At 40.9% G+C, this 143,623-nt stretch overlaps 6 protein-coding genes across 9 annotated transcripts in view; 1 reads left to right on the top strand and 5 right to left on the bottom strand.

Moving 5' to 3' along the window:
- The window catches only part of LOC102105245 (OX-2 membrane glycoprotein-like), a 15,161-nt gene extending 37 nt beyond the window's left edge, over positions 1-15,124 (bottom strand). Inside the window, exons 1-6 of the mRNA XM_088052132.1 lie at positions 14,846-15,124; positions 13,575-13,656; positions 12,456-12,791; positions 11,569-11,835; positions 9,678-9,794; positions 1-2,566 (exon numbers count right to left, since the gene is read on the bottom strand). The exon at positions 1-2,566 is cut by the window's left edge and continues 37 nt beyond it. Of these exons, the coding sequence (XP_087908258.1) occupies positions 9,682-9,794; positions 11,569-11,835; positions 12,456-12,791; positions 13,575-13,632 (774 nt within the window). The 5' untranslated portion in view covers positions 13,633-13,656; positions 14,846-15,124 and the 3' untranslated portion in view covers positions 1-2,566; positions 9,678-9,681. The remainder of the gene's footprint in view (positions 2,567-9,677; positions 9,795-11,568; positions 11,836-12,455; positions 12,792-13,574; positions 13,657-14,845) is intronic.
- A 32,510-nt stretch (positions 15,125-47,634) lies between these two features.
- Positions 47,635-55,790, bottom strand: LOC102104881 (nectin-3). Its single transcript, XM_088051980.1, has 4 exons — positions 55,643-55,790; positions 53,844-54,179; positions 48,489-48,800; positions 47,635-47,966 (listed from the first exon to the last, which is right to left on the bottom strand). The coding sequence occupies exons 1-4, from the start codon at positions 55,788-55,790 to the stop codon at positions 47,635-47,637; spliced, it is 1,128 nt and encodes a 375-aa protein (XP_087908106.1).
- Positions 55,791-59,451: 3,661 nt separating this feature from the next.
- On the top strand, positions 59,452-70,769 carry LOC148184936 (uncharacterized). Its single transcript, XM_088052230.1, has 4 exons — positions 59,452-59,665; positions 64,408-64,457; positions 66,063-66,097; positions 69,942-70,769. Exons 1-4 carry the CDS (start codon positions 59,640-59,642, stop codon positions 70,137-70,139), a joined length of 309 nt encoding a protein of 102 aa, XP_087908356.1. The 5' UTR covers positions 59,452-59,639; the 3' UTR covers positions 70,140-70,769.
- Positions 70,770-70,818: 49 nt separating this feature from the next.
- Positions 70,819-81,713, bottom strand: C2H3orf52 (chromosome 2 C3orf52 homolog). Of its 3 annotated transcripts, none has more exons than XM_014253323.2 (7): positions 81,387-81,713; positions 80,080-80,310; positions 77,170-77,293; positions 76,452-76,585; positions 75,552-75,622; positions 73,940-74,130; positions 70,819-73,003 (listed from the first exon to the last, which is right to left on the bottom strand). In XM_014253323.2, coding segments are annotated over exons 2-7 (702 nt in total). In that variant the 5' UTR covers positions 80,260-80,310; positions 81,387-81,713; the 3' UTR covers positions 70,819-73,001. The 3 variants fall into 3 exon arrangements, with proteins under 3 accessions (XP_014108798.2, XP_014108799.2, XP_014108800.2); XM_014253324.2 differs by lacking the exon at positions 81,387-81,713 and adding an exon at positions 80,509-80,642; XM_014253325.2 differs by lacking the exon at positions 70,819-73,003 and having other exon boundaries at positions 73,957-74,074.
- A 2,156-nt stretch (positions 81,714-83,869) lies between these two features.
- LOC106628235 (suppressor of tumorigenicity 14 protein-like) lies at positions 83,870-106,279 on the bottom strand. The gene is made up of 14 exons (XM_088051309.1): positions 106,202-106,279; positions 103,950-104,017; positions 102,823-103,001; positions 101,579-101,798; positions 98,754-98,893; positions 97,199-97,296; positions 96,197-96,309; positions 95,364-95,497; positions 90,895-91,002; positions 89,753-89,872; positions 89,002-89,185; positions 88,007-88,278; positions 86,656-86,792; positions 83,870-84,028 (listed from the first exon to the last, which is right to left on the bottom strand). The coding sequence occupies exons 1-14, from the start codon at positions 106,277-106,279 to the stop codon at positions 83,870-83,872; spliced, it is 2,010 nt and encodes a 669-aa protein (XP_087907435.1).
- Positions 106,280-108,042: 1,763 nt separating this feature from the next.
- On the bottom strand, positions 108,043-139,063 carry TMPRSS7 (transmembrane serine protease 7). 2 transcript variants are annotated; one of them, XM_014253342.2, is made up of 18 exons: positions 139,013-139,063; positions 134,769-134,961; positions 133,910-134,040; positions 131,540-131,607; positions 130,362-130,555; positions 129,473-129,511; positions 125,604-125,832; positions 124,170-124,300; positions 122,822-122,934; positions 121,089-121,195; positions 117,407-117,543; positions 116,142-116,249; positions 115,424-115,534; positions 114,204-114,320; positions 112,046-112,223; positions 111,602-111,870; positions 110,350-110,486; positions 108,043-108,213 (listed from the first exon to the last, which is right to left on the bottom strand). In XM_014253342.2, exons 1-18 carry the CDS (start codon positions 139,061-139,063, stop codon positions 108,043-108,045), a joined length of 2,484 nt encoding a protein of 827 aa, XP_014108817.2. The 2 variants fall into 2 exon arrangements, with proteins under 2 accessions (XP_014108817.2, XP_087907630.1); XM_088051504.1 differs by lacking the exons at positions 134,769-134,961; positions 139,013-139,063 and adding an exon at positions 113,905-113,908 and having other exon boundaries at positions 112,046-112,213.
- Positions 139,064-143,623: the final 4,560 nt, after the last annotated feature.

The raw sequence follows: 143,623 nt of genomic DNA, 5'->3' as shown, positions 1-143,623 counted from the left end.
CAGGAAATACAGAAAACAAGACAGACAATATATCAGTAGAGCATGTAATTTTAGATAAAAAATAATTAAGCAACAAACATGACACAGACAATAAGAGCAAAAATACAGAATACACTGTTTTGATTGACTGTAGTTATTTTCAAATCTGAACTCAACTGCACCTGCTCTGGTAAAAAATATTTCTGTAAATTTATCTCAAAAGTTTTGCTCAAAACCTTATTTTAAAAGGAAAAAATACCCCAAAACACCTTAAAAGCCCTATGAACTGCCTTTTTCTGTTCAGAAAGGAAGTAAAGTATAAATCAAAACTATTAAAAAGCCCAAACTGCAATGACACATTTCTGGTATCTCAAACAAGTAGGGGGAAAAGCAAAAAAAAAAAAAAAAAGACCAGTTGGTCTTTTGGTTGAAACAGATTTGTTTTGGTAATTAGAAAAAGTGAAATGTACAATTAAATAATTCATATTGCACCTACAATAGCAGAGCAAACAGCCCTCCTCACATCCTCAAGAACACAAGCAGACAGACATGAAGATTTTTTACCAGGCTCTGGAGAGGCCACTGCTCGAGAACCAGCAAAATACTCTCTCTGAACACTGTCCTAAATTTTACATCTCTGTTGTTGATTTTTCAGCTGGCCAGTTTGTACTCTTAGTAAACATATGACATAAAAGGCACAATCCAAAATGCTACACACTCTGGTAAGATGGATTGTTTCAGATGCACAAACAAATGCTCATCAAAGCCAAAAGAAAAGAGCATACTGTTAGTGATCCTGATACAACGACAAACATCCAGACAGAAGGAAGACTGAGAAACAGCACCCTGAACAGTAGCATTCATCAGCTGAACAAAAGGTCACCAGAGGACCCCCTGCAATCCTCCCATCTGTCTATCCTGTCAGTAAAATGTGCCACTAGGAAGGAACACCCAGAGGTAGGCTTGCTTTTAGCAGTCTTTGCCCTGTGGGGCAGGCACAGAGCCCTGTGGAGGTGCTCAGAGGCTGTCATGGTTTAACCCCAGCCAGCAACTAATAACCACACAGTGCCCAGGAAGGAAGGGAAGAGTTGGAAAGGTAGCCTCATACTAACTTGTATCAAGATAACAACTCTGTCCCAACTAAAACAAGCACAGAAGCAGAGGGCACCTGGAGCCTTCAACCCCTCACAAAGAGGAGCTGCAGGGAAATGCCCAGGAGTGCATGGTCCTCCTGAGCACCCTGCTGCTGCCAGCAAGAGGGGGCCAAGCACCTGGAACTTTAAGCCTGGAAATGGCTGGATCAGCAGGCTTCGGCTGGCAGTGATGAGCAACTTGGGATGTCAGGAGAGGAACTCCAATCCAGCCTGGGACAGGAGTAGAATTAGGTCCAGCTCCTAAGAATAGTGCAATAGTGTCTTTATCTGCTACCAAAGGCATGACAAGTCAGTAAGCTCAGCCTCTGTAAACCTGCCAGCTGATACCACTGCAGCCACAGTAGGGGCACAGGACAGCGAGCTCAGCGTGTGACATCCCATCCAATGTGCTCCAGCCATGGAATAATGACTTTTGGCCAGCTAAGCCATTTATCTGTGTTTAAAAAAACACAATAAAAATGGATGAAGACGGGGAAGACTATTCTGAACAGTGCATAAGGTGAGCACAAAAACTATTGATGAAATCCATGCTTTTTGGCAGCTCAGCAAGGAGTAGGATAGGGTATTAATAGAAAGATGGAGAAGACAATGCTTTCCACCACTGGCCTTTGTTACCACCCCCTCCTCACTTAAATATTTAACCCCACCACACACATCCCTAAAAACCACAGATAACACAGAAGAAAACACTCTAGGATTAGAAAAAAATCAAGTAAAGTAAATTACTTATATATTATACAAATTACTTACAATTCTTCTTTCCAAACTGTGGCTGCTACTGCCTTTATTCAGTCACCTGTTGGAGACCTATTGCTCTTCCCCAATAATTTTGACAAATCTGGCGTAGTTTGAGTCCTGTGATTTTGAGTCCAGTAGGTCTTTCCAGACAGAAAAAGGATTTGGAACAGCTGGATAAGAGAAGGAAAATCAGATGACAGGAAGAAGGTTGTGAACTCTGAGTTGCTGCAAGTGAAATTGCAGACAGGTGTTGGCAAAAATTTAATCCCTCTCTAATTCAAGAGAGGAAGAGCAATTAAGGACTGGAAGAGAATCCCCCAGAGAGTCTGCAGAGCTTCTATCCATGGACATTTTCAAAACTCAGCTGGAAGAAGACAAACACATTTTGCCCAGCAGCAGTACCAAGAGTGGCATGGGCAAAGAAGGTTTTGCCTGACAAAAATCTCCTCCTCTGTGGAGCAGCAGACCAAGTGGTCCCTCCAGTCCTACATTTTAAGATTAAGGACCTAGACCAGATAACAAACATTGAGTTAGTTGTTTCAGTGATCAACTCAGCTTCCAGATAGGGCAGCGTACATGATGTCTTCTCCTCTTTTTGTTGCTTCTTTCCAGCGAGTCAAGTCACTATGTGTAATGCTGACTTCAGGCTGCTGACTTCTAATGAGCTGTTAGATGGACAGAAATCCTCAAGGATCCTAGAAAACACAAAAACAGCCCCAGGAAAGGATGAGCTGTGGCCCTTGTGTTTCTGTCTCAGGCTTTGCTTAGCAGTGTAGCTGCTGCTGGACAGGAGGAAGTGAAATGCACAGTGGGGAAACTGGGGAGCAACAGTGACGAACCCACCCTGTGGTGAACAATTTCCCTGCTTTTTTAATTCTGGAAATCACACACTGAGGAATTCATGATATAAAGAATATACAAAGCTCTGAAAGGATTTTTAAACTGTGAAAAGTAAACCAACTTTCCTCACTGGTAATAACACACCAATAATTAATTAATACACATATACTGCATATATAAGTAATTTGATATTTCATAATGTCTTTAATTTGTTTGAGGTTCAGTTTACAACACTACCTTTACATGGCTTTGAAGACAATAATAAAATATATGGCATCTTTACTTTTCATGTAGAGGAATATGAAAGAGGTTCCTTATCTAATAACCTTGCATTCTGACAAAGTATTTTGTAAAGTATTTTGTAATTGCGAATATAAATAATTCTTAGCAAGGAAGTGAATGAGGAATTGAAACAGTGAGGAAACTGTTCACGTATTACAGGAATGCTATTTGTTCTCCCTTTCAGCTGCCAGACATTTTATTTTCTGGTTATATATAAAGCCCTATTGTTGGAATGAAAAGGAAAAGGAAGGACCAGAAAATTACTTCATGATGAAATATGAGCACAAATATGATGCACAGGACAGAAATTTTACTAGTCACATATACTGAAAGCCTTCCTGTTGGCAAAGAAAGGGCTTTGTGCTTAAGTAGCATAGACTTCAATGCCTTCCCTTTAGATGTGCAGGACAAACTCAAAGATGTTTCCTATAGCACTACTTTCATCCTGTCAGTAGCAAACCAGGATTTATTTCATCCTTCCAGACAAAAACCCAGCCATGTCCTAGGAGACCAGGAATCACCCATGTGACCTTCAACCTCCCTCCTCTTCCACTCCCTTTTCCGGGTGGTACTAAATGGAAAGCAAGATAAGAAACATGGTTTTTTAAGCAAAACATATCAGGAAAAGCAAACAAAACACCAGCTGTCCCTGTTTTTCACAATGAAAACAGGTAGCACTTAAGCGTGGAAAGCTTGCAAAGTGTGCCCATCCTCCCTCTATTTATGATACAGACCAGAGGGTACTGTCAGGCACATTTCAGTGAGCAGAAAATTAGGTGGAATTACTTGGGAACAGGAGCTGTCTGCAAACAGTGTGATTAAACCCAGAAAACATCTTCACTTGAGTTGCAAAACATTTATATCTGAAGGAAACCTGATGGGCAGCCTGACAGCGGAATTACCCCTTCACTGACATTTTTGTCATGAGGTTGTTGTTTATTTTTTTAATTATGCCCCTCAGTACCTCTGTTTAGATCTGTTTCTCTATACTTCTTTTTACATTGTGACATTTTTAGGTTTTGGGATTTTTGTTTGGTTAGTTGGCTTGGGTTTGGGGTTTTTTTGGTTAAGTATTAAGGGTAAAGGAAAGAGGCTGTTGAACATTCACTGCATATTTTTTGCTATTTTGCAGGAATTCAAAATAGGAGCAATATAATCTCCTACTCCCATTAAAGCCACACTTGAGAGGAAACCAAGACTACTCTAAAATGAGCCTTGCCAGCTGGGACATGACTGCCAGAAACCCATTTGTCTCTGTAAGCAGAGGAAGTGTGTTATATCCATCTGCCTCAAAAAAGAGGTTATGTCCCAAGTTTATAATCTGAAAGTCTGGTATTTAATGGTCTTCTCTGCAAATATTATTGTGAAAATTCTCCTAAAACCAAGCTGCTACTATATTTTTCTCAACTACTGAGTCTGTTGCTAATAAGAAAACCAGATGTCAAAGCAAATCCAAGTCATAAGACAAAATAAGAATTGTTGTAATTTTTAAGCTAGAGCTTAGAAACAGAGCCTTTCCCCAAAGTGAATATAGACAGAGAGTACTGCTATAATGGCTCTTCCAGAATTACTATCTTTACTACCAACAAGGCAATGAAAAGTGTAACCAAGTACTTGCTCTTATAAAGATTCCCAAAACCTGGAATTCCTGCATAGTACTTATTTCCCAGCCTTCCACGACATATTTGGCCACCAAAATTTGGGTTTCTCATACCCACATACTATAGCTGATCAGCCAAGCTGCTATTTTACACTTACCAGACCTGATTCTACACTATTTGTAGCAACTATCAAATTCAAAAGGTAACAATCAGGGATTCTTAAACTCCTATTCAGGGTATTAAGTGATCTCCAGCTTGTGTCAAAGAGGTATTTTGAACCTGTTTTGGAGTACTTGTGTAACATATTGAGCACACTGAGGTTCAGCATTTCTTTGGAATACAGACAGCTGGTTGTGTTGAGACAAACAATTGTAGAAAGAGTGAGGTTGGAAAAGACATCTAAGATCAAGTCCAACCTTTGACTGAACTCCACCTTGACAGGTAAACCATAGCACTAAGAGGCAAAGGCAGTGCTGCTTGCATCCGAGTTCCATAAAATCTCCACTTGAAGGAGAACCCGAATGTTTTGATTTCCAAACAGGAAAAACACATTTCTGTGCTGGTGCTTTCTGCAGAATGGAATTTTTGGTCTGGCCTAGTCTTTTCTTCTGTGACTCTTCAAGTTTTCTTCTTCCAGGTTAACCTATTCTATCCAGCTTTCTTATCTATTCAGCATAATATCTACTTAATTACAAGCCCCATTTTTTTCCCCTCATTATAGTATTTTTAAACACTAGCATGCTATTTGAATATTTCTGAAGATTTACACATGGCAAAACCCACATAAGCTACCCAAGAGAGATCAACATACCAATTCTTAAAAACAAAACCAAACCCAAAAGAAACAATTCTGTCCTTTATATGCCTTTGTGAAGGAGTCTTTCCTCACAGGTTACCACAAGCCCCCAGAAGAAACGTATGCGTGGAATTTTATCCCCCTGCAGACTGATACATCCTGAGAATTAACTGTAAAGCTTTTTAATTGGCCAGGCTGAAATATGAGTATCCTGCAAGCCATGAAATAAGCAAGTGATGCTATGGAAAGCATTCACATGAGGACACATAAATGACAGGTAAGTCACAGGATTTATCCAGGCTAATAGCCTTTATTTGGCTTCTACCCAGGCACTTGGCTTCTTAACTGGACTGCTTTAATTCAGTGTGCTCTACAGTTAAGCTCTATTAGCTGAGTAGAGAATGAAAGGATTTAACTTTTTATCAGATGAGCAGCACCAAGAAACTTCAGGCATGGGAGAATTTATGACTGGTGATTCTTTGCAGCCTGCTCATTGCATTTACATCGAGTGATAGGCACAGCTGGGGTTGCCTCCCTACTTGGTAGAGGATGAGACGTGAGTTTTCCAAAGTTTGTGCGTCAGCACTTGCCCCAGATGCTGCTCAGTTTGATTCCAAACAAGTCACTTACCCATAAATGCTGTGAAGACACTTCACCTGGGATATTTTCAGGGAGAGCCAAAATGTATGTATGCTCTGTAACTGGTATACAAGGCAAAAATGCCTGAGGGCTCGGCCATCAACTTTCAGCCCCAGATACCTGATTCCCAAGTATCTACCATGAAAAGGAAGGGAACAACAAAAATAAAAGTGTCACCCTGAGAATTAAACCTTCTGATCTTGTTTTCATAGTTTCTAGCCACTTTCCCAGGGAAGTAACTATAAACATAGATGTTTATACATTCCATTAAAGAAATGTCTTTTGATGGACATTTCTCACGACCAGTATGGTTGGGAAGGTGGTAACCTGACTATCCAATCCCTGGTCGTTGTTGAGAATCTATAAATACTGGAACCATGGAATAAATCGTTCTCTTTTTCCTATCAGACATTGAGCTGTGGCCGTGTGAATCATTTCATGTCCAACAGTGACAGAAAAGCAAAGCAAAACCTAAGTATACTCTTAGAAGCAAAAACACTCTGAAGAAACTTTGTCAGAGAAGGCTCCCCAGCCACCCAGATGAAAAACTACTGTTTCACTCTAAAAACAGCATCTTGACAAGCCTGGAAAGGCTGTGCTTCTTATCTAGTGCAGAGGGAAAAGGAGTAGTAAAGCCCCAGACAGATCCTGGTATTCTCTAGCCAGTGCTTTTAGCTCTCTATTGTGCTGTTACATTAGCATGTCCAAAAGTCTGTGGGTAGGCACTGCTCCTCATTCCACCCAGTCTGAGGACAAGCGAGGATAAAACCAGAAAAGGGCTCTCTGCAAGGTGTTACTGCCTTTTGGGTGAACCAGCTATGACCAACGCTTTAGACAGCATAAACATATTTTACAGATGATCAAGGAAAAAAACAAGTCACAACAAAGCCACACTAGGATCCAAAGCTAAGAAGTTTAGGGGATTTCCTCATCATAGAACTTGTGGAATGGTAACATACTGTAAATATAGTGTTAAAAATTACTGTAGCTCCAAGATATTCTTAGTATTCTAAGGATGGCCAGGAAAGTGACACATACATGGAACCATATACAAGATGAACTGTGAGAACCCTTAGCCACCTGCAGAAAAGAGCATCCTGGGAGGAAAAAATAAAAACAACAAAAAAAATCAGACGGTGACAGGGTGATCAAACTGCACCACCACTGAAGTTTTACAACAAATCATTAATGATGACTCCAGGGAAACAGATGTAAATTTGGAAGACAGACACTTCTCTAAGGTGGTCACTGTAGGAAGGAATATGATCAGCTGGTCAAAATTACTCTGGCTAAAGTAATGCTGCCTTTATTCAAAACCAATCCAGGTCAGTGCATTACATTTTTGAAACTGAGGACCAAAGAGCAGCTGAAAAAATACAGACTGTGGCTGATAAAAACTAGACTACATTAACAGAATGGAGACTTAACGCCTTACAGCCTCGCTGCAGAAGTCACATCCTGGCATCAGAGTTAATCAAGACCCATGAAAAATAGGAAGGAACACAAACACTGGGTGTCATTCAAATCCTGCTTTTCTTGATAAACTTTGGTTCAGCAAACACCCAGTACTAGACACTGCTCATCTAATTTACACCCTCTGCCCCACTGAGCAGGGATTTATGTTAAGTCTTGACCTGGTGACATGTTGGCATAAATCTGGGGCCAGGAATCTTGACGTTTTCCCAGGCAGCAGGACAAGAGACCCCACTTCTCTTGGAGACACAGAGGGACTTCAAGCTTTGAGCCTTTAGCTAAGGAAAAAGAGGCCCAGTGCTTTCAGTTGAAACTAATGCTTTTCTGTGTCTTACACTTTCCTTACAAGGCAGGGGAGTGGGATCTGTTCAGTTTCCCAAATAACATGTAGGCTCTGTTGCTGTGCGTCACAGTGGTGTCTCCGCAGAAGAAAATCATGTCTCACATGACCCATGTCATGGCACAAGGATACAGAAAAAGCCTGGGGGGTTCCAAGCCCAATTCCTAGCATGTGGTGTAGGGTGTAAGAAACCTGCTGTCGCTGCCTGCTGGGGATGGCCCTGTTACAAACTATCGCTGAACACACAAAAGGTCATTGTCCAAGGAACCACTCATATCCAAGGCCAGAATCACGCTAGGACATGTTAATATCCTCTGCCTGCTCTAAACATGAACAACCTGGTCTTGTCAAGCAGTGTCTCACTAAGTGACACTGGTCCAGCTTTGGGCCTCAGTGCAGACACAACATCCCAGCGTGGTTCTCATCTGCCATGCAATGAAAGGCCTTCAAAACACTGCAAGGCAGCACCTGTGCTCTTTGTCACTCTCTTTTCCTGGTCAGTCTCAGATCTGCTCTAGGGGGTGATCCCAAAGCTCTATCAGATCACCTCCACCTCAAGGTCTCTCCTTCAAGGTAATGCTTAGTACAAGCTCTTTTGTGTTTGGAATGGTAGTTGTAGAGTAAAGATACATCTTTCGTGAGCATTTAATCTTTTTCTTCTGATGCTTTAAAAGGCATTATTTAAGAACAGACTCCTTGCATTTTAACTTCCAGGTTGGTCTGAAAATTCAATAAGAAATTTTATCTTCTGAATTGTTTATAGGATCAATGAAAGTCTCACATACATTTTACAATTAAGATATTGTTTGTGGGGTGTAAGGACTGTTCGCTTCTCTTTCTTCCCAGTGAAGACTTTTGTCTCTGGCAGTAGCAGATTCATTAGGTCAAACCCTCTTCATAGTTGATGCTGTAGATCTAAGTTCACAATAGACAGGTGTAATACTCCTTGAAACATTTCTTTAGTTTATATTGCATTATTGCCCTGAAGCAGGTATCAAAATAGCCAGGTGAATATGTGCTGGTGTTTCTAAATATATTAGTGGAATTTAAATCCAGACATGGAGTTTGGATTTAGTTAAACAACAATGAAACTGCCAATGACCATCAAATTTCTGTGATTTCTGAATCTTATGGTGTCCCCCCTGTCCTGTCCCATGCAGCAACCCAACCCCCCCCGGTCTTTTTCTGTTCATTGTTAATACTAATTAAGACCAGATCATTTACTTGATCCATGACCAGGTTATTACACACTCAGAGACATTACACTAACTGCAACTTCTCCTTAATTCATCATTAGGAAGCACACTCATGTACCAAATTTGAGCACACTTTTTCATCATATTACCCAGTTTAGCTTAAAAAATACAAAGATGGGGCTGTGACCAGTGGAGAAATGCTTCCCCTGAGGGGACATTGCTCTGCATGAGTGGGTTTCTCTCCAGTGTTTACTTCATCTGACAAAAATTATCTGAGCATGCTACACTTTGTGGGCTTCCAAGAAGATGTGAAAGATAAGTGAATTACCTTAGCTGAGACTGCTACTTCAAAGCAAACCAAGAGCAGCATGTTCTGCTCTGCTTGGATTCTTCCCTCACAGTTTTCAGCCTTGGATTGTCCCTTGGCAGATGGGACAACAGCTCTTAAACTTACACACAACTGAGGCAACCTCTAAAAACTGTAAACATATTACTATTATTATTTATTATTATTGAGTTGTCCAATATGACACTCTTATACCCCCAGTGGTATTCCAACAAAGTCTCATTCTTCTTTCAGATGATCAGACCTCCTTATGGGCTCTAGGAAAACCACGTTTCCACTCATTGGTGACTCACCACTTCAACTCCTCCTGCACAGGATCTTCCTCCAGAACAGTGTAATCAGAATCAGAACTGTGATGACTACAAGAAACACCGCAATAATCACCAGCCAAAGCAATGATGATCCCTTTTCTGTGAAAACAAAACAATAAAACACCCATAGCAAATTAATCTAGTTTATTGAGGAAAAGAAGCAAAATGAACCAAGAGGATGTCTGATTAATGACAGTGGTTCCTCTGATATGGCTAAAAGTATTGCTAAGATAAATGAAAGCAGCAATTGCTCAAAAGAGAGAATAAACCTGTATATCTTCAAACACAAACTACTTGCCCACATGTGAAAATGTGAAGACAAGATGTGCTCATGGCAAAGAACACTGCCATTCCCATAGCTGATAGAGTGGTTGGCATATATACACAAGCAGAACTTCATACAAGTCTTAACACTTTCAGAACAGTTTTTTTGTTTGCTTGGACTTTTATTATTTTTACTTTTAAACACTTACCACTGGTGAAAAGGCAACATTAATTTTAAGAAAAGAAGACAAGCTATGTTTTGCTGCCTGCAAACAGCTCTACCCAAAGCCGAATATAAATGTTCCTCCCTGGTTAGACATTAGCCACTTCATTTGACTGCTATCAATCAGAATGTTATACAAAGGCTCATTTCACTGACATTAGCTGGAAAATTGAATGACTTGAAATCTATTTGACTCAAGCTAAAACTGCTATGTCTTTTAATAAAGACACATTGAACTAGTTATTTGAACTTCTTGTCCTCTAAAATATAAGATTGTCTAAAGAAGAAGTTGTTAGCTGATTTTTTATCCACTTAGCAAGAAATAACAACAGTCTTAATTTTCTGCTTTCTGAGATATAAATTTTGTTTTTAAATGAGTGAAACAAAATATTTGAGACAGGACAAAAAAAGTAATATGCTTTTTCAGAATTGTAATTGAGAATGAAGAACTTAATTGCTTTTAGATGTTCAGAGAGCAGATATTAAAAATCAGATACTGCTCTTTACTAGTATTCCAATAACAATCACTTCTTGAGCATGTAATTTCAGAATTAACCCACAGCTACAAGCAGCTTTTTCTGTCTTGCTAATTTACAAGTGGTCTTCAATTTAAGGCTCTGGATACTGAGACATGTGAAGTTTAAATTGCCCAAGTCAGTGCTCCTGTATGAACTAAGAATGGTAGTTCAGCTTTTAATGTTTCTGTTCCTCATCTGCAGAAACAGCGTGAAAATCTTATAAGCAGAACAGAATGTTGGAAGAAGAAATAAATTAACACTACAAGACACTGATAAATTACATTAATGTATCTAAAATTTCTGTATAAACCAAATGTTTGAATCTTCAACTGATCCTGAAAGTACTATTCCTCCCTGACCATTAGTGCAGTGGACATGTGCCTTAGGAAAAAATCAGAGAAACTAAATAATAATATACTGGTTAAATACAACAAAACATAGAGTAAGTTGAACTGAAACATCTGATTCAGAGGCTGTCTGTTTTGAATTTCAAAATTTCTGAGTTCATGAAGCAACCCATAGAGTTTCTACTCATAGATATCAGATGACATATCTATATTTATTTTTAGGCTGTTAGAAGTAATTAGGAAGGTCTACATAGGAACCTTAGTTCAACTTGCTGCAAAATGCACGGTGCCTCTAAACCCCATATCTCTCTAGGTGATTAGTCTGCCTTTTTTCCTCTCTTGGATATGACTCCAATATATTATTTATTACCTGAAAGAAAACAATGAAAGCAAGCAGGATTTCCTGACATACACACTTCTCATTCCCTCCCCTTCCCAGAAGGTTCCTATCCAAATAATGCTACTGCACAACATGGAGGCCAAGAGAATGCTAACAAATTGCTTGTTTACTGCTCACCTACCTTCTCCTATTTTCACAGGCAATTCAAATGTTTCATCTGTGTTGTTTACTCTGCAGGTCAGATCCTGTGCCTTGATGCTCTGAATGTTGTAGATTTCCAGTTTACTCGTGATGGACACAATCCCATTTTTGTGCTTGACTATCTTCTGTGTAGGAGTAGAATCGAACAGGTTGTTCCAGGTGATTGTGGGCTCTGGGAAGCCATCAGCATTACAGATGGCTATCAAATGACCTTCAGAAATGTTGTGATGGACAGATGCATTAAGACCTTCAAACACACAGATGAGAAAAGTTATCACCACAGTGAGCACCTGGTCATAAGCAGTAGTAGCAGTCTAACCATTATGAATCAGAGCAAAGCTTACTCAATTCACAGAAGAGTTCCTTAGGTCAGGTCCCCTCCATGACTCAATACCCCCATACTGAAGTTGTATACCCCTAAGATTTCACTCAATCTGAAATCCAAGCATGGATTATTTTAAAATAATCTGTTAAGTAAAATAATTTCTTGGTCCTATCTGGTAATCCCCTATCAATGGTAGGGTTTGGCAGAGCAGCTCACAGCACTGCCAAGCGCTTGCACCAAAAGGAAACTGCAATGGGCCATGTTGGTTTGCCCAAGCTCCAGCTGATCAATGACTTACAAATATTCCACTCCTTGATTTTCAGCTGCTGCTTCAAGGAGTAACAAACAAAAGCCAAAACAACCACAGTAGGCTTGAATATGACCCCCAGAGTTTTGCTCACAGCAGTAGTGCTCTGTTTATACATCATGTTCCACCAAGGGATGCCACTATCACTGCAGTTCTTGAATCAGCTCAAGAAAATACTGCGGGTGAGGAAACACCTCTTATTTCACTAGAGACATATCCCTGCAGAGAACCTCACCAAAAACACTCAGGCAGGTGGTTGCTGAGAAGGGGCCCAAAGGGAAAGCATTGAAGACACACTTGTAACATCCTGAATCCTCCATTCTAGTGACCCAAAAAGTTATGCTTGTCTTGTTGAGTTCCAAACTTGTGAAATTCATTCTGTCTTCATAGGGCTTGTGAATCTTCAATCCGTTACTTGTACTGTATGTAGCTATATTGTCATGTGTGTTGTCATGGAAATCTTCTGAGTCCTTTTGCCATGTCACTTGCACAACATCCATGGGTTTTGTCAGGGCACAGCTCAGAGTCGCACTGTCGCCCATCCTCACTTTTTTGTGTTCCTGTGGGAGCACTGCAATGACAGTAAACAGTTAATGAGATGGGCAAACATCACATATTCAGAAGCCTAATGTTGATTCTAAGGCCTGGATTACCCACAGACACAACTCCTTCAGTTACATACTGCTTCTCTGGTTTTTCCCTACAAAAAAATCCATCTCCAGCATACTTCTAGAAATGAATGAAGTTGATTTACATTGGCTGAGGCTATAGCTTTCTTCTAAACTTCTTAAAAGACAAAAAGACTTACCTATTTCTGTAGTCTTATCATATATACTAATTATATAATTAATACAGTTAATTAGTATATTAAGTTTTACTAAATCAGCTTATGACTTCCTATTCTCAGCAAATACTCAATTTTTGTTTCCTTAGAGCTAGAGGAAGATTGAATGCATAAGAGAAGGACACACCAAGCCATTATCAGAGAAGTAAACAGCAAAATGTCTTTAAAAGGCTTTCTGAACTGTAGTTTCAGAGTTCATGGTGCATTTGAGATGGAGGAAAGGAAGTTCTTTAGGGATGCCCCAATCTTGGAAGCTGTCAACTCAGGTTAACAATGGTGTCCAGTGTCACTCTAGATACGGGATGCTTCTTGTCCCTCCCATCTCTAAATGCTGCTCTGGGAGGTTTTGTGTCACAACTACCAGCTCCAAGTCTCTGTCTCAGTTATGTAAGTCAAACAGCACCAGCTATCTGTATTTCACCTATTTTTTCTCTTACTCTGTAGAAGCCTCACAAAGCTGAAACCAGGTTCCCAAACAATTTGAAGCAGGTTTCAGGAAATTCAACTTACCGTTTGCTTTTCCAAGCCCAGAATATGTCAAACACAAAACCAGAACTTGTAAAGACATTTTGGAAGAGAAAACCTGCTTCACCTAAAGAAAGACAAGGAGACACGATAGATTGTCTTCTGGTGATATTGTACATTCAGGGTGCAAAAATTACCTGTAGATTTCTTATGTGAAAAAGAAAATAGTTCTGTGGTCACTCAGCAAGACTTGACAAGTCTTATTGCCCTATTTCCTACAACTGAATTGTACACCTGCCTGGAACTGAAGTTGGTGTTATATTCAAGCAGAAACATTATTTTGCCAAAAATACCTCTGTAACATACTGAACCCACTGCTGAGTTTGTTTGCCAATGCCTGCAAAACTAGCTGAGGCATCTGGGGACCATCTTATGTCAAGAATGGAAGCAAAGCCCAACCTTTTAAAGATTTTGATAACATGCAAAAAATAAGAGAGACAATCAACTGAAAATCATTATAGAGGTTAAAAAAGGAGGGCTGTTAAATAAATAAATAATATGAGGAAGAAAAAAATATTTAAAAACAAATTGCCAGCAAACTTGCATACATGCTGCATACACCCACAACCAGTAGCCTGCCTTTAAATTTTAAACACACTGTGCTGAAACAACTCCTGATACAACTCTCCAGTTACCAAGAACAAACAGAGACCAAGCTGTTATGACTAGAATCAGGAAACAAAAACCCATCAGCAACAAGCCCAGCTGAAAAAAGTTTGTGTAGTCAGGTACTTGAGTGTGGCTATAAGAAATTCAGATAAATATTTCTAGAAGCATGCAGAAATCAAGGGCCAGTATAGCAAACAAACCGTCGAGTCCCAGAATTGTTTATAAAGCAGTGGAAGATGTACCACACTTGCAGGCAAGAAGAGTTTTCAATAACAATTCTTTGCTTCACTGCTTTAGTACCCTTTAAAGCCCCTGATGCACCTCTACACACAGCCGGGGTAGCTACAAGAATTCACACAATGAGGAACAAAGCTATACCGTGTAGCTATGACACAGTAGCTATACGGGCACAGAAAGAAAAAAGTCCCTTTAAGTCACAACCCCAAACACGGGTGCTGCAGGGGGTGGGGAAACAAAACCCAAAACAAACAGAAGAGGAAGGAAAAAACAAAAAAAAAGGAAAAAAGAAAAGTCGTTAAAGATTGGAGCAAATAAAGCTCAAATCCTTTACTGGATTGTCCCTCCCTGGACAAATCGTTCCCCGGCCACTTTCTGGGAATCTCCTTTAATTTCAAAGAAACTCTCACCCTCCTGGAGTCACTCAGGGTTCCGAAGGCAGCTGCCGACCGAGCCCGGCACCCGGAGGACGCTCCCGCCTGGGAAGGACAGGGGAAGGGGATGCGAGAAGCGGGCGGCGGCTCCAGCTCTCCGTCCCCGGCGGGTCCCGCTCCGGGCAGCGCTGCCGGGCACCCACGGGCAGCCCCCGAAACCCTCCTCACACCTGGGAATGTGTCCGGGGAAGGCGGTGAGAGGGGATGGCTGCTCCAAGTACATGGAAGAGGAGAGAAAGACGGAATGAGAGCCCGGGGCGGTTCCCACGCCACGTCACGGTCCTTGTCCTACAGGCGGAGCTGGGGTCGACAGCGAGCGCTTTACACACCCAGTGTTAACCTTTTCCTCAAGAGTATTCATAACAGCCCAGTAATAAATTGTTTTGGGCTCTCATATTTAACTGGGATAGGTCCTTTGCTTTCACTGCTACCTTCCTGTTGGGTGGGGAGGAGAAGGGGCAGTAGGAGTCCAAACCAGGCAAAAAGATGTTTTTCAATCTCAAAAAACTCCATTTTTCTGTTGTTCAGTTAGGGTCTTCCACTGATAAAACTACAGCAGGGAAAACTTATTAGACCTTGTTGCAGGCTTGGCAGAAACAACCCATTTCCCAGTCTGATTAATTAGAAACAGCATTCTTAATGATCAATACAGGACATTCGGTGCCTGCTCTTTCTTCAAATGCTTTCATTCACATGCACCTGTTCATACACTGTTCATACCAGCTGCAATATTTATCTTGCCAGACTCTAGAAGATCTCCTATTTTAAGCCATGATTGCTCACAGGAGAAAGCAAACACCACAATTTCAACACCCTGCCAAAATTAATTTACAAAGATGCCCACATAAACCCAGAAACTCAGTCTTATTTAAGCGACAGATGTGTGGGAATATTTGGAGCAATGCTACTGTCAGGAAGATTAATCCACAAACACCAGAGGTTTATGTCCAAAAAGGAGACAGAGGAGTCCTTTTAATTTATTAGAATAAAGGGAGTGACCATGGGGCATTCCCCTGGGGTCTCTCAAATTTTTGGAGGACTCAGCCTCCTTTTTATCTTAATTTCCCGGCCGCATGTCCCTCTTTCTTTCCCCACTGGCTGAGGTACTTGAGAGGTACAGACTTCCCGGAATGCCTGATACCTAGGATTCCCCTCTAATCTATAGTCCTCCCTCTTAATTTTTAATTCTTATTGAATTTATGGTGTTTCCCCATTGTCTCTTTCATCTTTCAATATCCAGTTTCATTTCTCAGCAAACATACACCTTGTTTGTAAAGGCAAATATCTTTTTTCCATTCATCCATCAGTGGAATCCATCTCATTGCTTCTTTTATCTCTCAGTGCTAGTTTTATTTACCAGCAGACCCACAGCTTTTTTGTAAGGACAAATCCACCATTCCTCTTACTACTAAACTGTCTTAAGCAAGCAGGTGATGTTTGCAGGTTTCCCGGCTCATCCCAGGCTCACCATATGTTAACCTTACCAGTCCTGTTGTCTCAATACCTGGGTGCACAAAGGAGTGCCTTTTGACCTGTGGAAATACAAAGTTCCCCGAACCAGATGTTTAGCTGGTGTCCGGAGATCAGGGTGGTATCTCTACCAGATGGGTGGAGCTGTGCTTGGAGACACCTTCCCCATCACTGTGTTTGATTTAGTGCAGCCTTTTCCCCATGCCAACTCACTATCCAAACTAACTATCCAAAGCCTCTTGGCTTTTCAACAAAATTTCAACCTTACCACTACCTTTATTTCTACCTTTCTTTCTATCTCCTAGGATCAATCACTGCATCTTAAATCACTTAAATTTCCCTCTGACAGCCTTCTGCTTTTTGTTCTTCCTAAAACAGATCAGCAACCAGCCCACCTGTTGTGAGATTGATGTACCTACATGCTTAACACTCTTTTTTGTTTTAATGAGAAAAATGTGTTAGCAAGTCTTCTGTGCTCACCTGCCTTCACTATAGCTGAGGGAATTTTAGAGAGAAATCCAGAGAACTGGCCACTGCACAGCTTAAATTTATCCCTAAGTACCCTGTGGCATTAAAGCAACAAAAGGAGGAAAATCCCAATGAAATCTTCCTGCTCTTATTTTATAAAAGTAAAGTGGACTTTTGGGGGTGTCTTGCTAGGGAAGGCAGAAGCCTCCCTTGGAATAAAAAATATAGACCCACTCCCTCCAAATTATTATAATTATGAAATCAAGGGCTCTCAGGCAGAGATCTGGGGATAGGAATAATAGTTCTTTACCAGTGTGTATAACAAGGCACACAAACAACAATAACTACAGCATTAACAACAAAACAGAACCAGGGACCCCGGGACAGCCTTCTCGGCCGAGACGGGAAGGGATGGAGGAGAGGCTTTGCTTCACAAACCCCTCGGGCAGTCAGTCCCGGTGCTCCTGCAGGGCTCTGAGGAACACTCAGCTGGAACAGCAGGGATGAGCTGAGATCCTGGGCTGGTGGCTGAGGTGGATCAGCAGCTCCGCGGCGGTGGCTGGCACTGCAGGATGTCCCAGCAGGACAGGGGGTGTGGAGGAGGGGGAGGGGGTGGGGGAGGAGGGAGAGGGAGGAGAAGGGAGGAGGAAAATGAGGAGGGATGAGAAGGAGGAGGAGGAGGGAGGAGAAGGAGGAGGAGGAGGGAGGAGAAGGAGAAGGAGAAGAAGAAAAAGGAGAAGAAGAAAAAGGAGAAGAAAAAGGAGAAGAAGGAGAAGAAGGAGAAGGAGAAGAAGAGGAAGAGGAAGAAGAAGAAGAGGAAGAAGAAGAAGAGGAAGAAGAAGAAGAAGAGGAAGAAGAAGAAGAAAAAGGAGAAGAAGGAGAAGAAGAGGAAGAAGAAGAAGAGGAAGAGGAAGAAGAGGAAGAAGAGGAAGACGAAGAGGAAGAAGAAGAAGAGGAAGACGAAGAGGAAGAAGAAGAAGAGGAAGAAGAAGAAGAGGAAGAAGAGGAAGAAGAAGAAGAGGAAGATGAAGAAGAGGAAGAAGAAGACAAAGAAGAAGAAGAAGAAGAAGAAGAAGGAGAAGAAGAGGAAGAAGAAGAGGAAGAGGAAGAGGAAGAGGAAGAGGAAGAATAGGAAGAAGAGGAAGACGAAGAGGAAGAGGAAGAAGAGGAAGATGAAGAGGAAGAAGAAGAAGAGGAAGAAGAAGAAGAGGAAGATGAAGAAGAGGAAGAAGAAGACAAAGAAGAAGAAGAAGAAGAAGAAGAAGAAGAAGAAGAGGAAGAAGAAGACGAAGAAGAGCCACAAGAAGAAGAAGAAGAACAAGAACAACAAGAACAAGAAACCGCAGCTGCCCCCACCCTCCCTTTTACGTGCCCCCCTTTCCCCTGGGCCCAGACAAATGCTTTGTGTTCTCAAACACCCAATAAGTAGCAGCAGTTAGGTTTCCCCCAACTAACAGGGAGAATTCTATAGGTGAGAAGGAACAAAAGGAAGGACACCTAACCCCCAACATTATCCACCTCAAATTCTTTCCCATACCAACATTTTACATCAGATTTTAAGCCTTTGTTATAAATACATATTGTGATATTGGCTTTTTCGCAAGTATTAAGAAGAATGTTATATGTATAATGTTAGAATAGCTTTTGCTATGTCTTTTTCTCCTGCTGTTAGCTAGAATTTAGGTGTTAGGGTTAAGTCCTGTCTGAATGGGCAGCATAACCTCCAGTGAACAGATGATGGGGCCCAGGCTGCTATCAACACTTACTGCCTGTGGATGAAGAAGCCCAAGCCCAAATCAAAAGATGATAAGAGAGAAATTATAACCACAAAGTCAAGAAATGCGCATGCTCTAAAAAGGCTGACCCAAGGACTACCCATGCAAAACATTTCCTAGAAAATTTGAATATGCATACAGTCCATACCGTACAAATTCTCTATAAAGGGTGTTTCCAAAGCACCAGGTGTGCTCTTGGCAGAGTGCCAAGCACCCAGTCATTTTAATCCTTTGCTTTATTATCTTTGTCTTGTATTGTCTTTTTGTTTATATTAAACCTTTTAAAATTTATCAGGAGAGTGAACCTCATTTTTCACACCCTTAAATTGCATAGAAACATCCACTACCTTAATTATAAACATATGTACATGCAGATAGAGATACAAGCACAGTGTCATGGGTAGTTCACCCTAAAACAAGGTCCCCTTGAGGTATGCACTGGATCTCTCCATCCTTTTGCATCACCCACCAGGTGCAACCCAGTCCTTGAGCAAAGACAGCCCCATGAATGGGATTGTCTTTGCTGGAGGCAGAATTAACCCAAACAGTTTTTCCCAGCATACATCTCATATGTACCACTGGAACCATATCTCCATCTGTTGTTCCCAAGGGCTGAGATTGGTCAGGGCCTGCTCAGTTAGTGGAACCTCGGGTGTTCACTAACCATGTGGCCTTTACTTAATTAATTAATCTCCCAGTTCTTGAAAGGTCCCCCACCCAGTGCCTTCAAGCTGGTTTTAAGCAGGCCATTGCACCATTCAACTTTTCCAGCAGCGGGTGCACGGTGGGGGATATGGTACACCCACTCAATGCCATGTTCCCTAGCCCAAGTGTTTATAAGGCTGTTCTTGAAATGAGTCCCATTGTCTGACTCAATCCTCTCAGGGGTGCCATGCCTCCAAAGGACCTGCTTTTCAAGTCCCAGGATGGTGTTACGGGCAGTGGCATGAGGCACAGGGTAGGTTTCCAGCCATCCAGTGGTGGCTTCTACCATTGTGAGCACGTAGTGCTTGCCTTGGCGGGTTTGGGGCAGTGTGATGTAGTCAATCTGCCAGGCCTCCCCATACTTGTATCTGGACCACCGCCCACCATACCATAGTGGCTTCAGCCGCTTGGCCTGCTTGATCATGGCACACGTCTCACAGTCATGGATGACCTGGGAAATACTGTCCATGGATAGGTCCACCCCTCGGTCTCGTGCCCACTTATAGGAGGCATCTCTACCCTGATGACCTGAGGCATCATGGGCCCATCGAGCTAGGAACAGCTCTCCCTTGTGTTGCCAATCTAGGTCAATCTTTGACACCTCTATCTTTGCAGCCTGATCCACCTGTTAATTTTTTTGGTGCTCCTCATTAGCCCAGCTCCTGGGGACATGGGCATCTACATGATGGACCTTCACAGACAGTTTCTCTACCCTGGTAGCAATGTCTTTCCACTCATCAGCAGCCCAGATTGGTTTTCCTCTACACTGCCAATTGGCCCTTTTCCATTTTTCTAGTGAACACCACAGAGGCTACCATCCATGAATCCGTGCAGAGATAGAGCTTTGGCCACTTCTCTCTTTCAGCAATGTCCAGAGCCAGTTGAACAGCTTTGAGTTCTGCAAGTTGGCTTGATCCACCTTCTCCTTCAGTGGCCTCTGCGACCTGTCGTGTGGGGCTCCATACGGCTGCTTTCCACTTCCGGTTCATCCCTACGATGTGACAGGAACCATCAGTGAACCGAGCATAGCATGTTTCTTCTGCTGGCAGTTGGTTGTACAGTGGAGCTTCTTCAGCCCGTGTCACTTGTTCATGCTCTTCTTCATCAGTGAGACCAAAGTTTTCACCTTCTGGCCAGTTTGTAATTATCTCCAAAATCCCAGGGTGATTTAGGTTTCCAATATGGGTGTGCTGAGTGATGAGGGCGATCCACTTGCTCCATGTAGCGTTGGTGGTGTGGTGGGTAGCAGGAACCTTTCCTTTAAACATCCACCCCAGCACTGGCAGTCGGGGTGCCAGGAGGAGTTGTGCTTCTGTGCCAATCACTTCTGAGGCAGCTTGAACTCTTTCATAGGCAGCTAAGATTTCCTTCTCTGTGGGAGTGTAGTTGGCTTCAGACCCTCTGTAGCTTCAGTTCCAGAATCCCAGTGGTCAGCCTCGAGTCTCTCCAGGCACTTTCTGCCAAAGGCTCCAGGACAAGCCATTGTTCCTGGCTACAGAATTGAGCACATTCTTCACATCTGGTCCTGTCCTGACTGGGCCAAGGGCTACCTCATGAGCGATCTGCTTGATCTGGGCAAAGGCTTGTTGCTGTTCAGGGCCCCAGTAGAAATCATTCTTGCAGGTGACCAGGTAAAGGCTCACAATCTGGCTGTACTCGGGAATGTGCATCCTCCAAAAACCTATGGCACCTAGGAAAGCTTGTGTTTCCTTCTTGCCGGTTGGTGAAGTCACGGCAGTGATTTTATTGATGACTTCAGTGGGAATCTGATGCTGTCTCTCTTGCCACTTTAACCCCAGGAACTGGATCTCTCGAGCAGGTCCTTTGACTTTGTTCTTCTTGATGGTGAAGCCGGATTCCAGCAGAATCTGGATGATCTTTTCTCCTTTCTCAAATACTTCCATTGCCGTGTTTCCCCACACAATGATGTCATCAATGTTCTGCAGATGTTCTGGAGCCTCACCCTTTTCCAGGGCAGCCTGGATCAGTCCATGGCAGATGGTGGGGCTGTGCTTCCACCCCTGGGGCAGTCAGTTCCAGGTGTACTGCACACCCCTCCACGTGAAGGCAAACTGAGGCCTGCATTCTGCTGCCAGGGGAATGGAGAAAAATGCATTGGCAATGTCAATAGTGGCGTACCACTTCACTGCCTTGGACTCCAGCTCGTACTGGAGCTCCAGCATGTCCAGCACGGCAGCGCTCAGCGGTGGAGTCACTTCATTCAATGCACGATAGTCCACAGTCAATCTCCATTCTCTGTCAGACTTGCACACAGGCCAGATGGGGCTGTTGAAGGGTGAGTGGGTTTTGCTGACCACCCCTTGGCTCTCCAGCTCTCGGATCATCTTGTGGATGGGGATCACAGCATCTCGATTTGTCCTATACTGCCGGCGGTGCACTGTCGAGGTGGCAATTGGTACTCGCTGTTCTTCCACTTTTAGGAGTCCTACTGCAGATGGGTTCTCTGATAGTCCAGGCAAGGTGTTCAATTGCTTAATGTCCTCTGCCTCCACAGCAGCTATTCCAAAAGCCCACCTGAGTCCCTTTGGGTCTTTGTAATAGCCATTCCGAAGGAAGTCCATGCCCAGAATACATGGGGCCTCTGGGCCAGTCACAATGGGATGTTTCTGCCACTCCTTCCCAGTCAGGCTCACCTCGGCTTCCAACAGAGTCAATTGCTGCAATCCCCCCGTCACCCCAGCAATGGAAACAGGCTCTGCCCCCACATGTTCTGATGGCATTAGGGTACACTGTGCACCAGTATCAACTAAAGCTTCGTATTTTTGTGGCTCTGATGTGCCAGGCCATCGGATCCGCACCGTCCAAAAGACCCGGTTTTCCCGTGCCTCTTCCTGGCTAGAGGCAGGGCCCCTCTAGCACTGGTCATCCTCTCCTCCCTGGGCATACATGCTAGAGGTTCCTGCAAGGGATCTGGAAGATCATCCTCCCTTCTGTGATATCTGGCAATTTGGTCATGGGAGGTTGAGGCTACCTTCACTTTAGTGGAACTTTTCTGGTTAGTGCTTCCCTCCCTGAGTTGATTCACCCGTGCTGCCAGGGCAGAAGTGGGTTTCCCATCCCACTTTCTCATGTCTTCCCCATGGTGATGCAGGAAGAATCACAGCTCAGCTCGTGGGGTGTACCCTCTCTCTCTATCTGGGGCATGTTGGGCTCTGATTTTCAGGCCTGTGACTTGCACTGGTGCTGTAATGATCTTCCTCACCTCCTCCCTCATCTCCCTCACTTCCTCTTTAAACTCTTCTTTGAGTTCCTTAATCACAGCAGAGACCTGAGCCTGCTGTGGGCCATGGACCGTACTCTCATAATTTCTAAGCTTGGTGGTGACAGAAGCCACTGTCTCTCAGTTGTTATCAGCATTAATTGTTGCAATAAAGGTGGTGTATTCACATGGCCCTAGATTTGCCAGACTCCACAACATCTGCCTGATGTTCTGATCTTCGTCAGGGTCATTATCAGGATGTCCACCCCTCCCAAAAAGGACCTCTAATATCGTCACTTCTCTCAGCTGTTGGATCCCTTCCTCAATGGTTTTCCAGTCTCTTCTATGATAGTGCTCTTCCATTCTCTCTCTGTGGACAAACCTCTCTCTTACACTCGTCAAAAGCCGCTCCCAGAGGGAAAGGGGCCCTTGCTCCCTGACGAATATCTGATTCACACCTGAGTCCTGGGTCAAGGGTCCCACATTCCTTGCCTCACTACCATCCAGCTGCACGCCTGTACCCATAAGGTCCCAGACCCGAAGTAACCAGGTTGTATAAGGCTCACGCCCCCGCCTCACAATGTCTTTTTGTAACTTACGGAGACTGTCATATGTCAGAGACACAGTAATGATTTCAACCTCCGGCTCCCCTGTGGGTTGTAAGGGCCCCCCTTTCTTATCCTTATCAACAGGGTGCTGTGATTTCATCCTAGACTTCCTCGTTTCCACAGGGGCAACTGCTGCTGGCTGTGACTGCCCTTGTGGTTCAGCTGGAACCTGGACGGTTGTAACGTCTATGGGTTCCACTGCTGCACCATCAGACTCTCCCTCTTCGAGGCAGGGGGAGGGTTTCCCAGCAGCTGAGGAAATGCACCCTATCTTCTGGCTCATCTCACGTATCTCCTTCACCAGAACCCCCACCCACTCTGGGTGGTTCATTTCTGAGGTGGGCTGTGGGGCAGGGGCAGGCTCTGGAGCAGCACCCCCCATCTCTGGGGCTGTGCCAGGTTCTGGGGCAGCATCACTAATCTCTGGGGTGGGTGACAGGGTGCTTATCTCAGTCAGTCTCCCCTAATCTCTGAATGCTAAATAGACTGCTAGAATGCTAAATAGAATGCTAAATATCAGCAACATCAGCCACTGTATTGACATTATTAGCCTCTAGAGAAGATTTTAACCCTTCAAAAACTGGTGGGGTAGGCCCAAGGAACTGCACGAAGGGTTGGGAGAAAGTTTCCCCTGCTTTCATTTCCTCACGGTAGCTACCATTATTAAAGTAACCTCAAAACAATAGAATTAGTGTGCGATAACTCTGAATCCATGTGCCCGCTGGCCTGCTGGCGTGGATGTTAACTTAAGAGGAAGTTAAACATCCATGAATTCCTCACCTTCTCAACCCACAAAACAAACTGGATAATAGCCACACTTGCCTTAGTTATAGGACCCATGTTTAGGTAAGTTGCAGAAAATGGGAGAAATATAGCTGTGACCACATGCCACCAGAACCTGGGTAAGCTGGACCACATGGTTCTACCTAACAGTGTTTCTATATCCAGCACACAAAAGTTAGGTTATTAAAGAACTGTTATTCCTTTTTCACACTTTTTATCTCAGTGCCCTCGAGCCCCACTGTTGGGCACTAAAAATCTGTCTTGGTTTGGAAGACACATGTCTGGTAGGGAGGGCAGGACCCTCCCTTGGAATAAAAAATGTAGACACCCTCCCCCCCCGAATTATTAAAATTTTGAAATGAAGGGATTCTTAGGCAAAGATATGGGAATTGGAATAACAGTTCTTTACTAGCATGTATAACAAGGCAAACAAACAGCAGTAACTATGGCATTAATTACAAATCCAGGAAGGAAAAAAACAACTGTTGTTGACTGTTTTTGTGCCCTGTACAGTTGTAGTGGTGTTGGAACAAAAAAAGGACACTGGCCATCACCATGCAGAATGTTAACAGACCAGACAGTACTGCTAGAACAAGATGATGTGGAGTTAAAAGTAACTAACCTGGAGTTAAAACCTGAATCCAGCACTGTTCTTAACAGCTGACCCATAATGAAAGGAATTAGCCCATGATTGTTGGCAGACCACTGAGCAGGTGTACTGTATTTTGAGATATACATACATACACATACACACACATACAGAATTTGGAAGACATGGATTGGGAACACTTCGTGGGTTGGAGAAGCTTTGTGAAAAATGGAATCTGAAAAGCCAAGTAACTCAGTGGTAACTCAGCATGAGGTAATAGAAGCCAACACATCAGCTCAGAAAGCAGAACTGATCGCATTAACAAGATCACTGAAGCTCTCACAGAACAAGATTGTGAATATATGGACAGACTCAAAATTTGCTTTTGGAGTGGTCCATGCCCATGGAGCCATTTGGAAAGAGACGGCTGTTAACCACCCAGGGATCCCCTGTGAAACATGGATGAATAATACAGATTGTTAGAGAGCGTGCAGCTACCTTGAAAGATGGCATTAATGCATTGCAAAGCTCATCAGCCTGGACAATACCAGCAAATACTGGAAACTGCCTGGCTGACAAAGCAGCCAAGGAGGCTGCTGGTGATGTCCTATAACAGTCTGGTGCAATCCCCAAATGTACTTCATTTGCATGGCATCCTGTGCCCATAGCCCTTTGGCAGTGATGCCCTGAGTTCAAAAGGTGATGAACTCCTCTGGATGAGTTTCCCACATAGACCCTAGGGCTTAGGATTTCCTGGGACAGCCCTGGGAGGGGCTGGGCAAGCTGCTCCTTCCTGACACCTTGGTGTGGGCTCCTGACCAGCCTGTGGGCCACTGTGCTCTGGGCTTGTGGAGATGGCTGGTGTCTCTCCTTCCTCTGCTGGGCTGGGGTGCCACTTGGATTCCCTCACCTGCTGTTGCCTCTCCGTCCTCCTTCATGCTCCTTGATGGATAACCCAGCAGGTCCATTCTTCAACTCACTTCGGAAGCTGCTGTTCAGGTTCTCTCCTTCCTCTGAAAACAGGTGCCTCCAACTTTTCTTAATCCCAGGTTTCTCTTCAGCCTTTTGTGAAACAAAAGACACCAGAAGAGCCTGGTGTCTGCTTCTGCAAGAGACCCAGCAGAGTGGTGTGGTAGTCACTAGAGAGCTTTACATGACCTGGCAGAGAGAAGTGATGAGTAGACAAGAGGGTTCTGTGTTGATGTGACACAGCCTGGTTTTTGGTGGTGAGGGAGGATCACAGAAGTGGCTTCTGTGAGAAGCTGCTAGAAGCTTCCACCATGTCTGACAGAGCCAATCTCTGATGTCTCTGAAGATGGACATGCTGTGTAGTAACACATCTGAACAGCTGCCTGGGCCATAGAAACTCTGTAGAGTTTCTTATCAGGCCCTCTGGTATTTCTCAAGGTTGCTGAGACATAAGCTGTTCTAAAAATAAAAAAGAAAAGGCTGAAAAGCAAGAAAACAAGACCACAAGAGCCAGATAACAGAGGGCAGTTGAACACCTGGATTGTAACCAGTCCTGTGCCCCGAGGGGTACATGCAGAGTGCGTAGACAGGATAGGGGTACCAATGAAAAGATGCGTGATTGCATGAACAGTAGTTAGAGAATGTATAAATAAGTGTTTAAAGTAAACAATAAATGGCTTCTGCAAAATCATATTGGTTTGTTGGTCAGAGGTCCTGAACTCCTGCAATGCTGCTAGCCCAATTGGAGGGGTTGGTAACTCCTCTCTGATGACATATTTAAGAAGAAAATCAAAACATCACACATGCAGTTTTTTCCAGGAGTGGTGAGGTGCTGCCACTGTGGCCATCCTGGCAATGTGCTGCCACGGCTGCTGCCATCTCGGTGCAGCCCCCAGCAAGCCTTGCCTGCCTGGCTGTCCCTGGCCAGCTGTGCTGCAGGCAGAAGGGCAGGGGCAGCAGCAGCAGCAGCTTCTCCTTCCCAGCATGAGGAGAGGCGTTAAACAGCATCAATGCCGTGGTGGCTGCCACTGCCCAAGTGGTGGAGGTGGGACCGCATGGCCGGCAGTGAAAACATGGCGAGTGACTCTCCAGCACGGAGAGTTAGAGGAGGAGATTAACCTCTCAGTGCTGAGGGATCCTGTAGGAATCTTTGAATTTGGGGAACTTGTTGACAATGGTACCTGTGAGCAGCAGTTTTTCTTCTAGTCAGAGTAGAGGAGGAAGTGAGGACATGTAAGAGTAAACATCATGGCAGCACTAAGGTCAGTGGGAAATAAAGAGGGAGAGGAGGTGCTCCAAGTGTCAGAGCCCAAATTCCTCAGCAGGCTGTGGTGAAACAAACTGTCCCCCTGTGATCCATGAGGTCCACAGGGGATGCAGAGATCCGCTCGCTGTCCATGGGGAAAGTGCTCGTGCCGGAGCAGGTGGATGCCAAGGAAAGCTGTGATCCAGGGGGAGACCAAATGGAGAGAGAGGGCTCTGGCTTCCAGACATAAAGAGAGAGAGAGCCCTTGCTGCCAAATTAGAACAGCCTGTCCTTAGAGGACTGCACCCCATGGACGACTGACCCATGCCGTATCAGTTTTGGGAAGACTGCCCATGGGAGGGACTCATGTTGCAGCAGTTTAGGCAGATTGCTTGTGAGATTGGAACCATGATAGAGAAGTTCACAGAGAACTGTCTGCTGTGGTAGGAACCCCATGGCATAGTTCCCTGAGTGAACAAAAAAAGATCTTAGGTGACGAACTGACCAAAACTCCCCAGTCCTGTTTCCCTGCACTGTCAGGGAAAGAGGGAGGGGCTGGGGGGGAAAGATGTTTTAAAAGTTTATTTTGTTGCAGCAGCCCTCTCATTAGAGAGTGCAAATGAACCAAGATACAAACTTCTTGTCTATCACATCATGTAAAGGGTCCTGGTTTATTCCTCTTCACAATTCAGCCATCTGACTCCAACTATTCACTGACTGGTTACAGCAAGCTCCTGCTGTAGGTTTCCCTCCCAGCCTCTGACTGCAGGCCTTTACCTAGCTAGACTTTGACTGCAGATTCCAACAGGAGGCTCTAACTGCAGACCCAGACTGACCTCACAGCAGTGATTCATTCTCTCTCTCATTTTGCCCAGTCCTTCTGGGTCATTCCTTCAGCATCTCCTTAGGATCATTCCTCTTCCTCAAGGTCCTCCCCTGACCAACCAACCCACCCTTTAATCACACTTATTTTTATTGGATATAGCTGTGACTTATCAGGGCTGTGGTCACCTGCAATCCCTTCTACATATTTTATTGCTCATTACCCTCCTCTGACTCTATTAATAATAAATTTACCTTATACTTTTTAACTTGAACTTGTCAACAACAGTGTCAACAATAGGTTCCCAGTTACAGCACAGGAGCACCAGAAGCTTGCAGGGAAAAGAGGGAACACATGGAACGTCGGAGCAAAGTGTCCAGGAGGAAGGATTCCCAATGGTGACCACTTACTGTTTTTGTCTGTGGATGCCAGCAACCCTCCAAAGCAACTTTGAGCCTGCACCAGGAGGAGGGCAGGGCAGACCCTGGTGGGGAAACTTCTGTGTGAGGCTGCTCTTTTCAGCACCAAAGCTCTGCAGGGCTCCTTGGCCTTGTCCAGAAGGAACATGTCATCTGCCCTCCTGGACATTTTCAGTGCCTCTTTCATGCCTTTGCAGGTAAATAACTTTGACTAACTTTTCTGCTGCACCCTCTAGGGCAGAGGTGCAAAACATTAAGTGGTTTTTCCAGCTCGTTGCCAGAGGGGCATATGGGGCACATATAGTGTCATCTACCCAGTGTGACTGTCCCATGCAGCAGAGACATGGCAGGAGAAGCAGAGACCCCTAATGGAGAATGTCAATAACCATTAGAAGCCTTGGGTGTTTGTGTTACCTCATTTTGATAAGTGATGATAAGTGATCTTCTGGTGTGTGCAGGCTCACAGAGGCTCTCTCACCTAGGTCTTGCTGTAAAAGCCTGTCTCCTTTGCAGGAGTTCTGGGTACACTGTGTCTTCTGCCTGGGGGAAAAACACACCATCAATTAGTCACAGGATGCTTAGTATACCCGTGGTCATTTAGAGAGAACTGTGGTATTTTAAAGATGCTGTTACTAGCTGGATGGTTTTCCAGAACAGATATATACAAATACCAAGAAGAAAGAGAAAGGCAAATTCCAAGGTGAACAGGGGCAAGGCACCTCCTTTGCAAGGAAAGGGAAACTATGCTTACCTGTTCCTTTTGCTGTTATTTAGTCTCATGACACAATATATCGAGACTGGTTAAGAACAACACAGCTGTTAATATTGATGTGATGATGACTGTACTCTTCTGAACATCTACAAAAAGAAACCAGTAAGCTCACACAGAACATGAAGTGATGGCAATGTTTCTGCTGTCCTCTTTCAGGGGCTGGGACTGAAAGTGCAACCTTCAGCATTTTGTGCTCTTGAAGGAGAGAAAGGCACAGTGTAACAATATAACTCTACCAAAGGTGAAGCATTATTTTATGTTTTTAAATAAATACTGATGATGTCTCACACTTCCCTGGTGTCAGGGGTATCAAACCGCAGAAGTTTTACTCTTGATCTATTTTTTCTTCTTCTCTTTCTGTTGAAAGAAATTTTATCACAAGTGTCCCATCTTGCCTACATAACCTCCTGCAAGATATTCTACGTGAAATGTTTTTCCCCAGCATTATCTGCCAGCAGCCTGCTCTGCTGGTAAACCCCAGCTGTGTGTACTGCTGCTCTACATAAATCATTACATGGAAATGTAGACATACTGTGTATGCACAAATGTACATATTTATTCCATCTATATATGCACAAATCCACTACACACAGATACCACAGGGGGGTTTGTAATCCTGAAATCTTAATCTAGCATGAGATCTGACCTCACAGAAAGTTGTCTAGCAAGACCTACATAAGTACAACCTGCCCATTCACAATTGCACATCCTTCCCTAAGTGCTCCCCACTACATGTTACACATCTCCATACAACTGCAGCCTACTTTCCCTTCCTTTTTCCAGGTGAAGTGCCTTCATTTTCCTTTCTTGTGGGTGGTTGAAGAGGCAGAACAAGGCATGGAGGTGGTTGGCAGAGACAGTTAAGTGCTTACCACTGTTACTGTTCCTTTGGTGATTTGGCCGTGCTGTATTTGAGGTCTCTGTCATCCAGCTATGTGATCTTGGGAACACACTTTCCTGTTGCTGAGCTGAGTTCTCCTCACTGCAGTGAGGAGATCCTCAGTGGGCAGGAGGGAATGGAATTCCACTGTGAGCTCAGAAATTGCTGGCAGCAAAAAAAGAAGGTGCTTTTTACATGTTGTGGTGAGTTTACAGTCAAAGCTAGGTGGCTTTCTCTCTCTGTACAAGGTTTTTATCCAAAAGCATCTGCTGGCTTATTTGCCTTCACTTCCCCTGAGGAAAGTGTTGCCTAGATAATAGAACAGATCTTCAAAAAAAAAAAGAGTGAATATAAAAGCAAATCTTTACTTGAAAGTTTTCAGGTATACAATATGACAAAAACCACACATGGTACAGCAATTCTACAAGTTTTATATGGCAAATAGGTTAATATTCCTGTCATATATTGTCCAATTAAAAGGACAGTTGGTTAGGTAATAATTTCAGTATGACAATCTGGACACTATCCACCAAGGACATGCTGCTGCATGGAAAATCTCCACGTGCTGGATAGTATAATGACATCTCCACCTCCTGAGCACATCAGACCCAAACTGTGTGCCAGAAAGAGAGAAGGAGTTAGTGGAAAACTTACTTTGGATGTTGAGGTATGTCTCTGTGCTGAAGAAGCCATGACAGAACACATTGAAAACGCATCTGTAATAAGGGTCAGCCTCCAGTGTGAGATTTTGGAGGGTGACAGCTGAGGCCTTTGAACCTCTAGTGAAAAGCACCTTCTTCTGAAATGACCCTATCAGCCTCAGCCCATGTAGCTGGAAGGAAGTTCCATTTCTCTGCTGCCAGGTGACCTGCAAAATATCCATTGAGAGCGAGAAGTTGCAATGGAAATTTGCCTCTCCCCCAAGCATGGCTATGATGATGGTATCAGATTGGATGGGTTCCTTTAAAGCTAGGAACAAAACAAATCCCCAGATTAGGGCAGGAGGAAAAGCAGTTGACTCAGGGAAGGCCATAGTGTCTTGAAACACCCAGTCACATTTTTCCCATCTTTAGACACTGGAGTAAGGAGTTCCACCACCAGCCCGTGGGGTACACCAGGAGTCCTCAGACACCCTGTTGTCACAGGTGACCATCACATCATTATCCTCTGCTGTACAATTCCATGGAGAGGAGGAAGGCAGCATGGCAACAGAGGGAAGGAAGGCTCTTTAGCAAGCACAGCAACCACCCAGCAAAAACAGCTCTCACTCCTGAGAGCACCCCTGCTCCCCTCTTGCAGGGCTGTGGGGAAGCAGAGCAGCCCACAGCCAGAAAGGCTGCATGAAAGGCTGCAGAGGGATATGCCCTGCTCCAGCCTCTCCCCAGAGAAGTGTGCACCACCCAGACATGTACACTGGAAATGCAAACCTGCTCCATCCCCTGTGCTGAGGAGTTCGGCAACACCAGCAAAGAAAGGGCATATGCAGACAGAGCATATGACTTGTGAGGACCCTGTGTTCCAAGGCTTACCCAATTTGGCTGCTGCTGACCCATGCCCAGCTTACAAGCCTTTCCACAAGGTCCCTCAGGGGTTCTCAACTTCTCTCCCCTCATGCCTGGTCCCATCCCTGTCTCCTCCGTCCCAGACTTCTGCTTTGAGCAGGAGGATTGTCCCTACTGCAGGAAGGCAGAAGCATTTTGGGCTAGGAGTGAGTTTCCAGGTGCTGGCTGAGAGATACTCCAGAGCAAACTGTGACCTGGAGCAGAGAGAGTAACAACAACTCACTTATATCCCCTTTGCCAGGGGATTGCCAACAAAATTCAAGTTCTTTAGTAGCAAGCTCAGAAACCTTAACAAAAACAATCATCAGAGATTTTGGCAGAAGGATCTCAGGATGAGAAAGGGTAGGTGTGGACAAGACAGGATGCAGCGAATGCTGCTGAGCTCACACAAGGAGAGGCCAAGGAGGTGAATATTCCCAATGCACATGGGCAGCTGCATTAGGGAAGCATGTCACTGCCCCAAGCAAACAGACAGTGTAGCTAACACTAAGCACCCAGCACAAATACCAACCACCGCAATGTGTATCTTGCACCCAAGATACAACAGACTTAGCAGAACAGATCTGCTCTTTTCCATCAATCCCCAGAGCCTGGTTGGAGACGGAAAAGCAGACCCAGGTGCAGGCATCAGTGAAAGGTTACACACGTAAATAGTTTTGTGGAGGTACATCTTCAATTTCTTTCCTTCACAAGAGGGGAGATTGGTGTAGTCTCTTAAATAACAACCAATTTTTCCCTTCTAGAATTTCTTCGTTGTCCAGGCAACCAAATGGGCTCAGATATTTTGATTACAGCAAGAAACCTTTATCCTCTGAACCTCACTGCATTTTTTACCTGGGCAAGGATCCTACTGGCCAGCTGTGTGTTGTGGAGCAAAACTTACATACATTACAAGATAACAACAAACAGAAATGGCACTAGCATCTCTAGAAGGTCCTGGCAACTGGTCAGATTACAGAATCTGTCCAACTTGTTTCCCACAGGCCTCTTCCCCAGCTTTTGCTTTTTCTTTTGTATAGTTCCTGAACTTTGCTTACCAAAAGATGCTAGCTGCTTTTCTCTTTTCAGTCATTTATCAAAGCTACTGGAGATGAAGTTGTTTGTTTAAACAGAACTGTCCCAGGGGACTGTTTGTCCAAGACAGACCTCAATGCTTTTAAATGTTCAGATAAAGCAGCATGTTTGAACTGTAAGTACTGGAGAGTGTCATCTTAATGACTTAATTTTTACTTTCTGAAGGGGAAAAAAAAAAGTTTCAAATTCTGCCTGATTGCCCTATGCTTAAATTGAAGAGAACTTTCTGGAGGCTTCTCTCTTCGGGCTTTAATTTTGCTATTTCTGCTGATGCCAAAGAGAAGAATTACTAATGAAGAAAAAGACAGTTCAGCAGCAGCTTTATAGCACCCCTCTTTCTGGTGGTTCACATTTGTTGCTCTCAGTCCTGCCATAGACCAAGGGGCATCCTGCTCCTGGTCACAGCCTGTAGATGAAGGGGTGAGGAGGAAATGAAATGTTGGCTCACTCCTGGCTGCAAGTCCAGACTCCAAGAGGGGCAGACATTTGACTAGAGAATGCCATGAGAGCAGATTATCACCAGAAAGGTTAATTCCCCTCATTTTCTGTGGGTAGCATGTGAACTTCAGCTAGGAAGTTATGGGAATTTTATCAGAAATCAGTTGAGGAACACAAAGTGATATCCAGTGACAGATCCCTCCCACAGCATCAGCTCTGTGCTGTGCTCAGACCTTTTCTTCCCTGGCTGCTTTACCCATAGCCAGCCTCATGTCATATGCTGGCCATCAAGGGATAAAAAGGAGCACAAACTGCTCCCATTCATTGCTAATTAACTCTGCAGACATCACAAACCAAGACATTTGCTCATAGTCTTAAATGGTTCTCATTCCAAGCACTCCCTGAATTAGTTTTACTAAGTATCTCTGTGGCTTGGTTGTCTAACTGGCCAAAACCCTCAAATTAATTAGTTGCTGATGGCTGCAGAAGTGACAGGCCCCAGAGAGGTATGTACAGATTGCAGATAACATTCATAATTTTGGGGGAAATTTTACTCCTGGAAGCAGCCAAGGCCTAAGCTCACATTTTCTAACAAATTGCAAACTTGGGAGTTTTCCTGGGAATATTATTTGCCCATATGGCTCCACTTTGAGATCCTTCCCCTGCCTTTGGTCACGGTGTGTGCCCTTTTCCTCTTTTCTCTCCTTCACTCCCTCCTCCCTAGCTCCCACTTAGCCCAGCCCTATGACAACCCTGGTTGGAGAAGAACAAGAGGTGCTCAGCAGAAGAGAGGTGATCTGGGTAGGTGGACAGTGTCTTCAAAGGTGTGGTAAGACAGAGCAGCATCAGGGAGACAAAACAACCTTGAAAGAACCAGGAGAGGCAAAATAGATGGCTGAGTTGAGCAACAAGAATACAAACTTGTTGTTTGAGGCAGAAATATAGCACTGTGGGATGGTTCAGCATCAGGTCTGGATCCCATGGACCAGAAAAAGAGCAATGAAAGAATAAATGTGCTACGAAGATGAAGGAAGCTGTAGAGAATCGAGTAGGGGGTCCCCAAGCCTTCTTGCTCAGCTTTCAGGAAAAACATCTGTCTCACTATTGATGACTGATGCTGTTTCTTGGCAGTTTCTGACTTCAGTTTTTCCAAGCTTCCCAACCCATGTCTGTCAGATCCACAGCAGAGTGATACAGAGTCACAAACCTGAGACTAGAGGAATTAAACCTGCACAATGACCACAAAATCCTTCTGCTGGGCCAGAGCTCACTGGAGAGCCGGGTACATCACATCCTTTTAGCTTGGGATGTCATTACCTTTGACCCAGGATGTGGGTCCTTTTTGTTTTACATTCTAGTCAGGAGGTTTCCACCCCAGTGGAGCCTGCAGGGAGCTCAGAACTTTCTCTTAATGATGCAGAAAAGGTCTTGGTTTCCCTTTGAAACCTAAGCCAGACTCCAAGGAATGCCTTCCAATTGTCTTGAAGTGGTTGGAAATTGTTACAATACAGACTTTTAGAAAAAAATGTTAAAGTTATATACATAAATAGTGAAGTATTGAGTAGAAAACTGACACCTTATTTCTGTTAATAATCCTAGAAAGCAGGCAGCCTATGATTAATACACTTAAACCATTCTAAAGTAGGTATGCAAAGATTCTCAGAAAACTACACTAAGATATTTCCCCCTTTTCCTCTTTGCATATAGGTTCTGGTATTTAGAGAGAAACCTGCAGCAAACAATGATATTTCTTGTTACTCAGATGATGGGCAGCTAAAATCCACCACAATCTCATTTATGAAAATAGCTACATTCCTGTAAACAAGGAAGGCTCAAGGCAAACTGATTTATTTAAACTGAAATGTAGGCCTGGGTGTTTATGATGACACCTGGGCTTTCTGTAATTTACCTAAAGGATAATATCAAATAAAATTGATTGAGTCTGGTTGAAAAAAAAAAAGCTGATTTTTTTCTTTTTACTAAGAAGTGTAGAGTTTTTTTCTGCAAGGTTTTCATTCCATCTTAGCCTTTCATGCACAATTTCAAGTGCCCTTTTACTAGACAAAGCTGCCTTTTCCTTAAGGTGATTAAGGACCACAGCTTCTGACATGTTAGGGAATTTAAAACTCTGCATTGTGTAGGGGTCTTAGACTGAGGATTCTCTCAGACTTCCCAGAAATTCCAGGTAGCTTTTCTCAAAGTTGAGCAGACTACAACAGAATCCATCCACAAAGAATTGGATGAGTATTCTGTGCTCCTTTCACAGTAGCTTTATATGTTCAAAGACGAAAGCAGCAGAAAAATGAGAAGGCCCTTTGTATAGCTTCTAAAAATGAGCAATTTCTGGTATACTGAGAGTGACAACAAAAGTACACTTTATTTGTATCTGCCTGGCTTGATAGTCTCACTTATGAAAGAGAAAAATGCAATCAATTGGTGCAATTCTCTTGTTTCTCTTGATTTACAGCGGCTCAGTGCTGAAAACTGAATGAAAAACAGTGGGTAATATTTTCTTCCATGTCTGATTTTGTAAGAAAATTTACTGGTGTGGTATTTAAATGAATCATTGCCTGAAGGTGACACAACAGAGAATTGATAAATGATGCTTCCAAAGGTCTATCACCAAAACAAAGTTTCTTTTTGAATCATGATTTTTGAAGGGTTGAGATTTAGCTAAGGGGTAGAAACAATTTATAATGATCAAGATGTAAGTCTGATAAGTAAATTGTAAGTTAATGATTATTAGATGCTTAAGCCAGAGCTAATTGTTATATTGTTTGTTATTATGAGCTTGTTTATAGAAAAAAGTGGAGTAAATGTGAGAACAACGTCCAGCACCTGGACTCTATACCAATCAATCACCAAGCTGGGGGCCTTGGATCGTGCCAGAGGGTCACAGAGACCTGATGAAGACCTTCCTGACTTCATCCTTTGAGCACCACTGACCCAATTCGAGACCACCGACCCAAATCAAGAGAAGAATTGCGCATGAGTGAAGGATTAATAGCGTCATTTTAATACTGAATGGGGATGGGAGGTGCTGGGGTTATGCATATCTATTGTATGTAAGATTTTGGGAAATAAATAGAGGGAAGAGAACCTTGTTTGAGGTGGTCACACCTTTTGGGGGATGATCCCCATGCTACTCATGTGTGAATAAACATACTGCTTTCTAACTTTAATTACTTAGAGGGTCTTTGTTCACGATCATATCAGTTTTTAACTATTAATTTTGGCGAGCCAGGCAGGAGCAGACTCTGCTTGGCTGTGAGACCAGGTTGGGCCGTGGACCCCCCTCGGGCGCCTCCGGGATATTCCTGGAAGAGTGAGCTCCGCTGCCTGGCCTGCTCATCCAGCAGCAGACAAGGATTCCTGACTACTAAAATTCCTGAGAAAAGGGTATGTTTTAAAGAAAAGAAATTTGAAACCGTTTAAACAATGACCTGTAAGGCATACCCATGGTCAGGAGAGGCAATTGGTGAGTTGTGGGAAACGTCCCTTGCACAACCTGTTCCTCTGTAGAGCTCTTGCAAGCAGAACTGGCACCTGGTCAGCTGTATTTGGTTGCCAGCAGACAGCTGAGCCACTGTGCCAGGCCAGGGGGCTTAGGCTTTGGCTGCTGGCAGAAGGGAATTTTGCCATTTGTTTTGCTGCAGAGGGCTCAGTTTGCTAGCAATTTGGGGCTAGAAGTTGTAAGGGCAAATCCTGGTTTATGGTTATCAGGCTGTGTGAATGTGTCCTGGTTGTAGGAACGATTGTGAGAGGGTTTGTTGAGATGTTCTATTAGCATGAAGCAAGTGGGAAGCATGATTGAATTGCCTGATAACGCTGCATGTTGTGTAAAACCCTTAATAAAAGCCCCCTCCCCGCTGTGACTGTGGTGTGTGTGTATTTTAGTTTCAGGGAACAGCATTTACTCCAACACCCAGTGTCCATGTTAAAAGGGTCTGAACTCCAGGAGTTGTTTAAGCTCACTGTTTGGGTGTTTTTGTCTGTGAAATCTGAGATATAGAGGTTGAGTGCTTCAGTATAGTGTGTTTGTGTTTCCCACGAGAATAAGAAGATTGTGGTGTTAGTCTGTATGGAAGAGATGCTGAGTGAATGTGTGACTTGAATTTGTGTTTTGTAAGCTGTGGTGTATTTTTGAGGCAACAATGTCATCTTGTGTCAGAAGTTATAAGTGCAGTACACACTGAGTGAAGCAGTAGTAGTCTGTTTGAAAGAGCTGGTTAGTCTGTGAGAGCTGAGATGTGAATGGTTTTGAAGTAAATCGAGGGCAGACAAAGGATAGTACTAGTTGGGCAAGGAGGAGTAGAAGCCCTTGATAAGAGCTTAGTTGTGGTCCAAGGTACAAAGACTGTGTTTGCAGAATTGCTGGAATTAGAATAAGGGTAGCTTTGGTTTGAGAATTCAGTCTGGCCAGATGAATAGAGGGAATCTCTTTGCCTCAGTGATTTGGGCTCGACTTGTGGGAGTTTGTGAATTCCATAAATTATAGGGGATAGATAGGGGAAATGAGAGAATATATTTAGGTTTATACCAGACATCTGCTGGGGGGACTTGTGGCTTTGGATTGGGAACAGCAGACTGTAGAATTTAGAAAATCAAGGAGGAGTGAATGGAATAGCTTGTATTTTCCTGCAGCTTTTGGTGCATCTAGAGCTTGGCACTGTGCATGGGTGCTGTTGCAGTGCAAAATTTGTGCAGGACATTACTATTATTCTTCTGCTAACCAGTACAGAGAGTGTACCCAGTGTTGACAGCCCCCTGATCAAGTTAATTTAGAACCAAATATTTTGAAGCTGGTGTGTGGAATGTCACATTCAGTACCTGAGCTGAGGGCTGTGCGGGAAAAAGCCTGAGAAAGAACTGTACGGATCTGTAAAGCTAGGTTTGGTTGGAAGTGAGACAGAAAGCAAAGGAGGAGACAATAAGAATCAGAATAAAGTGCTGATTCTTGTTAAGGAAAGAGGAGTGATGGGAACTAACCAGAGTAAAGACATCCCTAAAACTAGTCCTTGAGGGTGTATTTTGGCACATTGAAAGGAGCTCATAGTGTATGGGGGTAGAGAGAATAAAAAGGCCCTTGTTAAATTCTGTACACAGTGGTGGCCACTTTACAAGCTTGAGGGAGGTGTCAGGTGGCCCTCAGCTGGTACTTTGCATTATGAGACTCTTTTACAGCTTATGCTATTTCTGAGACTGGAGCAGAAATTGTAGGAGGTGACATATGCTGACATTCCAGAACAACCCTGACTGGCAGAGAGACTGTGGGCTTGGGGCCCCTTCAGACCCCTTGGTATCAACCCTGGAAAAAGAAAATAAGGCTAGGCTAAAATGATGTAGTACAAGCTCCATAAATCAATGCTCTACACAGCCTGACAAGGTGTGCCCAGCTGCTCCACTGGAGCAAGAGTTGGCAGATCTGTTTGAACCACCTCCTGGAAGGCAAGGGGGCTGAGGGGGGAAGCAAATTTGAGATGGGTATAACCTCAAACCCAACTCCAGCTCTTATTCCACCTCCTGACATTTCTTTCCAAACTCCACCTGATGTCACATCCCCCACTCCAGATAAAGCGCCAATTCCAGCTCCAGCTCTTATTCCACCTCTTGATATTTCTGTCCCTATTTCAACTCCAGCTCCAGCCTTAACCAAAGCAATTTCCATTTCAACTCCAGCTCCAGCTTTAAGCACAATTGAATCAACTCCAATTTCTATTTCAAGTTCAGCTCCAGATTCTACTTTATCCTTTGTTTTGACTACTCCACTTACCCCTGAATCTCTCCCGCTGTCTAGCAGTGACAGTGAGGAAGAAGAGTCCTCTCCAAAGGGTCCTACAACATCCTGGACTCAGAAACAAACCAAAGAAATTGTACAAGCACCTTTGAGGGAGGCAGTAAATCCTGAAGGGAAAACAATGCAACTTAAGATCCCTTTTTCTAAAATGGATTTAGAAGGCTTGGGAAAATATTGCTAAGTGTTATCAAAGTGACCTGATAAGAATGGCAAACAGGTTGAAGTTCATGATTAAACAACATCGACCTGATTGTTTAGATCTTCAGCTGTTGTTAGATGCCTTAACAGACACAGAAAAACATTTGGTTTTGAAAGTAGCTGGGGGTTTAGCAGAAGATGCTTGCAGATTAACACAGAGCAGAATTAATGATCTCTTTCCTCTCCAGGATCCACAATGGAATCCTAATGATGATTATGATATGAGAAAATCAGAGGATTATCAAGATTTTATAGTAAAGGGGTAGGAAAGGGCAATTCCTAAAACAATAAACTGGTTGGTCCTGTATGCAATTAAGTAAGGTCCCTCTGAAACACCCTCTGAATTTTTAGAACATTTACGAGATGCAATGCGTCACCATACAACTTTAGATCCTGAGTCTGGGGAAGGAACAGAACAATTAGTGGGTTTATTTATAGGACAATCTACAGGGGACATCAAAGGAAAACTTCAGAAAATACGAGGTCTGACAGCACGAGATTTGGAGACTTTGCTAGAAACTCTCTGTGCCTCTTCTAGCAATCATGAAGAAGAGTGTAAAGAAGAGATGAGAAAATTAGTAGCAGTAGTAAAGGAAGAAGAAAAAGTGGACAAGGGTTGCCAAACAAGAACCACCCTGGCTAGAGATAGATCAATGTGCACTGGAAAAGCCAGTGTCCAGAATGAAGAAAAAGTGATGATCAAAGAATAGGAGATAGAAAAGGTAGCTTTAGTTGCTTATGTTAAAGAAGACAGTAGTTGCTTATGTTAAAGAAGACTGAGGTGGACCAGAGGATCTTACCCTAGGAGACCCTCTGGTTATAATGAAGCTAGGGAACAAAGAAAAAAGAGTTTTTGATAAACACAGGGGAAACATATTCAGGGGAAACATATAGTGTTAAATAAAGCTTTCATACAAATAACAGATGATTATGTTATGGTAAAGAGAGGAACTGGCCAATCTGAAAGGGCCTATTTTTTCAGGCCATTGAAATATAAAATTGGGAAACAGTGGGAAATTCACGGGTTTTTATGTTTTTTATATGTCCAATGCACCATCAGCACTTTTGGGTAGAGATCTATTGGAACTATTAGAGGCAAAAATAATATTTAAAAATGGGGAGATTACTTTGGAAGTTAAGGATCAACAATATGTGAAATTGCTAAGCTTGATGGTGATAAGAAATTAAGCTAAAATTGAAAGTGAAAGTGAGATTTATAGAGAAATAATGGATTGGGTATTTCCTGGGGTTTGGGCTTCTAACATTCCAGGGAGAGCAAATAATGCACCCCCAGTAAAACTTAAGGAAGGAAAACAGCCAGTTAAAGTTAGACAATAGCCCTTAAGGAAAGAAGACAGAGAAGGAATTAGTCCAGAGATTGAAAATTTTTTGCAAATAGAGCTATTAAGAGAACATCAGTCTGAGTTCAATGCTCTTATACTACCTGTTAAAAAGCCTGATGGGTCATATCGAATAGTACAAGATTTAAGAGTTGTTAATAAGATAACTGAAGATTTGTACCCAGTGGTTGCCAACCCCTACACTTTGTTAACATTTTTAGCACCTGAACTAATATGGTTTACTGTTTTAGATTTAAAAGATGGTTTCTTTTCCCTTCCTCTCCATGAGGCCAGCCAGAAGATTTTTGCATTTGAATGGGAAAGTCCCAAAACTGGATGAAAGACTCAGCTCACATGGTGTGTACTCCCACAGGGCTACAAGAACTTGCCCATGATGACACAACTAGCAAAATATCTGGAATCCTGGGAAGCTCCATCAAGAGAAGAACAGATATTACAGTACGTGGATGACCTCCTGATATCTACCAAAACTCAAGAGGCATGTGTGGAGTGGACAGTAAGCCTCCTAAACTTTTTGGGTCTACAAGGGTATTGAGTATCCCAAAAGGAAGTCCAGATGGTGAAGCAAACAGTTATTTGTTTGGGCTATGAGGTTAGTGCTGGCCAAAGAACCTTAAGATGGGATCATAAAGAAACAATATGCCAGACCCCAAAACCCCAGACAGTAAAAGAACCGAGAACCATTTTTGGCATGACTGTGGATTTACAATTATGGGCTGTTAATTAGACCCCTATATGCCTTGATTTCAGAAGGAAATGGAAACCTCCAATGGACGAAAAGCAACACAAGCCTTCAACAAGCTAAATAAGGCCCTCATGTCAGCTCCAGCCCTGGGACTTCCAGATGTGAGTAAACTGTTCTTTTTGTTCCCTCATGAAAAGCAGGGGATTGCCCTGGGAATAGTAAGAAAATAGTAGCACAGGACCTGGGAATGTATCGCAGGGCAGTCACCTACCTCTCTAAGCAGCTGGATGCAGCAGCTAAAGGGTGGCCAGAGGGTCTCAGAGGTGTTGCAGCAGTGGCAGTGGACATCCAAGAAACACACAAGTTTACCCTAGGCCAGAAGATGACTGTGCTAGTGTCCCATACTGTGTCAGCAGTCCTGGAGATAAAAGGCAGGCACTGGCTTTCCCCACAGAGATTCTTGAAATATCTGCCTGTAATGATGGAACAAGATGATGTAGAAATTGTGGTAACTAATACTGTGAGCCCAGCTTCCTTCCTCAGTGGTAGCATGGGAGAACTGATGATCCATGATTGCCTGGAGACCACTGAAGCCACCTACTCCAGTCGCCTGGATCTGAAGGAGACCCCTCTCGAGGACACTGAGACCTGATGGAAGCAGTTATGTCATCAGTGGAAAAAGGCACTCTGGATATGTGGTTACCAGGAGCTGAGATGCAATAGAGTCTGGACTATTACCAACAAATACCTCAACACAGAAGGCTGAAATAATTGCCTTAACCCAGGCTTCAGAGATGGCAAAAGGGAAGAATATTTACAAAGACTTGAGGTATGCATTTGGGGTAGTTCATGCACATGGAGCCATTTGGAAAGAAAGAAGACTGCTGAACTCACAAGGAAAAGGGCTTAAACATGCACAAGAGATAATAAAACTGTTAGAGGTAGTCCAGTTACCTGTAAAAGTAGCATGCATATCAAAGCACACCAAAAAGTGAGCTCTGAATTGGAAGAAGGAAATGAACTGGTGGAGAGAAAGGCAAAAGAAGCAGCTATAGGTCAGGTGATTGCTGCAACAGTTGAGGCAGCTTTAATTCCAGATGAGCAAATTTCCATTGAAGGTAAGCCAAGGCATAGTAAAAAAGACAAGAGACTTATTGAAAAAGAAAACAGAAGTTGTAATCAAAAAGAGTGGGCTATTACAGATGAAGGGAAAGGAAGGCTTGTGATCCCGTCTTACATGTTATGGTCATTAGTGAGAGAAGAACATGAGAAAACACATAGGGGAATAGATGTTCTGTACAATTATCTGAAAGATAGAATCACAGCCAGAAACTTGCAAAGTACAGTAATTCAGGTGACTCACCAATTTGCCTCCAAACTAATTCCAAAAATATTCCCAAACCAAGGCTTGGGGAAACTGGGAAAGGATATGGACCTGGGCAGCAATGGCAAATTTATTTTTCAGAATTACCCAGGAAAGGGGGGTACCAATACTTACTGCTGTGCACCTTTTCAGGGTGGCCAGAAGCTTTCCCTACCAGAACTACCAAAGCCCAGGAGGTAACCAAAGCATTGTTACAAGAAATAATACCATGCTTTGGAGTCCCAGCCATAATGTTCTCAGATAGGGGGCCACAATTTATTTCAAAAATTGTGCAGCAAATTGGTCACAATTTAGGCATAGACTGGGAAATTCATATCATTCTCAGTCAAGTGGAGAAAATTAATAATTTGATTAAGCAGCAAATTATAAGATTGAGACAAGAGGTGAAGTTACCTTGGCCTCAGTCTCTTCCATTAGCATTATTATGAATTCAGACTAAGCCAAGAGTAAAAGAAAAACTAAGCCCTTTTGAAATATTGTATGGAAGGCCATATGGAATTCAAGAAGGAACAACACCCACTCCAATAGGGGAAGAAACCCTACACAGATATATGATAGCCCTAAACAAACAACTTAGAGAAACTGAGAAACATGTGGCTGGGGCTTGAAGCAAAGAACACTTGGATCCATCACTCCTGAGTGACGAAAGCTCCTGAAGGACTCTGGAAAGTTGACTGGGTGAAAATGAACTGAAACCAAAGCTTTCTCAAGAGAATAAATACGAGTGTGGGTGAAATGATAAGTATAGTATAGCAACTCTCTGAAAAACGAAAAAGTTTGTAGTTGTAATGGATAATCAAGTAGGTATAGCCTGGAGAGTTGTAACATTTATGACCATAGCTATAGCCACAGCTAATGCAGTACCACTTGTATATAATGTGTCTGGTATATATGAGTGCAAAAGAAAAGCTTATGATTTTGACTCCTGTAAGTCTCTAATTCAGATGGTAAAAGTTACAAATGCAGCTGTATGGGAAGGAAGAAATATTTAGGGAAGTAAATATGCATTTGTCCAAGATTGATTCCATGAATCTCATCAGAAACCCATGAAACCTATTTGAATTGGCCCTGAATGCTGTGACAAATGCTTAACTAACTGTTCTGAGTATAGGCTCAAAATACAAGGATGTGCAATTAAGAACTTTAGGATTGATTTTAATATAACTCACTTCCTGCTCCCTGAAAAGATGAAGTTGTGATAACTCAACCACCTCAACCAGTGCTAAACTTAAAAGAACCACAAAAAACCAAGAGAACCTTGTTTGAGGTGGTCACACCTTTTGGGGATGATCCCCATGCCACCCACCAGTGAATAAACATACTGCTTTCTAACTTTAATTAGTTAGAGGCTCTTTGTCCGTGGTCATATTGGTTTTTAATGATTCACTTTTCACTGTACAAATTTAGTCCTATGCCTCTACCAGCACTGGTTTCAGTAGAAGAATATTCTTTATTTCATCCAATGCTTGTAAAATATCTAAGACAAACATTTCAGCTACATTTCAAAGTCTTATCTTCAGCCAGAGTTGTTGGGGCCAATTTGCTTGTATCTTACTGCTCTCTTAGAACCAGGAACCCAGTATCTAGGCAGAGAAAAATACCATCACAATACACCTCTGAAAAAGTCTGGCATGCCAAAACAGAAGCATGGACATTTTATACAGCCTGAAGAACCTTAATTTTATTTATTTATTTATATATCTGTCTCAACTGTTTAAAAGCTCACTTCTTAGATGAGTTAAAATCTTAACCCAAACTGGCTGATGTCAGGGTCAAAGGATCCCAAAGCAGAGAGGTGAAGGCTACATTTGCATTATAGAGAGACACATTATGCAGAACCAGTTTTATCTAAGTGAGAGGCAAGAAGGAAGGTGGCATTCTTGTTTGCCCTTTTTCCATCAGTTAGGAGAAATTATACACCACTTGTCCCTAAGCTGGACAAAATGCAGTGACACAAAGTGACCAAAGGCAGAGCTGGGTGAGACTGAAAACTGCCCAGCCTCAAAACAAAATCCTAGGCTTTTTTTTTTTCCTTTTGGTTTTGGTGGCACTAATAGCTTAGAACATTCCTGCAGAATTTAGTTTGAGAATATGGTCTGCTTCCATTCACTTACAAAGTTAATCTGCTTTGTGTCACTTGTATTGGAGCAGAAAAATAGAGCAGTCTATTTGACTTAAATATCCTACCAGTTTTGTTTCTATTTATCATTTCAAGCTCCACAGCAACCTCACCTACTGTCTCCACCTACAGCCATGCAGGGTGACAGCAGACAAAAGGTGTTGGGGATCAAACTCACCCTTTATTAAAATCACACACTTATTAAAACAAATACTAGGTGTCTGTATAAACCCACTTGAAATATAACCTCCAAGGAATTCTTACAAATTGTTAACAGAAGTAACTGGACAGACATGCACCAACTAATCACAAAGAAATCTCATAACAGCAGTTAGGATGTTCATAATTCATAGTCAAAACTTCCAATTCCCTCAGTCATGCTTTTGTTTATTCCACCAAAGAAGGTTTGTATCTATTCCATATTCTTTTTTCCCCCATAGCTGTCAGCCAGTTAATTATCCATAGTCTGTATTCTTGCCTTCATTTCATTGCTACATGAAGCCAAATATCACAGCAGTAGCACTCAGCATTTTATGGCACTGCATCTTAGTAGATGGCTTTGCACAGCATGAAGTTAAGTATATGTATTGGTTTTAAGTGTTCTGTGACTGGATGTCATGTTCTCATTCTGATATCATGAATGAAAAAAGAAATCTTGTACAGAATTTTACCTATAAGTCATTTCATCCCTCACCCAGCTGCTGGATCTATCATGCTCCTAAGCAGAAACCTCTAAAAGCTTTAAAAATTTCTGTATTCAGCTAAAAAGTAAAAGAAACTAAACCCCCACACATAAGCAGATACTTTCATAACTCCAAGCCCTGCTTTCCCACACTCCAGGTGACCAGCTTGTAGAAAACAGTAATAGATAATCGTTGCAATTTTTCTGGGTTTGAATGGATTTCTCACTGCCATTGTGCTTTTTCTCTCTTCCCCCAGGAAGTCCTTTTGTTTTTCCATGTCCAAACTCCCTGTTTCTTCAAGAGATTTTTTTTTTTTAAATTAAAAAAACCCCAACAAACCAAACAACAAAAACAACAAAACTTTAATCTAAACACAAGCAGAAACCTCATGTTAAAACTCAAACAAACTGCTGTAAATTGCAAGTGCAGACTCTGCAGAATAGCAAGGGCTGCTCAGGAAGGGTGCCAGGGCTCTCCACCCCATTCCTGCCCTCCACATATCCAGGGAAAAACCTTCTCCCCGGCCTCTTCCCTCATCAAGGAAGAAATGAAGCGGCAATGGTGGAAAAGTTTGGACAAACTATTACTTCCTCCTTTGACAATTAACGGGCTATGGAAAAAAAACCCCAATTGTAACAGCTGCAGCCAGTTCCCCTTTCCCCTCACTCACCAGCTGTGCTCTTTCTAGGTGTTAGGGAGGTCTACAAGAAGTATTTTATAGTGAGGACCTGCTTTACTCATTCTCAACTCGCTTACTTGCTTTCATTTTCGTTCACTTGGTTTTTTGACTAAAATTTAGTGGTTCATGTGGGATGCCTGCTTGAAATACATGGATGAGGAAAGCCCAGATTTTATGCATTTGCTCCAGGAAGCCAGGAGAGGAAGCAGCCTGCACTGGTGGCTTCCCACAAGACCAGCATGAGGCAGGTGGGCTCATTTCTCCTTCCCTAAGTCTGCAAGACTTTATGAACATATGGTGCAATTCAGGCACTTACTGGAGATTACAGCTCAGATTTGATCCACTGCTTAGAAGCCAAGCATTGTCAGAATAAGAACACTCCTTGCCCTGCCCTGGTATGGAAATAAATAAAGCACCCACCTCCTGAGGCCTACCAGCCTCCTGCTTCCCACTGCACCCACGTGCCACTACACCAGGACACAAACAAAATGAAACAAAATGCACTGGACAACCTACAAATCCTGCACCTGCCCTTTTATTGCCCCGCTGTCTCCTGCAGGTGGGTGGGATGCCAGGAAACACAAGGCAGCTGTGACAGATCACAGACACTAAGAAGGAAGCTGTGGAAGCCCCTGAGAAACAGGGAAGAAGGAAACACTTATGTGCCTTTTACATTGCTTTCCAGGAGAAGTTGCTGGAAATTGGACTTTGCAGTTCCTCATGACTCCTGACTTGAAGCGCACTGCTCCTGGCACCTGGGTTATAAATTTGGGTTGGCTGCAGTCTTGGCCTGATCTGTTGTGCCCTTTAGGGAACAAGTTTAACACCTGAAGTTCAGAGCAGTGCTGGGATGTTCCACAGGTTTCCTGGTGGGGGGCTCCTTTGGTCCATCCACAACACTTTCCAAGTTGGCAACCTTACAAAATGCTGCCTTGTTTCAGACAATCCCCCATCCACTTTTGAATTTACAATGTTAAAATATCAAATAGTAATAAACAGTGTTAAAGCCCCCAAAAATACAAAGCATGATTTCCACTAAATGGATCCACACAGCCAGCCTGAGTTTCAAATAAATACTTTACATTTTTTCCTTACAAAACAGAATATTATAATGTAATAAATAAATATATATTATAAATTGTCCCTTTTTATATTTCTCTAGAAGAAAGTCACAGGAGGTTTCCTTGGAAGCTTGAAGTGCCATTTTAAGAGTTTCTCTCTTGCATGTGTAGGTTGGGCAGCTTCTCAGGTGTTCAGTGGTGCACCGAGGCTGGGGGACACCGCAGGAGCCCACCTGCTTGCAGCTCCGTACTGCCTGCACTTCTCGGCCTTGGTGCAGGCAGGAAGTACCTGATGAAAGAGAGGTTGTTGTGTTTATTTCTTCAAAATACGTGGATGTTTTTCATGTGAGGGTAAATTTGTATTGCCAAGTGAGTCTTTTCATCTCTCTGTGAGGGAAGACTAAAGTTTTCCCCTGGTAATCCCACCAGCAGTCTTCAGCTTGGACCTAGAGGTATAACACCCATGGAAGACACGTGTTGCATTTCCTCCACTGCTTCTTTTTCTCCAAAATTTTCACCAAAATCCAGGGTGCACATGCTAGGCATATACTACAAGGAGGATGAGGAGTCTTCACAAAACTGGACTGTGTTTTCCTGAAATGCTGCCATTTCACTCAGTTTACCCCCACCTCAAGCTTGTATCCTGCACCCCCTGCACTGGAATAGCCTCAATGGACAACCAGCAGTGCCTCAGCCTGTGCCCCAGCGTGGCACCCTGGGCTTCCTTCCCAGAGGCAGTCTTCCTTGAAGACCACATTTTGTTTGAGACCCATCCTCAAAGCTGCTGCCTTTGTAAGCTGTGATGGGGATGGTTATTTTAGGAGCTGCAGAAGACTGGTGCCACTGCTGGCAAGGGTCTGGCCACTGCTTACACAACTATATTGTGCATAAATATGGTAGTAGAACAATGCTTCCACCACAGCATGCCTTGTCATTGGCACAGTGAATGTTTTCTAGCTGCCAGCACTCTTGGGCACTGTAGGCTGGCTGTGCAGAATCAGGTTTCCCCTTCCCAGCTGTCTGGCTGGGGGCTCATTGCTGTGTCCTTCTCCAGCCCAGGTTCAGCCTGGCTTGGGCAGTGTGCAGGCAGCCCTGGTGTGGCTGGGCGGAGCCAGGTCATGGTATTGAGCCCCAAGTCCTGTGGGGGTGAATTTTGCAGAACCCTGAGGAAAGGCAGACCTACCCAGCATGGCCAGGTTGGGTTTCTCTCTGGGTCACGTAGGTGCCTGAGGCAGAGGTAAAGAAGGCAGGTGAGAAGGAGAAGAGAAGTCAGGGGCACCAGGACCCCCACTGCAATGGCAATGGCTGGTGCCATGCTGCTCTCTGGACCTGTGGGAAAACAGCAGCTACTCAGTTTGTGCACAAAGTAAATAAACAACCCCAAGTCCATTTCAGGCACCCCTTGGCCGTTCCCTGGGGTGAAATGGGGTGGACAGGGGAGCTGGGAGCACATTCCAGCATGATGCACACAAGCGGCACTGCCAGCAGACCTGTGCATGGGGTCTGATGTTAAAGTCAGGCATGCAGAGCCCAGCCCCTCTGAGCTACCCAACGCTGGCACCTCTTGGTTTGTCACGTTATGTGATAGGAAACTCTGTCACAAACAGTCCTGCACAGAGACAGGGAGGCTAGGCCACATAATGGTGGGTAAGAGAACCTGAGGAGCAGTAAAAAATTAGTGCCACTGACCAGTGCATCTGGATGTCCCACAGCACCTCTTCCATCCCTCCCAAGCCCAGCCACAGCTGCCCTTCCCCACCTGCTCCCAACCCTCTGAGCAGTTTCTGATCTACCCCAGGAGGTGCTTCCCAATTTCTGCCCCACTCCAGAGCAGCAGAGTTACATACTGACCCTGCTCCAGGCTGTCTGTGGGCAGGACCAGGGTCACATTTAGAGAAGGATGTTGGATTGCACAGGTGATGGGGTACTCCCGAAGGATTTTGGAGTGGGTGTGGGTAAAATTGCTGATGACAGTCACGGTCTGGTTGCTGAACTTTATGTGGTATTCCCTTGGTTTCTGCTGCAGGATGCTGGGAAGGTGCCAAATTATTTTTGGAGCTGGTTTCCCTGTTGCTGAGCAGCTCATCCCCACCATTTTCTCAGAGTCCTCAGCTTTATCTGGACTGGGTATAATCTTAGTTTCCACTATGGGGTCTGAGATGGCTGTAAACAACAAAGCAACAAAGTCAATTAGTTTCTGGTAATGTTTGAGCAAAGAGCATCTGTATTCACAGTTGTCTTGGAGGAAAAGCTTGCTTATCTAATCTCCCCCTTCCCAAAGCTGCAGCAGTGACAAATATGAAAGTGATCAGACAGCAGCCTGGAAGTGAAGAGACAAAAGAAAGAGGGCAAGAGGGTAGAAGTATCTGTTTCAGTTCTGTAACTAGCAGCAGCATCCCAGCTGAGAAGTGGTAATTATACCTGAGTTAAAAGCAGAACGTAGTGTAACTGTGAATTCATATGCCCTTCTCTCTCTGAAAGAGCTGAACTGCGTAAACGAGTTAGAATTATTTTCCTTTAAAATTACTTGCAGGATTAGCTTTACTGCTAAGGTGTGTAGAGTTGCAAATCAAAGGATTAAATGCATCTATTTATGCAAGACAGTAACAGTGAATTTGTATGTGGTTACACCATGGGATTTCACATATGGAGGGTTTGTGTATAACTTTGTTTCCTCTTGTAAATGGGTTTTGGGTATCCCATAATATCCCTCAAAACTATCTTGAAAGATCACTTCTGAACACTCTCACTCTAGAAGATTTGCAGATGCTCTCACATTTAATTTTAGTCTGGAAGAAGGATGAACTATAGGCATCATTCATGCTTACTCGCTCACATGAAGCCTACTTGTTGATTCCTATTTATACAAACTGTATTTGTAAGGACTAGATAAAGGGGAGAAATTCAGGCAGTTGGTTTCAACCTGGATAGAACTCCAGGTGACATCTGAACACATAGGGCATGTTCCATGTGAAAAACTGCCTATTTATCCTTTGGCAAAAAATCATATCATAGTTTAGGTCAGAAGGGACTTCAGGGATTGTCTAGTTCAAGCCTCTGCTCAGTTTGATAAGGTTAATTTTCACAGGCCAATAAAATAAAGGTGTGTAGTTCCATTTGGGAGTGCAATCTGTGGGTTTCTGTGTGACAGCTCACCAGCCTGCCTTCTACTTCAGTGCATGTGCTGATGGAATAGGGGTCTAAACCACACTCTACTTCTACGCCTCTGTTTCTGAGAATATTGCTTTTTTCAGCATTTATGTGCAGTGGCAATTCTAGTTTCAATCAAGTCTGAGTTACCATGAATGCTCTCCTATTAAAAAAGTATCCACAGATATAATTAGTAGAACTCAATGTGTATATTACTACTTACATAAGAAAAATAACAGTGATAAGTGCAATATTTATGCTGAAATTAATTTTTGTCCCAACACTAGAACATACTGCTATCATCTAGAAATCCTGCTTTTAAACAAGAAAACAAAACTTCTCCTTCTTCTCAGGAAAAACAATGATTTTTTCTTTTGTGAGGTAAACCAAGATTTGCCTGTAAGGTGTAGCAGACACTGCAAAAAGGGGAAAAGACGTGTGCCAGATATTTAATGACACCTATAACCTACTGGTACAATTCCAGACACACCTCAAAAGGTTGTCTGTGTCTTCCAAGAGAGTGGAAGCAAGATTTTTGTATACAAAAAATTGCGCTGCTTTTTGTTTGGTTGGTTTTTTTTACAAGCCTGACCTCATTTACTTACTGTAGTTGTGTGAACCTAGAAAAAATAAACTTGTATTTTTCACTTTTTGCATCAACCATAGAGAAGAAAAAATCAACTCCCACAGAATTGCTGAAACCTCTGAGAAAAACAAGGAAAGTGTGTAGGGGGATTTCACTTGGAACTTCTCAAAATCTCCCAGGTATGAAAAGACTAGTGTCATGATTTATGTTTTGATTAATAATTGATCTCTGAACTTCTTCTTTCACTCACTGGATGCATAAAGATAATATAGAAACATATAAAAACATAAACATAAAAAACATATAAATAAATAATAGAAAAACAGATAAATAAAATTAATAACATAAAAACATATAAATAAAAAAAAACATATTCACCCACAGCATTAACTTCAAATATTAGGTTGCAAAATTCAGAAGCAATCAAAGGGAGAAGTCACAGCTGTTACCACAGAGGATGAGAATTGTCAGTGTCTTGCCAGAAACTCATGCACTGCTCTTCTTCTAGCTACTCTATCTACTAACTATAACCTAGGGTTCTCACTCTTCTCACAATGGAGCTCCAGGAATGAGCCTGTAGGGCTGAGCTTCTCTCTAGCAAATGTCTGTAATAGATGCACTGTCAAAACCTGTGAGTGCTTGCTTTTGCAGTAAAGTCCTGCTACACTCTTTGCTAGCATGTGCTGGCTGTTCATGTATACATCATACACTTAACTGCTTCTTTTGCCTTTCATCAAAATACTTGTTTCCAGTAAAAAAGTCTTTGCCTGAGATGCTGTGTGCCAGTACTTGCTTTAGTCTCTCTTGCGGATCAGTATTGCAGATGTTCCCAAATTTGAGTTCTGTCAGCATTCCCAAATATTTGAAAAAAGGACCTTTGGTAATGGCTTTCTGTAATTAGAGGGGGACCATCAGGGTATGATATGATATGCTTTTTATGTTTAAAGGCTTGGCAGTGGTGCTACAGAGAATGATAAAAGATTGTAGGAATCACAGCTTGCCTCATGATGAGAAAGCTTTTTCAAACGATACGGCTGGTCACCAGCATGTCTGTGCCTTGGTTTCCCTCAGGAACTGCAATGGCATTTATCCAGCTGTGCTCAAGACTTCCAGACAAATGCTGCCATCTACAATGAAGGCAGGCAGTCCCCAAAGACAAATGTCCAGGGAATTTCGTGATTCAGCAAGTCTTGCCTATCCTCATGTGGCACATCCCCCTCTCTCCATACTTCTCCCTCAATCCTCACCCTGGATTTCATTCTCATCCTCTTTGACAATGAAGGCTGGCAAAATATTTCCAAAGTAAGATGAAGGGGGAAAGGCAGCAGACTGCTCAAAAGAGACCCAGCAAGCTTGCTTGAAACTATTCTGTTCCAAAATGGATTTTGCTACAGGGTACGAGGTTTCTGCTCCTGGGTTTGCTGTTTTCAGCCAGGCAGCTCTGACATACCTCCAGTCATACCTGTTTCTTTTTTCACAGTGTTGCATCCAGTTCTTAGGTGGTTTCACTTCTTCCCCTCATCATGCGGTGATGATGCCCGTGCTGTCCCGGAACAGCCGGGCTCGCAAAGGCTGCTGTAATCAGGCAATTACCAGCTTGTAAACCCCCTGGCAGTCCCCTCTTGAGGGCAAAGACATGGCAGCATTTCATTTTCAGCTGGTGACTCTGATTAGCTCACCGTGGCCTGAACCTCTGAGCCTTGGGAGATTCCTTCTGGCTTCACTCTCCCTCGTGGGGCACCCTCTGGGCTGGTTCAGACAAGTTGTTCCCACCATTAGGGGTTGGGGAATAACTAGCAAGACTGTGGCTTTGAAGTCACATTGTATAAATTAGCTTCAATGAAATAACCAGATATGAACTAAAAGCTCCTGTAAGAGTGCCAAATGCTCAGTTTGCTCAGGGTGACCCTCCAGGGCTGGCTTGATACAGCACATGACACGAAGGCCACCATGACCTTGGTGAGGCAGCCTCGTGGCCTCTGAACCCATGAGAGAAGTTCAACCCTTCTCAGTTGATGCTTTTTCATCTGAGTTGCAGGAAGAGGTGCTTACATGAGTGTTTGTGGCAGCAGAAAAACATCCCTTTTTTTTTTTTTTAAGAAGTAGTGCTCTGGTGAGGGATGAACAGTAGACAAAAGGTTGATGAGTTTGGGAAGGAGTTCCCCCACTTAGATAGGGAAAAAAAACAAACCAAAACCAAAAACCAGAAGAAATCTCTGTGTTTTGATCTACATGGTTAAAAAGAACAGGATTGTTCTGCAAGGCACTTCCATGTTTTTCCTGTATCATATAATCAGTGTTTACCCTCTGGATGATTCAAAACCGGATTTCTTTAGGAACTTTCCTCTTCATATGTGAAATACTGCATGGATTTCTTCTCATTTCTCTTTTCTGCCCTAGTTTTCCCAAAAGAGGGGAAAAAGAACTTTTGTTTTCTCCAAAATTTTCCACCACCACATCCTTTCCCCTATAAGTTAGGAGCTTCCTTTCTCCACACAGAGGACTCGAGAGATATGTGTCTATGTCTTTGTTAGCAGAAGATACTAGGGAAAAACAAAATACTCTGCAGGGGTCATATCACCAGTGACAGGACACAAACACTGATACTCTCCACATGGGATATGATTTTTCACCAGTTTCCCCACAGCAGTCTCATCCCTGAGAAAGCCAGGAGCCATCAGGGTGTCCTCAGAGCATGTTTAATGTCTCAGCTTTCTCAGCTGGACAAAATCCAGCACTTTTCCTCAAAAGATAAGCAGCTTGTCACTCTTAGTTTTTTTGAGTTCATCTATTTGTCTATATTTCAGGTTGCACTTGCTGGTTGGTAATTTCATATGGAGGTAACAAATATTGCCATCCTGACTCATGATTTGTTTCAACTCTCTTCTTTAAGCTAGTTGATGCTGACCTGATCAAGATACTCATGTGTCAAATCCCAAGAGCTGTACAGTGTTTCAGCCTTCTATTTATTTTTTTGCTTTCTTTTCCTGACCCCAGCCCAACTACTGTTATTTTTACTCTAGCTTCAAAATAAGATTCCAGCTATTCTGGTCACGCATGTGCCTCTCTGCTTTTTGAGTACTCAGCAGTTTTTTTACAACCAAATGCAGAGCAAGTTAAAAATGGCCTGATGTCTAGGATTAGGAGGTGAGAGCAGCAGTGAAAGGAAGCAGAGGAGGACAGGGCTCATGGCTGTGGTCACGCAGCTGTCAGCACAGCACAGCACCAGGGAAACTTGGAGGAAGTCATGGGTTACGCATCAGTTTTGAATCTCGCTGTTGCTGACTTGAAAGGGAAACAAATTAAAGAACTGTTGAGCGCTGATTTCCCATCAGAGGTAAAACCAGAGGGGGAAAGTGCCAGGGACAAATATTTTTCCCACATCAGTGTAGCAATGTTAGGGAAGGTTTTTCACAGGAAAAATGACTCGGTCCTCAGATGAGCTCCCACATACAATTACTGTGCCTTACCATAAACCTTGAGACACATCCTGCCGGCGACAGCCCCCGAGGGAAATGTGTTGAAGATGCATTTGTAGCATCCTTCATCATGGAGGGTGACTCCATGAAGGGAGATGGCTGAGGCTTGTAACTCGCTGTGGGCAAAGCTCACGTGGCTGACATAGGCCTTGGTTATCTTTTGGCCATTCATCGTACTGTAAGTTGCTATGTTGTCTTCAGCCCCGTGCGTCTCCTTCTGCCACGTCACCTGTATCACATCTTCTCTCGTGACTGACTGGCATGAAAAAGTCACGTTTCCTCCCACCTGGACTGACTGGACCTTTCTGTTCATCACCTGCACAGAGGCTGGGGGAGAAGCAGGTGCCACACTCAGCATTTCTCACACTCTTCTGCAACCCAACCCAAGCGGAGGCCCCTGCAGCCCCTCACCCTCATTTCCAAGCAGAGCAACTCTGGAGGATTTCTCTATCCCTCCATCTAGGGAAAAGTTGAAAATGCAGCTTGAAAGAACTACCGAGAAAATTTCACTGGACCTGTCACCTGTCACACCAAGCATCTTGCCAGCCTGATACCTGTGTTGCAGAGAGCACCACTGAGAAAGGCAGCTCTGCTGTTGGGAGCCACTGATTTGTCTGTTAGGACTGATATCCCATGGACAGATTCCCCAAACTTTCAACCATGCTGACAACCAAACAACTGTTGGCCCAATACCACCCTCTTAGCCAGCTTGTGGTGTGGGGTGAAGCAAAACAGTAAAAATGCTAAAAATTATTATGTGTCTCACTATACATCATGTATTCACACTTGTCAGAGATCAGAAAAGATCAGAAAACCAGAAGAAAAAGGCAAGGTAAGGAGGGCCTGAGGCAAACTACATCTGTCTTATCTCAGCATCAAAGTCATGCTCTGAGAAACAGCTGCAGAAAAGACCCTACTGAAGGCCCACAGGGAGAAAACTTTCACAGTATAAATGCCATGGTATTAAAATTCTCCAGGGAAAAGAAGAAAATAATCAGTCTCCTCTTCCAATTTGTAGACATGAAAAAATTGTTAAGGATACAGGCAAGGTGAGGCTGACAGCTCAGCTCCACAGTTCTCTTGGCATAATAGTTTTCAAAGTTCATTTGTGCATGTCAGCATAGGAAGGGAGATATCAGCAGTAACAGCTGCAGCACTGAAAACATAACTCAATTTACAAGAAAGGGAAATGTCTTTGCAGAGAAGGGTAACTGCAAAGCCCAGAGGTACAATAGGCTAATTCACTCTACAAAGTACTCTGATATTCTGTCTGTGACCATGGCCAGGCGGATTTCCATCAAAGACCAAGAAGCCAGTTGTCAAGCTGTGCCAGTCACTTTGCTTTCCAGATCTCAGCAGTGCCACAGGCAGACTACAAACCATGATCATGAAAGCTAATTTAAAACTAATTCAGCCTTTTCTACATGATTTTATATACAAAACCAATGTAATACACCCATGCTTTTGATGGCCTGAGCAGATACCTACAAGCATGGTTTGTCTGCTTTATAATTTTCCTATTGCAATAAATTTGTACATCTCTCTGGAATTTATAAATACACTGGTGGTAAATTAAGAAGTGGATGCTCTTAACACAATCATCAGTGACATGCCTGAAGCCCCAGATAAGTAGTAAAGTGCCACAAGTGCCGTGTCACCACTGGGCTTGCCCCAGGAGGGTGCAAGGTGGGTACTGCAGCACCCAGCAGCACAGGAGGCTGGCACGGCCACTGAGGTCCCTAATGCTCTTAGGATCATGACACAGACACCCAGACAGACAAAGGAGTTACCTGGAGCAGCAGCCCAGATGCTGGAGAGGAGCAGGCAAGTGACCATCATCATCTTAGCTGTGCACTGTGAGACGAGTGACTGATCCACTGAGTCCCACTTCCCCATTCTTATACACTTCGTTCTTACTCTCGGGACATTCCCCACCATGCAACTACAGTAAATGGCACCTTGTAAAACCTGTTGCCTCTATGACACAACTGAATTTTAAGGGACATGACAATGAAAGTCAGTCCCAGAGACTCAGGTTTTCCCAGCTGTGCTGGGACACACACAGACAGGGAGGGGTACTGGGTTTTTCACAAGCACTTTGTCCATAAGGTTGGACTTTAATAAGCACCTAAATACAAGCACAGATTTTGAAAATGGCTCAGCACCCAGTGTCTGCGGGTTGCAGATGGAAAGGCCACCCTGGCCTTGAGCTGAGCTCCAGGAAAGGTCACGCTGCAAGGAGTAGTGCAAATGTCCCTATATGTAACTCAGATGACACAGTTAGGGGTCTGCACACATCAGCTGCTGATGCTCCTGTGACACAACTCTTTTTCTAGGTTAGGGAGACCAAAGCAAGCCAAGAGGTGGATTCAGGGCCTAGGTCATGTGCTGCCCCAGGGAAAGAGCAGAGGCTTGGTCTCACCTCTCCTCCACTGAGATTGCCCCCATCTCCACAGGTCCATGATCCTTCCCCAGCCCTGTCCCTTGGAAAGACAGGGTTGCCCTTCCACAAACATGCCTTTCCTCCTCCACCATCCCCTGAGACGACATAAAAATAGGTCACACAACTTGTTTGAGTCACTGTTTTTGTGCCTTATTGCTTTGTCATTGTTATGCCCGTGTTCCCCTTTTTGTGTGGGTTGTGATCACTGCTGAAACCAGCCAAGCCCTCAGCCACAGGTGCTCTCCTATAGCACAGTGGGGCAGACGGCCTGTGAGACCTCATTTGCTAATCAAACTTCTGCTGGTCAATTGTGTTTCATGTTTCCAATTTCTGATGAGGTGGATTACATTTTTGCAAATTCTTACTACTGCAAATGACTATGATTGCAAATAAAATGTTTTCTCTCCATTGAATGGCCACACAGATTAGCCTCAAATTATGCAAATCCAGCAGGCCCAAGCCATAAAGTGACACAAAAAATTCTCACACATGCTTCTACATTTATGATTCCTTCTCTCCTTAGTGGCAACTAATCTGAAAACAGAAACAGCGCAAGTATCAGTATTCCTCTAAAAAAAGCACATTTTGGATGTGCTTTTGAGTAGGTTCAAAAAATCATTCCCATAAGTCTGAAAACTGCAGTTGCTTCTTACTATTGCCTTTTCCCTTTGAGATACCTTATTTTCATTTCCTTGAGTTATTCGCATGGTTGCACTTTCCTGCAAAATTTCTGGAAGAGCATTCTGGCCTGATCAAAATGTGAGATCGTCACTTAGTGATCACAAAAGGAACTGCATTTGAGTTCAAAAAGAACTGCAAGCCCAACTGGTATGTAGCAAATATTCTTGTCAGGTTTAACCAACTTATTTTCTCCCAGAAACACTCTGATCTTCCAGAACCCTTAAAAACTGTGCGCTGCTAGAGGAAACACTTTTCAATGAAGAGCAAACTTTCAGTCTTAGCAAATGACAGAGAAGGCTCTGCTGGTGGGGAAAATTAGTTTTAAAATGCCAGTTTTGTTAAAGCTGGTGGGTTTAATTTGTTAGAGCATCCCCGGTGAGAAAGAGCTGTGTATGCTGGCTGCTCCTTCCAAGCTCTGCTTTTCCTCTGACAGCTCCTGGTGCCACAGGGAACCTGAGCCTGTAGGGACCTCCCTAGCAGCCTTCATGAGTCGGTGTTTGTATGCACATCCAGCTGCTGCAGCATCTCTGCTGGACCACTCCCCTTCCTCCAGGGACCAGATAACATCAGCAGTTGATTAATTGCTTTAAACACAACATTTTACTCATAGTGTGAGACCCATTAATCCAACCACTTATTTGAAATTTGTGAATGTATCTTTAAGTGCATATACTGCTGCTCTGTTCATCTTTGCATAGACTTTTGGTGGATTACAGACCTCCTTCCTTGCCAGTCAGAAGCCAGGCTCTTCAGCTTCAGTTGCACGACATCCTCATTTCTGAGAACTGCACGCAATGCCTGAGCTTCAGTCACATTCCAAAGACAGTGAATAAATTAGGATAAATTAGGCAGAAGTAGTTCTGCAACCACAGCTTGAAAAGCACAGTGATTTGTACTATTTTCTTCCTTTTTGTTTCACCAGGGTGTTCTCTATTGTTCTGAGTAAATTTGAAACAGGACATAAAAGAATTGCACAGTCACAAAATGCCAGCATTTCCCCACAGACCAAGTGACTAATGCAATTAATAATTCCCATAGATGAACTTCCAGAAAATACTGCCAAGGGAATCCACTCAGGCACAATTATAGTCTAAAACATTGCTTTATCAACCACCAGGCTAAACCACTGTTTTTTCAGAAATCCAAACCCAGGTTAACAAGTGGACATCTGCCTACCGTGTCAGAAGGATTCAGTGCCACCTCTCAGGACATTGCCTGTAAAGAGAACAAAACAAGTGGAGAGGGTTTCATCCACTTCTGAGTTGCAGTGACTTTTGGAGGTTGGTTCCTCACCTCTAGCTGTAGGTAGCACTGTTGGGAGGCAGCTTGTTAAATGCAATTGGACAGGTCTGGAACTTTAGAACATGTTTAAGTAGTGCCTGCATGTGGCAAATCACTCTGCATCTCAGCTGAATTTGGAGAGTACACTGAGGCAAGGACAGTAGCTGCATCTACTAACATTTGCTCTGGCCTCTGGCATTGCATAAGGGCAGGCTGTGTCAGTTCAAAGGCCAAGGGATGCTGCAGGACCAGGTGGTGCTCATTTGGGCAGGGTTACAGACAAACTGTTGTGCTTGCGTACAGGTTTTAGAGCACACTAGGGTAGTTTGCACACAGACATAGCTGTTTATCCTTGTCACCTTTGAATAATAGGTATGTGATCTGTGATCTCTCCCCAAACTGGACTCCCTCCCTCTGCTATCACCCTGCTGCCAGATGCAAGTTACAGCTTCTGTTGCTGAAATCTGGTGTTAGACTGCCTGGCAAAGTGCAAAACAGAAACAAAGGAGGGGGCTACTTAGTGGAGACCACACCATGGTGGTGCACATCTATGAGAAAAACCACACTTTCCCAGGGGACAGCACATATTCTTAGAGTGTCCTGTTAACTGCTCAACGCTTCTCACCTCTGAGGTTTGAGGAAATGGCTGCCGACACCTGAAGTCTTACAGAGAATATTTTTTTCCCGGCAATGTATGGCAATTACAACGTGTCAACTAAAACTTGCTTCCTCCCCAGCCAACAAACCCTGCAAATTATATTTCTGGTTCTTCTATTTTTCTGTCATCCTTGTAGCTCAGGAGAAAGAAAAAGGCATAAAAGTATATATATATTTTTTATTTTTTTTTTTTAAAAGGACATAAAAGAAAAAAATAATCACAAAAAGACTGCACTGGAAAGCTTCAGTAGCAAGGGCTATGCTTCATTATGGTTTGAAGCATTTGGTTTTTACCATTCAGTTTGTCACAGCATTTCTCAGAAGAGCAAGATGGCTAGGCATGTGGTTTCCTCTTGCCAAAAGCACCCTAAGTTGCTGTTTCAGACTACCAAACCTAGAGGGAATCCACTCTGCAACATTAGTCGCTTTGTGGAGACCACCAGATCATCCCAGCACCCCAGGAAGCTCCATCACTCAGCCATTCTACCTCTCTTCCTCTCCTACCCCCACTTGTTAACGTTTCCCCGCAGTGGAGGCTTTGGGGTGGTTTTTGGTTTTTTAGATGCACAACATCTGAGAGGTGCATACACTTACGGTGAGATAGCGAGCTGCTTTGGTCACTGAGTTTCGTTCTGTAGAACAGCCAGTACAGAAAACAATTCAGCCAGCAAGGAAACCACTCCAAAACTGGCTACCAAAGGTGGGTGCAGAGATCCAGTGGAAGCATGGGAAACTGCGTACCAAAAGTAAGGTAAGTCCAATACCATGTTGTATTTGATTACTAAACAATAGGACTAAGAGACTGATTCCAAAACAAATGACACCTGCAATGAATCAGCCTCAAGGGATCATACAAGGCACCATGAGGAGCTTCTTGATTGACAGAACATAATTTAGCAAGCAAATTAAGATGAACAGTGTAGTTCTTAGTATGTCAAAGAGTATTGCCTCAGGATGTTTACAGAGGTGACATCGTCTGTAAGGTCCCAGCACAGGGAGTCTGCTGAAGGGAGGGAGTCCATCCTGGTGAGGAACAAAAGGAACAGAGAACATTTGTCATCTGTTCCAAATTTCCAGGCAGGAAGGAGATTCACCTTGCTATCTCTTATCTGTTGGTACCATATCTCATAAAGACAAGCTTTTATATACACTACATAGAAATAGACTAAATTGTACAATATATAGTTATGTACAACAGTGGTTAAGAATAGATTGTCTCCTATGGAACTATAAAGAGGAAGATGCTCAACAGGAAGCGCCTAGGACAGGTGGAAAATTCCCTTTCTTTTCCATTGTCTTCTTGATAGGTCAAAGAAAAGGTCATGCAATCTCTGAGTACTGCACCCTGACTGCTTGCTTGGTCTTAAGGAGCTCAGATGAGGCCCTCCATTGACGAAATTCAACATTCTTTTAGTTTGCAAAGAGAATGCATCTCTCGTGTCCCTGCAGGTCTGTGGCAAGACGTCTAAGTTGTGACCACATTACCTGGCCTTGAGGAAAAGGGCAGAAGTCCCTAAAGCATGAAGCCTTGCTCTCAGAAGCAGTTTGAGTCAAGGCAAAAAAAACCCCATGTGAAACTGGTGGGTCCTCACCTGTGGCAGCAAGGAGCTCCTGTGTCTTAAGGGTCTCAGGACCAGGCTCTCAGCTCCCTGGCTTGCTGAATCCACTCCTTTAAGCGGTCTGGTCGTCCTTATGTGTGGGACTTGTGTTGCTTTTGAAATAATTCATGACTGCTTTTTGGGAGTGGGAATAAGAACAGAATTCTTCACAAGAACCTTGCAAGCAAGGTTTTTGTAAGGCAGATTTTTTCTGCTAGCTTGATAGGGCTGTGAAACCCATATCCCTCATCAGAGGGGAGGGGGCACTGCCATAAAAGACATCACTGGCAAGGTGCTGTGCTCCAGTCTGTGCTCATGCAGCTACACACCCATTTCCTTCACTTTCAAAAACTCCAACAAACCACTGCCAGGAGAAGGCATTCAGGGAGAGCATTGACCAGCTGCCCTTGCATGGCAGAGAGCAACTGCTGTCGATGAGCTGTGCCAGCTTGGGGTGGTTTCTGTGTAGCGCATCTCTCCTCAGCCATAACTGCCCCACTGCTGAAAAACTGCCTCTTTCAGAAAAATCATAGACCTTGCAGAAGTTCAGAGTGATGGAGAAATGATGAAGGTGGAGTTTTTAGTTTGGTTTGGCTTTTGATTTTTTCTAGAGAAACAGTCATTCCTACGTGGTGACTCAGCATCCTTGCAAAACTCTGGTGCTGCAGAGCTCCGGTCCTGACCATTGCTGCTCTCCAGGCAGTGTGAGAGGCAGAGACCGAGGGTCAGCAAGGAAAGGCTCCTCTGCTCCATAGCACAGGCCAGCCCAGAGTCAGACTGAAGGGAAAGGTCAGGTTACAACACAAAGTTTATATGTATCTCATAACAATCAGCCCAGCCACATAAAATTCCTAAGGAATGAGGCTCATGCATTTACATCATCCAGCTGTCAACATCTCTCCTGAGTAACTTTAACTCGATGTGGGAAAGAATCAAAGTAGATGGGCACATGCAGGTGAGGGAATGTCTGTAAGTTTTGGGAAAAATGGCAGCCGGTTGTAAGAAATATCCCAAAATTATCACTCCAGTGAGACAGGCAGGCAAAGTTTATCAGATGGATTAACCCACGTGTAGGTGAGGACCAGCCATGTCTGGTGGAGTCCAACAGAGGAGGCCCCAGAGTCAATTACAGGGGCAGCAGGAATTAAAATATACTGAAGTGATGGGGCAGCCAGCCACAGAGCAAGGATGGCACTTTTTATTTGGTTGGATATGGGGAGTTTTGAGAGTTTGGCTGTTTTGTGTCAGGGGTGCTGAGTTTAAGGAGTTAGGTAAGAACTGGGTATTTTTGGAGGAAGTTCCTGTTCTTTCTGGACCAGCAACCTCTAGCTGTGGGACACCAAGTTAGACAGGTAAAACACCTGCAGCAGGTCCCTCCTGAAGGTGGATGATGTCATGCCCCACAGCAGGTCAGAGGAGTTAATATTTCTGGGAGCAGGTGAGGCTGGCATCACCCCTTATTAAGGTGGCTCTGTGGGCGTCTGTGTGCCCTTACCAGCAGCATCCCACCACCTCTGCCCAGGAAGTGCCCCTTCAGGGACAGAAAAGGGTATCCACTGCCCTGTGCTTGGCCCTTTAGCAGCTGGGTTGAACTAAATTCAGACTGAAGGCAATCTTAGTTTCAGGTGTCCAAAGCAGAAAACAAACTTGAGCTCTTAAGAGCAGCTGCTGGGAGAAAATGTTCCAGACCCTACCATTTATCTGTGAACTCTGCTGCTTCCTCTGTAATTAATTTCTTGACTCTTTCCTTCTTCCTATACATCCCCATGCCTTCTGTTTGGAGTGTTTGCTTTTTAGAGGCATTTCTGTGTTTGGGTTGACTGCTTCCTGAGCACGACAGCCCTGTAACATAGCTCATGCAGCTTCTCTGCAAAGAGCTAAGTGAAACTGCAAAGAAGGAAAAGGAAATTTGCTTTTGTTCTCATTTTAATGAGAGTCGCATTTGTCCTCTTTCACGACTGCTGGCCAGAACCATTTCCCAACATTTTTACTAATAAATCTATACCTATAATTTTCTCAAAAAACCTCAGCCCAGTAAGAGCCAACCCTTCAGAACCCCTCTCCCCCCACAGGCAAGCTGGGCTCCCTTTCTCTAACTGCTGGGGACCTACCTCAAAGAGTCAGCATGTCTGTAGCACAAATGCAGATGCTGAGAAAGGCTTTCAATTTTCAGGCCATACAATGTATATTCCCTGCAGGATTACACATGATTGACTAAATGAGAATTTATCTAAGAGTTATGCATCAGTTTACAGATCTAATTTGCTGTAGAAATATATGCTATTTATCTTTTGACGGTCCAGGGGAAGAGCTACCCAAACCCAACAGCCTTTTCATCTGAAGCATCCCTCTAGCAAGGGACTAAAAAATCAGAAGCCAACTGAATATAAACAAGAAAATGTGGAATAAATAGAGGTCAGGAAACAAAAATACTTAGATCAAACTCACAATATCTGACAGCTACAACAGGCCCCTAATGTGAATTTTGTGTATTATAAATACATATACATAATTTATTTTAAATGTAGCTCAAAGGACTTCTATTGAATTATATGAAATAGTCACACTGGCATCTCCAACTTAGCTAGAGAATTTTATATTCAGTATAGGCAAAACTCTATACATAATTCAAAGAAAACCAGGTAGGCAACCTGGAATGAGGTAGTATTTAGCTTTATTTTTATACCCAGCTGTAATGAAAGCTAAGTTCTCCCACTAAACAGAAAATTGGGAAGTTCACTAATATTTTCAAAACTTTCTGCTAATCTTATAAGAGACATCTGCAGAAAGAAATTATGCCAGGTGAGTTGTGGAACTTAGGTACTTTATAAAAGAAATAAGACCTAAGAGCACACATTTAGCAAGGAAAGTATCAACAGCAAAAAATAATAGTGGCATTGCCAGTTTCCCTCAGTCCTGGGAAAGAAAAAAAAATGCAAATAGGCAATTAGAGACTGATTCATAATGTACCTCCACTAGCATGCTGTGTGTAATCCCTAAATTCTTATTTTGGCAGCTTTACATCCCTTAGCACATTTTTATTATATATATAAATCTAGCAGATAAATATTAACACTACATTGTCAAATGTTTGTTAATTACTGGCCTTTCACAACCACAAAATTGTAAACTATAAGCAGCAGTGCAGACCCCAGAAAGCCTAGTTCTTATTACCAAGAAACTTGCTAACACCAACCTGAACACAGTGTAGAGGCTCCTAACTTTGCCAAATAATTTCAGTACTTAAACTTGCAAGTAAAGCAACTTCTTGAACCAGCAAGGATTATTTCAACTGCTAGACATCAGATCCTCTAGCCTTGCACTCACCCCTGTGTGTTTGTCCTTTCTGTCACACTATTGCTATGTTTTTCTTCCTTTTGATTTTTCCCAAGACGTGCTAGAAGTCAGATTGATGTACATCAGTTGTGGGAGCATGAGACTGGTGCTTTCCTATCTCTTCCCAATATTTGCTCCTGATTCACCCACCAAGAGCTATTTAATATGGACAAGCCCAGAAAGGCTGGCTGCTCCTCCAACCCACAAACTTTGCTGCTGTACTGCCATGGTCCCCAGGGAATAAAGGCTGTACTTCCCAGGAACAGCTAAATGCTGTAACACCTGCCAACAGCTGCCACCCTTCAACCCTGGACCTACAAATTGTGCCTCTCCTACCCCGTGGCAGCCCCTGCTTCTGCAGCCCCCAGAGCAGGGCTGGGTGCCTGCCAGGGGCTGCCTCTCAGGGAGAACAGCAGCAGGGAAGCTGTATAAAGTGCCTTGTCCAAACAGCTGGAGAAGGCAATCTCCCTACAGGTTTACATGTGCCCCTGGCTGGCAGTGGGAAAGGAGGATCATGAAGCCCCAGATCTATCTGCTGACCCTTATTTCCATGCCCTAGGTGGAAAGTGCCTGTCCCCATCAGGAGAAAAAGATATTCCCATAAGCAAAGTAAGTAAAGAAGCTCGAGCCCCTCGGGGATGGTGTGGCATGAATGGGGACATGTGGGAGCTCTCTGCGTCACTGCAGAGGCAGCTGGCAGGCACAGCCATGGGCAGCAGCTATGGCAAGGCATTTTGCAACCCAGTGGTGGGAAACCCCCCTGCATCCAGTGAGTACCTGCCCTCCTGATGTCCCATTGTGCTGGATTACTTGGGGGCTCTTTGGTCCTTTTTGTTTCTAGAGAAGGCAGCAGGAGTGGGCAGCCATCCCCTCCAGCCACAGAGCCCCAGGTGCCTCAGCTGCTGCCTCTTGCCATGGGACACTTATTTGGCCCTTGTACATCACTGCCAGAGCTGCAGGCTTGCAAGCACAGTAGGGGAACCTCTGCTGTGCCCCTCCTTCTTCCCCTGCAAAGGAGGTGGAGGGCTGCTGCAGCCAGTGGGCTGCCAGCACAGCACAGCCTACATCTACTCACACTCCAGACTCTGTTCCCCACACAAAATCACTGCTCAGGACTTTCTCTAAACAGATGTCAGTATGAGGTGTTCTCCTATCAAAATAGTTTCTTCATATTGAATATGCAATTAGGAAAACTCTGTGATAACCAGAATCACATGTGCTCATGTGAATCGGGAGGCCTTGATTTAGATTCAGACTGCTGCCTTTTTCCTCTTATGGGTAAAGCCATTCATGTAGCAAAGGTGAAATACTTTTAACACTTTCACAAGTTGCAGTATTAGCAAAAACCCACTTCTTGTTAGTCATCTACATTGGCAATTTCATGGAAGTATTAAGGCAGCACAATAATGTTTGAAAATACCATAAATTCTCTAAGATAGCAGCTTTAATGCAATATTGAGTTATTAATATTTAATTGCAAATTGACTGATACCTCTCCTGTCAGGTTGCAAAACAAGTAGGCTTAAAAAGCCTTGATATCTTAAGAAAAAGTGGAAGTTCAGCTCTGAAATTTTACAGGAGCAATGTGTTCAATCCACCTCATATTAAGAACCAGCCAGTCTGATAAAGAAAAGGCTAGGAGAAAGCAGGATGTAAAATGACAGACCTCTGCCACTTAGATGTTTATGGGACAGAGAGACAAATTCCCAGAAAAGCTCCAGACTGCCCAACCTGTGCACACAGACACCCAGTGCATGTGGCACATCAGGCGGTGCCTCTGTGCCCCAGCACCCAGCCAGCAATTCCAGGCAAAATTAAGGCTGCATGGGTCATAAAGCTCAAACACAGTCAGAAAGCAAGTAAGAACTTTCATTTCTGAGACAGACATGTATGACTGATTTCAGTTAATTAAATGAAACAAAAACAAAACAAAAAGAAAAACCCAAGAAGATTGCTCATCTAGGTTTAGTTCAGTTCAATGAACAGTGCTGTGTGACACAAGTGTGTATAGAGACAAGATAAATCTCAAAAAGCCATCAGATTTATTTAGCTCTCAGAAGTTCAACCCTTTTCCCTACTATTGTCACACAAGTTCATGCTTTTTCATAACCTATTTTCAGTCTGCGACTTAATAAATCCTGTGCTGATGAAAATCCTTGTCTAGTGTTGCTACACCAGAGAATGACAATCATATGTGTTTTCTTCTTTCCTCAGCACAGACCTGCATCTATCCACCAGATACTATCAAGGTAAAGACTAAAGCTGATTTTCTCTCCCACCACCTCCAGTCACTGGTGCAACATCCAAACATCCACATATTAGAAAGACAAAGTGTCCATCATGTTCCTGCAGAAGAAAGAAAAGCCCATAATCAGACTATTTGATTAGGATGCAGAAAAACACCAGTTTAAGCCTACCAACAAAAGAATTGCATGCACTTAACACTGAGATGCAGCCCCACTCTTGGGCAGCTGGTGGCCAAACATACTGCAGCACACACCCATCATTTCTGAGGCTGAGTGTAATATTGTGTGGCCCAAATCAGACAATTCGGAGGCTGAACCTTGTGATGATGTCTCAGTGAATGTCCTCAGCCACTGCACAACTTATGGCTGCTGGGGTGCTTCTCTCCTCCCTCCCTTCTCCACTCACCTTTTTGGTAAGCAGTCTCATGACTACTGGCATGTTTCCTGAAAGAGTTTCAGTTTCAGCATGACATTTTCTAGAAGTCATTTAAATGGACTATTGCCAACCAGGTTTAGTAATAAAGAAATCTTCAATTGAAAAACAAAGGGAGATTTAATACATTGAGGCTTAAAGGGTTTTGGTTAACCTTTGCACTATAAAAAAATAGCAGATGTATCAACAAATGGCTAAGTCTCTGTTGGAAAAGAATAAGGTTTCCCCTTCCAGTATCTCACTGCCTCTAGAAGGAAGAAAAGAAAGAAAAAACAAACCTCCACAAAACCAAACATGCCCTTTCAGGTTGCACATTTAGTTTCTGATAAATCAGAATGGAGGAAATGGTTGCATTGGAACACAGGAAAGAATGGTAAGATAAACACACTGCCCTTTCATCTTACCTCCCTCCTTTGGGGTTAGCTTTAGGAGCTCTAGCAATTCACCCCAGAGTAATTTAAGAGGTAACTCTATAACTTGGTGTGTGCCCTGCTTCTCTGCCCAAATTTATCATCCTGGAAGGCAGGGGTGGGGGAACAGCTCCTTCTCAACAGCTGCACTTCGCAGTCTTGTGTGGTTGTTTGTCTGTGATTGTTTGTGTGTATTAATATGCTCCAAGAGGTGGGAGCTGAGTACCTGTGGTTTGCTGTCTCTGCTTTCTAAACAGTTCATTTTAGCAGAGGGTAAATGAAGCTGCCTCTTGAGTCCCTGATTAACACAGGGGCTGGAGCCCCTTATCTGGCTCCATCACTTTGGCCCGCTCCAGGAGTGGGTCACACCCCAGAGCAGGATGACCTGAGGTGCCACTGGAGCACTTGCTCTACGGCTTTTTGGCTGTCAGTCTGTGCTCTGAGGAGGCAAGGATGAGAGGGAGGTCTTTTGCATGGGATTATAGAGGATTTCTCTGGGGAATCTTGGGGGCAAAAGACAGAAAATGCGAGCGTGCAACAGCTGAAATAGGGAGGCGATTCAAAGGGAGGGTACAAAGCATCAGCTAATCAGAGATATCCTGGGGAGGGTAAAAGGCAGGGTTCACAAAATCATCATCCAGTGAGGGAGGTAGGGGAGAAATTTGGCCACATGGACTAATCAAGTGACAAAGTTTAGGGGATTTCAGAAGTGGAATTCCAAGCATGTGGTGGGCCTAAGATTGACAGGAGACTCGGAGTAGATTGACAATTTGAGATGGGAGGGTCTCATTTGGACCAAACCATCAACTTGGGCAATAACAGAACATACCATCAACAAAAAACACACTGCAACACCTGATGACAAGCAATCACCAGAAGCCCTATGTACTGCAGAACGAAGAACTGCCATTTAGCAGTTTAACAGGGTTGGTTTGGTTTTGGGTTTTTGGGGTTTTTTTAACAAATATGATACCAGTAAAGCAAAAGTTGGTGCCCAGCAGATAAGTGGGCGTTTAGCAGAAAATTTTGAAGAAAGTGGGAAAGATGACAGAAAAGGGTGCGATGAAATGAGCTCATCATTTGTACCTGTGAGTGTGGGATGGACTGTGGGGCAAGAGGAGGGAGTAGAACTGTAATGGGGAACCTGCCAAGTAGCTGTCTGGTTTTGAGAGTTTTTGGTGTCCCAAGGAAAAGCCCCAGAGCGTGGTTTAAAAACAGTCCTCACAGGGCTGTTAGTGCAATAGGAGAGATGCCCCTCTGAGTGTTAAACTTGGCCTGTGAATAATGGAAGTTTCCACACTTGCTCCATTGGCATGTGGGATAAATCACTCCACCTCTGCACTTCAGCCTCCCTACTGATAAGAGAAGGTTGATGATAACAGCTTTTCAAAACACAATGACTAGAAGGATTCTGGAAAATGTGATTCAGAGCAACTCTTGGTTAGACCTATGTGTTTGAAGGGACAAGAGATGCTCCAGACTTCACTCAGTGGATTGAGAGCCACTCACTCATGAAAATTAAGAGCCTACCTATTCTCATGTCATAGGTACATTAAGAGAAATACTATTGTCCTTACATCTTTGCAATCATGACTAGGGGAGAAGAGAGCCATGCACTTGATGATAAGCAAGTCCACCCTGATTACTCTGCTTCTTAAAATTTCTGGAATTTCTACATCTCAAAACTTCATAAAACCTCAAATCAAAAATCAGAATTTATTTTCACTGAAATGTTCTCTAGGTCAGGAGATCTTCCATGCAAAGCAGAATCTGAACAGACAATATGATTTGGGTAAACTTGGAAAACCCAAGGCAAATTCTGCAGGAATTTTGTTCTAACACTGTCCTTCTTCTAGGCTTGAAAAATAAAAACTAACCCTTTGGAGTTTTTAAGCCATGAAACAGAGACCTCTGTTCCACTTAACAGAATGTGGAAGGTAGCTGCAAATGTCACCATGAACCCATCAACACACGCTCAAAATACTGCCACTACTGCAGACAACAGAGAATTCCGCTATAAAGCTGGTAGTAATTCACTGGCTGCAGTACCCAGTGCATTCAAATCAAGAACATAAGGGCAAACAAATTTTTAAGTTCTTGCTTCAAGTTAATCAGTGCACACTGGCTCTTTAGATTTAATGAGTCATCCTGCTAGCTATTTAATGCACAATCACCCACAGCCCATTAGCAAACACCTTCAGGAGGCAAAAGGAGGGACAAGTCTAAACAGAGCTGGGAAGGCATTTGCCCACACAATCTTACCTCCTCCTTTGCTAATGGCTCTTCTTCCTCTTCTCTCTGTTCTCAAGGACAGAATCAGATGAGAGCTGCTGGGGAAGGGATTAGTCCTCACATTATCTCTGGAGAGGCCAGGGCCCCTTCCACAACAGTGCATCTCCTGGACAGCCACACACACACATGCACTTGGGGTCTTAATTGCCTCCCAAACCCTACAGTCTGTCTGGCATCTTGCTGTGACTCCTGTCCCTCCCTTTCTTCCTCTGTTTTCTGATGCTTTTATTCTGCAAGTCACCCCAACCCCTTTCCTTCAGTCCCTTCCCTAAACACCCCATATTAAGTCTTGTTCAAATCCCAAATGCTCTCCCTTCACATGTATCAATAAAATGTCCTATGTAACTTTCCCTTCTTTCCCATCAGTTCCCATTCCCTGCTTGGGTGGCTGTCACAGGGATGATCTCTCTCGGGACAGCCCTGGGGGTAGCCGGGTCCTGGGGTGATTGGGGCTGCCTGGCTCCATTTGTGCTGCTGTGCTCTCTCATGTGGTGATGAGCTTCCACTGTGTCAGCACTGCTAAGAGGGCTCTCCAGGTGTGCAGCCACAGCCTGGGCAGCTGGGAAATGACTGTGGACTTACCACCTGACAGTGTGTGTTAGTCAACAGCACTGCGTGAGCATACAGCCTGTACCAGACTGGCTCCAAACTTCTCCAGGGTATGATCAGACTGAAGCTTCCCTCTTTCTCTCTTCCCCCTTTTCCCCCTCAGGAACATGTTGCCAAAAAAGATTCTGTGAATTCCAGTGAGCTGTGGTACTCGACTGTCAGCCATGATGTAAAACATGAAATCTGTGTGATTGACAGCAATAATCAGACAGAATATGCACTTGTCAGCGTGCCCAAGAGGAAGGCAAATGTCACCAGCCCTGAAGAGCATAGTGAATATGATGATGTCCTGGTAACTTAGAAGGCACCCTTTTGCCTGGGTGAATGATGATAACCATCCTACCTACCTCTGCTGTTGGGTCTTCAGACAAATCTCTCTCTTGTTACCAAGCTTACCCATTAGGCTACGTCCACCAGTCATTTACTATGAGACTAATCTGTCCATGAACAGCTGGTCAGAGAAAGAAACATGGACTGGGTACAGGGCTTGACAATTAAACCAGGGGAATCAGTAGCAACTGCCATCATAACACAATGTTCCTCTATAGAAAATTAGGACCTACAATATTTTAAGCAACTGAGGCTGTACATTTTTCTGGACTTGTAGAATACTTCTTTTTTTAAAGGTGCCTTAAAGAACTACTGCTATAAATCTCAAAAATGCAATAATAACAGGGTCTTTCTGTTTGTTTGGAGAATGTTTCTTACCTTAAATGAAAGCATAAACCTTGTGTTCAATCCATTTACTCTTGTACAAAATTTCTCTGACATGCTTGATTTGTACCATTATACAATGCACAATTTTAATAAAGAACTAATTTCTCAAATTCTTCCCTCCCCCTTCTAATGTAATACTACTTAGTGTGAAGTCTTCAAGTTGGAATTAAATAAAAAGCCCCAAAACAATAAAACAGTGCATGCAAAAGAAATATTACACCCACAAGCTGCTTTTTAACGATGTCTCAGTCATTAAGGTATTCTCCTCATTCCTTCTATCCAAATTAATATTGATCATTCACACAAAACATCTAACTTGATATAATTATGTGTTTTCACACTGCTGTGTCCCTAATGGATTGAGTCATAATTAATTCACTTTTTAATTTTCTTTTACATGATCAATTTACCTCACAGATATATAACCAGAAACTACTTTTTTTTTAACATTTCCTTCAATCCTGACTGGATGCAGTCTGTAGAGTCAGACGTTTCCTGTTGAATATCACATCTTACTCCAGCCCCACCTCCTTCTTCCATGTGAGGTTCTGGGGTAAAGGTATAGATATAAAGGAGGATGGCTGGGAAAAAAATGAATGCTCGACTCCTTTCTCAACTCTTAATGCCCATATGGGTATCACCATAAATAAGTCTAATCATTACATTATTTTTCAGTTCCTAGAATCAAGGTAAAGAAGTGTTCAAGGAAGGGATCAGGTATCTTGGTAAGAGCAATAAGATTGAGCAACATCTCAACAGCAGTTTATTTCTTTGCTGTTGGTACTTTCACAGCTAGCTGCTTTTGGGACAAGCCATACAAGCCATGAACTTTGTCCTTCCCCAGCATAATGATCAAAAGAAATCTCTCTTCTAACTGTGTGCTGCATAGACTATTACAGGAAGAGAAATTACAGTTCTTACAGTCAATGCTATATCTTACAAACCAAGAGGGAATCAGAATAAGCCACAAATATGAGAGTCATGCAAACTACTAATTTGGTCCAGGATGTTTCCCAAGCTCAGTTTAAACACATGCAACAGCAACTATGGGTTTGAGTGTACAGTTCTCTCAGACATGCTTCATGCAGCTCAGCATTTAGAATTCCAATGGCTATTTTCCAACTCACACAGCTGAAAGACTAGAGCTGCTAAAGAATGAAAACAGTCATTTTAAGAGTAAAAAAAAATAATTTAATGCACTATAACATTGTCAGATTACTCCTTAAATAAACCAGTAATATTAGAAAGAGAAAAACAATTTTCCAGGACATATTTCTTACAATACAAAACGCTTCTTAAAATAAAATATCTAACAGTACTAATATTTATAAGGCTATAAATAAATGACAAGATATACTTCACTCACATGGTAGTGAATATGTTCCATTCTGCATAAAGGTAATGCTTAGTTTTTATGTTATAGCCAGTTACTAGCCTACTGACTGCTGGCCTATGTCACCTGCTTCGGCACCCTCCTCTTGGCACTGATTCATCTCATCTGGTCTCTCATCAACAAAAACGATTATTTACTGCCTTATTAAGGCAAATACCTTACATCTGTTCATTTTTATCCCCAGTGCTGGGCAGGAACGATAATTAAGGACATAGAGTTGTCTTCAGATTTACAAAAACAGGTCAAGCATCTGTCTATTCACTGGTAGCAGTAGCTAACTGTAAAAGCAAACTGCTAATTCGACCTTTTAAAAATTCCTGTGATGTTCACACGCGTTAGTGAACAAGACATGTCTCTTCATGCTGTTGTTTTCTTCTTTCATATTTCACATGAAGAAGAGAAAAATAGAGCAAAGAGCACCTTAACCAAGGAGACTGTAGGAAGAATAAGGAAATCATGAGAGTTAAAGCGTTCTTAAGAAGCTAGTGCAGAGACCTTGCACATAAGTAAAGAATACAAATATATATATATGTATGTATGTATGTATGTTTTCAGGCTGTTTTACAAGGAAAGAGCAACAAGGAAATATGGCATGTGAAGTTTGGAGGGAAAAAAAACAGATATGAGTTTGAGTGGAAGTGAGCATTGAGGATAAAGCTGTGCAGATAATTTTGCATAGGCCAAGAGAAGAAAAAGGAGCCATGTGCAAGACTGCTTTTAAAGCTCATGCAGAGCATTCAGATTTAATCATAAGGCAAGACAAAGCAGAGCTTTCAAAGTCAACAGAGCATGTATCAGATGCATGATTTTCTCAAGAGTGAAACGGATTATTGAGATATAAAAGAAGGAGGTAGTAGTGCTATAGCAATACAACACCGTCATAAATATACCATATTTTCCATTTACAATATTGCATCACAGGCAGTATTTACAGGACAACAATTTTAGAAGTGTTTCTACCTAATGCATAGTTCCTTGCCCTGGGATTGCTTATAGATAGGGAATCCCATCTCTTCTAGGTGGTGATGAAGGTGAGGAATCTTTCCATAATTTCTCTGAAAGTTAAAACAGCACAATATTAATATTAAAATAAAGCGTTAAGTAGTTATTTCAACATATTCTTTCCTGTCTGTTTTTATGCTACTTTTTCTACAAATCTTCTCAAGATATAAGGAATAAAATGCTTCTATAGATTGAAACTCACAACTTGTTGATGTCTTGTCCCTTGGTAAGAGTCCCAAGAAAAAACAATGCAAGTTAATTGCAAACCTTACTTACCTACACTGCAATGCTGAATTGTTAGCCTAGGATTATTGTAAAATCAAATTGCTGTGACTCAGTAAATTGGGACTGGGGGGAGACAGCTCCATGCATTTTCAGTATCACTTCAAAGCTCACGGGACTTTTATATGGGCATTTCTATCAGGACAAATATAAATGCATTGGAATCACTACCTAGTCACTGGTAGTCATTGGACTCACTGCCTAGAAAACCTGGAAGAATGAGCACTTGTTTTCTTTAAAGGTGTTTCTGTGTATAATAAATTTTCCAAAAAACTACAGAAAGACACAAATCAGGAGTCTTTTTTATCCCTTGGATTAAAATTTGTTTTTTTAGCATTCAGCATCAAATGTACAATAAGGAGAAATATTTTAAATTTTTTGTCTCCCCTTTATGGTACACACACATATAAGGAGAATTTTTTGGTATAGATAAAATGCAATATTAGATCAGAAAAATTTGGTTGGAGTCCACAGCTAACCAGTCTCATCACTATTCCTTTTCTCATCAGAGGACCAAACAGTGAGTGTCAGGTTTTAAGTTAAGCATATCAAGACTTTCTGAAAGCTATTTTAAAATGTTCTTAATACTGTTATGCAAATCATATATACTAACGAATCCAAATATCTTTCTAAAAATATTTCCCTCCTTTTCCATAAATACCTCTGCTCTTTGTAAAGAAACAGTTTCTCTAATGTACAGCACTTACACGTGAGAGAAGTTGGGTTGAGCTTTAACCTGTCACATTCAGATGCCCCAGGATTTAGAGTATCTTCATCGTAAATATTCTGACGCAAAATGTTCCTTATAAAATCCGGGTTCATATTGTTTTCCATAAATCCCTCTGTTGATGGTGGTACAGAAAACACTAGCTGATAAATTACAGTGGAGCTTTCATTACTGCAAAACAAAATCAAGGGTGAAAGTCTTCAAGTTTCAACAAGATCTTTCTTTTTTTTTTTTTATTTTTGAAGACTGACTTTTCATGTCAATGTTGGAACGGATTCTTTGTTTAAAAAAACATTTCCCCAAGAAAAACATTATGACAGAAAACTGCCAAAGATGCCGGCTTCCGCCTCCCCCTCCCTTCTCAGAACAGCTCTTGAGACTTGAAGCCAGCCAGAGACATGTTTTCAGATGCAGGAGGGGCAGCTGGACACGTGTTCTGATGGGATGTGGTTTTCAGCACTGGTGCTTCACAAGAAGCTACTGATAAGAGGCGTTGCAATATCCTGTGCTAGGATAGCACATAATAGTTTAGCTAGGAACTTGTAGGAAGGTTTGTTTTCCTGCTAGCAGTGCCAGGGACCACCCAGCTGTGCTCCTGACTCAGCTCAGGCGTGGATTACACAAACCAGTGAAATGGAGACCATCTCTGAAGATTTCATTTTTTGTGGTCTACCAAAACTGACTAGAATTCAACAGCTACCTTCTGTACTCACAGAATTCAAAACATTTTCAAAAAGTATTTGAATGGGGGGAAATAAAAGGAAAGAAAGAGAGGGAAGCAGCAAGAGAGAGACATCAAAGAGGTGCAGAGAGAGAGAGTTATTAGCTAATCAATATATGTGCAGAACTGCAGCTTTGTACCTAATGGTGTAAATCATAGTTAGTACCCATAGGGCTAAGGAGCTACAGTTCACTGTTGAACAAGGCTGGTGTGCCCAAGGCTGGCAGGGCAAGGGAGAATATTCCTCAAGGGAGCAAAGTGCCCTCACAACTGCCCCTTGCCACATTCCAACGTGGCTGTCCCTCTGTCCTTGCTATCTCAAAGGACCTGGGACTTTGCAAAACTACTTCCCTTGATCTTCTCCTGTCTTTCTAATTTCTTTTGTGAGAGTTCTTTTTCAGAAGTCCTTTCTCTGTCTTCCCTTGCCTCTCTGCTATTTCTCTGTGACAGGAAACATGTATATTCCTCTTGCCTTTAACTCTTTTGGAAACAAAATGATTCTCTCCTCCTCATGAACCCTGTTTTATTTATTTAAGATTATTTAAACTACGTCAATCTAAAGTGTCTCTGGCAATTAATTTTTCTTTTAATAAATATCCTTGAATATATTTATTAAGGGCTGCAGTTGGAATCAAAGATAACAAATGATACTTCACAGCAACAATATGTTCCTGTCATTTTATAATTTTAGCAGTGTTTACCACTTACACCAGAGGATCCTCTGAACAGTTTTCACTGCCTATATACATCATTTTCCCCAAACAACCTGTTTTTCACTTTATTTAAATATTGCACATATTTACATAAGCACATGTATGTCTTGTCAAAAACCTGTAATTTTCAGATAACTTTGGTGACAGAAATTGCTTACCTGAAAGAAATCACCTGAGCTGACCTAAAGTAACGTCCTAAAGCTGGAGATGAACTGTAGACTTCTGTTAGCTGAGAGAGAAAAAAAAATTGTTTCTTCAATCTCTTTTTTCCCCTCACACAAAAGAACCAAAACCACAGCAAATTATTCTTATAAAGTGCTTTAAGGGGCATAAAACCAAGGGCTGAAGGTCAAATAACAGCAAATATCTGCTCTGGAAAAGGTAGAGAGTCATTTAAATTTGGCAGACAAATTAATTGTGCATTTGAGTGATTGCTATGTAACCTTAACACAACAGAGGCACTCAGGGTGAACTAAAAGTATGTGCTCATGTTGCCATGTGCAACTGATGTTGTTAGGTTTGGGATTTAATTAGTACCAAGAGGCTCTTCTAACTCTTTTTTCGTGGAGGGGATGGTCTGTGTCCTGAGACTGCCTTCCCACCATGTCCAAATGATCACTGCCAGGTATGCTGAGCTTATTTCAGCTGTAACTCAGAGTTGTGCTGGCTCAGCAGACATCACAGCTATAAATCCAGGCTATGATCATACACTCATTAAGAGAATGCAGCACAAAGGATGTTTAGTCCATATTATGCTCAGCTGATTTTCACAGGCCTCTCCTAAACTATTCAATAATTCTATGAAAAAGGTGAAGACTGTCTTAACAAATGGTCAAGTTTAAGAGGAAAAAAAATTCAACACTTTTTTGTGCTTAAAAGAAAACAATTCCTTTTTTTCTAGATTGTGACTTTAAAAAGTACAACACGTTTTATTTATGGACTTGCAAATGACTGAGTTGCTACACAGAAACTGAGAAACAGAAACTTCTTAGAAGGAAAAACACTGAAACAATGTTCTGAATAGACTCAACTTTGCCAAGAATCATATAAACACTTACCCTCTCAGTAATGTCCTCAGAGGAGAAGTGTGGGAGACCACACATTAACTCCAGCGTTCCTGAAAAATTGTGTAAGTTTCCACTGCTTAGTAGTTCATCAGGATCCCAGTAGTCATCCTCATCTGTGTAAACATCTAATAATTAACAGGAGATAGAAAGGGGAGAAAAAAGTTTCAGTTAGCTGAAGTATTGAAAAAAGCCCCTCTTGGCTTTCTCCAGGGTGGTTTTCTCACAAATTTCCTGGGTAAGGACTGACTGGAAAAGACAGAAAGTGCAAGTCACCTAAAAAAAGTAGCAGCACATGGAGATCAATCACCCACCTCCATTAGCAAAAGTCATCTGCTCTGGGAGCCTGGCAGGCAGTGACACCACGGGACCCAAGTCACCCATTACATGGATGGCATTGTTAATTAATGGCCCTTGTTCCATTACAAACATTATTTCCATCCTCATATCTAAATCTCTTCTTGTGATATTTTCTCACTTAGCTACAAACTTGAATTGCCACCTGATCAGGACACAAGCTGCTTGCTGCCTGCTAAGATAAAAGCATTCACAACATCTACCAAGCTACAACACCACCCTCTGCAGTCCGTATCTCAGCTCCTTCAGCAGTTTGCTGAAAGAGATTAGAGGATGTTACTGTTGCATTTGTGTTCTGTTAGAGATATTACATATTGCATGTTTGTATTGGTGTAACTAAGAGTGAGATACTTACTAGAATAAAGAATTAGGCTGATGAGAATGACCAGGAAGATCACTAGAAATATTGTAGTTATAACCATCCATAGTTTACACTTCCAGAAAACTACATCCCTGCATGATTTCCAGGGAGCTCTCTCCTAGATATAAAAGAGAAGGGCATATAGATTAATCAAATCAGGCAGGAAAAAAAAAAATAAGCATGTCTCTACTTTGAAACAAAACCCCCCACATAGATGGGAGAGCCTCACTGGTAAACAATGCCCTACCTCAGGGGTTCCCAGCCTTGACTACTGCTGCAGGGGAAAATGCAGACCTAGAATTGGTAAAGGATATTCACTTGAGAGAGATCATTCCCCTTTGTGCAAAATTTCCAACTCCTGAATGGCCCATAAAGCTAAAGTACTGCAAAGGTGATTTCTTGGCTCCATTTTCGTTTTAACTACTTTAATTAAATTTTCATATTCCACAAGCTCACCTTTTAATGTTTGCCATCTCTCCCAACTAAAAAGGTGTCTCTGGAGGTATTTCCAAAATCATTCACCTCTGCAGCATTGATTATGTCAACCTGCATAGCTTCTAGGTGCCAGCACTCCAAGCAAAGGCAATGCTATTCAATAGATACTATTGTGATAAAACCTCCATAAAATAATTGAGACTTTTATAGCTGACTTACTTTTTCTTCAGAAGACTGGAAACTTGAAGGCTACTGAGTGTATTTAACAGACAGTTTAATGTAAATCTCACCTGTTCTATGAGGTCAAAAGAACACTTCACTCAAAGCAATTGTGCATGTGTGCACATTCATAGGGGAGAGAAAAGACAATACCTTGCCTGTTACTTAATTTTTAATAAGATTGAAAGCCATGACTGAAGTTAGTTGTTTAATGAGTTAATCCAGCGGGAAGAATACTAGGGGGAAAAAAAAATTTTAAAAATGAAAGCAAGCTTAGGTGACAGCAAAACAGATAACTTCATCTGTTTTGTTCTACAGCCAGAAGAATCAGAAGACTGAAGCAAGGGTTTAAATTCATAAGCAGACCATGCTGTCTTTTTAATTACTCTTCTCCCTCCCTCTCCATCTGCCATAAAGGCAGTAGTAAACTCCACGTCCTTTTTGACATCAGTACCAGGAAAGGCAAAGCACGTGCTGTGGGTTGTCTGGGCCACACACATGCAGATTGGCAGGAACCAGCTGCTGCTGGAGGCACTAATCCAAGTTTCCTTCCTTAACTTTTTGAACTTTCTAAGAACACAGAATAACAGAGGCTTTCACTGAATTTAACTGAATTGGGCAGCTGGCTAAAAACTTTTGTGTGGGTGGCAGGGGAACAGGGAGAGAAACACACATGGAGAAAGAGCTTACAGGAGAGATTTCTCCGGGAGCAGAGGCAGAAAAAGGGAAACACTCTCTGTAGACACCTCTACATACAGAACTTTGCTCTGCTGGAGAATGAAAGGCAAACACTGAGTATGGTTTTGTTTACAGCATGCTTTCAGCTGTGATCACATTTACTTTTTTTAAATTTGATTTTTCAAATATTTTAGAAGTATGAATTTCAATGTAATACTTAACTACCATATCGTTTTGGATTTTAAAAACTTTTAAAAGCCAGTAACTACTGCCTAGAGTGAAACTATGAAATCAGCCATAGCCTCATCAGTTGACACAGGGAGCTGTCAAGCCCAAGTTCTGATTAAGCCACCACACATTTAGACTATCACAAAACGCAATTCTTAATCACACATAGCAAACTGGCTTGATCCCAAGGAGACATTCAGCTCCACGATTAGTCCAACACCACCTGAACTTTGCCCGTAGCAGCAGCTGAGAAAGTCTCTCTGCAGTGGGCAGGGATTTGGGCAGGGTTTCTGATTAACCTGAGCAGAAAGCAGAGTGCTGTGACTTTCCAGCAGTCTGTGTGGGATGGAAAGCCAGTTGCTATCATCAGCATAGAGAGAGCTCAAATGAAAACACAGTGCTGGAAAGGGGAAGGATAAACCCAAGGGTGAAGTTTCTCAAGACAGTCAAGTAGATCTAGCACATCCCTGCCTCTCCTCCCCTCTTTCCTGTTCCTCTTTGCACCTCTGGGAATGTGTCTGACCCTGCAGCGAGCTGATTCAGCTCACCAGAGCACAGGAGAGGTAGCTGACCCCAACAGAACACGACACAGGGGTTTTGCCCAGTCAGAGGGATGGATCAGCCCCAGGGTGAGCAGCACAGGGGAGAGGGAAGGGCCGGGTGGGGAGGATCCTGCAGACAGCTCCCAGCTGTGCCCAGAGAGGGAAACCTCCTCCTCCTCCACAAATATCCCTGCAGCAAGTAGTGCCATTTACTGGACAGCACTCACGTGTGAACATGTTGTTATTCCCCTGCCAGAATTAGTCTGTTCCATAGCTTTAAACTAGGCACTAGGAGCTACCTCCCTTAGGATTCATGTGCTGATCTTAAACGAGGTTTCAGAGCATTCTATTAACACAGATTCATAATGGCTAGCAACTGAAAATTACTCAGAGATAAAGAGAATCTAGCATGCTCTGTTCAGGGACATCTTTTTTTTGTTTGGCAGCATTGTTTCCTGGTCAACTCCTACTGAAGGAAAGCCTGGTTTTAAAACTTATTTCAGCTTTTCTCTTTTCTGGTTTTGAGCCAAATCCCACTGATAGATAGCACATTAAAAGAGAAAGCAAAAATCAGAGAACCAATTACAGTTTCAGTTCCTAAATTTAAGCTTAAAATCCCACTCTCATATTAGAACACTTCTTTGATAAGGAAAAAAACCCCCCACATTTAACGGGTTTTTAGCCTCTTTCCCTCAAACAACAAATTAAATCACCCCTACAAAACATTCCTTCAAGTGTCATTTCTCTTGCTGTGTGGTATTTCCCGCACCGGAAGGATCAAATGAGCAAGTGAAATTCCTACCTTTCTCATTTGAGCATTTAGAGCCTTGTCATGATCAGTCTCATTTTCCTCCACATTATGTCCCCGTAATTCAATAATCTCATGCTCCTGAGCAGAGCTCTGCCTTTTCATTGCTTCTGTCTCTGAAGAAGGGCCTCTGCGAGGTCCTCTGTCTCTGAAGTGAGCACGGAGCCAACTCATTTCCTTCTTGTTTCAGCTGCAGTTATGCTCAGTCATAGCTCTGGCACGAGGCTGGAAACAGGGAGAGTGGGGATAGTTTTCCAAAGAGAGGTCTCAAAATACTGCTAAATTAGGGGAATTCCTTGGAAGAACAAATAAAGTCGACTGCCCTAGCTGCAGAGACAGGGAAGGCGGAGGAAGTATCGATTTGCTTAGCCGTGAGAACTCTGGCTCTCAGCTATGCAATACTAGGTTTTCCAGTTTGCCTACCTTCCTGTACCAGCTCTTGATGAGCAAGTGACTAAACCTTCAGCAACGCTGTCATTTGCTGGGACGATTTTCAAAGGAACCCGAGTGTTTTCTCTGCTGCTGTCAGCCAAAGCAATGTTATTACTGTTATCCATGCAGCTAAACAGATGTGGTGCTGAACAGAACAAAGTGAGTTAAAGTTCATAGAGCATGTTGTTTGATTAGGCTGGGACTCTGCCAACACTTGTAATTCTAGTCTCCCTCTATAGTCAATAAAGAAATGAACATTACTGACCTTTGTACTGGAAATTGCTCTCCCTCTAGCTATTATACTGCCTAAAATCATATCTGGTCTCAAAGAACCATTTACGTGCTTTAACATACTATCCAACCAAACCTGAGAAGCTGCTTTAAGATAAAATAAACCCAAAGGACATAGCTAAAGAAAAGAGAAAGATGGCCTTCAATTTCAACCTGTGCTCTGGAGGACACGCTTTTATGAAACCGTGGTGATTTGGTCTGTGCCAGCTTCCCACAGGAACTCTCAAGGGCATTTGGAATCAGTCACAGCACCTCACTGTAGCCAGGGGCTGATTACAAACCCAGCCTCCCCAATATCCTTGATCCCTACCTCCTCTTATTTCTCCTGTTCACACTCCATCCCCATGTTTCTCCTTCCTCCCCACAGGGCATCTCTCTCCCCTCTGAATCAAAAGGTCTGGACAGACAGCTGGTAACCACATCCTTGCTCACTCTTTTGTCCCAGCACAGGGAGTATCATGCATTAAAAACCGAACACAGCCTCTCTCCCCAGCCCCCTTCCCTCCTGCCTGGGTATCCACTCACAGCACCACTCTTTTGTCCTGCCAACACCTCAGTTTTTCCTTTGTGAGACTCACCTTGGTTCTGCCACCTGAAGCACACCCAGGGTTTGCATTCCTGATGTCACCTCACACCCATCCAGGCAAAGGCACTCCATGAAAGTGAGCACGACTTGGGTTTATTCCACAAGTAAAAGGAAATACAAATTTGTATACCCTACACCTTCTGGTTCTGAGAATCCTTAAAGCTCTGGAAGACTGAAGGTGAAGCTGAGCAGTCATCAAGATGAGAACATGTATCTGGATCTACAAAGTCTTACTTAGGACATCTTACACTAGAAAAGACTATCTGGTTCTCACTTCTCCTGCTGGGTATCAGGTTCATTAATTTCCATTCACAGTAGACCTCCCTACTGGATTGACTGAAACCAAAACTGTTCCTCTGAGACAAAGAGTTAATGATTATACAGATCTCACCATGCAAAGGCCAAAGTCCTTATTTTATTTTACATATTTGTGAAGAAGCTTCTTAAAGTCTTTCATCTGGGGGATCTAACTTCCTTATTTTATTTTACATATTTGTGAAGAAGCTTCTTAAAGTCTTTCATCTGGGGGATCTAACTTCCACACTTGGCGCATTTCTTCCATGTGAAATACTGACCCTTCTGCCAAGTTGCTGAGAAACTCTGAGAAAATGAGAAGTCAAGAAATGAGCTGAACTTTCTAGGTTAGGCTTTTATCTAAAACAGAATAGCAGGAAAGCTGTTTTCTTCCCTAGGCAGGATATTTCTGGTTTCAGCAAAAGGAAAAGAAACTTGTGCCCCTAAATGTACTCTTTAGTAACAGGGGCACATTGAGCTCAGCTTTACAAAAAGAGGAAAGTCCAAGGCACTTGAACTTTGTCAAGCTCTAATGAACCTGGGGTTTGGAGTTTCAAAGGCCCATCCAAACAAATAAAACACAGCCCCTTGCAGTTTTAGCATGTGTTTATTAAAAAGGAAGGTGTGAATAATTGAGTAGCCACTAGAGAAACAAACCTCCTAACATACAGGCTTTGAACATAGCTTATGCTGTAAATTTGACATGAACTGGGACAAGATGCCCGGCAGGATAAAGGAAGGAAAAGCAATGGCAGGGTTAGAAGGAGGAATCTCACTGCATGCAGATTACAGTGCTGGTTCTTTTCAACATTTCCCCCACACGCTGCCAAGGTGGGTCTAACGTGAAACAAAGATCTCACTTATGTACTGCAGAGGAAGTGTGCAGCAATAAAAGGTGTTGAAACTGCCAGCTTCATTTTTAAAATATATATATTAAAGGTGAAAGCTAAACACTTCCAAATATTAAGCACAACTTAAAGATCAACTAAATGGTCTTAAGGCCATCTAAACAATTCTTTTATTAAGCTAAGTACTGGTATTCTGAAGTCCCATAAACAGCTTTGGAAACCTTAAATTGGCTAGATCTGGAGTGATAAGCTCATCAAGAGATTAAAATTATAAAACCTAGATTTACTACCAGGGTTAAAGGAATGTGGCTGTCATTTCTTCTTTTACTTTCTTTGAGCTGAAGGATGCATCCAACCACATAATTTCATTTTCATTCTATGTCCATTTCAATTTAGCGTGGCCTTGTGGGCACAGCCCAGAAAGAAACACAAAAAAAAAAAATTCCTGGGCCTGAAACTCTGCTTACTGTGGACCAAGGACAGCAGAAAAAACAATCCTAATCTACCAGGAACATGCTAAAAATTCACAATACATGCCAGCGCCACAGCTGGCAAAATACATCTGCAACATATTGCAAACATTAAACCCTACAGTTAGTTCAAATTCTAAAGAGAATTTAAGAAAGAATTATAGTTTCCTTTTTTTAATGAATTACAACTTATTAATTCCTTCCTTTTATTTAGACATCATCCCAAAGAACCTAAATTATGCTCTTCCAGTTCTTTAATGAAAATTTCTTGCATCCTAACATTTTTGAACTATATATCTGGTATTTTTAAGAAAACACAGTAGAGATCCCAAAAGTTACAGCCCAGAATGTAAAAGTCCTGCAGTTGCACATAACTAGAACAAATTAATCTCAGCTTTGTACACGATACATTACTCATATTTTTGAGAACATAAATAATTATTTATGTTTAGAATCCTGTAACATCCCTAAAGAGTGGAATATATATGGCATGTGGCCATTTTTATCCAGATATGCATATGTGAAAACAAATACAGATAACAAGGGACGAGGAGGGAGAGGAGAAGGGTTACAAAAGAGCTATGGCTGGACTTTTGTTACAGGTTCTAATCCATTTCATTTTGTTTTTAATGCAGTGCTGTTTCTGCAAATAGGTATAAGGAAGATGAATCCATAAGGAATCTGAAGTTCCTCTGAGGCTGGACAGTTATTGCTAGGTGAACCACAAATGATAGTTTCTTCATTGAAAAAGTGTATACTTTCACAAAGGAACAGTCAATGGCATTCTCATGTTGTATCATCAAATTGACTACAGTAGGAAGCAGCTTTCACACAGAGGTGATCTGCATTTTCTCCTTGGCTCATCAGTTTGTGTTCCGACGGATCCAGTCATAAAGGGCTGTCACCTTGGTGTACACACCAGGACGATTGCGCCGGGCACACCCTTCACCCCAGCTCACAATGCCAGCAAGGTACCACCTATTGCCCTTCCCTGAGCAGGCCAAGGGACCTCCAGAATCTCCCTAAAATGAAGTTCAGCCATTAGTGCACACACAGAGAGCACTGCAACAAAAATTAAACTATTTAAGAACAGTAAATACATGCCCCTCCTTTTCTCAAATGAAAACTTAGTATTAATTAAAACTTACTTCTGGATATAATGTACCCAACCAGATGTCATATTTATTAAATTATTTTAACTTATGGATGTAGCACACTTATCAATATAAAGCAAATGGCAAGAAGCTGTTTATAAAATTACTCCTTGATAATGTCCCATTACAGGATTCATAGAATAACACCACAGCTCAAAAAGGGAGAGAAAAAGAAATGGATGGAAATAGGGAATTCTACTACAATTTGAATAAAAATTGTTCACAGGTTGAAGCAGATCTCTTTTACTGTGTGTTAAGCAGGAACAGAAAGATACCACACACCCCAAATAAAAAAAAAGCCAACAAACAGTTGACTACTTTGAAGGGGAAGAAGAAGGAACAAAGACTAAGGAATGTGCAAATAAGAACTGGCTTCTCAAATGGAACATGCAGGTTTGCACAGCAATGTAGAAAAATAAAAATTCCCATTCAATTCAGCTCACAGGATTGAAATGCATTTGGGCTCATCAATGTTTTTTTGCCTCTCATTGCTTTAACCTTGTATGTCGTCTGTGAACTGGTCTGTTCACAGAACTCTGGGCAACTACAGTGCAGCTCCTCTCTGCAGCACTTCCTAATGCACACAAGGCAGTCAAGCAGCCTCCAAATTGACCCTGGGATTTGTTTGAGCCCCCAGCTGCAGCCAAAACATGTACAAGGTCAGGAGAAAGCCACGTACTGATTAAAGAATAATAACAGAAAGCTTTCATCTCCCAACCAAACAAAATTATCTATTATGGTGACACAAAATTATCTAGAGATAAAAGAAGAGGCCAGAGTTCTTCCACTCAGGCTGCTGTCATACTAGAAATGTTGATAATCCAAGAGATTGATGTCAAAGTGACTTGACAAAGGAGTCTGCATAGTCCTGCCAATTACTCAGCCAGTTCTGAAGGACCAAAGAGACTGTATGCCAGTGGGGAGAGGAATGAGGTCTTGGTTCCTAAGCAGAGGAACCAAGACCAAAGAACATCCTAGAGTGATAAGAAAACAGTCTGAAAGTGTAAGTTTTTATTTCTGATGTATCAGGTCCTCTAAAGATGGAAGGTATTTGGAAGCTTCACTTAACTTGTGCAATATATGCACCACATACATGTCCAGGACGAAGTGAAACCAAACAGGATGATCACAAGTCTGAAAGCATAGTAAAGGGGGCTTAGGCTGCTAAGTTCAGGGGGTTTCCTGAACTCCCAGTGTCATTCCTCTCTAACACTGTACAGAAAACACATACTATATATTACATAAAATATATACTAGTGACAGAAACGAAAAAAAATATGCAAAAATGCTACCCAGACTAAGAACTTTAAGACCCATAGGTCCAACATGCTAGAACTCAAACATAGTGTATCATGCTGGAAACTGGCCAGCTGAATACGTGATATACAGCTGAATTTGTTAAAAATGCCCATCTGAAAATTCAAGGGCATTTCTTAAGCAGCACATTTTTTGGAGGAACATCACCCCTACAAATAAACATATTTTAGCAAAACAATTCCAAGGTCACAGTTTGTTGATAAACTCTACATAATGTAAATAAAAATACTAATTAATTTAATTAGTTCTTAGACACTGCAAGAAAATTCTACAAATAGTCTATTGTGTAAAAGAGGTTTGACCCATCATGAGCTACAATCTTGCAAAAGTTACCCTATTGCATTAAAATAATAAAATTTATATATTACTCAAAAAATATACCGAATTGCCTCAGTCTAATAATCAGTAACAAATTTCTATCCTCTTTACATGGTAACTGGAATAAAAAACATGTTTGTAAAGTTGATACTCATTATCAGAAATATTAACACCAATGAAGTACACAAGTAGTGCAATAGGAGAAAGAAGACAGAGTCAGGACAGGTGGTATGACCAAAAAGCAGTTTCTGATTGTGTGTGTAAATAAGCTGGGTTTCATAACTTACACTACTGTGATGTAGTCACAACTTGTAATTACACACATGAATGAATGTTTGATATTAAATAGCACCATTGCAGCTGCAGTTCCAAAACCTAGCTTAGCTTTTCCTTTCATATTTCTTTGCAACTGTAACAATACGTTACTCATCATACTTTTAGAATATTTTAGCAATTCCATACCCAGATATTAACAAAAGATAAAAAGAAATTAATAAAAATAGCATAATTCACCAATGGGCCCTTTATCACAGATGATTCCTTTTATCTTTATATTTTTGTTCTCTTGTACGACATATAAGTGTTGAAGATAAAAAAGAATTCTTCTCAACACATTTTACCCCTTGCCTTTGCAAAATGATACTTCTCAAGAGTCAGACATTATCTATGATGAATTTTCTTCCTTATTTTGGTGGGCTTTTAGTTGCTATGTTTAATTAACCCTAAACTCACACTCAAGACATCTCAATTAAAAAAACCAACAAAGAAAAAAACCCACCACATAAACAACCTAAAACTCTGAGGAGCTTGCCAATGAAAGCAAACATTACTTTGTAGTTTTCCTACCAGTTACAGATTACCTGGCATGCATCAACACCACCATTAAGATGCCCAGCACACAGCATACGTGAAGTAATAAGATCATCATAGAGCTTGTTGCAAACACTTTGGTTAATCATTCTCACTTGAGCTTCCTGCAGTGTTTTGGCAAGATGACCTAGAAAAAAATACAAATGTTATTGCAAAGGTGGCACAAATTTCTTATAGAGATATCAATTATCAAAACAAAGGAGGATTACTTCAAACTCAAATTCTACCCAGCTAATGACAGCAGAGTAATTCCCTTCCCTTCAAATGGTGCCTGCCCTAGTTTTTGAAAGCTGTTGTCCACACTATGCTATAGCCATAGAGGTTCCAATGCACCACCTTTCCATTTCCCTAGACTTTATCCTTATGACCTTATTCTGCCAGAAAGTAGTAAAAGTGCCATGCAAATTGTAAGATAAGACTGCACACAGGGTGACTGAATTTGAATGCCATTTCAAATTATGTCTGAAGCTTTTTGTTATTATTTACACCATGGTTGTGCTACAAACAACATCCAAGTCCTACAAAAGGCAATTTCTATATTGTTTTCCATCTTCCCAGTTCTAGGGAAGAAACTGATAATAAAGCTGAGTGTGGAAAAACAAATAATTTAAAAAAAACCCAAAGAACTGTCTATAACTTACAAATTATGGTAACATCTTAATTCTGTACTATGGTATTGACATAAGATGCCTTTGTGAGCTAAATATCCTGACACCTCTGATGTGCTGAGATACTGCCCAAGCCCAGGTTTCAAGCTGTTTAATGTTGAGACAGAGCAAGGATCCCACAGGCTCCCTTGCCGCCCCTCTCTAACTCAGGGTGCTTTTTTCCTGCCTCCCCATTGCAGCTGGCTGCTCCAAGCTACACAGAGGCAGAACTCCTCATGAGACATACTTCAAACTGCCTTTGGTTAAGACAGAGAAAATAAAAGATCCTCCACATTCTTTTGCAATTATTGCTGCTTATGGCTCTGTTGTCAATCACAAACTAATTATTTCACTGCAATAGTTGCAAGCTACTGATCTCTTTACCTGCAAGGTTCTATTCACCAGATAAAATGAGTCATGAACATGAAAATGGGCACATTTTTGTAAATCTAGAATAATTTGTTTTTCAATGGTCTGTGACACCTGAGTATGCATTTTGTCACTTATTACCTACCACCCAAGCAATCATTCAGAATTCACAGACTGTAGCTAAGAGATCTTTTCTGACTTTTTATAGACATACTAAGTAAACTACAAGGGTTGGGGCTTTTTTTTGCATACAAGTATAAATATTCCATTATTAGAGTTTAAAACTAACAAACTTGCATAAAGTATATCCAGGAAATGAACATACTATTTTCTTTTATGGCTCCCCAGCCAGTTACATAGCAGACAGTTCCATAAAGAAATACTCTAGAGGTGCTGGGTAAACAAATGGGCTGTACCAGCTCACTGAAGAGTACAGGTGTCTCCATTTCCAACAGGGCAATGTCATAGTCTGAGATAGATTGGTCGTACTGTGGGTGGACAATAATCCTTATGATTGATCTCACAGCTACACGATTGCTCTTTTCATTAATAGTATGTGAGCCCATATATGCTCTCCATCCCATTGGAACGGAGTATCTGTAAAAAAAATGGTTTTAGAACGTCCCATTGGAAAGCAATGCAGTGTTAGTTTGCTCCATTTTAACTACTTTTCAGTGTTTGAGGACATTCATCAAAACCAAAGTGCATGGAGTAGAATATGACTTCAGAAGATAGATGCATTCTAGTCTCTGTCTGCTAAAACATTAAGCAATGTTTTTACTTGCTATTATAAAAATAATTAATTTCCTGGAGCTATAAGACCGACTCCTTGCTATGCATCATGCTTTGGAACTCATAAAAGTATATAATTAAACTCTATCTCTTCCTTACCACATGAAGGAGGTATGCATTTTCAATTTGCACTAGCTAAACGTGACATCACTGAGGTTTTCACTCATTGATAAATAAATAGGACATGTCTTGGTATAAAAGGCCGTACTTCAACTCAGAAAACCCCTGCCTTTTGAAAAGAAGGAGAAAAATTTGCATTTACCCTAAATCTAACAGAACAGTGTTCTACATGGAGGATTCACTGGCAATGGAAGCAGCTTCAGCAAAGAATATCTGCAAATATTTAAGACTTTCGAAGCCAGCAGAAAACACTGAGTTTTTATGTAGTGTTTATGTAGTGAGGTCACGTCACCAAGTTATAATGTGGATCAACTTATCTAGACAAGGAATAGCTTCTGCAAACTACTAAAGCAACTTTGTAAGGTTATTAAACTGCAGATGCTCTGGAACAGTATAATTTCTTCGTACCTCACAGAATGAGAATCCAGGAAGCAATGGGCAGCAGATACGAGCCACCTGTTGGAAATCACAGATGCACCACACACGTGGCCGTGTGCCCCCATCTGTAAACTCGCTTGCCAAGGCCACTTCTCAGATCTCGCGTCTTCACCTCCAACAATTCTGGTTTTCTTAAGCAGGCGTCTTCCACAAGCTAACAAGAAATCATTTAATAAATTAGTAAAAAGCCCACTGGTTAATTCACTTTGCCATCCTTGACACAAACTTTTACCCTTAGACCTTACTGTGCAATTGGTAAAAAGGTGAGTACTTGCCCGTTTTCACTCAATCAGGGCAGGTCAGATATAAAGCAATCATTGTCTATCTTCCTTTGTAGCTTTCCAAAGAGCTGAGTAACTCAAAAAGAGATTAAGCAAAATTTAAAAGTTCATTTGAATAATTCTTGTCTCTTTTTCCTACTACAAACACAGCTCCTTGACTGCATTTCATTCAGCTCTAAAAAAGCAGAAAGACCTACCAGCTTATCCTGGAAGCGCATTGCTTGAAATAAGTCACCATAGATAGAATGGATGAGTGGATTTAAAAGAAACAGTGCAAAATGCAAGACAGACATTTGTAAAAAGTGTTACCAGGAAATTATTTTTTTTTTAATTCATATTTGATTTAACGAATTCTTAATCCAATAATGCTTAATAATAACATAAATTGCTGACTTAGTTTCCCAAGTAACTAACAAATTTTAAAATAAATGCTACCACACCACAGTTCATTTCATCAGATCCATCTGTGCAGTCTCTTTTCCCATCACACTCAGGATTTGGTTTCAGCAAGCATTTTCCATTGAGGCATTTGTATGCATAAGGGGAGCAACTTTTGTAGGCTGAAATAAGAGAGAGAAGATAGTGTCACATGTTTGGAGTCACACTTTCAAATTATTAACAAAACCTTGCACATTCAGCAAGTTGTTCAAAGCTACACATTCTAGCCTGCTCTAAGTAGTAGTCTATACTGGTGTAAACTGGTCCCTCTATGGAGAGGGGACAGGGGACTGATCCACTCTAATTAATGACCACACTAATTTCAGTTTCCATTGTCCCTGAGGAAAAAGAGAACCCTCCAACTGTTCACACTCCCATTTTACATAACTCTAAATTGAATAAGTGTGTCTTCTCAGTTCTGTTCTTTTGCCTTCACCAGCACTACTGGCATTACAAATCATAAATCTTCACAGCATCTTTTCATTTTCAAGTGAAATTGAGAAAACTGTGGGAGAGCTTTATACCTCCCTCCAATAAATTTCTGACTAAGGACTATCACAGTTTACTATGTGAGAATCCTGATATATCTCAGCAATTTGCTTCCATTATTATTGTTATTCTTATTACCACTTGTTCACAAGGACCTCTAAACAGCGAGAGGTAGGTTTCTTCCAACAAGGATTTACTCCTGGCTACCCCAAGATTGAAAGCAAGACAAAAATTATATAAGCAAAATGCAGCAAATCACTAAGGAGCCACTGGTGGTACCAGCAATGTCCACAACTATTGTGGATCTACAGTAAAAAGATCATCAATGTGGTGAAAGTCTGCAGCCTACTATGTCTCCCTTAAATTATGTGGTACTGATCCGGCAGCAATTGGGGGAAAAGTGCTCTTCCAACAGGATCACCAGCAAAATGTGGTTTGGTTTTCTTACTAAAATCCCTTTTATCTTGGATTTTTCTTCATTGTCTAAACTCTCCCAAAACCTAGTTTTATTCTGCATGATTTGTATTCACTATTATGAAAGTTTTACTTTGTGACATGAAAAAAAATAATCTAGAAACAACACATTTAACCATTAAAATATGCATGCTTCTGACTTCCACCATCTTTTGGAAAATAGCTAAAAATACATACTTACAGCAGTTGTTTTCATCACTGTCCTGCCTGCAGCTGTCATCATCTTTACAAGACGTATACTGAGGTTTACACTTCCCATCACCACAGTTCAATTGTTCTGGATTACAACCTGAAGAAAATAAGAGTCTGTAAATTTCTAATGTAAACAGCAGACCAACAGCCACATGCTACACTCCCTGCCAGAGGTCAGTCACCTGGATGTTTCTGTGCCATTTCTGTCAGACATTTATCTACCTCGGTTTTGATAGCATCCAGTGACAGAGAGACTTGTGCTGTACTCTCTGGCCTTGGATTCCCTTCTGCTCACTGTTTCTGGCATCTTTTGAACGCTCCCTATCTTCTTTGACATGCAATACCTAATTCAGGTACAATACTCTAGCTGAAGCCTTCCCACTGGTGATTGGGAAGGTATTTTCAAATTCCTGTCTTACATCCTAGTGACACTTAAAAAAGCCCAGAACAAAGACAACCAACAAAACACCAAATATAAGAAAAATTCACAAAGTGTTTTGTGACTTTGACTCACAAGTCATCTCTTGAGCAATAATCATCCCCCCTAGACATTTTTTAGCAAAAAAAGCAACTTAGGCAATCCACATGTCTGTTTAGTTATCTACATTCTTCACAGAATCACAGAGTATTCTGAGTTGGAAGGGACTCAAAAGGATCAACTTCACAGTCCAACTCCTGGCTCTGCACAGCACCATCCCCAAGAGTCAAACCCTGTGCCTGAGAGCATCATCCAAATGCTTCTTGAGCTCTGGCAGCCTTGGAGCTGTGACCAGTGCCCTGGAAAAAGCCTGTTCCAGTGACCAGTCATCTTCTGGGTGAAGAACCTTTTCCTAATATCCAACCTAATCTTCCTCTGACACTTTAGACCATTCTCTTGGGAGTGTCGCTGGTCACCAGGGAGCAGAGATCAGTGCCTGCCCCTCCTCTTCTCCTCACAAGGAAGCTGTAACTGCAATGGGGTCTCCCCTCAGTCTCCTCCAGGCTGAATAGACCAAGTGACCTCAGCTGCTCCTCATACAGCTTCCCCTCGAGGCCCTTTGCCATCTTTGTTACCCCACTTTGGATACTTTCTAATAGATAACTATTTTTTATATTGTGGTGCCCAAAACTTCCCCCAGCACTCAAGGTGAGGCTGCCCCAGTGCAGGACAATCCCCTCCCTTGCCTGGCTGGGGATGCTGTGCCTGATGCCCCCCCAGGACATGGATGTCCCTCCTGGCTGCCAGGGCACCACTGACTCATATTCTTGTCTTTATTTTTCTCCATATATATTCTACAGCTTCTCAGGAACACTTACAACACTTAAAACAATCCCTCTAAAACACTTCCACCTTTCTATTGTGTGACACTTTTCCTATTTCATAAGCATCTACTCTAATCCATAATTTAGATCATGAACAAAAATTATGTGACATTCCATAACAACATTTGCAGAATGACATTAAAAATGTCCTTCTTCTTTGGTAATGAGCCTTGACCAATTGTTCTGTGGAAAGAATTTCCTGTATTTTTTTTTTTCTCCCCACATTTTCTTTACTTACTGATGATCTTGTCACACAAGACAGTGTTAAAGTACAACTTATCTATTTATCCTCTCACAGCAGGGAACTAAAACAAAATTTTAAATCTTCATGCTGGTTTTAATATTCTTTCCATTAGTTACAAATAGTTTACTTTCCTTTGGCTACTTCTTGTGCATTTTTAATTCCTTCGGAAGGTCAGCTTATAAAGATTGGTGTAAAATTCCCTCTTGATTTTTCTGTTCTCCCACTCTTTAAAGAGATACATTACACAGCCTCTTTTCCATACTTTTACATCTTCACCCACAGGCTTCATGTGATCTTAAAGGTTGCCAGCAGTATTTTAGAGATAATTTCAGCCCATGTCTCAACTTTGTGGAAGAAACTCTTTACAGAAAACAAGTAACGAGAAATAATTGTTCTACCCCAATCCAATTCATCACTACCATCTGGGCAGCTTTTCCAGCATTCACACTGATTTCTTGAAGGAATGCATATTTTGTCTGCATATCTAAGGACAAGCTAGAAAAATAAGAAATCAATGACACCTAGAAATATTGATATAGTCTCAATGCAGTAATGCAGGACTCTACTATGAAAAAATATTAAAATTACTACTAAAAATTAAAGTTTGTGTAATTTGTAACTTAAATTGAATATTAAAAAAGAAATATCTTACGTGGCACAATCTGTCAAAGATTTTTATCAAGCAGCCTGTATTAAATGAGTCACCTAAATAGACTTAGCAGATAAAATTCACATTAATTGCCTCTACTCTAAGGGCTGGAAGTCATTCATCACAGATATATAATTACTGATAGGAAGCATTTCTTTAATTTGTTAAGGGAGTGTATTTAATACAGAAGCATCTAAGGAGAAGGAAAATAAAATCAAAAACTAGGCATTCTTGTTAGTATTACAAATATGTATTTCCTGATATTAAAATTCTGTAAAAATTAATCTCTGTGTTACTACACTAAATGTCTGGTGTGAAAAAGTACTTTATCAAACACTTTCCAAAACTTGCAGTCTTGTTATGAAACAGCCCTTGACCAAGAATTTCCTTCACTTCACATAAACTAACTACTAGTATAGATGCTAAGTTATTTCTTTCCAATATATAAAAAATATTTGTTCTCTTTCACTCTTTCAGATGTGGAAGGAAAAAAAAGTCTCTGAAAGACTAAGTAGCTCAACTTACTCCTCTTCCTGCCCAAGTGAAGTCATATGAAACTTTCTCCCATTTAGCACCATGGGCAAATTAAGAGCTGCATCAATCACACTGAAGTACCAAATCCATTTGTCCCACAGTTGTCTAATCAGTTCCAACCTGGAGTAAATTAGTCCTCTTCATTTCCTTGCATGTGATATGAGTGGGAGGAACGCATACACTACACCCGGCCAGCATGAGCTCAAAGCAGGAGTGTCTCCATTTTCCTGTCACCTCTCCAGGCCTGAAGTCGTCCAGCTGATGGCTGGCATTTGTTTTCCAGGACACTTCAGAGCAGTACCTGTGATTTTTAATAACTGTGCTTTGATAGGCACTCTACAATGAGAAAAAACTAACCTCAGGTGGGTGACTGCAAGTACTAAAGACGTGGGAAAACACGAATTTATTTTTTTCCTTCTCCTATTACTACTGCTGCAGGCAAGGCTGATATAGGCCAGCGCTCTCAATCCATGCTCATATCTCAGACAGCCTTCCCCAAACTACTGCATCAACTTGGTACTGACACATCACAGCTATTCCACTCCTCCTGATGACTCTTTATAGAGTCTCCTGACTGTGACTAAGAATTGATTAAATAACTTTGAGCCATCTGCTTGCTGGCTCAGTGCTAGAAGCAGAGCACACAGATACACACAATAAAGATGGGATTTTCTCCATTAAAAAACGTGTTCTTAGGCTTAGATTCTAAACCATTTTTGAGGCAGCAACCAGAGTAACCATAGAACTAAGAATAGTTGGTAACCTTTTCTAGTAGAAAGAGACCCACATTGGTGGAAGAAGAAATCCCTGAAAATTTGTGAGTCTTATAGAATGACTGACCACAAAATGTGCCACTTATTTAGAGTGAAGGCATGAAACAATAATCTTTACCAGAAACCTTACTACTTAAATGCTTCTATGTCAACAATGAACAGAACTACATTCTGACAAGCAAGCTGAGGATTTGAAGAGGCTTCTCAAAATGAAGCAAAATTATTTTCTCTTGAAATCATAGAGAGCTTTATCTACCCAGACATTAATTGGGTAAAATAAACCCCAGGCATTTAAAAAAAATCTGAAATTGTATCTTTTCTAAGAAGTGTCACAAGTAAATATGTGTATCTCCTGAAAATTCCTGTTCCATCATCTGGAAGCCCCCCAAAATCTAACATTGCTCCAGAAGTACATAGACTGGGGAGTTAGGAACAGCCCATAAAAAACCCAGAGGTATTTCTGCAACATGTTCTAGCAAGGGGTCCTCTTTGACTGCCAGTAAAACTTAAAATAGTTTGTCTAAACTTGAAAACTGATCTAGAGCACCTTGAGTTGTGATTTTAAAGAGAAGATTAAGTATTCATGGTTATTTTTTGTTGGCAAGAGTCATGCTTAGAGGCCCTCTGCCATTCTATTTTCATGTTGCAGCTTGGCTATTTTAAGGTGTCAACAAAGTGCCATATAAATAGATCTACAGAAATTGAGAAATTTTACTTTTACTCCCTATTTTACAGAAATGTTGATAAAAGTTAGAAAATAAGTGCTAGCTCCTAAATGCACCTTATATCTAAATTTGTACCTCTGTTTGGTCAACTAAAGACATAACATTTTATACATTTGTCTCCTGCAATAAGGTTAAGAAAATAGGCAGGTTGAGTTGTACACAATTGGTCTGTCAAGCAGAGTTTCTCAAAGGTTTCTCCTTAAAAATTAAAGCGTGTGCTTAATAACTTACGGTCTGTGTGACTGAAAGCTTTGTATTCAATATAAAACCCTCTGTGGGTGACCAGCTCATCAGAATGGAAGTTGATTTCAACAGAATAGCCATATTCTCTGTTTCTGTTGTTTTCTGAAAGAGCTTTACAGTATCTAGCAAGGCAAAAGTGAGAAATATTAATTTCTAACCAAACTGACCACTACCACCCAGCTATGTCTCCTTTTATTGAGTGGTGGTGATGTCAAAAACTTTTAAGACAATGCAATAAGGATAAGCTGTATTTTGGTGTTAAAAATTGTCCAATTAAAGTTTTAGAAAGCCTATTTAATAATTTCTCCCACTCTGCAAATTTTTGGGATTAATGGACTTTGAAACAAGATACAGCGAGATGATCAGTGTCAGGGTTTACCTTATGAACACAAACTACTTCAAGCATGCTTGATTTCAGATTGCCCATTTAGGTTTGCAAACCCAAAAGTTCCACATCCAGGAAAGGATTAAATCATCCAGCCAAACCCAACAGCTGTTGCTTGTTTCAATATGCTCCTTCCAAGAGACAAATTTCTCTGAATAGCTTTATTTTTAGTGCTTGTGTAACAATTACAATCCCTGAAGAGCAAGTGGTAAAGAAAATTAAACTTCTGATTGCACAAACTCTTCAACCACATCAAGACCACAGCCAGGAATTTACAGCTCAGCTGCAGCTGCATAAAATCCTGTTGTTTTCTACATTATTGCTCTAAGGGGAACAAAAGAAAAAGTAAATATCTGTAAGAAAAAATACAGGATGCCTGAATGTGCAAGAACTCAAACTGCAAATCAGTATGCCAGAAAATAATGTATTTACTCACCTAACTCCATCAATTTCTAACCAGTCTTTATCACATTTACTGGACCCTGGAGACTTCTCTTGAATTTGTATTACAAGGATTTTTATTGAGAGTTTGTAGCCAGGCAATGGTGCCTAAAAATCAAAAGAAAACCCCTGACACACATTCGCAAAATGGTAACAGCCTTTGCTCCCAAAGTGTTCTACCTATTGCAGGATTGGAAGTACTGCACTTCTATTGAAATTAGCAGCTCTGAAGAACCTTTTGCTAATTTAAGCATCTATAGAAATCTTTTTAGACTATATTTGGTGAGACTGTGCCTGATGAAGTGTAAGCCTTTCTGCAGCCAGCATAAAGCACTATATCTGAGGTTCACACTAGGCTTGTAATGCCATGTGTCCTGCACAGAGGTCAGAGGTTTTTGCCACAAGCTGCTAATAATACCGTGAGAGGTAGAGACTTATCAAGTCATATACATGAAAAGGCTCCTTTACCAGGGAAACTGAAAAAGTAGTTAAATGCTGAATGCAACAATAGACCAACACATTAGGCAGTTGGTAGAAATCATGAGCAGATTTTAAGCCTTGCCAAAGGACTTGCTGTAAATTCAGAGGTGAATTTCTAAGCCAGAGAAGGTCCTGCCCCTGCAGAATTCAGGGAAATACAATGTGGTATCCATCATGTGAGGCATGATTTACATGATCATTTTTTTCTTTTTAACATAGAAGAAAAGCCCTGATTATTATTAATTTTCTCTGGCTGTTGGGAGTTGTCATCTTACACATTAATTTGTTTCTGTCACAAATAATGCTCAAACTTCTGGAAGTTTGCAATATTTCCCTCCCATAGTTGGCACCTGTACCTAGAACAGGAAAGAAATGGGTGACAGGGAAGAAGTCAGGTTCAGTGGGCTCCCTAGGTTTTCTCTCTGTTTCACCCACATCAAAAGCCATTTCTCCCAGTTTTGAGTCCACATAAGATAAAGAGAAGTAATCAGTACTCAGAAGAGCTCCCAGTGTTTACCTTGATGATCCAGGTGCAGTCAATGTTTGGTGGGTAGTAACTTGGGTAATAAGGGGAACTTAGTGTCCCATTCCAGGAAGTATAATGACCACCACATACTAGGAGAGAAAGACATCAGCAAGGAACACAATTATCTCAGCTGGACCAAAGTGCAGAGTCTACTTCACTTGCTAGGACCCTTCTCTAACTACAGTTAGAAGAATACATTGTGACAGTATTAAACTAACATTTTCCCTGTATTAACTGAAAATCACTTAACTTCTACCTTCACATAACACTGAATTTCTCTTATTTTTTGGATCAAATTACAACTACAGGTAAATACAAAAAACCTCTGACTGAAGCTTTTCCTTTTTAAAAAAGCATTCTTTCACGGTAAGTGAAAGAAGCAACTAGATGTGGACACCCCCCTTCCAATTTACTTCTGACTTTTATGTATGCATTTTCAAAATTAAAAAGCAATCATCCCACTGAAGTTAAAACTGATTAATTTAATGTAAACAAGGAAGTTCATGCATCAGTTTCCACTTTGAAAATTCATGCCATATTTGAACAATTCCTTTGAGATTTTATCTTCTAGCAAAGACTCACCTAGATATCCAGTCCTTAGTGCTTTTGGTTCCCTTTAGGTAATATAATTAATACAAATATGAACATAACAGAAAATAAGACAGTTTTGAAATTAAAAAATCTTGTAGCAAAACCTGGGCTAAATATAATTCAAAATGCCCATCCTCAAAACAATAAAGCCATTTTAACTAGTAATGTGCATGGGATAAATATTTGGATAATCAGCATGCAGAAAGACATAAGCTGAAATGTGGCATCTTTGTCCAAGTTTATCCCCTGTGACTTGTTCCAGACGTTAAAAAATAGTCACTTGCTTCATTGTCAAAACTCTTTCACTTACACCTTACCAAATAACTGTGGCTAAACTTGATCCTGTGAAGCCTTTTTATCCCTTCTATAATTAGTACTACAGTTTAGCATTACTCAAAATATTTCACCACACAGCACCCATGTAAAATCCATAGTACCCCATAGGTTTGGAATGTATTTCTTAGGTCTGGAACACACTTTTCTTATTCAGTTAACTGCATTGAGCAATGCTTTCAGAAAAAGAACAAAGATAAATAAGAAGTGTTTGCTCTTGTTTTCCATTTTCTTTAAACACACATTCTACGATCTGGGGATACATTTCCAAAACTAATAAAAGTAGCTGCCCTGTCATGGGGACTATCTAACTTTGCCTAGGCAGACAGTGCCTCTAGCTGGCTGGCTGCTCTGCTGGCACTACTCAGCGTTACCCATGTAATGCCTGGCAAGTAAGGCTTGAGTAGTTATCAGGAAGACAAAGTCTCTCAGACCAAAGGATGTTCTCTCTTCTTTGTTCAGTTCTCAGTCTTTTGTAAAGTGGATCAGAATGGTAACTCCCTGCTTTATATGCCAACATTCCCTCCTCCAGATATGTTCAAGGCAATATCAACTTTTTTAGAAGCAAAAACAATAATAAGTGTGTGCTTTCATTAGATGCTTGTTCCCATTAACTACGTACTGATTTTAGGAATGGCTTGAAAGTGAGCTTTTAATATGTTTCTTTCTCCTCTTTGGTCCAGTGAGAAGGTAAGCAACATTACATTACTTGATGAAGTTAAACGCACAACAGAAGGAGTCCAGGCCCCAGGCCCACACCATCTGGAAGGTTACAAAAAAAAATGCATTAAAAAATGTAATCCCCCAAATATTTCCCACATTCCTGTCATCTTTGCTGGGAAACTGGGCAGAAGTAACACTGATCTGGGCATCTGTGTTTCAGTAGCATTCCCTTGGCTATCACTTCCCTTTTATTCTTCCAGCCAGCTGATAGTGCATGGGATGCTAGGAGTTCCCAGCCTAGAGGCTTAGTCACTCTGTGTGTACATCACAGTTTTCTTGCTTAACAAGTGCCCTGGAGTTCTCATACCTATAGAAGCATCAGATTACCTACAGAAGCCAGATTATGTTACTTCAGTAGTGATAGTGGCACTGAGAAGCAAAAGTTAGGAATGAAAAGGCAACAAGTGCCAGTGCAGCAGTGTTGAGCAGCATCTTGCAACAGATAAACCCAAAACATTCCCAATATATCCATGTTTAGCCTGGTTTTGTGTCACAAAATCTATCACACAAAATGTGAAGCCCCATGCTTGGCAGCTATTGCTTCCTATTGTTCTTTTACTTGTAATGTGAGATGCTATTTCTTGCATCTGTAAATTCACTCTTATGCTTATTCCATTTTGGAACCCACATAATATTTTTGACTTTTTTTCATTTATTTATAATTTGATGATCTTTGTGGGTCACTTCCCACTCAGAATATTCTGTGATATCTGTGAATCTATGTGTTAAAAATTTCTAACATGTTTCTCTTTTTCTATGCACAGCAAATGAAAGCAATTAAGGTTAGACCTCTCAGTAACAGAGTACTTCAATCACAGCCCAGCAGTAAGTTCTCTGATGTCACTGAGATCCAAATTGAAAGCATTAAAGTAAAAATTTTTAACCTTAAATTGAAAGTAATTGTCTTCTGCTTTAGCAGGCTATTCCTTTCACACATTTAAAGTGAGACACTAGTGAATGAATCTCTGCTTTGCCTCTCCAGCAGACATTATTAAATCCTTTTTATCATAATAGCTGACAAAACATTTATAAAATAACAATTTAAGTTCTCTCCATGTTGCCATGTAGAAATATTTCAGCATCTTCATCAACCCAGTTGACAACCTGGCTTATCTTCTATCTGTACCTTCTGTCATAGTATCATCAGAACAGCAAGGCAAGCTATGGGAAGAGGAATCCACATAAGATGCTTACTCTCATGTGTCTTACACCTCACATCATCTCAGCTTGAACATGCTTTAGGATTTGTCACTGAACAGATGTATTACTGCAGTTTACAGAAACTGGTGAGAACCAGTTCAATCACCATGTGAGAGCCTAGACCTAAACATCAGGGAATAATGGCTACTATAGTTACTGGCTGTCATAGATATTGGACATACTTTATTATTAGTCCTACTGTATGTGTCTTAAGTATGTCACTAGGCTGCTTTTGACCCAAGCAGAAAACTAATAGACATATGCAAAACAACACATTTTCTAGAGTGGTAATAAAAGTAACCAAAACAGTTGGTCTTTCTGAGGTACCATTCAAGCTTTTTACATAATTTGTCACCAAATTCTGTTTTGGTTCTTTAATAGACAGATAGCAATGCACATTCTTGAATTTTGTCTTACACTTCCTGCATCAATGTTCTCTGAATGTGTTACATCAGACACATGTGTTGGTCTTGCTGTCTTCCGGGAGTTTTAATGCTCAGGGCCAGCTCTACATTTGTGATTCCTAAAAAGCTGAGCCAGAGGTAATAATGCACAATGGAGTAACAGTTGCAGCAATAATCCATAATAAGTAGCAGAACAGATGCAGGCCCACATCAGAAACAGGATTCTCCTCATTAAGCTACAGTTTGAGAGTAACTCGTTACAAAAACCTTGCATGTATTCCATGCCAACAATGGCAATCTGTTGTTGGCATGGAGCACAGGAAGCAATCAGTACATTAATAGAGCTGAAGAGGACCACCTATTCAATTAAGTTAAAACATTCCTAAACGAGTGCATTTCAGATTCCTAGTTGAATCTTCATGCCCAGCTAACCTCTTCCTGAAAGTTCCTAAAATAAAAAAATTAAGTAAAGTTCCCCTCTTGAAACCATCCTTCTTCAGATCCTACAGCTTGTTTATTTATTTGGTTGGGGAAGACAGATTCTTTGTGCTCATACATGAAATTTGAAAAGTAGGAGCAGTGTAGCCACTCAAATTTAAACATCATCTGAACTCACTTATGCAAATAGACTACAGAGTGACTCTGAGGACGGAGCCCTCCAACCCTCCTGTTATAAACAGGACTTCAGCTGTGACTGGACTGCCATAAAACATACATTTTCTGAAAGTAATACAATAGAACACTCTAAAATAAAGTCTGAACATTTTTGAATTGTGAGAGTAATTTTATGGAAAGGAACCCATTAAGAATTGGTCATAGTGTAGAATAAACCCCATAGAAATTTGCAACAGGTTCCCCAGAGAAGGGGTCATGGCACCAAGCCTGTCAGAGTTCAAGGAACATCTGAACAATGCATTTAGTCAGATGGTTTGGTTTTTGGAAGTCCTCTGAGGAGCAGAGAGTTGGACTTGAAAACCCTTATCAGACCTTTCCAACTCTTTTAGAAGATCTTTTTATTATGCTGTCCAAGACTTCTGATTAAGTTGTATTTCAAATCTTACATTTCATCAATTATTTTTCCGTACAGCTCAATAAAGCATCTTTGCTCTGTGTATCATACCTGGTAATGATCTTGTTCTGCAGTGGAAGAAGGAAATCATATGCTGACAAGTGGTGTGATGCACAGCTGTCTGGAGTAACACCACGCAAAGTGATAACTACCAGTCTCACCACATAGTTAGAAGGAACTCGCAGTCTCCATTGATAAAATGACTTTTTGGGATTCATCAGAGTTAGAGTCCTGTTGTTACCTGGCTTGGCATACAGGTCAAAGGATACTGCTACAAAAAAGAATGTAGATCGGTATGGAAAAACTGTTAGATTGAAAGATAAGTTCTTGGGAAAGGTTTCAGACAAGGTAGAAGTGATCACCTACCCACATTTCTTGACTACTCTATTCCCTTTTTGCTCTTATGTTTGCAGCTCTGTTCCCTTTTCCCTATCAGACTGCATCACCTTCTCCTGCTCTGGCCAAGGACATACAAAGCCTCACCATCACCAGCTCTTTGCACATTCCATGAGTAGGAACTGATTCAGCTGCAATTGCTACAATATCTGTGTCACGCCTACTGCTTCCTTTGCCATTTTCTCTTCTTCCCTCTCTGTGCAGTGACAACACTAAGTACATGAAGACAAATCTCGAGATGAGCTTGATATGAAGAAATCAGGCAAAGTGAATTAAAGCTCTGCATTATCTGCCTGATCACTAACAACACACAACCAAAATTGTCTAATCACCAGCCAAATAATGTACAATTTTTTAGAGGTTTTGTTGGGTGTTTTTTTTTGTTTGTTTGTTTTGTTGGTTTTTTTTTGGTTGGTTGGGGTTTTTTTGTTTTGTTTTGGTTTGGTTTTTTTTTTGTTTTGTTTTGGTTTTGGTGGTTTTTTCGGGGGTAGGGGGTGTTTTTTTAGAGATGGCAAAAATAGGAGCCACAGCTCACTGCAATTCAGTGGGAACTATTACATTTCAACCATTTCAACCATTCAGAATAAAAGCTGTAAGGTATTTTCATCCAGACTTCATTTGAAACACAGCACATGGAGATTCCATAGTCTAGTTTAGTTCATAAGCCCTACAGATATAAGAATAACTGGAAAAATGCCATTTTTCTATCACAGGATTCCATGTCCCCCCCGAAGTGGTATCACTTGGGATTGAAACATAATTACCTGATTTTAGCATCACATCATATTCTATGGAATCTGAAACTGAAATGTAATAATTATCAGCTACATAAGCCAAAGACACAAAGTGGAGAAAGAAAAATAGACAGAATAGGTATTAAATGACAGGTACATTGTTACCAAAAAGCTCCATTGTATCAAGATCAAAATCCTCCTCCCCAGAACTGAACAAGGGAGCTGCTTGTTTACTACAGATTTCTTTTTGTTCCACTGGGGTTAATTTTTTAAGAGAAGCAACCATATCTTGTGGTGCCCAGAATGTATTCCAGAAATAAGCTCGAAGCCCAGATTCTCCTTCACTGTGAAAAAAAAAAAAAAAAAATTATCATAAATGCAGTCTAATTACTGTTTTGGACATGGTTTTTACTGGTCTGCATTTTTGGCCGGCACAGTTTCATAGCCACCTGAATTTCTGTGCCCAATACTTGCTGCTAAACATGGTGACAAAAAACTCTCGTTTAACAATTATTTTTGCTGTCCAGAAATATTTTTGACATATGCAACTTAACCAGCTACACACTGAGACTGAAAAATCACACCTTGAAATCCTACAATAGTTTTTATGAAATTGGATACACTTTTAAGATCATATAACAACTCCAGACACATTGTAATTAATATTTTTAATGGAAGATAGCACCATACAACAACACAATTTTACGTCTGTACTTTGATGCAGCATTTTGCACAATTTTTGTTGAAATAAAGAAACCTTGAGCATATGCATACAAATTATTACTTCAGTGATTCCACCACAATCCTTTTGAAAATGCCTGTGCACTGAACCTTCAGGGTCTTCAGAAAGTACCAGGTTTGTAATAACCTGCTGTTCAAAGGATTTACATTTCTTACCAGGAACTCAAATAGTGTTTTGCCCCAAGTTACACATTTAAGGATTTGTTTTCAGAGGTTAAAAAAGATCTTCATTTGAATGGACAAAACTGAAATAAGATCATGCAAGTGCTGTATTGTTATTTCAAAAATTAAAAGTAGATTAATAGACAACAAAACAACTCATAGGCTCAGGAACAATTAATCAGATTTCATTTATCTCACCAATTCTACAGGGCAGGACAGAAGTCATACTGTTAGCTTAGCTCATATACTTAAACGCATTTCTGCGTTTTTTAATTCTCTTACAGAAATGTGCATGTTCTTCTAGATAGCTTATTTTAAATGCATTAAAAAACAGAGAAAAACACAGCTGAATATTTCAAATTTCTACCATATGCTGGAACAGCACATACCTGAAAGTAGCCACTACAGACTTCAAGTAGTACTTTCCCAAGAAGGAAGATTCGTATGTTTCTGCCAACTGACAATGAAATAGTGGTAAAAGAAAATGTGACATTATATTCTAGTGCCAATATAATCTCTAACACTATAAAGTGCTTGTCTTTTTCATTCTTTCTTCTTCCTCACTGCCTTCCCCCACATTACAAGCACTGTCCATAATTTTCACAAAATGTATCAAGTAAGGATCATAAATCTGCATTAAATTCCACTAAAAAATTGCTTTTTCACACTACATTTCAAGACCACTGAGACAGTTCTTGATACTTAGTCACGAAAAAGTCTTTATTAATACATTTATATTTTTGTTTCAGTCTTTAAACTTCCAGTATGATTGACTTGTATTGGCTGTGCACAAAGCAGCTTTGAGACATCAGATTAATTCTTTTGGGAAATTCAGGCTAACAGAGAACAGCTTTGTCTTCTAAACTGCTGCCCACATGTACCTAGGAAACAGTACTGATCTCACAAACAGAAACTCATAAGAAGGGCAAGAAAGCAAGCACTGTTGTGAATGGTAAGGAAGATTAAAAAAAGTGAAGCATTGAACTGGAGGTGAAATCAAAAAGAAAAAGAAAAATGTAGAAGGCAGATAGTTTGAATAAAGCAAAATAAAACAATCACTCTCCTATTTCCTTCAAGACAATTTCTCCATAACCCTGAAAACTTATTACCTAGAAAGTATTCCTCTTACTCTAAGACACACAGCTCCATCTGTCTAGCTGCATTTCTAAAACTGAAAACTGCCAAGGCTTTTGCTAGCTTTAAACTTACTGTTTCCAAGGGAAAAAAAAAAAAAAGAAAGGCTAACCCAAGTTTTCTCCTCATTCCCAGCTGATTCTGTATAAATATTTACAAAATATTGCTCTACTTATGTGGAAACTTACATAATTTTGGACTGCTTTTGCTTGCAGGAGGAACTTCTGTGATGTTGGATCATTGAGGTCACTTGTATAAGTCAAATTAGGAATTTCTACACTTCCACTGATATAAGTAAAGGAAAAAGCTGGAGCTGAGGAAAAAAAAAAAAAAAAGAAAAAGATAGCACACCTAATAACATTACAAAACAAGAGGCTTGCAGATGTGCTTGTCCTTGGCATTTGCAGGTATTAGTTCTTAAGAGAAACATGCAGTAATAGCTACAGCACTCAGCCAGTCCCACTGACAGAGTAAAGCCCAGCAGGAAAGGAAAATAAGGAGATAAAGGTTTAGCTAGGCATTTCTACTAGGAAAATTTCAATGTTAATCTTCCATTTTTTTTTGTGGTGCTCTCATCTTGAAGAGGCACGGTTTTAATGGCTGTGTGTTGACATTTGGAAAAGCACATAAACAATTTAGGTATGCATTCTGTTTTTAAAAAAAGTGAAGAGAAAATAGACAAATAACTCCCATAGGTTCCTGCAAAAGATAACACTTAATACCAATAATGATGGTATTCATGAGCAGAAACAAAAAAATAATTAGAGATAAAATGCACACTTTCAATATTCTTGTGCAACTACTAACTGCTAATTACTGTGCATTTTGTTGCTTTAGCAAAGACATTAAGGAGAAGGCAAAGTCAGCAGTTTATATACATACATTATGTGTATATAATGTGTGTATATATAAACTAAGCAGCTCAGCTGCTTAGTGCAGAGCTTTTCACAGTATGAAATATCCATCCCACCCAGACCACGCTGGGAGTAACACTTACAGAGTGAGTAGTGCAGGACTAGCAGGATTGCTGTAACTGTTAAAGAAACTGTAGGTAATATTCCTAGAAGACATCTCCTCCAGAAACACAACTTCATCCTTTTGAAGAAATGATACTTTTGGCACACACCTTCTTGGTAGGATGGGCAGTAGGAAACGCGCGGACTTTCCTACAGAAAGACCATGGATGGCATCAGTTAGTAAAAAAAAAAGGAAGAGCTATTGTATCACATTTTGGGGTATTTACTCTCTTAGTTTCAAAGAGATTAAAATTGAGATAAGAGCTTTCATGTTATCAGCTAGGGCACACATGAAACCTGCATCTCTCTGGGCTATTTCCTTGTATGCATCTGAGGCTGTGAAAAAAGGTGGGGGGAGGCAGGGATTGCATGTGGATTTTAATCACTGGTTAAGAGCGATTTATGAAGAACAGGGGTCAATGCACACAGGAGTGGATAGAGATAATTTATTTACTGTGTTCCTACTACAAAGCTTAGTTGGTAGCTCTTACCTGCCCTGAAGCCCATTCAGAGTCCGGAGCTGGAATGCTGTACACAGAAATCTGGCCGGAGGGAAAAGCCTGCAGCATGATGCCGTGACAAATGCCTTTTGACAAACCTAGCAGCAACCCCCTAAATGAACCTTGTTACTTAAACGTAATTCAGAATAGCTCAGAATAGCTGCTCTCCCCACCACACACACCGGGCTTCTCTTATTTCACCTTTGCTATACTGCTTGAAGCTGGAGCCAGCTGATCTGCAGTCAAAGAAGGTGGGCAGGAAAAGTTGCCATCACTGTAACTCCTTGTTTTCCTGACTGGATAAGTAGGATATGGATCCCATAATTTGAAAATAGATCACTTCTTTCAGAACTACAAGAATAGGGAGATCATTTATGACACAACACAAAGGACATACAACCAATTCATAGACAAAAGGTCCCAGGGCAATATAAATGAGGCAACTTCTAATAAACTCCCTGGGGAATTCATAGAAATATCTGTAAGAGAGGAGAAATGCTCAATTCAACATATGACCTTAGTTTTCCAGCTTCAAGATATTACCATAGAATAAATGTGGTAAATAAATTGCAAACCAATTTATGTTCACATTTCCTGTTTGAAAGGAAAAAGCTGCTTTAAGTCAGCAAACCATCAAGTTCAGCATATTCTGCATGTAAAATATGAAAAATCAAGGATGTGTGTGGAGAAATAACATATTTGATAAATGTTGAAAGAGAGAGAGAGCACAAAGAACAGAATCTAGAAAAGCAAAAGGGAATGAAGAAATCTCAGCCCCAGAAAAATAATACAAAGGGAACAAACAAATCCCAACAGTTCACACAGAGATTGCAAAAGGGATTAATTGGAAGGCAATCCTCACAGCTCAGAAATTCAAACTACAGCTGCAGACAGATGGCTTTGTTCAAGTTCTCTCTTTTTCAACACCCTATCTGCTACACACACAGAACCTGATGACTGACACTTTGCCCCTTCCTTCATGGAAAAGAGAAAAACCCACAGGAAAATGCCTAGAAGAAACAAATCCACTTCTGCATAAAATTTGTATCAGGACCTTTTAGAAACACCAGTTTTGTTTCAGCAAGGACAAGATCATTGCAATAACACACATCACCATGTTTATTCATTTTGATAAGGTTGCCTGAAGCTCAAGAATTCAAATTCTTAAGTGGATGAGCTTGAAAACAAAGAAATGAAAGCAGGAAATAAAAGAGTTAGTAGCTCCAAATCATGCAGTTAATTAAAATGAATGCAGGAGAATTAAGAAACATACAACAAATCACCACTTATAGCAGCAGAATTTCTGATCTTCAAAAATTAGGGCCCTATGGATTTGAAAGGACTGAGTTCACTTTTTACAGTGCCTCCTCTCCCTTTCTCCCTGTCAGCTGTTCTTGGGTGGAAGAGGCAGGGAAAGCAGTATTTGGCACAGTGCAAACAGTTCATTGCTACTTCACAGTTTCTTCTGTATTGGCTGCACACATCTCAGAAGAAACGATGAGTAAGCACCAAGCTCTCTGTTTATACAATCAATTGTATTTTCAGCTTCCTGACAGATGAGTGTACCTGCACCTAGCTGGTGCCTTGAAAATGAAGTTCATTATTGCGCCTCCCCCCATGTCTCCAGATATCTGCTTGGAGCAACCACCACAAGGAACAGTCTCTTCCTTTTTCACCAAAGCTTGAAACAATGGTATTTATTACCCCCCATCTGTGAATTCCAGAAACAGCAAGAGACATGCAAAGAAATTCCACCACTGAACAGTTCTTCCAAATATGATTTTAATGAATATATCCAGGACATGTTTCATTCCAAGAAAATAGTTTTCAAGTTACAAGTCTGAAGGCACATATTTGCGTATCCACTGTGCAAAATTTGACACTCTTGTGTAGACACCTGGGAAATTTGGTCTTCCACATCCATAACCCCAGCTCACAATGCCAGTCAAAAACCATTTTCCATCTCCATTGTTTTGACATGACAGTGGTCCACCAGAATCACCCTAAAAATAATCGAGTTATATGTGTTTACAATATGAATTATAAAAAGTGGGGAAAAATCCACAGGAGCTATTTTGCATAATTCCAGTGACTGGATTTTCATATTCATATAGTTCAAACAATTTATACAGTTTTGCTTTTTTTTTTCAAGTAGATGGCACTGTACAGTTCTACCAAAGTTTGCTCTTTCACAAGAGAGAAGGTAATTCTCATGCTTTAAAGACAGTAATAAAGATATTACTTTCTATGGACTATATTTGAAATATTTTGAAATATATTTGAAATATATTTTACAGCTAAAACCCAAATCTAATACTTAACATGTATGTACATTCACAGGTTCCACATTAAAACTCAAAACCAGTTTTATAAAAAGCTTTATGAAAATATTTTAAAATAAAATAAATACAATAAATATTTAATAATTGTATGATTCTTTCAACTTAGAGGTAAACGGAAACAGAGTCCCTCAGTTGTTTTGTGTTTGAGGTTTTTCTTGGTTTTTTGTGGTTTTGGTTTTTTTTTTAAGAAGGAAAAAGAGCCTAGGGATTGTCCTCTAGTAGATACTAGTCAGCATATAATGTTTAGGGGCCCATAATATCTTTGTAATTTGAGCAGTTAAAATTAAGTCTGTTCTAGCCGTCAAAATTAATACAGGATCTCATAATGCCGTAATACATGAGAAAGCAACTAGGATTCTTCCTTTAAAGGGTGTTCTTTTAGAAATACATTGGCATTGGCACAGCATCAGGTATAAAACCATATTCCACCATTTGGGGAATTCCTTGGACCAAGCTTATACTTTTCTCTCTGTAAGGCTCTGTCATACACACAGCATCTCTGAAAAAGACACCTAGTGGCAAATTAAACTTTACCATAATATTGGGTGCAAGGAACAACTTCTAAAAGCAAAAGCTGCATTTGGCAAAATTCAGGTATTTTGCAAGAGAAGTGCCTCCTTTTCTAGACAAATATTTGTTAGAGCTAGAAAACTATTCTGCCTTCACTTTATAGGTTGTTGGGATATGCAGGTTGGAAGGGACCTCTTCCAAGGTGCTTAGGTGCCACCCACTCCTCAAAGTAGGATTATCATGAACTGCCTCAAAAAAGGTGAAGAATTTAGAAGACTTTTTTTCCTTCCATGACAAATAAGATTTTACATTTAGAGAGTAAAATTTGCAAGTATTTTCTTTCATTCCTAGGGCAAAACAAAAGTGGAACACCTGCACTTTTCACAAAACAGGAATAGCACTATTTGATTAGCTCTAACAACTTCCAGACACAAATCATTTGCCTTTACAAAAATGAAGCCAAAAATTTATTTCCTTGGCTATATCTTGAGCTGTCTTAAACAAATTCTGCAGTTACTGAAAAGGATACTTAATATCAATGGCCTCACTAACCTCTAAAAAACAGCTGGTTCATTATACTCCCTCAGCCATTGTAGACTCATTTTTGTGTAGATCAGTGAAAGCTAGAACATCTTGAAGATTCTCCATCATAAAAAAGTGCTTTTATTATTATTTCAGCCGTAAATTTACTACTGTTTTAGCAATAAATATGTATGGTTTATCTAAGTTCAGTATAATATAATATGGCATATAAAATCTGTAATATTAAGTGTCATATATAGTGCATATCTCTGTGGTTTTACTACTATTCACTAGATGTAAATTCAGCAATTTACATTTATCATCTTTCAACTTTTCCAGATCAGAAATATCTTACATTTGCAAATTTATGCCTAATTGTCTGAATCTCATCATAAAGTCCTGTAGCTCCAAGTTGGAGGGGAGGAAAATTTTGAAAAGTCTGAAAAGACACAAGCATGTTTCTCAGTTTTTCTTCAGCTGAAAGCCTATTATGCCAAAAATTGCCTGATTTCAACTTGTTATTGGGACTTGCAATTTGTTTGACTCTTGATCTGCAACCGCAACTTAGTGGTGCTACTGATGCACATAAAGCAGCAGAACTCTGAAATCACCCACAGAAGAGATTTGCTGACAGACAATTCTTATATTGCTCTTTTTCAGAACTGAAACAGATTGACCACAGTGGTCTGCCAGTCAACTTTGCACCTCAACACGCAACAATGAAAGACAAGAGAAGCACTTTGCAAAGTTTGCTGAGATACATACTTTACACCCATCTCTTTTCCCAGATGATAGCCCAGCACAAAACATCCTAGCTGTGATAATCCCGTATGTGGAATGACATAATGTCTGGTCAATAATTTCTACCTCTGCTTTCTGAAGAACTACTGAACCTTCATCATCTGGAAAACAAATTCAGAGCAGGGTGATTCAACAGAGTTTAGCTCATTTTACTCATCTGTTGAAATACAAAACAAGAGGCCTTCAGAAAATATCCATAGATATTTCTGACCATCAAGTTATTCCAGATTCCAAACAATTAACTGTAACAGAGCAGAAAGCCTCTTAGAACTATCAGGCAATTGTGTAACATTATCTGGGTCCTTCAGACATACCAAATACAATGGAATACTCACTAGGATTGGCCAAAAAGATTTTTCTTTGTTTTTTCCAAAATGTCTCGACACTTCTTAATTTTCTCTCTTTTTATTTCAAAAAGGAAACAGAAATTTACAGAAATGGAAACAGAATTTAGATCATCACATGACAGATTTGCAGTGAGGAAAGCATATCTGAAGACGCCAAATTAAAGACTAAGATAATGAGTCAGAGTTTCAGAATGTGAATTCTGACGGCATAAAGAACCACTTTCTAAATTTGTTTCTTTCTGTCTGAAAGATTTGGTGAAACACCTCATTTTTATAAGATATATATACTTTAATAATAACAGAATTAACCCAAAGTTTCCCTTCCTTTCAATACAGCAGGCCCAATTTTATCACCAGGTGATCCTTTCAAAATCTGGTTATAGCCAAAAAGCCCTCACCCACATATTCAAATATGCAAGCACTAGTTTACATGAAACTTTGTTTTAGAATTTGATAAAGCCAGTATGCAATAAAGTCTACTTTTAAATTAAAATACTGATTTGGCATTTACATGGTAAAAGCTGACGAAGAGAAACAGGAAAAAAAATACATCCCCTCCCACCCATTTCTTTGGGTTTTTGAGGCATGTTTCTTTCAAATAATCAGCTTTTTAATTTCACATACGACTAACCAGCAGCCCAAAGAGAGAAACCACACCATGCATCGCACACCTCCAAAGGGAACAGAGGGGAAGGACAACACTGTGATATTTTAGGGTTGCTCCCTACACTAACAATGTAATATGGAAGGCATTCAGATCCATGGGACCAGCAGCCAAGTTTCCTGAGCATACGAAGGTACATGCACAGTCCCCCAGCTGTGAAGGCTCCTGGGAACAAAATTAGCTCAATGGAAGGGATAAAACTCACCTGCTTCCTGCTTCTGGCCCCAACCTGTTATCCAGCACTTGTCCCCGCTGCGGGCTTTATGGGAAGAGGGAGGGAGGCAGATGGGCTGGATGAGGTGGCTCATGGTGTCGGGCCACGGCGTGCTCAGCTGCAGCAGCGCGATGTCGTAGTCGTAGTTCCTGCTGTTGTAGTACTCATGCACTACGATCCGCCTTACTGCAGACACAAACTTGGCATGGCCTTGCATTTGCATGCCCAGGTGGGCACGCCATGCTCTGGGGTCAGCCAGTCTGGGTGGGAGCAAACGAAGGAGTCACTTCTTAAAAAAGTACCTCAAAACAACAATTGACAGCAGGGCTGGGGAAAGGGGAGCACAGCAGCTCCATGCAGCTCAGACTCAGGAACCTAAAGGCATTTGTGGATTCTGGCCATGTTTGGGACAGATATAGAGGGAAGACTGCTTACTTGCTCCCTTGAAAGCAGTGGGCTGCAGACACAAGCCATTCCTTCGATATCACTGATGCTCCACAGTAAGCGGCTCCCACAAAATGAAGGCTGACCTGCCAGGGCCATTCACCTTCCTCAGTGTTTGAGCCACCTACAATCCGAGAGATGAGACTGCTGATCTTGCTACTGCCACAACCTGTAAGAGAGAGTTCAGGTTATAGTTCCCATCTCCAGTACTTTCTTTTAATGAGGGGGCTTCCCGCACATGGCATGAAAGAATATTGGACTTTGAAATATTTTGGAATCTATTTAATTCCCCTCCTATATTTGCAAAACTTCTCTCTTTGGCTGCTCTATTAATGAAACAAGAGGAGACTCCATAAAAACACACTAGTCTGAAAATTTTACTAAATCCCTTTTCTAGCTCTTCTACAGGAGTTAGCCTCTAACTATTTCTTGTGTCAGAAATGTCAAAGGATCTATTGATTTAATAAGCATCACAATTAATATATAGAAATGGGCAAACGGTCATCTCTTTTTGATACTGCCAACCCTGACCTGAAAGGACACCATCAACAAAGAAGTTCAATGTCATCAAAATATTTACTTCTTGCCAAAACAGTGGGAATGATACAAGAAAAATATGTGTGGAGATTGGACATTTATTTGAGAAACAAGGTAGTACAATAATTATTTTGTATGGAAATGACTGACAGTCTGACAATGTATATTAGTAACAGATGAAGAAGTCATGTCTCATCAGCACAAAAATCTGAACTCTTAATTTGAAAAGCAAGGGAGAAAAAAAAGGGAGAAAGACCTTTGTGTAGAGCCTCCCATCCATCCCTAGTGCTTGCACATAAAGTTTCTGCTCAGGAGTTTTAGTCCCACACTCTCACACACAGGCATTAATATTTCTGGACCCTTTCCTGAACACTTCCAGGGAGTCAAATGCAGCTTTAATATTTCCAAATAAAAATAGGCATATGGCTAGACCCTTTAGACATCCTACTAGATGCAAGGCAAGTGCTGACAGATTTGACATCTGGCAGGAGGCCAGCGACAGCTGAGGGCCAGGCAAAATCATGAAATTATTTGGTTTGGAAAGGAAGCTTAAAGATCATCTAGTTGCAATCCCCTTGCCATGGGCAGGGACACCTTCCTGCTAAACCGGGTGGCTCAGGGTTCTATCCAACCTGGCCTTGAACAATTCCAGGGATGAGGCATCAACAGCTTCTCTGGGCAGCCTCTGCCAGGGCCTCACCACCCTCACAGTGGAGAATTTCTTCCTTATACCTAATCTAAATCTACCCTTTTTTATTACAAAGCCATCACTCCTTGTTCTATCATTACAAGTCCTTGTGAAAAGTCCCTCTCCAGTTCTCCTATAGGCCCCTTTAGCTACTGAAAGGTCCTGAGAGCCTTCTTCCTAAAGCTGTCTCTTTTCCAGCTCAATCCTAGCTCTCTCAGCCTGTCTTCATAGGAGAGGTGCTCCAGCCCGCAGATATCTTCACAAAGCTCCTTTGGACTTGCTCCAATACAGCCATGTTATGTAATATACTTGAGATCATTCAGTTTAAGCAACTAATCCTAACCCCACTTTTATTGCTACTGCAGTGACAATCATCTGTTTGCTTTATAGTAAAATAAACTGAAAAGGTTGTACAGAGGTTACTTTAGGAAGATTTAAGACTAGAACCTAATTTGATAATATGAAGTAGTGGGGTCTTCACCATATGGAAGAGTCAGAGTAGTGAAAAGTTTGTGGTTTTTTTCTCATTGCAGCTGTATCGCTCCTGAAGTCCAAAAACAGTCTGACTTCAATGAAGTTCCTGGCAATGCTGCAGACAACAAAAGCTGCTGCCTCACCGACTAACCAAGCTCACTCTGTAATTAACCCTGATGCCCTAATCCTTAGCACAGCTGCAATAAGCAGTACAGCTGTCTAAGTCTCCCCATAACTGTAAGCTTACCCTCCTACAGGAACTTGGCAAATTCTGTAACCAGATCTGAGGTAAACTGGTAGCTGATCATTACCCAACTATCACAGAGAGAATGCAATAAAAACTCAGTACCTGCAGCCTGACTTGTACCCACTCCAAAACAGGAAGAAATAAAGGTCTTTATTGTGTAAAAGTTCAAAGTTCAGAAAGATGAATATTTGAGATAAACTTACTGCAGCTGCTTTCATCACTTCCATCAACACAGTCCACAGTCCCATCACACTTTGCATATTGTTTCCTAATGCAAATGTTATTCCTGCACTTGAATGTGTGGTTGGTGCAGGGAATACCTGAAATAGTTGTGAGGAAAAAAACCAAAACAACCATTGGCTCAGCTTAACACACAAAGACACAGATTGAAGATGTACATGTATTAATACGTGTATTAATAGGAAGTAATACAACAAAAAAAGCACTTTGGCTGGGATGGCTTAACCTCTAAACAGAATAAACTATTCAAACAGAACTGCATCTGTACTTGGGTGTGAATTTACTTGGCCAAGTCCAAACAATTATTTCCTCCCATCCTTTCCCACAGCACTAACACACACAGATATAGTAGTGAAAATTAGATGTAGAGTATAAGGATAGCAAGAGTAAACATCCAGTACTCTGGAAAGGAGCTCTCCTTTGTATTTCAGTATTAAATGTGAAATGAAAGATTGCAGTGCAAGCAGCCTTATTAACTGTATCCAGTAGAACTGCAACCCCCAAACTCAGCATTTTCCTGTTTCCCTGTGGCTTGCAATAAATGAGGCCACTCAAACCCAATCCATTTTTCTTGTCAACATACAGAAGTATCCTGTAATCATTTACACAGACTGTTTTGTCAGAGGGGTCAAAAAAGTTTTCTTTAAAAAAGTCACTTGCAGCACTTTTCAGTTGTTCTCCCTTTCATATGTGACAGCATCCATTTATTCAAAAAAGTTCAAGAAAGTTCTGATTCAAAACTTTCATTTGCCTAATGCTAAATTTATGGCTTCCACTAACCTTATAACCCTGAAAACTGCTACAGATAAACCATGATTTTTATAGTTATTTTACAGATGGTAAAAAAGATCCAGGAGTTAATTTGCATAGATTATGCTGTAAAGAGATAAAATCTCAGATTCAAGATTTATATCCCTAGATGCCCACCATGCACCTGAAGTACTTAATTCTTCTGCCAGTATTTTGCAGAAATAGATGTTCATGAGCTTATTAAAAAGAAATAGTTTAGAATCAGTAACGGCTTGTTTCTAAGAGTAACAGAAGAATTGAACGGAATTATATAGCCCAAGTGAGATTTGACAGTGCCTCTTAACCTTTTGAATGCAGCATCCAGAATTCAAGTCAGGAATAGACAGACAACAAGAGAGAGAAAAAAATCAGTTATTCAGGAGAGCAGCCTTACTGTGAGTGCAGTTCTGCTCATCTTTTCCGTTCTCACAATCACTTACTCCATTGCAGACAAGCAAGTTGTCCTGTATTGCAAAGCTGGAGTTACAGTTCCACTCAGGGACAACTTTAAAAATATAACCCAAATCAGGTACAGAAACATTCCTGTAAATGCTAACACATCCCCTTCTGATTGCATCTGGATACAACATTCATTCCTTCACAGCATGGAACAAGGATAGGCATCAGTGCCACATTATGCACGGAGAAAATAGAGCACAAAGGAGTTCAGTGAGCTCCCCAGGTGGAGATGTTTAGTATCACTCTCACCTACTCTATGGACTCCCCTCTTTGTCATTCCCTCCAAAAATTAAAATAACTCATCTCTAAATGGGACAGAATTTTATTAATAATATTATTAATAATTGTCAGCTTTTATCACACGAGGAAAAACTAAAATATAGCCTACTACAGCTATCATTGCACATCTAAATTTCTTCTTTGTGCTCTCCAGTGTCATACCTTCCTCATTCTTGCTTTTGTCCCTTGCCAATTAACTACAAATTAAGCATTCATGAGACTGACAAGTAGTCTGTACCCAGATGCACAATGAAGCTGAAAGCATCTTTTGTAATCCCCATTAAAAAATTTCACCTTGTTTCAGCTGCCTTCTAAGATTAGAGAATACAATCACTGTGTTGTCCAGTCAAGATCTCTAATAAGTGAATACAAACCACAAGAGAGTTCATCGCTTTCATCGAAGCAGTTGTTTATGCCATCACAGCGCTGCATCTGCTGGATGCATAAGCCAGTGGAACACTTGAAATGTCCAGGTGGACATGCTGGAGGTTAAAAAGGAAAAACAAAACAAGACAAAAAACCAAGCAACCAAACTTGGAAATTTCCTTTTCACAAATACTGCCAGCTTGTTTCAATTTATAGTCACTAAGCTGTTCTGAGGAACCATAAAGTTGATCTAGATTTAATAGTCTGTATACATTGCCAGCACTTAAATTGAATTAAAATGTTGAAAACTGGGATTTAAAGAAGAGGAAAAAAAGTCTCTAAAGTTCCAATTCAACTCTTCCTGGAATATGTACCACAGGCTCTCTAGGGCTGGACCAAATCTGCCAGTGTTTTATGGTGCAACACAAGACTGCTTAGAATGCCATCTTTATTTTAAAGGACAGTCTCACTTCCAATAACCAAAATTTGCAGCACTTTGCAACTTTGGCAAATAATCTGCATTGAGGTGGTGTACTATATAAATGAGGTGGTGTAACTACATAATTCTGCCTTAGAAACTAAAATAATCAATTTTCCCCTCTTTTTACATATTCTACATATATACACTGAATAAAATTGCTCTAATGTTACAAGTAACTATGTCTAGAAACCCTACTACTTTGAAAAGAATATATAAGACTAACACAGGTGAAAAAGTACCAGCAAACAAGTTGTCTGTTTCAGGACTGGAAAATCTCAGGGTCTCAGAGTTTATCAATTTTTTGAGCTGTTTTTTCAGCTCATATTTCAGATTTGCACACTCTGTATAAGAGTACATGGACACATTGAAATAATCAGGTGGTTATTTGGTACTCTTTTCATTACCTGGAAGCCTTATAGCAATATAAACATTGCAAACAAAACAAAACAAAAAACTAACAGGAACAGCAGACTTCAACTGACTGCACCATGGTCAATAGCCATGCAGGAAGATTTGAGGACTGTGCAGAAGAGAACAGTGTGCGTGCAGGAAACCAGAGCATGCTGCACATACCCACAAACATTGGGCATAATGCACAGCCTAGAAAAAGTTCTTTGTTTAGTCTTTGTTCTTTGCTAGTCATCTGGCTTAGTAAGATTAGAAAAGAAAATGAACTGAAACCCGACAGGTCATTTCCTGCATAAACTTAATTAAGTCCTATTGGACCCAAAAAATGCTACTTCACAGATCTGAAATGCAAGGAAAGGTTGAAAGAGATAAAATCCATCTTACGCTGGCCGATGCTATAGCTGCCATACTCCACCAGCAGAGGCTTCTCAGAGACCTTTGAGCTGCACTGAAGCTCCACACTGACAGCAGAACTCTTAATGTGGAAGACTGTTTGGTGATCAATATAGTAACCACAGTACCTAAAAGTGTTCAGGCAAGTTCTAGAGCACCCTTCACATGAAAACTGCCTTACATACAATTAAAATGTCAACACCATTGAAATTCAGAAATACAGTCAGCTGCCATACTTTCATTAAGAACCAAACCCAAAAATATTTCTCAGTAGTCACCCAGCCTTCATCCACCATTAACATCGTGGAAATTTAATTCTGCATGTCACACCTTCAAATAAATATTCCTAAAAAATAATGCCTTGGGTGCACAACCACTTTAAATTGCTATTTGCTATTGCAAAAAGGTTCCTTGGATTTCTGCCTAGGTGTCACTTAATTCAGAGAAATCTAAATGCTTTCTGATGCCAGGAAACATTTAATCCATCTATTATTAATGAATTTCTAATATTCTTTTCATCAAATATGTTAATCTACAGCTGGGGGGGGGTGGGCAACAAAAAAACTACCAAAAAAGGAAAAAAAAAAACCAAATAAGAACAAACCAACCCCAAAGCAAAAAAAAAACCCACAATAAACAAAGCCTCTTTGACAGGGAAAGTTTGCTGGATCATTATTTTAAAAATTGAGACAGTTTTAAATGTAGTAAACCACTGACCATCAACAGTACAAACAGGTTGTTTTAGAAGTGGAAATACTCTCTCCTCTGTTCAACAAAAATGCCTCAAAAAGGCAACACTTGTAAGAAAAACATCTGGCTTTAATATTCCTGCCAAAATCAAAGTACATATGAATCTTAACTAGATTTAAAAGCACAGGCAGTTGTATTGATGTTTAGCAGACTTGGCACACACACTTGTTTGACAGCAGTACAAGGTCACTCACTGCCAACAAAATGAACACAAAGAACGAAAGACAAAAAATGAATTGTTATATTGTTAAATGGAGTAGGGGACTATCAGCCAGAGGTAAATATTCCCCTTGTGTATTTTTCCACATCAAGCATTGCATCAGGACTACTCCTCACATCAAGGAACGGAGAAAAATTGGTCAGTGATTTTCATGTGAACAGATGTTGCCTCAGTGTCCTGAGCATTCCACTGAAGTCTGCCCCAGGGAATGGACACACTCATTCACATGTTTTCATGTACACCTTGTTTCACCCTACTAAAATGAAATATCCTGTTAACAGATCTAGGAGAGTCTGTTCTAACAATGTGAAGAATAAAGGAAGAAAACAATTTAAAAAACAAGACTCCTGTTTGGCATCCTGAGAGCAGATGCAAAAATCCCAGTTAATTTTACAGTTTTTTACTACAGGAAAATTAATTTTAAAAGAAGCCCCAAACAAAGAAACAAACAAACACTCTCAAAACAAAACAAAATTTAAAAACCCCACAAAACCACAAAAAAAAACTACAAAAAACCCAAAAAACAAACCCCAAAAAAATCAAACCCCAGAAAAACATAAAAAAAAAACCACAAAAAAATCAAACCAAAAAACAACAAAAAACCAACAAAAAATCCCACCAAACAAACAAACAAAACCTCCCAAACTAACAAAACAAAAAAACTTTAAAAAGCCACCAAACAACAACAAAAACCACACCAAAAAAACTAAAAAAAAAACCCCAAAACAACCCTGTCTTGGGTTACAATGTAAGGTGTAACCAAAAGCAAAAAGTGAGTGGGATAGTTTTTCAGGGGATAAGCAGATACATGCCCGCTGTAGCAGAAACAATGGGATATTGCACTAATTGTTTTAAGACAAATAAAGCACCTCTGAGTTCACATAAACCTCTAGTGGTCTGCTCATAAGAGACTCATTGGTATTCCTGCCCCTGAGAATTTCAGATAAAGAAGTTCATCAGCTGTAACTTCTTTGACAGGCAGCGAAGCACTGTATGTGCACTGGAAGAAGGACAAGGAAGACCTGCATGGTTGTGTTCAGTATCTCTGGTTAGATAAAGCTATCCCTAGAGGTCTGAAGGAACCTTATCTGCACCACCTGCTTAGTCCCAGTGTTTATTAATATCAGCATCCCAAAGATTCCTAAGATAACAGAATAAGCATCCCATAGGCTGCAACTGCAAGAAGCTGAAAAATGGGGGTCCCTTGCCTGCCCCCCCCAACCCCATTTCATTAACAATTAAAATTTGGGAAAAAAAGAAAATTAAACATCACCATGTTTCATGCTTGAAGTCATATTTTTTTCCCCTTCAAAAGTAAATATAGAACAGAAAATCACAAGTTCAAAAGCCTTCTTTTCAATGAAAAATACACTCTTTCAAAGGAAAGCTTGTCTTGGTCCACTACTGTAACCAGCAACTTGCAACAGAAACCAGAAGCATGCGTTCTTGTGTAGTATTCCAAAAGTAACCCTGAGTGCACTTCTAAGAATCATACCATGGACATTTGATTCTGTGGAATGCATAATTGGCTGGTTTATCAAGAAGCTGCTCAGGTTTCTCTGTCAAAGAATTCTTCAGTTCATACATATTATCATATATATTCATACATATTATCATTTTTTCCCTCCATATTTTGCCTTTGTTTTTTATCTCAGCCATTCCAAATATCACAAATCTTTCCATTTCTGTCATAAAAAGACCATCAAAAAACCCCACAAACATACTAAGTATGGTGTGTTTTTTCACTGGTGTTTTTATGCACTCGTCTAGTCCAGCAACCAATTCCCATCAAGGCACAACTGTAGGAGCTTCAAACTGAATTTTCACTCTATAAATACAACATACTATTGAAGAACAGATAAAGTTTTTTCTTCTCTCTGAAAAATTCTTTCAGTTGCACTCTTAAAGGCCTAATTGTCTTAGTTCCAGTAGTGAGTTCAGAAACTCAGTTTCAAGACTAATCTTACTGAGGTTTCCATTTGAACAAAGTTTAAGAAAAAAAAAAAATCTGATGTTTTAAATCTAGCCTTGCCTCATCATCCATCATTCCAAAGGTGACTTCAAAATTGAGGAAAGAATGGGTGGACAATGTGCTGGGAAAGCAGTGGTATCTTAACAGAAAACCAGCAGCAATATTTTAATAAAAAGTACTTCAGAAATACAGTGGTTGCTTGAAAGCCACCTTGTGCAGTTTCTCTTTCAAGAGCCAGTGACTGGAATGAGGAAGTGGTTACAATTCTGTTCCCAGTCATCTCATTGCAATGGCTTTCACCAAGAAGTTAATTAGATTTGCTGTCCTCTTGAGCAATCATAGAATTAAGTTACACTTAAAAGGGCTTTAAACAGACCTTGTTTAATTGCCCCAGAAAACACAGATTTATTTTAGGGTTCATAAGGACATCAATCTTCATCCAACTCTTTCCATTTCTCTCTCTCTAGAGAGTACCAAAGACTCTTGTCTTCATCTTTCTGGTACTTTTCAGTAGAACATATGTGTGTGTGTATATGTATGTATGTATGTATATATATATACACACATACACATTTTATAAGGATTGTTGCATCATCAGCTAAAATGAAAGAATGGTAGGACACCCCAGTGAATTACTTCTGTCCTTGTGGAAGCTCTCTGAGTGTGCTGCAGCAGTAATGGGAAGGTTTATTTTGGTACCATTACATTAATAATCCACGCAGAGTACTTACATGCGTTCATTAATTTTCCACCACCCTCGCTCACAGCCTTTAATATTCTTCTCACTAATGGTATAGTTATGAAACTTCAGAGCCACACCAAGGCTCTTCTGTGGAGTCTGTTGTGAGCAAGAAAGACAGTGCAAGCAGTCTTCTTTTTCCTTTGGCAGGGGTAGAACACAAAAGTCTGTAAATGTATTTCAGGAATTACAGAGCCTGGCATTGCCACACCCTGGGAGCTGTGCTGCTTCACCAGCTCAACAGCCAACACTTTACACACTTGCCAGCTATTCAGTCCTGAGTCAAAGCAAGGGTTGGCATAACCCCACCACAGCTGCAGCCTTTCTCCCCCTCTAGCCAATAGCCTTCTCATCTTCAGAGAGCCACTGGCTGTAGAAAGCAGCTTTTGTATCAAGATCAAAGCACCCAAACACATCCAAATCTACTTGTGTAGGGACACAGAGCCCCAGCGGATTTTTAGAGTTAAGATACTGCCTGGAATACTTGTGTCACCCTGTAATGCTAGGAGTTACTTCTACCACAATATTACAGTCTTCTGCTAGAACCTGCTTATCCATGCATTCCTTAGTATTTTACAAAACATTTCTAAACCCAGCAAAATCATGAGTGTTCATACTTAACTGGAAATTCCTTTCATAAAAGGAACAGAACATTTTTAGCAAGGCAAGGCAGTGTTCATTTAAGAACAAGGGCTGATTCAGGGCAAAAATCCAGAAATGAAATTTTTTTTCTCCCTCTCTCTTACAGAAGATATAACTTGGGAAATGAGTGAAGTTTCAATATTGCACAAAAATACAATACTGAAAATGAAACTGGTTTGAGCAATAAACCTTTCTATCAGAAGTCCAGGGTGAACTGAAGACCATAAATTTAGGCCCCCAAAAATTGCTTTATCATTCTAGAAGGAGAAGAGGCTGTAGGTTATGGCTAGCTGCACTTAATTTGTATTGCTGTGATTCAATGTGGGCAATTTGATTCAATGTGATTCAATGTGGGCAGTTATTAGCTTAACAAGTCATGAGTAACATAAGCAGAAAGATGGGTAAACAGTGGACCTCATTACATCCATTGCTATATTCTTTAGAGAGGAAAACACTGAAGGGCTAACTCTAAGTCAGAGACCTTATTTTAGCAGTGCTAATAAGAAAAAACTCATGTCAGAGAAAACAGAACTACTTTAAAACAATGTCAACTTTCAGCAATTTGCCTTCAGGAGAGTACCTGAAAAGATGTAGAAAACGGATACCAAAATAAAAAAAGAGTCTATGGGATTGTGCTGATAGGACAGACCATTCTGAAGACAAATTAAATGTATTAGGCATATGAAAAGATACCAGAGAAATGGCAGTAATAACTAGGTTAGAGGAGTTTTTTGTACATACTTTTCATCCAAATTTCTGGGGGTCTGAAGAGAAGAGTTAAAAACATTCAGGTCTTATGTATCCTGCCATGAAATAATCCTGCAGGCTAAGCATCAAAACCTATCTTAGCTCTTCACCTTTGTAACAGGACTAGGAACTATGTTCTCTTCCTTAAAAACAAGTGCACAGAAAGAAAAAAAAGCTGATACAAAACACCTGAGCAGTCAGCTCAGCAATGCCACTTCTATAAACTACTAGATCTGTGAGGATGCAGGTTACTGCCAACTCAATCTCCTCTGCTTTACTTAAGCTCTATGTGCCCAAAACACACAGCAGTGCCTAAGAGAGAAAGAATCATGTTACCTGGAAGTTCCATGCACACAGGCATTTTGGAGGATAATAGCTTGGGTAATATGGACTTGTGATTCTCCCTTCATAGCCAGTTTCCTCTTTTGTCAGTATTGCTTTTCCACACCCTAGGGGGGGGGAAAAAAAAAGAGAGAGAATGGAAAAATTTGGCAAACCTTAATATATTTTCAGTAAAGCTGTTCAATGGGCTAAAGCATCCAAATTTATCAGAAGTCTGTCACTGCAAAGCTGGGCAGGTGAGCAATTCTATTTAGCTGGATTCAAGTTATAAAAAAGAGACCCTTTCTAATGATGCACACAGAAGACAAAAGATGTAAAGATCCAGGAATGACTTCTGAGCTCTTCAGGACCAGAAGAACACACTGTAAAGTTTATTTATGTTATCTCACTGAAGACAGTTTTACAAACAAGAATATCAACACATCCACACTGCAGTACTACGCAGGGACCTCTAGTCTTAGAATGCAGCTAGTTAGAAGTGAAATGGACAACACACTAAACTGCCTCCTGGAAGCCAAAACTTTCTTGTATGACTGCTCAAAGGATTTACAGAATTCATTAAAGACAAATTCACACATGCAGAGAAATGAACAAAGAAAACCCAGGCCTGAACTTTAAGAAAACCAATCAACCAATCCACACACACAGAACAGAACTTGAAGTTAATTATTATGGAGAATTTATGACTTGCTTTTATGACAGTATATTAAAGCTTAATTACTGTCAACATGAAAAGTGTACAGCATCTTTTTGATTAGCTTGAATTTCCTTGCATTGAGTTGTGTGAGATTTTTCTCCTGGTGCCACTAGCATTATATTCCTTGTACTACTTGTGATTATGCTCTCACCATTTCTTAGAGATTAAAGCAATAAAGCCATGGAATTGATGCACAAATGTTACTGACTCTTTTGTGTTCCTGAGGAGGCAGGGACCGATAGCAAATGCAGACAAAGCAACTAAAGCTTAATTTTCTGAAAGCAGTTTTTAGTGCTGACATCCTTCCACCTTTAACATGATCCCGGAGTCCGAAGGCAGAAGGGAGACCTCTGCTACACCTGAAATAACAGCCCCATCTACTGGCACACTGTAGTCCTCACCAACTGAATTCAGGGCTGCTTTCAACCTTTTACCTTCATACTTCACAACTGGTCTGATCAGATAACATTACTCAACAGGAAGGCACACATTAATGCAGAGGAGATGAAGGGGAGACAGGCACCTGTAAAAAGAAGAAACTCTGACACAGGAGTCTTTTTTCCATAGTCAGAAACATGACAGACACTTCAGGATCTCAGAAGAAAAAATATAATAAACATACTTCCAAACACAGAACAAACCTACTTTCTTGTACAATGACCTCAAAATAGCCATGGAATTCCTTTTGCTCCTTTACTTGTGCTGCCTTAAATATTACCAGCATGAGATTATTTGTGGACACAAATGACACCAATGAATCAGCTGGTTCACAGGCTCTGAGGGGGAAGAAAGCAGAGCAAATACATAAGCAATCACTTAAAAAGCAAAAAGCTTAACACATTACTCTCACTCTATGCATACATTTTCTGCTAGTTCAGATCTTATCTACTTCCAAGTCCAGTCAAATCTCCATGCGCTTAAGCACAAAAGTACCTATTACAAGGCCAGTTAGAAACTCTATACTGAAAATTCTTCTTACAAAAAAGGAAAATTGTAAACATGTAAATTAATATGGAATGGTTCACTCTATGAGATAATGACTTTCAGACTTCACTCCTAATTAAAGTAAATGAAGCCAAAATTAACGAAAAGCTAGAAGAAAGAGAAGGCTTATTTTATTATACCAACAGTTTTATCTTCTTGTTGGGGAGTGGAAAAGACAAGAAAGTTATTCTTCAAGTCAACAATTAAGAATCTGAGCCAATAAAGTAGTCTCATTTAAAAGAAAAAAATTACTCTCCATATGCATTACCTAGAAAACATCTTCAGTCCTCTACTGATACTAACATGTAAGTGAATACCATCCAAGGCAATTGGAGATACAGATTAGTACAGGACTTCTCAAAAAGGACTGAAAAGCCAATGCTCTGGTTTTGAGTCTTATACAGAGACTGAATTGCCAGAGAAAAGGGCTCCAGGGGTGAAAACACTGAGCTTCTGTCTACTTCATGGAGGTGCTGTTGTTTCCTTTAGACTTACAGAGTCCTATGGAATTAATTATCAGGGATTTTAAAGTCCCTAAATAAGCACAATGAATCATTAAAGAGAGAGAAGAAAAAGAAAAAAAAGTAAGAGTTCATGTTCCTCAACCCATCACAGCTTCAAGTCAAGATTTTTGTAACCCTCTAAACAAATAGAGCAGATAAAAAAAGCACTGAACTAGTGAGTGCCAGTAAGTGAAAATCACGAGACTTAGTTTCAGAACTTGAGTCTTTATCTGAAAAGTACTAATCTTCACACAGAATAGTTTGCTTAAGGGAGGAAATTTTGACATTCTCTTTCAGTCAGCATCTATTTCCTGATAAGAAACAGAAAATTTTGACCAGTAATGAGTGAATTTTTCATAGTTCTGTAGCTAGGTGAAGAGGCACTCCAGCTGAGAAAAAAATAAAAAATAGAAGAATATTTTCCCTTTTATAAGCAAGATAACTTATTCAGGAAATTTTAATTTGTCAGAGGTTATGTGAGTAACACATGAAGATGACAACAATTTTAGCAAAACCAAACTAACCAAAAAATGAAGATGACAGGTCTTCAAAAAAAGTTGTCAATTAATTCTTAATAGAAATTTATACTCACCGGTAGAGTATCTTATCTTTGATTGGCATGAGAGAGTCATAAACAGTGAGTGAGTCAGTGATGCAATTATCTGCTTCAATCTGAAGGGATACTATTGAAAGGCGGATAAGGTGGCCCACAGATGCAATAAGCTTAAAATAGCAGATTGTTCCCTCTGAGGTAGCTCGTGTATCCAGAGGAAAGTGCTCGTGTAGTCTGTCAGCATAGAGATCATACATGCAATTTGTTCCTGTGAAAATGTCACATTTTCAACACTGGATACAATCACTCCAAATCTCCTAAATCCACATGGCATTAAAACAAGGCATCCTAAAACTTGTGTTAAACTAAAGTAAAATATGAAAGCATATCTAATTTGGAAAACAAAGTTAAAATAGAATCAGAGTGGTTTAGGTTGTAAGAGATCATCTAGTTCCAAACTCTCTGCCATGATGGGGATACCTTCCACTAGACCACGTTGCCCAGAGCCCCATCCAACCCAGCCTTGGACACTTCCAAGGGACATCTACGGCTTTTCTGGGCAACTACCCTTACAGTAAAGAATTTCTTCCTATTCTAAACCCAAACCTACCCTTTTTCAGGTTAAAGCCATGCCCCCTTGACCTTGTGAAGTGTCCCTTCCTGGCTGTGTCACTGTTTTCATCTTAGTTACAACTCTGTGGTCAAAGAACAGTCTATTCATAAAAAGTACAAAGCATGTCCAACAGTGCTGTAATTCAGTTCTTGCAGGGTATTTACACTAATGCAGTGCCATTATGTACAATTTGCAGTTAAAATTCTGTGGAGTCTCTAGAGGATAAACTACTTAATTCTTCACTGGAATATACTCATCTATTTTCAATGCACAAATAAACTGCTTGCCCCTATGGACACTAGGATATTTAAAATACATAAAATAAAATCAAAGCAAAAATGCAGCTGCATGTCTGTATTCCCCCAGCTTTTTTAATTTATCAAATGTCAAGGTTCTCAGTGTTTTACCACGACATGAGCTAGAAGTGCTAGCAACAAATTCAGATTCACCAAGTCCTTCAGTTTACGAGGGATGCTAGGACTTTTCTTGCTCAACGTTCTACTCAAAGCAGGATCAAAATGAATTCAAACCAGGATTTTGTTACTTGCCCAGTCTTGAAAATTTTTGCAGCATTAGAACTCACCATTAGAAATGGAAATAGTGTGAATTAAAAATTATGCAACTTACCCTACACAACATTTATTAAAAAAGGGTAAAAATGTGTGTCATAATTTAGACAAGGATAAGAAGAATATTATCATACTTGCATTCAATTTTCCAATTAAGCTGAAACAACTGCGATTTCCAAATAAAATATATTGAAAATATATTAATATATTTAATATTTATTAAAATATATCTTTATTTCAATTCAATATTGGAGCTTGCAGTCAGCAAAAAGCTTAGGGAATTTTTGTTTGGTCATATCTAAAACTCTTAACATAGCTTTTTGAAAGGTGAGAAGGAAGGAAAATGCAAATTAGGGAGAACAAGTTCCAAAGTGAATATTTACATTAATTTCTGCCTATTACAAACATAAGTCTCTGAAATAGTTACCGTTATGGAACACAACGGTATGGACCCCTGTGAAAGTTTACTACCCATTGCTGACTCAAATTTAATGTTGACCTTTTGACCAGTAGTTAATCAAGACAGGAAGTGGCAGGCTTTGTCCAACTTCCACTTCTAAATTACCAACTTGAAACTAATGTTATAAATGTTTATGAACAATCTGTAAGGGTCACATTCCATTTAAATGAATTACAGTTACAACTATTAAAAGCTTTGTTTAAGCTATTGTTCTTCCTTCTTCCTTGTTCTTATCTCTTCCCAATAACATTCTTTTTATAATAGTTACTTGTGCTTGTTTAGTCAGCCTTAGCAGAGCCAAATTTGATCATAATCTCTAAAATTATGTAACTACCATTATTCCTACTAAGTAATTAATAAGGGGATGAGCTCACTGCTGCTATGAAGTACAGTCAGGAGAATTCAGAGCTGACTCAAAACTACAAGTAGTTCAAGCATGCTGTCTTGGAGCCAAAGCTGGACAAATTCTTTACCCAAGCAAACCCAGCACAACCAGGTATGATGGTAATGCAAGAACCTCACATCAGCTGAATGTCCACAAATCCCTTCTCCAACACCACTCTTCAATAAATCTGCACTCCAGTCTGTGCCTGAACCAACCACTGGGTTTCCATACCCAAAGTTAACTCCATTGCTCTCAAAACACAGCCTGCCAATGCTCATTTATTTTGTGCTGTTGCATGTTCACTTTCACCTCCACATCGTATCCCATAGTCCTAAGCAGACACAGCCAAAAAACCCCAACAAATAAAACTGTGCCAGTATAAGATTCTCAACTACTGTGGCCATCCATGTCGTTTATCCCTAGAAACTTCATTACATTACCCCCTCCATGCCTCTCACAGATACCAGCTGACACCTGTGGGTGCCTATACAAAGTCTCTTGAAGATGTCTAGAATTTGGCAGGCCATCCTTCTCCCTTTGTGTGAAAGATACCACATAAGTCTTAAAAAGCCTTAGCTTTGTAAGCTTGTGTTACACTCTTCTTAATTTCTTCTGTTTTAGGGGCTGCATTCTGGATAGATTGGAACCAAGTTCCAACTGTGCTGATTTCTCCACCCTGGAACACTGAACTGGGAAATGAAATTGCTATGCAAATAAACACCAATACATAAAACTCTTTATAGAAAAAAAATGCATGTAATGAGATACAATAGAAGCCAATATTGTTATGCTTTGCAGTTTAAGTCAGGAGGCTTTTAACAAGTGAATGCTGTAGCAAACTTGACTTGAGTTTTGAGAAATTATGAGCTGTTAGCAATCTAAACATTGCAAGCCCTGCCCCATGCTCTGTGACATGAAGTCCACCTGTGGACCTCAGAATTAGAAGAGCTTGACTTGGCTGCATGGCAAAATAGTTATTGGATTCTGGAAAACATGTGCAAGGTAAAACCTTTGCCAGGTAACAGAAGTGAAAATCACATAGAAGTATAAAAATGTCTCAGGAAAGAAAAATACAAACATGGAAAGCTAGAATGCCCTTTAAAAATCAAAACAGTGCAATTTCTCAAGATGAAGTGTCAGTCTGTGTCAAGGAGCAAAAGAGGCCAACACATCCTCAACTGATCACTAACCGCTGGCCTAACGGAGTCTTAGCAGGTGTCTGCATCAGAGATGCAGTACTGTTGCTCAGCCTATTTTTTCCAGGTACCTACTCCATGTACTAGTGAAGGTAGATGTACTATACTTTTGACCTGCTTGTTCAGTACTTTGCACACAGGAAAAGAACACTTCTGGGAGGTTTACAACATGAAACCAAGCAGGTGTATAAACAGTATCTCTCACAAAAGTATCTCCCACAGGAGCATCTCTCTCCTGGCAAAACTTATCTGCCTAAAGTAATTACTGTTGGGGAATTTATTCAAAAGAATAACTCACCAGAAACCTTGGAGAAAAGGGAGTTAAAGTGGATAAAGGATGGACAAAAGCATTGCTCTTCAGCATATTAAATTCATTACTGTTCAGTTTAGAAAAGATTAATCTGCTGGTCAACAAAATGAATAGCAAACACCTGATTTAGTTTGTTTCCTACTATGTCATCAGGTACATCTAAATTAATCTACAGGCAGATTAAAGGTAGATAGTTTCTGCATTTGTTACATGCAAGATTCTTGGTCATTCTTTTAGTAAGTCAGGACTTAAATGCCAAGGCTGAATTTAGCCCTCTTAATTTAACACTGAGCAGTGTATTTAAGTCCAAGTCATGAACTAAAAGCTTTGTTCTGCACCTCTTCTTTGCAGGAGGATGCCAAAAGGGTGAATTACCTGTTCCTGTTGTTGACCAATAATCTGACCGAAGACCTGCTGCATAGAAAAAGAGTTGTATAAATCTTCTTGTTTGCCTGAAATCCAGAATTCAGGGTTTAATTCAATCACACCTCAGTCCTAACACTGAACACACAGGACAAAACACTTCTCTCAGTGAGAAGGGGGGTTGCCATAGCTCCCTTCATTTCTGAAAATTCTGCAAGCAGCTTTGGAGGTGAGGCAAGAAGAGACTGCATGGAAATTAAACAGTCAAAGTCAATTGAAGGACTGAGACAGAGGTACCCAGAAGGTCATTTTCTCATCCTTGGACACAAAGTCTCTCTCAGCTTTCAGTTCAACAGAATTCTTCTGTCTGATGTCCTTAGAATGGAAACTCATTAAACATTTTGTAGCCAAATACATTAAACATGCTTGAATCACATGTTGTGAGTTTGTTCCCCAGACAGGAATGGCACGGGAGTTATTTAACAAATGGGCAGCTTTATAATCTGGTTTTGAATCTTTAATAAAGGAGTGATAAGAATCTAATTTTCAATGAAGTGATCCACCTTAACCCTTAGTCTTTTTATGCTTTTAAAATCACAGACTAACCCAAATCTGCTTACAAATGTATCCATTTTACCTCCTGATTATGAATACAAGCTGTCCCAATACAGGAAGTTTTGCAATTGTTTTTACAAGGACAATTTGTACTTTGATTTGTCTTCAAATCTCATGTTTTTTTCCTTCTCAATTTTTTTTTATTTTTTCTATTAAAATTTCAGTATTAGAAGCTAGAGATGTAGGATCAAGATTTTAGTTTATTTATGGGATTTGGTACTCCAAGGTAAAACTGTTTGCTTAATGAAGTGTTTCCTCATGGATATGGGTATGTTCTAATACTAACCACTTAGGACAATGGAATCCATGTCGACTGCAAGGCCCTGAAGACTTCCCACCGAAGTCCTGTTAATTATACTTGTCTGAATGGAATCCTTTAAAATGGCAGCCACACAATCCTCACACAGCACTTGCCCCTTTGCCTGTGGTACCACAAATACGATCCAGAAATGAATAAGAAGGCCTCCATTGTTGTTGTTACTGAAATAAAGAGATTATCATCCTGTTGGAAGTTCTCTGAAGACTAGACTCTTAGCCCAAGCTTCTGAAGTATAAATTCAGAGGTGCATTGCTCATTTCTGTATTTGATAACTACTTTAACCCACTGAATGTATATTTTCCCCACAAACAAACAAACATGACAAACACCAAAACAAACTCTTCACATCCAGTTGGGCATATTCAGTAGGCTGATTTCCTGAGGGCTTTTGAGATCTATAGAAATCACACTGTCTATATATGAATCAGAGCTGGACTATTTCCTGAAGATCAAAACAGAAACAGTAGAACAGAAACAGCAGAATTACCATCTCCAGAAATTAAGAGCTCTGCATTGGTATGTATCTCACCCTGCACTGTGTGCTGCAGCATGTAGGAAATGATTCCTAGACTATTTAGGTAACCAGGCCGTGTATGAGCACACTAATCTCTATCTCCTTAGTGAGGAGAAAGACCTTTAAATCAAACACAGCCTAAACCCCTCCAGTTTCTGAAACAAAACTGTATTTGATTTGAGAGGACTGAAATAACTAAACTTCTAGCATTAGTTGCAAACATTAATATTAGAGTAAGAACACTTCATTGCATAGAGATTTCCTACTTGTTTTTCCAATAACATTACTTACAAAATATATGCAATTTAGTCAATAATACAGAGTTGTGCTCCAGCAGCATGTTTAAGTGTTTAAACTTCTGCATGAACCAAAGAATCACCAAACCTCTTTATTGACATTATTTCTGTTCATCTTGCATTGTATTTCTGGTAGACAAGGAACTGTTTATATGACTTTAGTTTGCCCTTACTTTTGTTAAGTGAATTCATATAGGTTATAAACCTATTTTGCTATCAATTCAAGTACATGGCAAAGACATTGAATCATAACCATTAAAAATGACTTTGTTTTGTGGGCTTATTACATTATATACTGCCCAGCAGAAAAGCAATTACATCAACCGCAGTTTTACCTGACTTCTGAGACGGTGGACTGCTTATAAAATTTGGAGAAAGAAGAAGTTGTGTAGACCAAGTTCATCTGAAAGACAAAGTATAAAGATTTAGCATTCTGAAAATCAGAATCACACCTAGAGATGCTATATGCCTAGGCTTTCCTAGGAACAACCTGCTTTCCACCCAGACTACGCAACATGCACAGACTTACAGACATACATCAGCCAAGCTAGGCAGAACAGGAGATGAACAGACCAGCTCTTCAATGCACCCATAAGAAATCTGGTATTCCCAGGAAACACCAAATCTTCTGCCCATGGCTGGCTGATATATACAATAATGCTCTTTCCATATAAATGAATTTTGAAGAAGGTGCACATCCTTTACCCAGAAAATCTCAAGCACAGAGGGCTTCCCTATCCTGATGCTAAAACTTAAGGCTTCAAGAAATGCGCAGGCACTCACAATACTTTTTTTGTATTGTTACTAATGTGCAGTGAACAGCATGGACTAGAGCTTTTCCCACAGAATCACAGAAAGACTGAGATAGGAAAGAGCCTCTGCAGAGAATATAGTCCAATCCCACTGCTCAAAGCAGAGTCGACTCTCCCACATTGCTCAGGGCCATTTCCAGTTGATTATCGTCAAGAATGAAAACTCCACATCTTCACCAGATGAGAACCCTGTGCTTGATTCCCCTCACAGCTAAGGAATTACATTTTTAATGTCTCCATGGAATTTCTTGCACTTTGATTCATTTGTGTCTATTTTCTTCATCAGCAGCTTAGTATTAACATATTTCTTTCCAATACACACAGTGTAAAACATGGAGAAGCAAAATCTCTGCCTGTTCCCTGACAAAGAACTGCCTTTGGGCAAAGCAAACTCCTGATTCTCCCTGTTGTTGGGCTGTGACAGTACTAGTGTGATAATAACCTTCCTCTCCCCCTCCTGTTCAAAGCCACAAGGTGGCATGTACCTCAAACTGTTCAGACCTCACTGCTGCTTTGTGATTAAAACTAATGTGCAAAGGACTATGACACAGAATGTTTCAAAGGCTGTAAAAATCACATCCATACTAATCTCTAACTTTCATAGTTTGAAACAGGAAGTTTAAACAATAATTTTAAGGACCTAAATAAGGTGGGTAGAGCTCAATCTTTCTCCAGATTAAGGTACAAGGGATTTTATGTATTACTGTTACTATCAAATGTAAAGAATCTATCTTGAGAGGTTTTTCCACTGCCACTTGGGGTCTCTGGGCCAGCAGGCATTAACAAAAGGGTTATGAGGAGAACAAGAAACACAATCCCAAACCCCCCACTTCTCTACTAACAATTTTAGTCAACAGTTAAGGTTTCCAGTTCCAGAAATGCAAAATCCTTTGATGAGTTCAGGCAAAGTTTACAGATAAAAAATAAATTCCAAGTAATGTTCAAGTAGGAGGTGGTGACACTGGCAGCTCAACACCTTCTGTCTGTTGCCTCTTCACTATGTATGACAAGGGCAGGATGCTCTGAGACAACAGCAAGACACAGGGAATACAGGACATTAGAGCTGCTCCATGGAGAGCAGGGAAAGGTGATGCCCTGCACTGGTAATCTGGAAGAGCTTTAATGATTAATATGCAAGACTTGGAAAGAGCTGAAAAACAGGAATGTTAGCTCACAAGATAAGGTAACAAAAAACTTAGTAATTATTGAAAATTTTCTTGGTTGTATCTAACATTATTTTTTTTTGTTTTGTTTAGAAATTTTCATACAGGTGCTTGAATCCTTATGTGGACAGTACTGCAGTTCCTGGCAATAATGTATTTTTGCTCCCTACACTAAATGTCTTTAAAGTCAAATTCCCTTTTAACCAAGATTTCCACCCCTTTCTTCCCACTATAGAGCAGCTATTGATCCAGAATTCTATTTCTGCTTTGACTGATGCAAGGTATTTGGGAAGAATAATAGTCTTTAGATCATTCTGATACCTAGTATCAGAAGGAAAAGTAAATGTAAATATGTTTGTGATCCCTAGGGTAATTATAGATGCTTTAAGGCAGAAGATATCAGTGTAAATGCAGATTTCATCTGTTTAATGTTTCAAAAGTGGCAATTTGGTTTAAGGACTTTTGTAGAATTTTAGTCATAGATCATAATTTACGGGTGAAAATATGTAAAATTTTAAGTCAAATGTAAAAACCAGACCTGTTCAAAACTCAGTTTGTGATTAACAAGATGAAAGCAGCCAGCTCCTTCATACCTCTGGACAGCCACTGTTGGCACATAATCCTCTGAGGGGGAAGGGGTAGAACACCACAGCTGCCTCAATGGCATCTGAACATCGCTTGCTTACAGCTCTGGGTTTTTTTTGCTAACCAAGCAGCCCACCCATCTTACCACATGCTGCACAGTCTGTGCCATAGAGAGGAATTCCTTTGACTCTTTCTGCCTATATTCTGGAAGAAACTCTATGTTGGCAACACGAAACAGTCCAACAAAATACAGTGCATCTTTGTTTTCTGCCTGAACTGCAAGAAACAAACAAGTCAGTTAGTCTTTTTTTAATAACAATGGAGGTTTTTATATTAAATTCAAAACCAAATTAATCTATTTGGCCTATTCTACTTTCTAGTTTGAAACAATTACCCAAAGAACACTACACTTTTATAGTCAAACTCTTCTAGATGTGTACCAAATTATGGTTAATTGAGCTCCTGTTACCTACACACAAGATAACACACCACCATACAAATAAGCCAGCATAACTGAAGGCAGTTATGCTGCCTTCAACATCCAGATTCTGGAGCATCCCTAGGGTGTCTTAGCCACTATCAGCATCAGAGGCCTAAAGAGGAAAACATAGCTTTTAATGCTTAATTACACACATATTTATTTTACTCCCTTTTTACTTCCTTAAATCTATTCTGAAAAATAAAGTACTTACCTGAACTTGACAAGGCCAAGAAACACAGTGGAAGGCAAAATTTCTGAGGAATCAAGCTCATAAAAACCTGTCAGGTCTGTGCAAATCAGTTTGCACATTAAAATGTTTTGCATAACACTGAAATAAAGTCATGCTTCCTAAAAAGAGCTTTTCTAATTACTTGTTAATTCTTAGCAAAGACAAAAGATTTCCACACACCATTTTAAAATTTCCACATTTACACTCTTCAAGACAACTGAGATCCTAAAGTTATCTGAAAGTACTATTGGCAATAATGATATAGGGAGTTGGCCTGAACTTTCAGCAACTCACCAATGAAGAGCCACAGTAACGTCCAGGTTACAACTCCTAAAATGAATAGAATGAGGGTAAAGAGAATTATTTTGTTTTGAAAATTCCATAGCAACTTATCTTTTTTCTTCAATTTGTCATGCTTTTTCCTTGCCAGAATCCTCTTTGCCAACTTGTCTTCTGCAGATACCATTTGGACCGAAATGTTGGCTGCCTAAAATAAGGTGAAAGAGAACAAAAATTGTGGAATGTTTCTAGCAGGAACTGACTGATCAATAAGTCTCAACCAATTAGTTCCTCAGAGAAAACTTGCTTCAGGCTGTGGAGAAGTGGCTATGACTCTTTCTCCATATCTAGCTCCCTCTGAGAAGTTACCTCCAGCGAACAGGAGAGCACAGCACAGGTCTTACTGATATGGGATGTGCATAAAATCGTCACCTGGATATCCAAACTCTTGACAGTTTATTATGAACTACAGTCCCAAATCTTCTAAGCTGGATCCAAAATGTGTCCTGACCATCTCATCCAGATACTAAAGACTACATAACTATTTCTATATTTGCAGGAGTGTTTCCACTTCCTATAAGGTATCTACTGCTTGTCTGTTTTGGAAAGCCCATTTGTACCAGACACCACTGCCACCCCTCAGGCATTTTCCTCTGCAGAAGATAATCAACACATTTAAGCAGACAAAAAAAGTTTATCAGTTTCTGCAGGCACAGCAAGAGCTGCCTGAAAAAGTCTCTGGCACTTCATAAAATTCTCTCTTAGGGTATTTCCTGTCACAGTCAAATGGTTTACTGTGAGATCAGCTAGAAGTTCGACCACCTTTCTTAAGTCAATTCATTGTCTTATCTCTGCAGAGTTTAGCTGGCAAATTCCTGGACCACTCAGAGTATTACTGACCAAGTGCACTGGATATGAATACAGCTGTAGCTGTTACACCCAGCTACACCAATGTAGCAGACCCCCTTATGCATCTGAAGGAGATCACTTTATTGTAGAAATCACCCCCCTTTATACCTTTAATCTCAACCAGACAAAACCCAAATTTGACAGAAGGGCACCCACTGACTGGCTCAGCTGCAGTGCTGCTGTCCATGAGCCATGACTGCCTCTCACCCCCCAACCCACTTCCAACCATGCAGCCTGCAGCTGTGCCTTCCCACAGGGCCTTCTGGTGAGCATAAGCCTTAACCACTTCAACAATTATAACCCCATAGCCCACACACCAAAATTAAATTACAAGAAAAAACAAAAAAACCCAAAAACCCCACAACAAAACCCCAACAACCCAAAATCTACCGTGCATTTCCTCCTTACATAAAAATGATAGCATAAGTTAGATAATATCACTACATAAAAATGGAGCATTCAGGGAAAATGCTCTAAAAACATCTTGATACCAATGAGAGGGAAGCTCTCAAGGCATGGCCTTAGGAAGCTGTGGGTTGTCCATGACTGGAGGTATTGACAAAAACTAGTCATCAATCAGCAGCAAGGGTTTTAGTGCACAGTCTTCTATGAAGCACAAAACAGTCATATGTCAACAAAATGATATAGCTCAGAAGCTCATACATATAAGGATTAAACTGAACTTCATAATTTTAAAGATGAAGACCAAAACAAATAGGTATTTTTCCTTGTTTTTGGAACTGCTTGATTCATTTTAAGGGCATCTTCAAAGCCGGTCTCCCTCACCTCTAGCTGAATTTATGCCACTCAGAGGCCTCTCTAAGTGGTACATAATTTCTAAGCAGTGCAAATCAAAAAGCTCTGACAATGTCCAGTGATAACTGGTCTATGATTTGCCCAAAATGCTGACAGCCTCCCTCTGAGGGACAAGCACTGTCCTATCACCTATCCCCTTCTGTGCCTACACAGAAATATACTGAGGAATTCATAATCATACTAGAAGAGACACACTAAATTGCAGAGCCCCCACTTTGGGCAGATCTAGCTGTTCCCTGTGCTCAATAGGCCCTTTTTAGCCTCTGTAGAGCTACAGCAGGTAGACAATGAGGAGAAAGGGTGCTCACCTATTTACCAGCATTGCATTGTTTGAAGCCTCCCAGAAGGTACCCTGCAGAATGTGTGACCTCTTGTAGACTAAAATGCATGGACACAATAGTCATTTTTCATCCCTACTAATTATATTATACTTGATGAGAAACAAGACCACTTAAGTCAGGAAGTAACCAGCTGAGAATTTCACTCTTGAGTTTTCAGTGTGGGATGCCAATTTTAATACAGTAGCTACAAAAGCTCTGTGCTGATGCAGCTTGACACACAGGAAATGACAAACACAACTGCCAACAATTTACACAACTGATGTGGTGAGATAATCTACAATACGTGTTTTCTTTCCTTTCAGTCAACAGTAGGAGACCCTCATCTGTGTTTTGGGCCTATCAGGAAAAGAGAGATGTTGATAATCCAGAGTGATTCCAGGGGACGATCACAGAGGTAAGGAGCTGGAGGACATGATGTACAGCAAAAAGATGAGAGCCTTAGGGTTTTTCAGCATGAGACTTGAGGGCAAAGACAGTGTCAGTAAATCTAATTATATATTTAATATATAAAGTGGGCTATGGAGAAGACAGAGCCACACTTTTCTCAATGGTGCACAGTGAAGAGAGAGCCACAGCAGTCACATACAGCAGCAGGAGACATTCCAGCTACACTGGGGGAGAGGGAAGAATGTATTTCACCACAAGGGCCTGAGCCATGCCCAGAGAGGTCAGGGAACCCCCACACCTGGAGTTATTCAAACCTCAGAGGATCAATGTTCCAAGAAATCTGTTCTTATTTTGATGTTAGCTCTGTTCTTAAAAAAATAAAAAAATTAAAAACCTGCAGAAGTCTTCACCAACACATTTCTTGGTACATTTCTCTGATATTATGCACTAGTAATACTATCAAAAAGAGACCTCTGTGTATCCTCAGAGGAAGCATAAGAAACATCCCCACAAATATCCTGCTGGTCCTGTAGTCAAATAAAACAGATAGCAATTTTTGATCTCAGAGTGGAGGATGCTCTAAGAGGAGAAGAAAACTTTGTAATAAATAATAACAAGTAGAGTTAAAAGACTAAGTATGACCCTCTACAAACAAAATCTTTAAACACAAAATTGGAACATTTCAGATTCATTATCTTCTACCTAGGTAATTTAACTGTACTTGTTTTGTGTGCTCTCCACTTGATTTATCCGTCTACTGTATTTTTCACAAACCTTATTGAGTCTCTTTAAGAATGTTTGTTTGTTTAAAGCTCTAGATTGTCACAATGTTCCTTTATACACCCAGGTGTTCATTAGGCCAGCTTGAGGCAGCTCAATGAATACTGAGTTCTGACATCTGAAAATTTGGTCACTTTCATCAAGACTCCCACAATAATATTTTATATTAAATTTTTCCCATGTAACTCCTTTTTGTGGCTCTAGATCTCGACAGGCAGATTTATAATTAAATAATAAATAATACTGTCAACTATTGTTTAAAATTACTCAACATTGACATCACTGGATATGTAAGTGGGCACTTGAAACAACTGAAGTCTTCATTGAATCTACTGTAATCCTCATCTTACTTTTTTTAAAAAAGCAGTTCATGTATCAAGCTTTCCATGACAAAGTGCTCTGTTAGATAGGATTCACAGGAATATTGAATGCTATGTGCTACATTCTCAATATTTCCATTTGTTTTATTAATTTACCATAAACATTTTATAGAAAGGAAAGTGACAGCAAAGTTAAGCTGCTCTCTTCCCTCAATAAGGACCATAATTCTCAGTTCAGCTTTCCTCTCTACTGCAACTTGGTTCTTGTATTCTAGAACTGGTTTCCAGCTAACATTGCAATTTGACTATCGCCATACACTGAATTATTTAATTACATCTCTCTCATGAATTAACAGTCACACAACAATCCCCTTCTCTATCTTCTCTGGGGAAAGCAAAACACTTTGCCTCCTTTAATAATGCCTTTATTGCCTAGAAGTTAACTTCTTTTTGGAAAAACATGCTGCATGACACCAAGCTTTTATGTTGTCACACTGACATGTCCATTGTTTCAATTGTCTGAAAATACATAATATTAGCAATCCAGAGATAAACACACGTTGACATTTTCAGACTGAGCTAGAAACCAGAAAATTATACCAAATCTAACCATCATGTTAAGTTTAACACTTCAGAATTAGATCACAAGACATCTAATAATGTCAAGAAGTATAGAAAATCAAGAATGTTTAAGTCACCTACTTACACTTACTTCATCTTCAGGTTTAGCTGTTGGGGGATCATTTTTTTCATCCATTTCAGTAGACTTAATTTTATGACTTGAACAGGCTGAAAAACAGGCTTGCACCTTTTCTCAGGCACTCCTTCTGCTTGTGAAGCTGAGGACAGCTAATTGCAATGTCCAGGACCAAAAGAGGCATCAATTTACTTCACTGAGTTTCCAACTGTAATCTCATCTGTCCTACTGCACCTCTGCAAATGTTAGAAGGCTGCTATCATGTAACTTTAGACTTCAAATTCAGACTGGATAAAATAGGCTTTTCATGGTCTTTCTAAAGCTGAAATACTAAAATACAAAATTGCAGTGCTAAAATCCATATATCACTGATCCTTACGCCTCCCTTCCAATTCAGCATATCCTATGATTCTGTGAAAATGTCGCGACATTAGCTACATGAAGAAGAAAAGTGGCAAGTAAAATGTAAAAGTGAGAGCAAAAACATGCTAAAATAAGAAAAAGAAAAGTAAGCACCTTGAGTGCTGAAAATTGCAGATAACAACAGCAAATCAAGATGAGAATTTGGACTCTCTTCTAAAATTTTGTAATGTACCTATTGAACACTCAAATTTTGTTATTTTATTGTAACTGAAAAACAAACTGTTCCAGGCAACTTAGTTCATATTGTTAAAATAGATCAAGCTTCAAACTGAGAATCCTTTTTGTAATCAGATGCAGGAAGTCACTTGCATTATAACAGTTCCATCCTATTGTCTTTGTTAATTAAATATTTATAGAGGATGTAAACCAGTACTTTCCTCAATGGATGCTAAGTATAGAGCTGTCTTTCCTTTTAAGTGATTAACAATCTCAATGCCTTCCTTGGGTCAACTTCAGAAATGGTATTGGAGATATACAAATATTATTATTTAAAAAATAACCCTTCTTTTAATTTATATTTGGAGATATAAAAGCTAGACTAGCAATTTAAAAAAACAAAACAACCAACCAACAAAAAAACCCCACTACAACAGAGGTATAGAATAGAAAAGATGTAGTCAGAACTCATAGCAAGTGAGCTCCAGGTGTGATCTATGCTCTGTCCATAACCAGCAATAAATTACTTCAACTACAAGGCAAAAATTCCTATGGTTAGATAATGTACTAGCACTTCTTATGAGAAGTCATCTTCGGCTTATGCCCTGAAGCACAGTAATTATGTCCTCAGTCCTTGATTCTTGATCTAGAACTGCATGGTATTTTAATTATATGAAGTGATATGTTAAGTTCTGGGCCATATTAAAGCTTAGCAGCATAGGAAAGTCTATCCATGTTACTCCATATTACTATATTTAATTTCTTTGAAGTCCCTCTTTTTTTTTTTTGTTTTTATTTAATTATGCTTAACTTTTAGGGACTACTCTGGTCTCTTATCATGTAAGTCCCCAAGGTCTCCCACTGCCCCATGCATAGGGAGTTACTATGCTGTAAGTGCTATTTCAGAAGCTAGTGCATGGATTGAAAGAGCATTGACAGGTAAGTCCCCATCCCCCTGCACTACTCGGAGTTTGGGAGGTGAAAGGGTGTGGGTAAGCAGAAGAGCAGCAAGTAAAGAAGTGGGCCTGGGAAAGCAGGGAGGAGTAATGTTGTTTGAATGTTTGCCTTCTATTTCCCACTACCCACATTAATACTTCCATTTATATTTGAATTTGCAATAAATTAAGTAAATTTTCCCCAAATTGTGTTTATTTTGCCTGTGACAGTATTTGGCAAATAATCTCCCTGTCTTTGTGAGAAAACATTTTCCCTCCTTACTGATCTTCCATTTTCTCCCCTGATCCTGATGAGAGGAGGTCGGAGCTGAGCAGCTGGGTGGGAGTTTGGCTGATAGCCATGGCTAAACCACAACAGTGTTGCAGTACCTGGTACATACTTTCCCCTCCTCTCCTTTTAAAAAGCACAGGTTTGAGTTTTGTTCATGGTATCTTTGAAACAGAATGCAGTAAATATAAATATATATAAATATATTTTTATATATATAGAATATTTATAAATATAAAGAGACTGACAAACTGAAATGAGACATGAAACACCTTAGAAATAAAACCATCTTACGAAAGCAAGTACAGTCGTTTTCTTCTGTTTAATTAACTGCATATTCCCTATATAAAAAAAAGAAGTCTGAAGATTAAAAAAATTCAAAACCAATGCAAACTATAAGCTTACTCTCTGAAATCTGCTGATGGGGACCAGTGATTCCAGTTCAGCTTGAAAAGTTGACCTAATTATTGACCATGACCTAATTATTGCAGTTCTGAGCTCTGTGGAGAAATTTGCTTTCACATAGGTCCACCTGAAAGGGCTGTTTGCTTTAAGTGGGTAGGAATGTACAGGTATTAAGCAGTTTGATTTTCATCTTCAGTAAGTAGTGTATAATAAAACGTGACTCTAATCTCTTTCTGACCCAAATCAACATTACAGTTTCAGCATCCTATTTTCTTGCTCTTGTCAGAGCTTCCAGAGCAGTTCCACTTTCTCATGCTTTTCTGCTGCAAAACCCAGTTCCACAAATCACAGACTCCTCAGATCAGTCTGAGAATGACACACTGATGATGACATTTGGTTTTACTCACACCATTCTCACTTAGGGGAGTAACTTCCTCATGCAATCTGTTTGGCAGCCTGACTTTCCCTTTCCCATCTCATCAAGACCCTCACACAACCAGGGCAGCTTGACAGCCTAATCTGTGACCTCCCATGATGGTGACAAAAAAAAAAAGAGAAAAAAAAAAAGAAAAAAAGAAAAAAATAGAAGATAGTAAAGAAAAGATATATGGATCTTTGGTGCCTCCTCCCCTACACACAAACACCCCTGTCCCTTTCCACTCTGATGGGCAATGCTGTTTGTCCTAAGATGAAAACACTAGACAGGTATTTGCAGGAGGAACAATCTGGATGCTCATGTAGTGAATGCATGCCAGAGATGGGGGAGCTGTGATGTTTGGATTAACATTGGTGCATGCTGGTTTGCAAAAGGGTATTTAAAATGCCACTGGAGACCAGGCAATCTGGGAAAACTGATGTCACACACGGACACGGAATCACACAGATTCACTAGATTGGAACAGACCTTCAAGATCATTGACTCCAATCCAGCCCTAACACCTCAACTAAACCATGGCACCAAGTGCAACATCCAGTCTTTTTTTAAACACATTCAGGGATGGTGACTCCACCACCTCCCCAGACAGGCCATTCTGGTACTTTATCACTCTTTCCATAAAAAACTTCTTCCTAATATCCAAACTATATTTCCCTTGGTGCAGGTTAAGACTGTGCCCTCTCACTCAACTCAACTCCCACCTGCCTACAGCCACCTTTCAGGAAGTTGTAGAGAGTGATAAGGTCACCTCTGAATCTCCTTTTCTCCAGGCTAAACAACCCCAGCTCCCTCAGCTGTTCCTCACAGGGTTTGTGTTCCCAGCCCCTCACCAGCCTCATTGCCTCCTCTGGACATGTTCAACTGTCCCAATGTCCTTCCCAAACTGAGGGCCCAGAATTGGACACAGGTGTGGCCTCACCAGTGCTGAGCACAGGGGAAGAATGACCTCCCTGCTCCTGCTGGCCACACCATTCCTGATCCAGGCCAGGGGCCATTGGCCTTCTTGGCCACCAGGGCACACTGCTGGCTCATGTCCAGCCTGCTGTCACCAGCACCCCCAGGTCCCTTTCTGCCTGGGCACTGTCCAGCCACACTGTCCCCAGCCTGTAACGTTGCAGGGGGTTATTGCGGCTAAAATGTGGGACCCAGCACTTGGACTTGTTAAGCTTCATCCTGTTGGATTCTGCCCATCCATCCAACACTTCCAGGGATCTCTGCAGAGCCCTCCTACCTTCCAACAGATTGACACATGCTCCCAGCTTAATGTTGCCTGCAAATTTACTAATGAAGGACTCAATTCCCTCATCCATGTGACCAATAAAAATATTGAACAGAACTGGCCCCAGCACAGCCCCCTGAGGGACACCACTGGTGACTGTCACCAGCTGGATGCATCATCACTCCCTGGGCCCGGCCATCCAGCCAGTTCCTAACCCAGCACAGAGTGCTCCTGTCCAAGGTGAGGGCTGACAGCTTTTTCAGAAATGTGCTGTGGGAGACAGTGTCAAGGGCCTTGCTGAAGTCCGAATAGACACATCCACAGCCCTTCCTTCATCCACCAGGTGGTCATGTGGTTATAAAAAGAGACCAGTTTGGTCAAACACGACCTACCCCTCCTAAACCCCTGCTGGCTGGGTCTGATACCCTGGCTATACTGTAAGTGCTGTGTGATGACACTCAGTATAAACTGTTCATTACCTTACTGGGTACTGGGGTCAGGCTGACTGGTCTGTGATTACCAGGATCCTCCTTCCCACCCTTTTTGTGAATGGGTGTCACACTGGCCAGCTTCCAGTCATCTGGAACTTCACCAGTGAGCCAGGACTGCTGGTAAATGATGGAGAGTGGATTCGCAAGCTCAGCTGCCAGCTCTCTCATCACCCTGAGATGGATCCCATCTGGGCCCATAGATTTATAAACATCCAAGTGGCTCAGCAGTTCTCTGACTGCCTCCTCCTGGACAACAGGGGGAACAT

Source organism: Pseudopodoces humilis, chromosome 2, assembly GCF_049639895.1.
Source record: "Pseudopodoces humilis isolate 2021_Gansu_Grassland_sample_001 chromosome 2, ASM4963989v1, whole genome shotgun sequence".
In the NCBI taxonomy this organism is placed as follows: Eukaryota; Metazoa; Chordata; class Aves; order Passeriformes; family Paridae; genus Pseudopodoces; species Pseudopodoces humilis.
This window is presented reverse-complemented; position numbering and strand designations above follow the sequence as displayed.

Bases quoted from the DNA above. Each gene is read 5' to 3' on its own strand.
- LOC102104881 (XM_088051980.1), bottom strand. From the start codon at position 55,790: ATGGTGGGGAATGTCCCGAGAGTAAGAACGAAGTGTATAAGAATGGGG. The intron at 54,180-55,642 runs GTAACTCCTTTG...CTTCTCCCCCAG, and splicing joins CATCTGGGCTGCTGCTCCAG to CCTCTGTGCAGGTGATGAAC. The intron at 48,801-53,843 runs GTAAGGCACAGT...TGTTGTTTACAG, and splicing joins GATGTGTCTCAAGGTTTATG to CCATCTCAGACCCCATAGTG.
- LOC148184936 (XM_088052230.1), top strand. From the start codon at position 59,640: ATGGGAAACTGCGTACCAAAAGTAAG. The intron at 64,458-66,062 runs GTAAGTAAAGAA...TTCTTTCCTCAG, and splicing joins AAGATATTCCCATAAGCAAA to CACAGACCTGCATCTATCCA. The intron at 66,098-69,941 runs GTAAAGACTAAA...TTTCCCCCTCAG, and splicing joins ATCCACCAGATACTATCAAG to GAACATGTTGCCAAAAAAGA.
- C2H3orf52 (XM_014253323.2), bottom strand. From the start codon at position 80,259: ATGAGTTGGCTCCGTGCTCACTTCAGAGACAGAGGACCTCGCAGAGGC. The intron at 76,586-77,169 runs GTAAGTATCTCA...GTTAATTATTAG, and splicing joins CAGCCTAATTCTTTATTCTA to ATGTTTACACAGATGAGGAT. The intron at 75,623-76,451 runs GTAAGTGTTTAT...TTTCTCTCTCAG, and splicing joins CTGAGGACATTACTGAGAGG to CTAACAGAAGTCTACAGTTC.
- LOC106628235 (XM_088051309.1), bottom strand. From the start codon at position 106,279: ATGCTGCAGGCTTTTCCCTCCGGCCAGATTTCTGTGTACAGCATTCCA. The intron at 91,003-95,363 runs GTAAGTTATTAA...TATTTTCTTCAG, and splicing joins AGCTTTCAGTCACACAGACC to GTTGTAATCCAGAACAATTG. The intron at 89,186-89,752 runs GTGTGGTAGCAT...ATTTCTTGTTAG, and splicing joins ATCTGATGAAATGAACTGTG to CTTGTGGAAGACGCCTGCTT.
- TMPRSS7 (XM_014253342.2), bottom strand. From the start codon at position 139,063: ATGGATGAAAAAAATGATCCCCCAACAGCTAAACCTGAAGATGAAGTA. The intron at 129,512-130,361 runs GTTAGTATTAGA...TTTTCTATGCAG, and splicing joins GGATTCCATTGTCCTAAGTG to CAGGTCTTCGGTCAGATTAT. The intron at 110,487-111,601 runs GTGAGTTTTATC...TTTGTTTTCCAG, and splicing joins GGGCCAGAAGCAGGAAGCAG to ATGATGAAGGTTCAGTAGTT.